The 126,637-nt window shown below is 38.6% G+C and overlaps 2 protein-coding genes and 1 pseudogene across 2 annotated transcripts; 1 reads left to right on the top strand and 2 right to left on the bottom strand.

Annotated features, from left to right (window-relative positions):
* Window positions 1-6,004: 6,004 nt before the first annotated feature.
* Window positions 6,005-9,388, bottom strand: igfbp1a (insulin-like growth factor binding protein 1a). The gene is made up of 4 exons (XM_047373804.1): window positions 8,810-9,388; window positions 8,534-8,685; window positions 8,142-8,270; window positions 6,005-7,129 (listed from the first exon to the last, which is right to left on the bottom strand). The coding sequence occupies exons 1-4, from the start codon at window positions 9,186-9,188 to the stop codon at window positions 7,019-7,021; spliced, it is 771 nt and encodes a 256-aa protein (XP_047229760.1). The 5' UTR covers window positions 9,189-9,388; the 3' UTR covers window positions 6,005-7,018.
* A 7,335-nt stretch (window positions 9,389-16,723) lies between these two features.
* LOC124873903 lies at window positions 16,724-20,963 on the top strand (annotated as a pseudogene).
* Window positions 20,964-53,426: 32,463 nt separating this feature from the next.
* LOC124874521 (adenylate cyclase type 1-like) lies at window positions 53,427-120,314 on the bottom strand. Its single transcript, XM_047375913.1, has 20 exons — window positions 119,121-120,314; window positions 114,223-114,372; window positions 108,744-108,862; window positions 103,170-103,281; window positions 93,838-93,965; window positions 90,418-90,576; window positions 88,242-88,383; window positions 87,453-87,608; window positions 81,252-81,446; window positions 77,742-77,839; window positions 77,558-77,642; window positions 75,940-76,029; window positions 74,451-74,725; window positions 74,133-74,259; window positions 69,678-69,794; window positions 64,866-65,012; window positions 64,359-64,457; window positions 62,205-62,319; window positions 59,827-59,951; window positions 53,427-55,873 (listed from the first exon to the last, which is right to left on the bottom strand). The coding sequence occupies exons 1-20, from the start codon at window positions 119,733-119,735 to the stop codon at window positions 55,541-55,543; spliced, it is 3,387 nt and encodes a 1,128-aa protein (XP_047231869.1). The 5' UTR covers window positions 119,736-120,314; the 3' UTR covers window positions 53,427-55,540.
* Window positions 120,315-126,637: the final 6,323 nt, after the last annotated feature.

The following is a 126,637-nucleotide window of genomic DNA, read 5'->3' as shown; positions in this document are numbered from 1 at the left end:
ACAATGAATGAATATGTGAGAAAACCTTGTGCCCACTGATAAGTTGATGGATCTGTGATGCTGTGGGCCTTGAGAACTATTCAGAGTATATTATTAAATATCTAGTTGACTCTGCCAGAAAACAGAAAATGGGTTGTTATTGGGTCAAAAAATAAATGACTAAATCAATGCAGAATTGGTTAACCAGACACAACATCACCTTCTTCTAGGGTTATCTCAGTCTCTAAACCTAAATTCTCCTTCAAAATCCTTTGGCTGGGTTTAAATCACAAATGCCCAACTTAACTCCAACTTTCAAAAGGTAAGCTGTGAAAAAGTATTTAGCCTCTTAACAGATTTCTATTTCTGCTTTTTTGTCACACTTCAATGTTTCAGATTGCCAAACAAATTTTAATATCAGACAAAGATAATCTGAGTTAATACAAAATTCTGTTGTCAAATAAATTTAATTTGTTTTTTATTAAGCAAAAGAAGCTATCTAAACGATTCTGGCCTTATGTGTAATTGCTTCCTTAACCTGGTTGTGCCACCTTTGGCACCAACACCTGCCCTCAAGCCTTCTTTAGATCAATGAGCAAGTAGTGTTTTTTGTTTTTTCTTCCTGGTGTGTTTCAGATCATTTCCCTGCAGCATAACCCAAGTACCCTTGTGCATAAGGTCACAAAATGCTTTTCCTTCTCATCAGGATTCTCCTATAGGATCTTCTGGTAGAGAGCAAAATTCATGGATCCATAAATGATGGTGATTTCTTTTGGTTCTTTCAATTTTTCAGATCTGGGCATTATATGTTCCATTTTGAAATTATTTTATGTTCTTTTTGTTGTACTATTTAGATGATTTCTTGATTCTACAGGTCTGGGTTGTGGCTAGTAAAATTGAACTCAGTTTTTCTAAAAAAAAAAAAATAGGTTAATTACAGCTAACTTGTAATTTAACCAGGGAGGACAACTACCTTTTACAAAGGGCCAAGTTGGTTTGGACAGGTTTTTTTCCTAATCGAAATCCTACTTGAAAACTGCAGTTTGTATTTACTCAGGTTATCTTTGTCTGATATTGACATTTTTTTTTTTGATGATTTAAAACCTGTAAGTTTAATAAAATGGAAAACAAAAGAAGAAATCTTTAAGTTGTTGACCATCTAACGTGGAGAGTTACTGTCAAAACTCCGACCTACGACAGTATTTATTATAAAGAACCATAAACATCCATGTTCAAAAACAAGTTTATAAATTAATATTTGCATAAAATGCCATTTAAGTTATTTAAGTTCAAAGATGTTTTAAGAAAATACAAAATCACCTTTGTCTAACTGGCTGACAAACTAAAAATAAAGCTTGGTCTACTGCAGGTGAGCTACTGTTTGCTCGTGAGATTTATTGGAACAACATTTCAGAAAAATGTGAACTATTCTTTTAATTTCTGCAGGAAATCAGGGGAGAAATTTGCTTCTGGGATGCAATCAGGTTTCCTTCAGTGGTGGAACGTGTCAATAAAGATGAAGCAAGGGTTCAATTTGTAAAGAACAAAAATAAATCTGGTGGTGCCAGGCAGGCTGGCAGTGGGCACGAGAGGTTAACACAAATTCCTGTGCCCAACCAACGCAAACAGAGTGGGTCAAAAGGCAGCGCTGAGCCTGCTAAAGTTAGACAAGCACCTCCACTTTAGATATCTGTGATAACAAAACACACTACATACAGAAAAATGTAATATGGGAAAGCATTGAGGCACAAATGTTAGCACGTTTGTTATTATTTCAATATTTATAGGGTCTTGCAAAGGTATTCATTCCACCTGAACTCTTTCACATTTTGTAAGGTTACAGCCACAAACCTCAGTGTATTTTATTCATTTGTTTTTTTTTTTTGTTTTTTTGTAATAGACCAGTGCTGCATAATGGTGAAGTGGAAGGATAATGACAAATAGCTTACAAACCTTTTACAAAAAATCATCTGAAAAGTGTGGAGTGCATTTGTATTTATTGTCCCTGAGCTTTTGTAGAACCACTTTACACAGAAATTATAGGTACAGGTCTTCGGGGGTACATCTCTACTAGCTTCTCTACCACATCTGGAGACTGGCATTTTTGCTCCTTCAACTTTGTGAAAACCACAACTCAATCAGGTGAAAAGGGATCTGTAAACATCAATTTCATGTTCAGTTTCTCAATTTGATTTAGATCTGATCTCTAAACACATAAACAAGCTTTGATCTTAACCATTCTATTATAGCGCTTGCTGTATGTTGAGGGTCATTGTCCTGCAGGAAGGTGAACCTCTGCCCCTTTTTTGTCTTCTTCAATCTCTAAAAGGGTTTTCTCTCATTATTGACCTGTTTGCAGTTCCATCAAACTTCCTGAAAACTCTCACCAGCTTCTCTGTCTTCTTAAAGAAAAGCATCCCCACAATTCTTAATTGTTTTCTGATAGATAATTTGATACTTTGTGGATTTTACCTGTAAAGGGTCCTTTATAAATAAACATACTTATTTACTTCCTAGCATGTAAGCCAAAAAGTAAAATTTTGATTCTTTCAGAGCAGAGCTCATTCTTCCACATTGCTGTGTCCTCTATATAGCTTGAGGTAAACTTCAAACATGTCTTCTTATGGCTTTCTTTATGTCACTGTTTCATAATGGCCAGATTTGTGGAATGCAGAACTAATTGTTAAAATGTTAACAGATTCTCCCACCTGATCTCTGCAGCTCTTCCAGAGGTACGTGTTATGGAACTCGTGGCTGCTCTTTTTTGGTAATCCTGTCCTTGCCAAACCCGCAATATATGTGGACGGCAATATCTTGGTGGGTTCACGGTTTTGTCATCCTCTTTCCATTTTTTGGATGATGGATTGAAAAGGGCTCTGTGACATATTCAAAGCTTGAGATACTGGTTTATAACTTCAGTTGCTCAGCAGTCCATGGTCTCTGTTGTCGTATTTTACGCTCCATGATGTCACACGTTTTCAATGGGTGACAGGTCTATACTGCAGGCAGGCCAGTCTAGTATCCGCGCTCTTTTACTACAAAGGCATGCTGTTATAACACGTGCAGAATGTGGCTCGGCATCATTTGCTGAAATAAGCAGGGACGTCCCTGCAAAAAATGTGGCTTGGATGACGGCATATGTTGCTCCAAAACCTGTATGTACTCTCCAGCATTAATGGTGCCTCAGATGTGCAAGTTACATCTGTGAAGCACTAACATGGATACTGGCTATTGAACACTGCGCTGATAACAGTCTGGATTGTCCTTTTCCCCTTTGGCCCAAAGGACACGACATCCATGATTTCCAGAAACAATTTGAAATGTTGACTTGTCGGACCACAGCACACTTTTCCACTTTGCGTCAGATAAGCTTAGGCCCAGAGAAGAGCTTGGGCCCTGGGAAATTGGCGGCTTCGGTTGTTGGCGGCTTCTTTTGTTGATATATGGCTTTTGCTTTACATGTTAGTTTTAACTTACACTTGTAGATGTAGCAACAAACTGTGTTAATTGACAATGGTTTTCCCAAAGTGTTCCTTGCCCATGATAATATCTCTTACAGAATGATGTTGGTTTTTAATGCAGTGCCTCATGATGGATTGAAGGTCACATGCAGTCAATGTTGCTTTTCAACCTTAATTATTACATGCAGAGATTTCTCCAGATTCTTTTGATGATATTATGGACTGTAAATGATGAAATCCCCAAATTCATTACAATTGTATGTTGAAAAATAAATGTGAAAGAACACATATGAAATTATGTAGCAAACGTTGTTAGGCCTTTTTTTAGAATCCTTAAAGTAACCGCCGATGCTGAGATGACTGAAGTATTAAACTTTGGCCGTCTCTCAATGAACCTCTGATAGGTTCTTTCAAGACTCTTCGGGAAACCATTTCAGGTGACCACCTCATGAAGCTCATGGAGAGAATGCCAAGAGAGCAAAGCAGCAATTAAAGCAAGGGTGGCTATTTTGAAGAATCTAAAATACAATTTTTTTTAGAGTTGTCTCACTTTTTGTTTATTACATAATTCTATGTGTGTTCATTCATAGTTTTGTTGCCTTTGCTGAGAATCTATAATGTAAATAGTCATGAAAAAAGAGACCTATTAAGTGAGAAAGTGTTTCTAAAACTTTTGACCAGTAGTGTATATATGTATACATATATACACACAAAGAATTGTATTATCTCTATATATATTCTATATATATACAGGTCCTTCTCAAAATATTAGCATATTGTGATAAAGTTCATTATTTTCCATAATGTCATGATGAAAATTTAACATTCATATATTTTAGATTCATTGCACACTAACTGAAATATTTCAGGTCTTTTATTGTCTTAATACGGATGATTTTGGCATACAGCTCATGAAAACCCAAAATTCCTATCTCACAAAATTAGCATATCATTAAAAGGGTCTCTAAACGAGCTATGAACCTAATCATCGGAATCAACGAGTTAACTCTAAACACCTGCAAAAGATTCCTGAGGCCTTTAAAACTCCCAGCCTGGTTCATCACTCAAAACCCCAATCATGGGTAAGACTGCCGACCTGACTGCTGTCCAGAAGGCCACTATTGACACCCTCAAGCAAGAGGGTAAGACACAGAAAGACATTTCTGAACAAATAGGCTGTTCCCAGAGTGCTGTATCAAGGCACCTCAGTGGGAAGTCTGTGGGAAGGAAAAAGTGTGGGAGAAAACGCTGCACAACAAGAAGAGGTGACCGGACCCTGAGGAAGATTGTGGAGAAGGGCCGATTCCAGACCTTAGGGGACCTGCGGAAGCAGTGGACTGAGTCTGGAGTAGAAACATCCAGAGCCACCGTGCACAGGCGTGTGCAGAAAATGGGCTACAGGTGCTGCATTCCCCAGGTCAAGCTACTTTTGAACCAGAAACAGCGGCAGAAGCGCCTGACCTGGGCTACAGAGAAGCAGCACTGGACTGTTGCTCAGTGGTCCAAAGTACTTTTTTCGGATGAAAGCAAATTCCGCATGTCATTCGGAAATCAAGGTGCCAGATTCTGTAGGAAGACTGGAGAGAAGGAAATGCCAAAATGCCAGAAGTCCAGTGTCAAGTACCCACAGTCAGTGATGGTCTGGGGTGACGTGTCAGCTGCTGGTGTTGGTCCACTGTGTTTTATCAAGGGCAGGGTCAATGCAGCTAGCTATCAGGAGATTTTGGAGCACTTCATGCTTCCATCTGCTGAAAAGCTTTATGGAGATGAAGATTTCATTTTTCAGCATGACCCGGCACCTGCTCACAGTGCCAAAACCACTGGTAAATGGTTTACTGACCATGGTATCACTGTGCTCAATTGGCCTGCCAACTCTCCTGACCTGAACCCCATAGAGAATCTGTGGGATATTGTGAAGAGAACGTTGAGAGACTCAAGACCCAACACTCTGGATGAGCTAAAGGCTGCTATCGAAGCATCCTGGGCCTCCATAAGACCTCAGCAGTGCCACAGGCTGATTGCCTCCATGCCACGCCGCATTGAAGCAGTCATTTCTGCCAAAGGATTCCCGACCAAGTATTGAGTGCATAACTGTACATGATTATTTGAAGGTTGACGTATTTTGTATTAAAAACACTTTTCTTTTATTGGTCGGATGAAATATGCTAATTTTGTGAGATAGGAATTTTGGGTTTTCATGAGCTGTATGCCAAAATCATCCGTATTAAGACAATAAAAGACCTGAAATATTTCAGTTAGTGTGCAATGAATCTAAAATATATGAATGTTAAATTTTCATCATTACATTATGGAAAATAATGAACTTTATCACAATATGCTAATATTTTGAGAAGGACCTGTATATATAGAGAGAGAGAGAATACAACTCTTTGAGGTCTGATCAAAAATACAATATTTTATTTTTGGTGTACTCCTACTTGAGTACAATCTTTGGCTGCTCTAACCACCTTTGTCTACTTCCTAAAATACCACTAAAATATTTGTGTGTATGTAAGATGTGTTTGTAGCATGACAAATTGTGAAAATAAAGACATGAGTGCGGCTGAGATTAATGTTTTTATTAAATATATCACCTTTTTTTTTTACATTACATCTCAGTAACAAAAGTGTACATACAGAGTTAGTAACTTTGGAATAGATCCACATACAATACAATTCTCTCTCCGACAGCAGCATGTATACAGAGCCGAGTCAAGCGGCTCACTCTTTGTGGCCTTGTGGTCAAAGAGGACAGAAATATGACAAAAATGACAGCAGACATGTAAATATTGGAGGTAGGTTAATGTAGAGATACCCGTCTGAGAGGCGGCACAGGAGAATTGCCACCCATCACACTATCTGCAGCCCCATGGAACCATGGGAAATGATTTCTGAGAGTATAGAGGATTCCCAACTGAGAGATTTTGCATTGACTTACTGAAACTGATGTATCATACCAGGAAAAAACAAAAAAATTATAATAGAAAAGACATAAAAATGGCAGTAAGGTGAAAAAGAATAAGAAGATCATTTTGAAAAACTTCTAAACAAGATTTGGTCGCTCAGTGCTTTTATTCTTGCTTGTTTTTTCTGAAACCAAACCTCCAGACAGCTCCTTAAGGGTAGAGCGAGCTCAACTCAGCTGTGGAGCTATGGGGCCAAGATCCATATACACACTTTATACACGCATAAAAATAATAATAATATAATAACAATAAGGCAAAAGATATAAATACTCATGAATAATTACAAATAAAAAATAAAAAAAACAATGAAATAAATAAGGCTATAGACCAGAATGTAAATACATCAACATTAAAATCTCCTTTACAGAAAAACAAAAATAGATTTTCTTTGTGTCTTTGGGATGGGAGTTTGTAGAGAAAGGGAGGTTGGGGTTCAGGGTGGTTGGAACCTATAGTCCCATAATGACAGTGTACCTGAATTAAACACCACCATGGACAAGGTCAATAAATAAACAGCTACCCAAAAAAAGGAAAAAATAGTGGCTTGCTTCTTTGTTTTTTTTCTTCTTCTTTTTCTCTCTTTCTGTGTGAGATCAGCCTCAAGCTATCTCTTTAAGGACACTCGGCGTCTGCAGGCAGGTCGCTGGAACCTAAAAGCTTCTTGCCGTTCCAGGTGTTCACACACCAACATCGACCCCTCTGTCCGTCCAGAGAGGATTCGCACTGTGGTGGGAAAAGAAAGAGAAAGTGCTTTTATTCCCACTGCTTTCATTTTTACAGAACAGGTGAGGCATGTATCAGCTTTAAAATGAAACTTAGTGCAAAGCAAACCTCAGCTTCAGTACACAGTTTCTGGTTAGGCATGGACTGGTAATCAAGGTATACCACGGTTAAAAAAAAACACAAAAATGCTCCTTCATACCATTAATACGATTAATGGTAATTAATTTAAGGAGATACCAGTGAAAGTACCAGTGGCAGGAGTTTTCTCTGGTTGTAAAGAGTAGTGTCGTATTCCCCCTCCCTGACCTTTTGATGTACACTGCTAGTCAGCTGGGTGAAAAAGGCTACTATAGTTTCCCCTTGCTTACAACGGAGGTAATTTTAGCTGAACAATTTCTAGTCAGTAAAAACATGGAAAGTCATGGTGTGGAAACCGAAGGTGTGCCGCCCAGCATTCTTATTAATGTATTACTGATTTAAAAAACAGTTGGCAAGCTATGAATGGGATGTCTGTAAAGCAACTAACTGCAGGCGCTACCTGAGCAGATAGCCCGACTAATTAACCACCTAGTTTCAGCAAGCTAGTTGGAATGGTCTGCAGGTTACATAATGGCCCCATGTTATTTGGCTATATAGGCTTGCTGCAGAACAACTCTGAGTGAAAAAAGGGTGAGTTATATGGGTCCAAGATGTGCTGCACAACTTAAGCAGATTTTATTAGGCCTCATTGGAGACCCAGGTAAGACCTAGTTGTATTTAGTCAACCCAAGTGGATCCCATACAAAAAGCCCATCCAGCTTGAGGCAAATCTATTTAGAGCCCACATACACTTGTTTGCTAAGAAACCAAAAAGCTCATGTTTCAAATGTGTGTATTAATTTTTCCTTTGTAAATACCAAGTGTTATTCTGCTATGTTATTGCACTTTGAGAATCTTATCCTGACCCATATCTATTCCTGTTACACTGAAAGGACTCATGACTATATTCTCATCATCCTCAAAAAACACCAACCTGTTTGGGTTTGTAAAGGCCATGCTTGTCACAGTTGGGTAGGTAGAATCTAGTGAATTTATCTCCTAGTTTCTCTTGAGATTTGGCAATCTTGTCCAAAGCAGTCAGCAGCTCCAGGTGACAAGGACCCTGAATAAAGGAAACATTTGCGAACAGGTTAGATAAAATGACCATGTCCATCATCATTATCACTGTTTTATTAAGAGCAAGAACGGGCGTTGTGATGTCAAACTGCAAATAAAACCTGTAGTAACATGCTCATTCTTGCCTCCCTCTCATTTCAAACAGCGCACCACCTCCCCCTGGTGGCCACCGGTCCTCGCCCAAACCTCCAAAAAACTTTCATCCTCACAAAACCCCACATTTTCACACTAACACAATTTCAGTCTCACCTGCTCCACCAGTTTCTTGCGAATGGCGATGAGTTTGGCTTTCATGCTTTCCTGAGCCTCGGCCACAGTCCGCGGGTCAAAGGGGAGACCGGGGAGGTAGCTGGAACCGATGATGGCTGAGTTGTCCATCTCCGCGTCTGGCTCTCCATGATCTGGCGGAGGAAACAAATGAATGAATGAGAGGAGAGTCTGACCGGCTGACTTTAAATCACATATGTGAGGATCTCCTCTAGTTCCAGCAGTGCAGCTGTGGTACTGTGGAGGTGGGAGGCCTACCTTGGGTCTGGGGCTCCGGGGTGGGCGCCGGCGCAGCGCTCTCTGTGCAGACAGCCTGTCCGCGTGTGAGGGAATGCAACGGCCGGGGGTCGCCGGGTCTCGGTGTACATCTGAGTCCGGAGCCGCACGGCGCCGTGTAGATCCCGCACAGCTCCCCCGCCTTCAAGGCGCAGGCGAGGCAGCATCCGCAGCCCGGCTCCCGCCGCACCTCGGCACAGCCGGGCGCCACCACCGGACACTGGCTCAGCCGCTCCGGGGTACACGGGGCGCATCGGATGGGTTCTGACCCCACCACCGGCGACCCTAGCGTCAACGTGACGAGCAACAAACATACAGCTACTGCCACCGCGGCGAGTCTCAATCCACGCATAGCCAACATGATCTGAGTATTAAATGTGGAATATTAAATGCAGAGCAGTTTAGAGAGAATTTGCAAATGGAAAGACGTCGGACCGGATTCCCACGGTTGCTGCTCTGTGCCTTTCGTTTGAATTTGGGAAGATGTCTAACTGTGCGTTGCGCGCAGCCGTATTTATAGCCAGTCGCTCTGTGAGTGTTTGACGCATCGGCGTTATGAATGATTTCTGAAAAGAAGGTGTAATGATACGATGAGCTCTGATTGGCCCGTCCGTGTCCGGTCATGCTGCTTATTTGAATACAACAGTCACGTTAATATTTATTTTGGAACAGGCGGTGCTTGGCACGTATCTCTGACGACACCAGTGTTTGATGTTACAATCAAGGACCCCCACCCCCTTCCTCCCTACTCCCCTTTCTCACGCGGGTGCTACCCCAAACCACCACATTATAGAAACATATAGGCATCAACCACAGTTTCAACTTGTTTCCTTAACTTGAATGGAAATGTGTTGGCATTCTGTAGCTGAGCTGGTGGTTCCTTTAGTGTCTGATTTCTGCTCTGACACAACCGAGCCTCCATTTACGACAATATCTATTCATGCGTGTGTTTTTCCATTAATTGTCCTCAAAATAACACCTTACACAACTTTGGGAAAAACTAATAGCCTAATGAGCGCAAATTACGCACGCCCACGCTGTGCGCAAAGAACGTGGGCGCGCTGAGAACGAACTGACCGCTCCTGACATGAGCATCCAGAGCATTGCAGCGGGATAATCAAGTCAAGTTTCAGAAATAGCAGCGCGGTGGAGTTTTCGGTATGCGCGCACAGATGCCTGGCTTTGGGCTCATTCCAGGAGATGTCCCGCTGTAATTATTCTTTTCCTGGGGACACTAATAGGCCGGAGCTCTGAATCGGGACTGTCTGACTTGACCACAGACACGTTTCTCGCATCGCCTTCCTCTGGGGATTGGGGGTGGGGGGTTGGCGTGAAGATCCCACGCTGGACAAACCTGCACGTCTTCACGGCTTGCTGCAAAGACGGCTTATGTTCTGTCACTCCTGCCCAGAATGTGACAACGTTTTCCTCCGTTTCCAAGCTCCCCTTCACAGCATGCATGCTTCCACTGCTTAACGCTCGTACCCTGGCCTGGTCACACATTTCAATTAATTGCCCTCTCCATGTGTCACTTTCTGATGCAACGAACTGCACGGTGTCGTTCTCTGCATGCAACGGGGAAATGGGATTGCATCATCTGACTACTTGTGTTAACCGTCACTGTCACCGATGCCCAGATTTCTACCACTAAATAATGCTTTAATATGATCTGGTGCGGCTGAGAATATTTTCTATTCCTTACCCATGACACCTCTTTGCATTCAGTCTGGATACATACATGGAATACAGGTTCACAACCAAAATTCAGTCTGAAGCTAATTTTATTTAATTTAATTATATCTTCTTATTAAGAGGACATGCGACAAAACTGTGCTGTATTGTAAACTAAATATTGATTCAGCTCAATCTCCTAGGTAATTATAACGGTATTTAATAGGTTTTTCTTTAGTATTATGAAGATTCTAGTGTGATATATTTTAATATATTTTTAGTATAATATATATATATATATATATATATATATATATATATATATATACATTTGCATAATGACCAGATTCAATTCTCTCAAATAAACTAGATTTTGTAGGTCTAATTTTCCATTTTAATCCGGGTAATCCAATCATTTTAGAAGGAAGCCCACAGAAATTAATGATTATACTCAACAAAATAATTATAACTCATGAATCCAATTGGATTACATTACAAATTTGTAATGTAGCTTTTACAATTATATATTTAACCTTTTAGGGAAGCAAGGATGTTTGTAAAATTAGGGAAAAGCTCTTTAATGAACCTTTCTGATGTAGAAAAACAAAACTCTGTGTTTTAAAAAATGGCTTATTCAATTACATTTAGACAGTGTCTCCACAAAGACAAAAATGCTCATACAACTTGGCTACATACAGATGCAACAGTTTTGCATTTTTTGAACATCAAGTAAAGTTTCAAACCCCTCATAATTTAATAATTTCTACTTTGTAAGCAGTCAAATTTCTATATAATCTTTGGTACTATTACAATAGTTTTCCAGGAGTTTTTCTTTGGACATTAGCAATGGTTTTTACAGATGTTTATCAGAACCATGACAGCATTTGGTGAAGTGTGTGCTTACGAAATAAAGAAAATGGACAAATGGAGGACAAATAAAGAAAATGAGGGATGAAAACCTGTCTTTCAGAAACATGGTGCTAAGACTTGAGACATAGCCAGTGAGAAGCAACTTCCTTCAGCTGATCATCTACTTTATGACAAATTTTCATCCAATATATGTTAGGGAAAAAATGTTGTTTTCTGTCAGTCATAGTGTCTTATCTTTAGTATTTCCAACAGATTTAAATGAAGATATAGTAACAAAGTGTGTGTTTGTGACAGATGAGAGGCATCAAAGAGCACAAAAATGTATAAAATTGCTTAATTGTTTTTTTATGTCTTTTAAGTTTCAACAAAACACTGGTTAATCTCTTGAGTTTAGGAGTTTTCTATGCCTGATTCATAGGTGGTTTTAGTTGTTAGCACTGCTGACTGCAGAAAGGTTCTGGGTTTGAATCCTTGTATGGAGGTTGCATGTTGAAGGGCACTCTAAACTGCCCTTGGTTTCGAGTGTGCATGCATGGTTGGGTTTCGTGTATGTCTCTGTGGTGCCCCGTGATGGACTTGTGGCCTGTCCAAGATGTACCCCTACTTACTAACTATGACCCGCTACCTCCCACCAGCAACAGATCATAGGTCTCATAAGTTAAGAAAACATGGATCTAGTTCAATGACTAGACCTAAAATTAGGGTGAAGTCCAAAAAAACAACAAAAAACAAAATCCCATATGATAACTCTTTCAACACTGTGGTTCATAGTCTAAATGTTTTCCTAAATAACAATTTATTGTATACAAAAGGTAAACCTTGTATATATCCACACAAGTTCATAAAAGAAAAACTTCAGTAAGTCTAGGAAAGCATTTGATCAAGGCCGCTGTAAAAAACTACAAGAAATGATGGCTTGAATGGAAAATATGAATTTATAAATGCAGACCACGCACAAGAAGCAAAGGTGAGATGGAAAAAAGGGGAACGATGATGATCTCTGACAGAAGTTCAAAACAATTTTCTATAGAACACTGTAGAACAAGCCTGAACCCCCTTCAGTATGGCTGAAAAAAAACATGAATATTTGGAGGTGAAAGGGGAGGAGGGTGCGTGGATCCAACATGTAGAAGCTGTGAAACAAGAAACTCTTAAAGTGAGGCGTGAAGGTGAAGTGGGAGTGGTTCAGGTGTGATCTTTTTTCCAAAATGTTATTTTGTAATACTCCGAAATGAGTGATGACTCAAGACCTTTTCACTGTATTGGACTGTAAATGAGGCATGTATTGCATTAGATAAAAAACAACTGTAATTTATTTTAATTTACAACACTTGTGTCATTTATTTTATTTTCACCCCATAAAGATGGCTAAAGTCAGCAGGAGCTCCACATCTGTAATATTACCTTAGGAGAGATCAGAGCCAAAAATGTGGGCCCTTTTGAAATGTCCTGAAATCATTAACAACAGTTAAATATAACCTTCAAATTTAAACAATGTCAAGAACACTGTCATATTTTCTAAAAAAAATCAAGAAGCTCATTAAATGTATTGTACCTGCTGTTACACTTGGACAACCTGTAAGACAAATTGTATAAGCTGCACATAAACACACATCACATGTTAAAATGGAGAATGTTTTTTTTTTTTTGAGCCAGAGCAGATCAAAAGGTGCATTTATTTTAAAGATTGGTTTAGGTCAAAATTTTACGAGTATGTGCAAAAAGAAGATGCAAAAGATGAGATATACAGTTTATTTAAAATAGTTTTAAGCCATGCACCGATGCAATGAACTTCCATAGACTTCTTATAATCATTTTATTCATGTAAATTCAGTCTAACCTTAAAAAATAGCTGAGCTATCAGTTTTGGTAAAGATTACTATTCTTATTTGGGAGTTTTTGACAAACGGGAACAGACTGTGTAGTTTTAAAGTGGCTGTAAAAAAGGAATTTAGAATTACAAATTTTAATTATCAAATAAAAACATGCAAAACTGGTATACACAAATACACAACCGGTCAACAATTTTTAACACACTTTCTCATTTAATGATTTTCTTTATATTTCTGACTATTAATATTGTACATAGATTCTTACTGAAGTCATTACACCGTTTGTTGTAATGACTGAAATATTAACCTTTAGCCATCTCTCAATGAACATCTGGGAAGTTCTTTCAAGACTCTTTGGAAAACCATTTTAGATGACCACCTCATGAAGCTCATGGAGAGAATGCAAAGGGTGCAAAGCGGTAATCCACGGATGGTGCGTACTTTGGGCTTCTTGTTCTGAAAAGCTGGTTAGCAGTAATGTTATTTGCAGACTGGGTTTTATTAGAGGCTCTTTATTAAAGTGTAGGCTTCAATAAAAAAACGTTTAACCCTTCTAATCAGGAACACATTACAGGAATGTGTCCTCATGCTATATCTGTCAGAGAAAATATGCATGCCACAACCACATGTGAATGTTTTTAATACTCAACTGCAGATAAGTTTAACTGATCCAGTTGAGGACATACAACTTTGATTGAAATTAAGATTGTATCAAATCATACATTTATAGCAAGCAGTCTTTCACAACTAAATTATGTCGTTACTTCTAGAAAATTTGTCTTAATGAAAAATAATTTCTTTTGTTTTTTAAAATGCAACATCTTGCTTATTTTCTATTTTGCTCCTATTGCAACACTCACCTGCATTTAGGTAAAATCTCAGGCAATCTGGATCCATTTCACTCTGGCAGCAGTTTAAATGAAATACAAAATAAACTGGGTGGAAACTACATCTACATTGTTTCATTTAAACATGGGCAAACTCTTTTTGTTTGCTTGGCAACATAATTTTAGAAGCAAATCTTCTTTTGTATGCCCTTTGAGATTAAAAAAACAGCACATTTTGATTTGCACAACTTTAGTATGCAGTATTTCCTTGTTGTTTATACATGAAAATGTAAATATTAATTCAGGTAAAGTATTTCTGCAACGATCGCAATGTAAAGGTGATGCTGCTCTTCTTAGCTTTTTGCAGATTTAGATTTTTAAAATGCATAAGACAACCATTTTTGGAAAGATATTACTCATAAGAACACAAAAAAAAAATCTATATCATATGAAATAAACATTTTGTTTTTGAACCACAGAGTTACCCAACTGGATGTGAAAGATCATGTTATTTTTTGTTTGTTTTTTTGTTTTTTTACCTTGTTTTAATAAATCTGGTTATCCTGTTAAAGTCTGAAATCTGCAATCTTCCAGCTCCTCCAACCTAAATCCCTTAAAAATATCTTTTAAAGTCATCTGCAGCCACATAAAGTCAGCTTTGCGGTATGGCAGTGCCTGGTATGGCTGGAAAAACACAGCATGGGATTGTGTTTAATTAGCTGGTTGATGCAAAGAGGGAGAGACATGCAGTATTAAAACATGTGAAGTATTCTTATGGAAGAGCCACATGTCAGAACCAAGAGGCGGAGCAATCAAACAAAGCCGAGTCATCCGAGGTCATGGACAGACCCACTTTTTCAAAAACATGTCCACACAGCTGGCTCCATCTCTACAAGCTGCTGCTGGGTTTGTGTTTGGGAAAAGCGTTGAAGAAGACGGGCGCTTGCTTTCACCTCTTTCAGGTGTCACATGATGAGGAGATCAAACAGTGCTTGGTATTGAACGTCCCAGGAGTGGAATGTTTGTCTTTGACGTGAGCCACAGGGAAAAACAGTGGTGTTGTTCCAGAGGCCGCTCACACACACAAGCAAATACGAATGGAGGTCTCCAGGATCCACGTGTAGTGATTCAAAGCATCCCCTCGTTTTTAGGGTGTGATGAGCCGGTAGCCACGACAGGTGATCAGAGGAAAACAGGGTTGTTTTGAACATACTCACAGAACCGAATCTACACCGTTTCAATCCATGTTTATTGTGTGAACAGCACTATAACTCTGTTCTGCAGGCAGTTTTCTTTTTTTAAATCTTTATCGGATGGTTGAAAATGATCCTGCAGCTACAGGCTCTGTTTTCATGTTTGTTGTCGATGTATGTAACAGGTCTCTCTTGTATTGAAATTGTTGCCTGATTTTAACTGTCACCTCTGAACATGACAGTTGCCCCTGTTACCTTATAAACATATGCTAGTTTTTGTTGTCCGATGAGCTAACCCCTCCCTCCTACTTCCCTATGTCTAAGGGGATTTCTCAATCCAGCTCTCCATCCAACGGGTCCGGACTTCCCTAAACCTGACAGGTTTTACTAAGCAGGTTTACTGAACGTTCTGTTTAAGCTGGTGTCGGGAAATGACTCGCCTAGCCTCTTACAGCCTTCATACAAATGTCTCATCCTTCTTCAACTGGAGGTCTGGACGACTGAGTAGCCTCTCGCAGTGATCCACACTTTCAACAGTCACTGTTGTCAACGGCTGCTCATTCCCTAATTTTACAACTGGCTCTTGGTATATGGGCTAGGTTGATTTTAGTGGCTCGGCACGAGCCCCAAGGGCGCTGTTTTAACAAACTTGGCTAAGGCAACCTATAAAAACCTCCTAAAATATCTTAAAACCAGGCAACAAGACTTTTTACCACCAAAGAAAAACCAAAAATACGGTGACTCAAATAATTGACTGTCCACGATTTAACTAGAATTTTATATGCTTTCTTTAATTAGTAATGCTTATGCAGGGGTCAGTAACAGCTTAAATTCAACAACACAAATAATTTCAATAATAGAAATGAATCAACCAACTCAACCTTTCTTTCCCTGATGCTGAAACTAGTGAGTTTGGAGAGGCTTTGAAGATGGAGGCTCATCCATGCATCTGATGGAGACGTTTCTTCTGGTAACAACAAGTGGTTTCTTGAAGGGAATACGACTTAATCTTCAGTTTTCTTCCTTTAACCCTCCTGTTGTCCTCGGGTCAAAATGACCCGCCACTGTGTTAAAACCCCCCAAAAAATCCACTAAATGCTATTTTTTTTAACTTGAAATTTTATGACTTTTCCTAGATTGGCCCCAACAACAGAAAAAGTGAAATGTTGCTTTTATTCACATTTCCATATAAGCTGTACAAAAAAAGGTACAAAGGTGGTCTTCGGGTCAAAATGACCCGTGAGACAAATAGAGTTGAAATTAAGGTCACAGAGTTATTTACAAACCACAGAATGTTACAATGTTTCAGATGTGTCTCAGATCAATCAGTAGCAGAAGTAAACAAGGCAAATCAGGTGGTGTTCTCGCAGGCTTCAGAAGACCACCTGTTTATTTCCAGAGGTTATAAAGGTGCTGCAGATAACAGGACCCCGAATTCTGTCTGTGCTGAAGCCATGAGTGTGCGTTATACTGCTGAAGATGCTGTAGAGCTGATTTTCTCAGATGTCCAGCAAGAAAACTCTGATTCAGAAGAGGAAGTGGAGGATGTATCCAAAGAAGAAGATGGGGAGGAATACAACCCAGAGCATGATGAATCATCTTCAGAAAAAGAAGAAAACCCTGAAGCTGAAAGAGACTTTGCTTTCACAAAATGGCAAAATAACATGGTCCTCAGCAGCATATGACCAACATGGCAGGCATGCAGAACAAAACATCATAAAAGATGACCCCAGGACCCACAAGGTATGCCCATGATGTTGTCTCTACCTGTTTATCACACCAGCAATAGAAAAAATAATCCTGGGGATGACAAATCTGGAGAGTTTTGGCAAATATGGAGACAGCTGGAAAAAGATGGATGAGATTGACCTACAGGCCTACTTAGGGCTGCTAATCTTAGCAGGTGTATACAGTTCCCGAGGTGAGGCTGCAGCTAGTCTATGGGATGCTGAGAGTGGAAGGCCAATTTTCCGAGCCACAATGCCACTCAAAGTCTTTCACACCTACTCAAGACTGCTACAATTTGATGACCGTGACTCAAGACAAGCAAGACGTGTGACAGACAAACTTGCAGCCATAAGAGAGGTATGGGACAAGTGGGTGGCTGCCCTACCTCTATAATCCAGGGCCGGATGTAACAGTGGATGAACAACTGGTTCCATTTAGAGGTAATCTGTTTTCATATTTGTAATAAAAGTGATTTTGTCAGGATCTGTGCCTTGTCTGTTTGTTTGGTGCTTTTACTGTGCTTAGCCCCTAGATGGCGTGGAACCTGGAGGAGAGGTGACAGGTGTTCTCTATTCCCTTGATTACCTGCTGAGGAGTACAGGTCCTTCTCAAAATATTAGCATATTGTGATAAAGTTAATTATTTTCCATAATGTCATGATGAAAATTTAACATTCATATATTTTAGATTCATTGCACAGTAACTGAAATATTTCAGGTCTTTTATTGTCTTAATACGGATGATTTTGGCATACAGCTCATGAAAACCCAAAATTCCTATCTCACAAAATTAGCATATTATTAAAAGGGTCTCTAAACGAGCTATGAACCTAATCATCTGAATCAACGAGTTAACTCTAAACACCTGCAAAAGATTCCTGAGGCCTTTAAAACTCCCAGCCTGGTTCATCACTCAAAACCCCAATCATGGATAAGACTGCCGACCTGACTGCTGTCCAGAAGGCCACTATTGACACCCTCAAGCAAGAGGGTAAGACACAGAAAGAAATTTCTGAACGAATAGGCTGTTCCCAGAGTGCTGTATCAAGGCACCTCAGTGGGAAGTCTGTGGGAAGGAAAAAGTGTGGCAGAAAACGCTGCACAACGAGAAGAGGTGACCGGACCCTGAGGAAGATTGTGGAGAAGGGCCGATTCCAGACCTTGGGGGACCTGCGGCAGCAGTGGACTGAGTCTGGAGTAGAAACATCCAGAGCCACCGTGCACAGGCGTGTGCAGGAAATGGGCTACAGGTGCCGCATTCCCCAGGTCAAGCCACTTTTGAACCAGAAACAGCGGCAGAAGCGCCTGACCTGGGCTACAGAGAAGCAGCACTGGACTGTTGCTCAGTGGTCCAAAGTACTTTTTTCGGATGAAAGCAAATTCTGCATGTCATTCGGAAATCAAGGTGCCAGAGTCTGGAGGAAGACTGGGGAGAAGGAAATGCCAAAATGCCAGAAGTCCAGTGTCAAGTACACACAGTCAGTGATGGTCTGGGGTGCCGTGTCAGCTGCTGGTGTTGGTCCACTGTGTTTTATCAAGGGCAGGGTCAATGCAGCTAGCTATCAGGAGATTTTGGAGCACTTCATGCTTCCATCTGCTGAAAAGCTTTATGGAGATGAAGATTTCATTTTTCAGCACGACCTGGCACCTGCTCACAGTGCCAAAACCACTGGTAAATGGTTTACTGACCATGGTATCACTGTGCTCAATTGGCCTGCCAACTCTCCTGACCTGAACCCCATAGAAAATCTGTGGGATATTGTGAAGAGAACGTTGAGAGACTCAAGACCCAACACTCTGGATGAGCTAAAGGCCGCTATCGAAGCATCCTGGGCCTCCATAAGACCTCAGCAGTGCCACAGGCTGATTGCCTCCATGCCATGCCGCATTGAAGCAGTCATTTCTGCCAAAGGATTCCCGACCAAGTATTGAGTGCATAACTGTACATGATTATTTGAAGGTTGACGTTTTTTGTATTAAAAACACTTTTCTTTTATTGGTCGGATGAAATATGCTAATTTTGTGAGATAGGAATTTTGGGTTTTCATGAGCTGTATGCCAAAATCATCCGTATTAAGACAATAAAAGACCTGAAATATTTCAGTTAGTGTGCAATGAATCTAAAATATATGAATGTTAAATTTTCATCATTACATTATGGAAAATAATGAACTTTATCACAATATGCTAATATTTTGAGAAGGACCTGTATATAAGGAGGAGGCTGCCAGCAACTCACTGCCAGAGGGTTGCCCTTAGTGGTACAGCTGAAGCCACATTTCCTTTGTCTTGTTCTTGCCTTGAGCTTTGGTAATCTGAATCTGTTATCTTGCAGGATTACCTGAACCTGACTTTGCCTTCTGCATGGAACTCCGTCTGGATTACCCACTTCTGGAAAGAAGCGATCCAGCTCCATGAACTAAGACTCAAGCCTCTTGTTACTTCGTTGGATCTCACCAGTTGGCAGCCTCCTGATTTCGTCGCTCCTTGGATCTCCGTTCATGAACCCTGTCCACCCTCCTACTTCCACTGCACCTACTTCTGAAACTCCTGGACCAACTAATCATCCTGGCACACCATTATCCACCATCACCTGTCTCACGGGTAAACGACCTCTTGGTCTCTCCGCTCCCCCCTCTGGCGGATCGCTCCATCAATCCAGGAAGGCAGAATTATTATTTATTTGTTTTGACTCAGAATTATCCCTGCTTACCATCCTGTTTATTTTTACAGTTGGTATCCCAGTTCCAGTTCCCTGCTCACTTCACTGCTCTGTAAATAAACACTTTACCGTAAAACTCTGTCTCCTGGATTGCTTTCTGCATGTGGGTCAAAAACGTTAAAAAACAATATGACAGATTTTCACTATTGATTTATTTGACTGTTTTCTGTGACACTGATACTAATCACTGATGCTAATGTCTTTTGTCCAAAGGTCGTTGTCCTTTCTGGCAGTATATGCCCAGCAAGCCAGCAAAATATGGGATCAAGTCATGGGTGGCTTGCGATGCCAAATCAAGCTGTGCTTGGAAAATGCAAGTCTATACTGGGAAGCCAACCAGTGGATGCCCAGAGAAGAACCAGGGGATGCGAGTTGTGCTTGATGTGACAGAGGGACTGAGGGGTCACAATGTGACATGTGACAATTTCTTCACCTCTTATGAACTCAGACAGCAGCTCCTGAAGAGGAAGATCACCATGGTTGGTACAGTTCGAAAGAATAAGCCTGAACTCCCACCTGCACTGCTTGCGTCAAAGGAGAGAGAGGTCTTCTCCTCAAAGTTTGCCTTCACGCCCAACACCACTCTAGTTTCCTACCTACCAAAGAAAAACAAGAATGTAGTTCTTCTGAGCACACTGCACACAGACGGGGACATTAGTGATTGTGAGGACAGGAAGCCAATCATCATCCTAGACTACAACCGCAACAAAGGAGGTGTGGACAACCTGGATAAGGTGATTGGAACATATAGCTGCAGAAGAATGACTACTCGCTGGCCCCTGGTCATCTTCCACAACACCATTGATGTTTCCTCCTACAATGCCTTTGTGATTTGGAGAGAGATTAACCCAATCTGGATGTCTCATAAGCAGAACAAGAGGAGGTTGTTCCTGGAGCAGCTAGGAAAGGCACTTGTAACTCCACTCATTGAAAGAAGGAAGCATGTCCCCCGCACAGAACCCTCAGCAGCAGTTGTGAAAGCTATTCAGAGTGCAGGAGCTCCTGATCAACCTGAGGATCCATCTACCACAGCCACTTCCCCAGCTCGGGCAAGTAAGAGGAATAGATGTCAGTTCCGCCCTCAAAAGAAGGACTGTAAAACACATACTGTGTGCTGCAGGTGTAGGAAATATATCTGCAAGGGCTATGCACTTGTATACTACCCTACATGTGCTAATTAGTTGAATGGGTTATGTTATTTTTCATTTTTTGTATTGTACATTGTCTTAAATTGTTCACTGGAGAAAAAAAATTAAACTGAGTCATTGGGATGAATAAAAATGTATTCACAACTCCTTTTTGCACATTTTTTTTTCTTTTCTTAAGCTATAGAAATTCAAGTGAAGAGGGAAAACTCAAGTATTCACACATTTTGAGCTCAATGACAATATGCACGATGAAATTTGGTGTTTAAATTTTAATTAAGCTGCTTATATTGGGGGTTTAGTGAAGACGGGTCATTTTGATCCGGAGGACACAGGGTGTATACAGGAAATGAGGACAACAAGAGGGTTAAGTGGCAGGCACTGACACTCCAGACTTTGATGGTTAAACAGGATCTTTGTTGCTATTTGTCTCCGAAGACAGTAGTTTCCAGAGGGTGAAGAGTTGAAGGAAACCCGGAGACATAAATGAGGTTGATTCAGGACTTCCAGAAGCCTGAAACTTAGAGCAATCAGCTGTTCACCGATCAAATTCACTTCTGTTGTCTGGATAAAAAGGCTTCAGATGAAATCAGATTCTTAATCTTGAGGCAGAGTCCTTTCCGGGCACACGGGTTGATCCTCTTTTTAATGCAGTCGATCAGTGGGGCTGTGTCTCTGTTCCTTTTCCATATAAGCTTATTTTCTCCGTCCGATCTTGTTCGCTGGTCTTCTGCGAGGAAACAACCCCGTTCCCTCCTTCCGCATTGCTTTTATGGTGCTTGATGCTTTCACCAGTCAGCCCCTTATTAGGCTTCTCAGTTATTGCGCAACCTATTCAGCTCAGCTTCTTGGTTATTGCTCAATACTTTAGTCATGGTCATTGTGACCTACTGATGCTGTTTCTCGGCCTTGGAGATGCCGATAGTAGCCACGCTGCTAGTTGTAGTCGCATCCTCCCTTCCTCCCGTTTAGACTTCAAAAGGTTCGCTGTCAGCATGCGGCTGGCTCTCGTCACTCCTAGTCATCCTACAGTTCTTTCCTTAATCTGCTCAGTTTTAAACTTTACACAGTATTACACTTTCCATTCTTCAGCTTTCAGCATTTACTTTAAAACACAGTTGCAAAACCATCACTTCATTCTTTTTATTCATGCTTCACAAATGATTAACGTTATATGTCTTTCATATATAGCTGATTGAGAATGTCAAACCTTAATGTTTTTTACTCTAATTCTCTGTTCTTACCCACATTTCAATCATACATCTTTTAACTTGTTAATCAAAGGTTACTAATTTCATTTAATACATGTGGAAGAATGTAAAATCATCATACATAATTTCTTAGGTTTACCTTGTTTATAATTTTGCAAAAGATAAGACAGATAATATGTGGCAGATAATATGTGGCTCCACACAGGCCTCTCCAGTCTCTCAGTTCTAGAATATGAGAACATGCTTGTTTCACTCTCTACTGCTTCAACTGTGTGTTTACTTTAAATATTGCATGGATTACACATAAGGGTATTTATTGTAATTTTTATGGAGTTAACTGTGAGCAGTTACTAAATGTTGCATGGATTACATGGAAAGATCTCACCTTATTTTGACAAAGTTATAGTGAAATTTTCAAGGTTTTGTTACAACAGTGCTTTGGCAAAATATATACCTTCAACTCTTTTCCCAATTTGTCCTGTACAACCACAAACCTCATTGTAGTTTACTGGGTTTCTTTTGTTAGACCAACACAAAATAGCACATTAGCGTGAAATGGATGAATAATATTATACATGATTTTCAACATGTTTTACAGATAAAGATTTATAAAAACACATTTCATTGCAATTACAGTAAAGCCTTGGTATAATTCTCTACAAGCTTTACACATCTAGAGACATAAAATCTTGTCTATTCTTCTATTAAACATAGCTCGAGTTCAGTCAGATTGGAAAGATTTAGGTCTGGACTTTGACTGGGCCATTCTACTCTGACCAGCTTCTCTGTGCCTGCTGGAGAAAAGCATCGCCATAGCATGATTCTGCAAGCACCGTATTTCACAATTGATTTGTTCAAGCTGATGTGCAGATATAGTTCTCTGCCAAACAGAGTGTTTTGCATGTAAGTCAAAAAGTTCCACTTTGTCCTCTGACCAAATTACTGTCTTCCACACATTTACAATGTCCTCTACTTGGCTTTTGGAAAATTGAACTTATCATGGTTTTCTTTCAACAGTGGAATTTTTCTTGCCACTCTTCCAGAAAGGTCAGAATAGAGATCATGCCTAGTAATTGACCTTCTAAATAGATTCTCCAATCTGAACTGTGGATCTGTACATTTTCAGAAACATCCATGGTCCTCTTCACTGCTTCTCTGGTGAATGCTCTCCATGTCCAGCCTGTCAGTGTAGATAGGTTTGCAGGTGTGGCATACTCTTTCCTTTTTCAGATAATTGTTTGAACAGTGCTCTGTGACATATTGTTTGTTTAATCAAACTCTGCTTTAAAAATCTCTTCAACTTTATCTCTGCCCAGTCGGCTGTGTTCGCAGTCTTCATAGTGCTGTTCACTTGCTAATGTTCCTCAACAAACCTCAGTTCTTCACAGAGCAGCTGTCAGAATACGAATGCACAACACTTTTCAGATTTTTATTTGCATAAACATAATAAATCAAGTTGTTTCCCTCCACCTTAATCTGAACTCTATTTTGTAGTTATGTCACTTAAAATCCCAACTACACAGAGGTTTGTGTCTGTAAGAAAAAAAAAGTTAAGGGGTATGACTGAACAGTATTATTTACACTATACATATGAAGAGATCCAAAATTAAGATAGAGTGTTTTTCAGTTCCTTAAACCATAAGAAATTAAATTAATTAATGTATGTCCTTTTAACACTGACTTAATATTTTTCGTTTTCCATTGTTTTCCTATTCTTTTTCTCTTCTCTTCCCTTCTCCTTTAAAACGAGAAAAGCCTCCTCTGAACAGGTTTTAGCATGACTTCTATAACGATTAAAAACAATGGATCTAGTTTATGCCAATGTGCTTGTACTGTCCAGATTAAAAAAATACAAATATATCCAATAATAATTGCTGAGGAGTTAGACTCTTGCACAGGCCCCAATAATGGACACCATGGTTAGCTGACACCAAGGTTAGCTGAGGTTAGCAGGATAATGGTTGAGTGGGTTTGCTGGTGAATGTCTTTTTGTCCTTTTGTCAGGATGGAGGAATGGAGTGGCGAACCTTGGATGGTGGACAACTAGGTGAGTGAGCAAGTCGAAATCCTAGTAGGTGGTTCCAGGAGGATGGCCAGAAGAGCAGTGAGAGGATTCACGGAGAGAGTCCTGAGGATGCATACCACTGGATCCAGGAACAGCACATCAACAAGGGAATGGGACGTTTTGTGGAGATTAGACACTGAAGGTGAGTGTCAGAAGCTCAAGGTGCCTAAAGACGAAGAAGTGGAGCCTGATTATCACTCATGAGCAGAACAATCTGGCATCTGCCTACTGGAACCCACTCCTCTTTAAGCCTCTTCTGACTGGCCTTGATGTGCTCCAGCTGGAAGACACACCTGCTGGTCACAGCCAGTAATGAGAGGAGGTATGAGAGACACACACACATCAATCTGCATGCAGATCTGTGGATATGACATATATCCAATAAAAAACAAATGTAATTCTGTCAGTCAGTCAGTCATTTTCTACCGCTTATTCCATAGTGGGTCGCAGGGGAGCTGATGCCTATCTCCAGCAGCCTATGGGCGAGAGGTGGGGTACACCCTGGACAGGTCGCCAGTCCATCGCAGGGCAACACACAAACAACCATGCACTCATTCATACACCTAAGGGCAATTTAGAGTGACCAATTAACCTAACAGGCATGTCTTTGGACTGTGGGAGGAAGCCGGAGTACCCGGTGAGAACCCACGCATGCACAGGGAGAACATGCAAACTCCATGCAGAAAAACCCCCGTCCGGGAATCGAACCCAGGACCTTCTTGCTGCAAGGCAACAGTGCTAAATTCTATTTAAATAAAAATAAAAGAAATCAAGTGTTCTTGTCATGTTCCACAGGTGTTTTATCTGCACCACCAGGTAGATTGTATTCTCCATGAAGTTTCCACACCAACTCTGTCACTCTCTTCCTCTCTAGTCTCTTCATTTCAGTAGGTTTTTTTGCTATATTCTGGCTATTTCTCTCCAGAAAGGTTCCACTCATCTTTAGTGATGTAGTCAATTAATTCATTGTCATAGTTTTCTTTAACTTATGCTGGCAAAATGATGAATCACCTTTGCAAAACCTGCTTTGTTGCCTGTTTTTGCACAGAAAACAGTAAATAGAAACAACAACAATGGATAAGTTGTGTATTTATTATAGAGCGGTTTGAACTAGGTGAGAAGCTCCCACTATAAGGTTATTAGTATTTATACTCCTCTGACTAAAAGTGGAAAAGACCTAAAATTACTCTTATTTGGCACTAATATCGTCCCTAATGCTCTTACCGGTGTGCGAATTTAAACAGCATAGCTTTGCTCTAATGTTTGGTGATGTTGTGTCAGTCCTTATTTCATGTTACACAGACAAAATCCAATGTTTATATTTTCATTAAAAAAATCTGAAAAGTGTTGCAGATTTGTTTTCTGTTAACTGTCATAACCATAAATAAAATCCAATGCTATTAATTGTCTTCAGACTTCTCATTTGTAAAAAGAGGACTCGTGTGTGTGTATTTTAAGAAAGTTGTGGAAAGTTCTGCAAAGATCTGCAGCTCAAGTGGGAGAATTTGTTGAAAGAACAAGTAGTTGATATTTTTAAATCTGGTTTATATGTAAGAGTGGCAGACCAGTCCAGAGTCCAGAGAAGTTAAATGTCCTGTCCATGTAGAGGACATTTGGAAGAAGATGAAACCAACTTTAAACTGCAAAATGCCATGTGAGGTGAAATGTGTAGTTGTATAATGCTATAGGGGGATATTCTGATTTGTGTTAAGTTTTCTTGTTTTCACAATGCATGAGTGGGTTTCCTTCAAATATTATGGTTTTCATGCACCATTAAAAATGCTGAATGTAAAAAAATAATAATGGTCAGATTTAAATTGCCTGGCTTCAGTTGTTATCCAGGATGGAGCATTCCTTACAGCCATTGACTGCTGTGAAAGCCCCCAGTAACCCTGACAAGGATTACATAACTTAGAATTGTGTGTTATTTTTTATTTTAAATGTTCAAAATTTTTTTAATTTATTATGAAGTTTGTTATTGATTGTTTTCAGCAAGTTATTTGTGGTGTTTTGCACCACTCCACAATTGTAGGCAATGGTTCCACATGGCCTCGTCTTTAAGTCAGGTGAGCTGTACAGAGCACAGGTGGATTTGTTTTGGATGACATATATTATTTGGATCTCACAGCCCAGTGAACAACCCATCAGTGTGACTGGTTGGTTTGTTCCCACTCTCTCTCTCCTTTTTTCTCTGTCTCATTCTCTCTGTCTCTCTCTCAGTACAAATCTGCTTTTTGGGACTAGACCACTCTGTTCTGGGACACGTCTTTGGCGGGGCATGTTTGAGCGCCGTCCTCTCCCAGGGCTGAGAATCAGCAGTCAGGAATGTGATCTGACTGGGTTCAATGACGCTAATCCCCCAGCAAAGTTGTTCTTTTTCTTCTTCTTCTTCTTCTCCTCCTCACAAGATTTCCCTAATCGGATAATTCCTGTCTTATTAAACAAGCAGGGTAGATCATGGGCTGTGCTCTGGGAGAAAAACACTGGAGCAGAACTGAGGTCATTAATGACGAAGGAGACTCGCACTGCACTCACAGCTTTACAATTCTGAATGGAGGGATAGGTTTATTCCTTTGGACCCAAAAATCTTGGCGCGTAGCATGATGGTGCACGTGTGAGTGTTTCAGTGTGTCTCCAAACAAGTGTATATGTTTGCAAGTTTGTGATTGTACATTTGTTTGTGGGAAACCCAGGAAATCCAGTCTCCCATGCGCCAGCATCCATTGTGTTTAGTTTCCTGCTCTTTCTGTCCTTCTGAGTGACTGTGTGTGTTTAGCTGCAGAGCTTTCCTCTCTCGCCACGGCTCTAATGAGACAGAGGAGGAAGTCCAAGCAAGAGGATTGCACTTGGCAAAGTTAACTGGAAACAGTCTCATGAATGGGTCAAAGAATCTGTGTTGGTAGGATTATTATGTTCTAGTAGAAAAAAGTGGAGCATTTATCCAAACTAATACTGCAGACACGCTTCTCCCTCCCCATCTTTCTCCATCCGTCTGCAGATTTTTTCTTCATTCACAACAGAACAATCTGTCCAGAACATGCACATCAAAGAATCCAGCACAGTAAATAAAGACTGGATGATCATATGTAGTGAGGGAGAGCCGTGGAATAAACCCAGACACCACCCTTTGTGTTGTTGACTGGATTGACTCTCTGTGGCTCCACTTCGCTTCACTTTCAACTTTATTGTTTTCCGGGAGGAGCGGATAAATATGTACAGCGCACTGTAAAGGGTTTCACAAAGTGACATTAAAAATAAGTCTTAAACACAACCCTGTGCAAACATCTTGACTAGTTAAAACATTTTACTCTATTTTTACATGCTTCTACATTGTATTGAGCATAATCAGCTTTCACTGAATTTCCTAAAACTGTGCAAAGCTTACAAATAAAGTATCCTATTTGTAATATCTGCAAAGCTAGAAACAAATTTATCAGTCAGTCAACTGCAGCTGCTGTTTGGGGAAATCCCTTGTGGATCCCTTTAGGGCATTTGTACATATTCCTGAGTAAGCGAGTCAGAGTCACAAAAAAATAAAACTAAATTTGCTTCTTACATCAGATGTGTAAAACTCTAAGTCATCCATCACGTCTATAATTTCCATTTCAGCAGCCAGATTTTCAGGCTCTTTTAAAGTTTTTTTTTAGGCTTTAATTGTTTTGTCCCATTTTTAAACCATCACTTTGATGTCTGATATACTGCATAAACTCACTCATCAGGACAATAGAGACACATATGCCAGAATCCCACACACTGACTTTAACCTGATACCATCCCTTCCAAGAGAGTAACAGAGACACTTCTCCTGCTTGCCCTGAACACTATCACTCTGGATTTTGAATTTCTTGACTGAAAGATCACTTTCAGTCCAAACTGTAAAAAAAAAACATCTTCAACTGAATCACTTAAAGCACAATAGGCCACCAAGGCTGTGCGTCTAGTCTATTATTGTTAAAATTTTTAACACACAACTGTGCATCCAAACCTCAATGATTTCCTTTCTAAAACCCTTGAGAAGCTTGTTTATGTTTAATTAATGGCTTTTCTGGAGGAGCAGATTATTTTCCATTCTGGTTTCAAAGCCTCACACAGCACTGAATCACCTCTTTTAAAGGTTTTTAATGATATATTTCTAGCTATGGACTCCGGTGATTATGCTGTTGTTCTTTTAAATTTAACAGCTGCATGTGATACTTATTACAAAATTTAAATTTCTCATTTGCACCTGTGGGCACTGGACTGGTTCAGATCTTACTTGGCAGATTGAACTTTCTGTATTAGCCTTGGGGACCACAAATCTTACTCTGCTCCTCTTTTGTGGATCCCATAGAGCTCAATTTTAGCCCCCATTATTGTCTTTCTTTATTTGCTCCCACTTGGCTCCAAACTAAAAAAACATTTTGTCTTTTCACTGTCACGCAGATGGCATTCAGATCCATGTCCCACTAAAAAAGTAATATGTATGTATAATATGTATTCTGTGCTACATTGCTGAAACAATGTTCTGATTATATATAGGCCTGAATGGCTTTCAACACTCAAAGTTTTTTTTAAAACCCAAATATTTTTTAAAAATCAACAAAAGATGGGAGCAAAAGTGGCAACAAATAGATGCCAAAAATGAGGAAATATCTCCTGTCCATTGAGTACCTGCCTCTATACCTATTCAGTGTTGGAGATGGGATCAGAACTCTCATTGTAGCATTTTCTTTTGTAAGATTAAGGCTTTTTGCAAATTTTTTAGAGTTGGTTGATAGTGAAGAATTGCAATAGTCAACCTTTGAATTAAAGATTTATGGACTAGTTTTCCGTAATCACTCAAAAATAGGATATTTCTAATTTTGGCAATAATGCAAAGTGGAAGGAAAAATGCCTTGCTTCATTATGGGGTTTAAAGGATGTTTCCTTGTCAAAGATGAGATCAAGGTTTTTCAAATTATTAATGGAGGCCAAAGTCAGTAACTGAGTAAGCAGTTGTTTTTTTTTTTTTAACTGCTCTTGTCCAAAGATAGCAACTTCTGTCTGAACATTAAAGAAAACAGAAATTGCCTGTAATGTCTACATGTAGAAATCAGTTGTGGGGAATTTCCAGTATTTTGTTTGTGAGACTAAAACCTAAAAGCCTGTGTAAAGGCGAAGGTCATTAGTATGTCAACAGGAGAAAAGATAAAGTGCCGGGTATCTAAATACTTTCTTATGTTCTTATCTATCTATTAAGCCTGTTTTTGCTTTGAAATGTGGACCTTTCAGGATAAAAATTTGTGATTTGACTTGTGAGAGAGAATAAATTCTGACCCTAAAGTAAAGAAAGGCCAAAATTAAATGCGCCTTGTACATGCAACAACGACCTCAATGATGTGCATAATGTGCCGTTCCTCAAAAACACAACTTACAGTGCCAAACACATAAATGTTAGCTCTTTTAGAACCACATCCTTTCATTTCATATTGTACAGTCCTTTAAGGGTTTTTTTGTGCAGGTCAGCACTTATGTATCTGAAGGTAAAAATGTTGTTCCCCAGCTCTGTTTTTCCAAAGGATTTGTCAGCCTTCCAGAGGTCCTTGTGATCCACTGTTTCTCCACTGGTTTTGTTATGACATTTTCTGCATGTTTAAAGGTGTTTCCTACCAGCGCGTCATATTTCATCAGAGTGATCAGAAAAAACCAAACATGCAGAAGTGGTACAAGTTTAGGTTCGAGAGGGTCACTGTAGCTCTTACACAACATGGAGTTCACTGACCCGCTGTGTATCTGTGCAGTCCGTCGTGTGGAAAACATAACATTCGCATATGAGAACAACACGTTTGCAATGGGGAAATCCTTGACGAAAAACAGTCAGGAGGGAGGATGTTGTTTTCCTCTCTTTTTATCACAAATGAGCAGATTGGCTTTGTGTTGAGGGAGAAAAAGTTGTGAAACCAAGCCTTCTTAAAATATTTTTTTTCAAATTTGCATGCTGAAAACATCTCCTATCTCAGGCTTTACTCCTGAATTTGTTTAAAGACAGTGTTCTCTGACCTGCCTGAAAAACAGGTTTGAACTTCTGTACTTTCAATCATTTACCTGTACTGCATATCTTTTCTGGGATTGAACTTTTTTATTGTGAGTCATAATGTGGTAAAATTCAATTCATTGTTACAGCTGAGGAAACACTAGGTACAAAAATGTATTAAAATAAGTCCTCCTTTTAAGGGCTTGCTCAAGCTTAACTAATGCTTAGAATGTCAACGTTTTCTTTTTCTGACAAACGTATGATTAATTTGATAAAGATTTTCAAATTTATTAAACTTTTTTAATCACAAGGTCGTTTCAGTAAATAAATAAGTAGATTAATGTTACAGTAAGGGGAAAGGTTTTGAGACTGACAGAAATCCTGTTATTCACAATCTTTATTGACACTGTTTAATAGTGACAGTTTGCATTGATTCTAAGTTTCCACGATAAGTGATTAGATGGAATGCAAGCATCTCCAAAATTAGTAAAACTTTATAAAAATTGACTTATTCACAAAATAACAGCTATCTTTAGGGAAACATGAGCTTGGTATCCAAAGAGCATCACAAGCAGATCTATTGCTGCTTTTAGGATAGATATAATTTGATAAAAAGATATTTTTGTCAAAAAATGTCTTCAAATTGTCATAATCCCCATGCACTTTTTACCGCGGTGAAGTTAGTTTGAAGTTGGATATTGGATGTTTAAGCTCCGCGGAGTTAGCGGCATCTAGCTCACGGTTGATCCAATTCAGGCACTCAGATTTCGGCTAGCTGCTCTGTGTTGCTCCCTCTTCTGACGCGCGGTGGTTCACTTAGGGACCGTGGATAAGTTTCCGAACCAAACAATCGTGGAAAATAAAAATAAATAAATTCCTTGTCTTGTGATCAGTTGAAACAAAAACAATGGTAAATCATGCTACTAGATTTTTCAAAGAGGCACCCTCATTTTTATTCCATTTTAAGTCTTTTTACATTTTTTAGGAATTTATTTAGTCCAAAATTAGCATTTTTCTTCAATAGCTTACAGGTCATGTGACCAATTCACACAAAATCTATCTGAAATTGTTCTGCTACACTGGATAGATGAGGCACACCCTTTTGTATTCCATTTTATGCATTTATATTTTTTAGAAATTTTTTGGGTCAACAATTAGTATTTTTCTTCAATAGCTTCCAGATCATGTGACCTACTGACACAAAATCTGTCTGAAATTGTTCTGCTACACTGAACAGAGGAGGCACACCCTTTTTTATTCCATTTCAAGTATTTTCATATTTTCTTGGATTTGTTTAGTCCAAAATTAGCATTTTTCTTCAATAGCTTCCAGATCATGTGACCAATTCACACAAAATCTATCTGAAATTGTTCTGCTACACTGGATAGATGAGGCACACTCTTTTTTATTCCATTTTATGCATTTTATATTTTTTAGAAATTGTTTGGGTCAAAAATTTGTATTTTTCTTCAATAGCTTCCAGATCATGTGACCTACTGACACAAAATCTGTCTGAAATTGTTCTGCTACACTGAACAGAGGAGGCACACCCTTTTTTATTCCATTTCAAGTATTTTCATATTTTCTTGGATTTTGTTAGTTCAAAATTAGCATTTTTCTTCAATAGCCTCCAGGTCATCTGACCTACTGACACAAAATATGTCAAAAATAGTTCTACTAGACTGGATAGATGAGGCACACCCTTTTTTTATCTAATGCATTTTCTATTTTTTATAAATTTCTTTTATCACAAATCATGATTTTTTTCAATAGCTTTTAGGTCACATGACCCAATAAAACAAAACTAATGTAAAATCATTCTACTAGACAGAATAGATGAGACACTTCTTTTTATAGAATTTTTGTAATCACAATTGATCATTTTGATTAAACAGGATTATAATACATAATGTGATCAGTTGCAAGGTAATTCTGAAAGCTTACAAGCTACAGTCAAATATAAAACATTCATTTTAGTAGATCTCACCTGCTTTTTTGAAACTATCCAGCTTTACTTTATAAGTCTTCAATGCATGAACCAGTTTCTTGGTATATCTTATTGTGAGTTAACCTTACCTTGGAAAAAGAGGGGCACAGACGTCCCTTCGCGAAGGGTTGAACCGTTCGTCCATCATTCAGAGCTATGCTCCATTTGTCCACATCAGCAGTTGACAGGAGAAGTACAGGTCCTTCTCAAAATATTAGCATATTGTGATAAAGTTCATTATTTTCCATAATGTCATGAGGAAAATTTAACATTCATATATTTTAGATTCATTGCACACTAACTGAAATATTTCAGGTCTTTTATTGTCTAATACAGATGATTTTGGCACACAGCTCATGAAAACCCACAATTCCTATCTCACAAAATTAGCATATTTCATCCGACCAATAAAAGAAAAGTGCTTTTAATACAAAAAACGTCAACCTTCAAATAATCATGTACAGTTATGCACTCAATACTTGATCGGGAATCCTTTTGCAGAAATGACTGCTTCAATGCGGCGTGGCATGGAGGCAATCAGCCTTTGGCACTGCTGAGGTCTTATGGAGGCCCAGGATGCTTCGATAGCGGCCTTTAGCTCATCCAGAGTGTTGGGTCTTGAGTCTCTCAACGTTCTCTTCACAATATCCCACAGATTATCTATGGGGTTCAGGTCAGGAGAGTTGGCAGGCCAATTGAGCACAGTGATACCATGGTCAGTAAACCATTTACCATTGGTTTTGGCATTGTGAGCAGGTGCCAGGTCGTGCTGAAAAATGAAATCTTCATCTCCATAAAGCTTTTCAGCAGATGGAAGCATGAAGTGCTCCAAAATCTCCTGATAGCTAGCTGCATTGACCGTGCCCTTGATAAAACACAGTGGACCAACACCAGCAGCAGGCCATCACTGACTGTGGGTACTTGACACTGGACTTCTGGCATTTTGGCATTTCCTTCTCCCCAGTCTTCCTCCAGACTCTGGCACCTTGATTTCCGAATGTCATGCTTTCATCCGAAAAAAGTACTTTGGACCACTGAGCAACAGTCCAGTGCTGCTTCTCTGTAGCCCAGGTCAGGCTCTTCTTCCGCTGTTTCTGGTTCAAAAGTGGCTCGACCTGGGGAATGCGGCACCTGTAACCCATTTCCTGCACACGCCTGTGCACGGTGGCTCTGGATGTTTCTACTCCAGACTCAGTCCACTGCTTCCGCAGGTCCCCCAAGGTCTGGAATCGGCCCTTCTCCACAATCTTCCTCAGGGTCCGGTCACCTCTTCACGTTGTGCAGCGTTGTCTGCCACACTTTTTCCTTCCCACAGACTTCCCACTGAGGTGCCTTGATACAGCACTCTGGGAACAGCCTATTCGTACAGAAATTTCTTTCTGTGTCTTACCCTCTTGCTTGAGGGTGTCAATAGTGGCCTTCTGGACAGCAGTCAGGTTGGCAGTCTTACCCATGATTGGGGTTTTGAGTGATGAACCAGGCTGGGAGTTTTAAAGGCCTCAGGAATCTTTTGCAGGTGTTTAGAGTTAACTCGTTGATTCAGATGATTAGGTTCATAGCTCGTTTAGAGACCCTTTTAATGATATGCTAATTTTGTGAGATAGGAATTTTGGGTTTTCATGAGCTCTATGCCAAAATCATCTGTATTAAGACAATAAAAGACCTGAAATATTTCAGTTAGTGTGCAATGAATCTAAAATATATGAATGTTAAATTTTCATCATGACATTATGGAAAATAATGAACTTTATCACAATATGCTAATATTTTGAGAAGGACCTGTATGTGTGTGATTGTATTTTTTAAGTTTATGTTTCACTTATTTGTCAACATTTACTTCATCATTTTAAAACTGATATCAACAAATGTTCAGATTTGCTGGCAAAACAGTTTTAGCCACTTTAAATATTTATAAATTATTATGTTGCTTATGCAGAATATTGCAAGGCTGTTTAATGTGTCTGCCCATGCATCTGGAGAGGTGGACGCCAGTTACCTCCTAAATCCCTCCACAGCTGGTGTGATTCTGTTTGGTGACAGAACAGAGCTTCCTCCTCACAGTTAACCAAAGGAAATATATATGTTTGTTTATTGTGATATTGTACCAATGTAAGAAGTAGAACTGTCACACATCAGCACTGAGTTAAACATGACTGGAAATCAACAAATCTGCCATATAAATCAGTAATCCATTAGTGAAGAGTTTTAATAATACCTCTCTTTTAGAAGGTGTACTTGTCAATAAAATAAATGACACACAGTGCATCCGCAAAGTATTCACAGCGCTGCACTTTTTCCACATTTAGTTATGTTACAGCCTTATTCTAAATGGTATCAATTTAATCTCTTTCATCAAAATTCTACAGACAACACCCCGTTATGACAATCTGAAAGAAGTTTGTTTGAGATTGTTGCAAATTTATTAAAAATAGAAAAGAAGTCACATTTCCGTAAGTATTCACGGCCTTTGTTTAATACTTTATGATCCACCTTTGGCAGCAGTTAAAGTCTCAAGCCTTTTGAACATGACACCAAAAGCTTAGCACTCCAGTTTGGCCTATTCTTCTTTGCAGAACATCTCAAGCTCCATCAGGTTGGATGAGAGAGGTGTGTGCACAGCTATTTTCAGATCTCTCCGGATGTTCCATAAGATTCAAGTCTGGACTCTGGCTGGGCCACTCCAGCACATTTACAGGGTGGTTCTGAGATCTTGGCTGTGGGCTTCGGGTCGTTGTCCTGCTGAAAAATGAACCGTCGCTCCAGTCTGAGGTCAAAAATGCTCTGGAGAAGGTTTTCATCCAGGATGTCTCTGTACATTGCTGCATTCATCTTTCCTTCTATCCTGACTAGTCTGCCAGTTTCTGCTTTGAAAAACATCCCCATAGAATAATGCTGCCACCACCATGCTTTGCTGTAGGGATGGTATTGGCCTGTGATAAGCGGTGCCTGGTCTCTTCCAAACATGACGAATCTTTGTGTAATCAGACCAGAGAATTCTGTTTCTCATGGTCTGAGAGTCCTTCAGGTGCCTTTTGGCAAACTCCAGACAGGCTGCCATGTGCCTTTTATTAAGGAGTAGCTTTTACCTGGCTACTCTACCATACAGGTCTGATTGGTGGGTTGCTGCAGAGATGGTTGTCCTTCAGGAAGGTTTTCCTCTCTCCACAGAGGAATGCTGGATCTTTGATCTTGGTTCTTGGTCACCACCCTGACTAATAGCTCAGTTTAGATAACCGTCCAGTTCTAGGAAGAGTCCTGGTGGTTTCAAACTTCTCCCATTTACTAATGATGGAGGCTGCTAATTGTGGTGACACATCTTTAAAGTGTGGAAACCTCTTAGTGGTTTGAAAACATATTTTAAGAATATTTCACCACACTTTTTAGTCTAGTTGTCATTCTTAAAACACTGGTAGAAGTATTCATTCAAGTGATGCTGTACAACCACATATTTCAATATATTTTCTCTTTATCAAGCAACACAACTTGCACTGAAAAAAATTATTCATACTTATTACATGTTTATCTGCTTTAATGCTGTGAAACCACAAATTACAATGCATTTTAGTGGAGTTTTATGTGATGACCAAAACAAAGTACAACGATAAAAACACTTTGTTTGCTGCTGTTAAACTAAGCAAAACCTGAAAAGTGTGGCCTGCATATGTGTTTAGCTCCCACCAGTCAACACTAATAGAACCACTGGGTTGTTTACAGCTGCAAATGTTTTGTCAATATGTTTCTTTCAGTTTGAGAATGTAATAATGGCTCAAACAAATCTTATGGATTGTCCACAAAAAGACTTGTCTTTTCTAAAACACGAATATGGTTTGATATATACCCTGGATCACCAATGACCTGAAGGACCTGCTTAATGAGGAAAAAGGTGCCTTCAGAGAGGAAGACAGGGAATTATTGAGGAGTATACTGAAGCAACTTAAAATCAGGATAAGACACAGCAAAGAAGTGTACAAGAAGAACAATATCAGAGATATGTGGTCAGGGATGAAAACGATCACAGGCTTCAAGCAGAACTAAGATCGGACAGATGGATGTCTGGACAAAACCAATGAATTAAACACATTCTTCAGTAAGTTCAGTTCAGAAACAAGCTCAGCATCCTCCTCTCCTGCTCACAGCCAAACAGACATTCCACTTTCCTTTGACCCACAGCGTTTCTGTCACACCTCAAATGTTTTATCTTCTACCTTAGCCATGGACCCTTCTGTTTCTACATGTTTGCCTTCAACCAAATCAGAAGATGCTGATGCTCCCTTAGCCTCCCCCTTCCACCTGTGTGTCTCAAGAAGTCAGGTAAAAAAACAACTGGAAAGACTGAACCAGAATAAGGCTGCAGGTCCAGGTTGTGTCAGCCCTAGAGTCCAGAAGGCCTGTGCAGAGCAGCTCTGTGGGATTCTGCAGCACCTCTTCAACCTTAGCCTGGACCAGAAGCTTCCAGTGTTGTGGAAGACGTCCTGTCTTATTCCGATACCAAAGAAAACTCACCTATAAGTCCTCAATGACTATAGACCTGTTTCCCTGACATCCCATATCATGACGGTCCCAGAGAGACTCCTGTTGGCCCACCTGAGTAAGCAAACAGTATACCATCAGGACCCCCTGCAGTTTGCTTATCGCTGTGGAGTTGGAGTTGAAGATCCCATCATACACCTGCTTCAACAAACCCACTGTCATCTGGACAAAGCCAGCAGCACTGTGAGGATCATGTTCTTTGATTTCTCCAGTGCATTTAGTACAATCCAACCTGATTTGCTTTGTCAGAAACTCCAGAAGACTCAGGTGGAGGCCTCAACAATCTCCTGGATCAAAGACTACCTGACAAACAGACCACAGTTTGTGAGACTGAAGGGTTATGGGTCTAACCAGGTAGTCAGCAGCACAGGAGCACCACAGGGGACTGTACTCTCACCATTCCTTTTCACTCTGTACACCTCAGACTTCCAGTACAAGACACACTCCTGTTATCTGCAGAAATACAATGCAGTTGTGGGGTGGATCAGAGATGGACAAGACGCTGAGTACAGGGAGCTGGTGGATCAATTTTTGGTATGGTGTGGAATGAAATCACCTCATCTTGAACGTGAATAAAACAAAGGAGATTATTGTAGATTTTAAGAGAAACAGGAATAAGTCAGACAACATTTCCATCATGGGAGAAGAAGTGGAGGTGGTGGAGGAGCATAAATACCTCGGTGTTCACCTGGACAACAGACCGGAGTGGAGATGCAACTGTGAAGCTGTCTACAAGAAGGGACAGAGCAGACTGTACTTGTTGAGGAGGCCTAGGACCTTCAGTGTTTGCAGCAAGATGCTGCAGATCTTCTTTAACTCTGTTGTGGAGAGTGTGATCTCTTCTCCGTCATCTGCTGGGGTAGCAGCATCACAGCCGGGGACTTAAAGAAGCTCAACAAGCTGATGAAGAAAGCTGACTCTTCTCTGGAACCTCTGAAGATCATTGTGCAAAGAAGGATTCTTCATAAATGAAGAACATTAAGGAGAACCCTGAGCATCCTCTTCATGAGACTGTCCTACAACAACAGAGTGTCTTCAGTCAGAGGCTTCTTCAGATCTGCTGTAAGACGGAGCGCTACAGGAGATCCTTCCTGCCCACAGCCATCAGCATCTACGATAATAACAGATTCAGTGTGATGACTGATAGATGGCTCCATGTCCAATGCCTCAACACAAACAGCACAGAAAATGACAATGCAAAGAAAGGATGGAAATGTCCATCATGCAAGTAAGGTGCAAAGTGTGAAGTTTGTCCAATAATGTTAGAAATAAAACTGTAGATCTGTTAGATTGCTTTAAGACTGTGTCTCATGTGTCATGTTTAGTAGAATGATTTAACATTAGTTTTGTGAAAGGCATGTTACCTCAAAGCTATTGACAAAAAATGGAAAATTAAATCAGATAAAAAGAAATGTCTCATTTATTCAGTCTAATATAATTATTTAACAGTAGTTCTCTACCACTGGGTCACATGACCTAAAAACTATTGGAAAAACAAACATGATTTGTGATGAAAGAAATGTATAAAAAATAGAAAATGCTGGTGTGGCGCTGATGGTGTAGGGGTTAAGCGTGCGACCATAAACAGAGGCTACAGTTCTCAAAGCAGCCGTCCTTGGTTCGAATCCCGGACCCAGCGACATTTGCTGAATGCCTCCCCCTCTTTTGTGTCTGCCTACTGTCAAAAAATAAAAAATAATAAATGACCACTAGTGCTGAAAACAAAAATAGAAAATGCTTAAAATGGAATAAAAACGAGTGTGCCTCATCTATCCAGTGTAGCAGAACAATTGCAGATTTTGTGTCAGTGGGTCAGATGACCTGGAAGCTATTGAAGAAAAATGCTAATTTTGAACTAAAAATAATCTTAAAAATATATATAAATGCTTGAAATGCATTTATATGAAATGCACTTGAAATATGGAAATGGTGGTGGACTTTCGGAGAACACCACCCCCATACACCCCCCTTACCATCCTCAACAACACTGTATCGGCTGTGGACCACTTCAGGTTCTTAGGAACCACCATCTCTGAGGACCTGAGATGGTCTTCACACATAGACACTGTTCGAAAGAAGGCCCAGCAGAGACTGTACTTCCTGAGGCAACTCAAGAACTTCAACCTTCCACAGGAGCTGCTGGTCATCTTCTACACCGCCATCATTCAATCTGTCCTGTCTTCATCCATCTCAGTGTGGTTTGGCTCATCCACAAAACCGGACAGGTGCAGACTGCAACGAATAATCAGGACTGCAGAGAGAATAATCAGGGCTGACCTTCCCTCCATCCAGGACTTATACAGGTCTAGGGTCAGGAAAAGAGATGCTAAAATCTCTGCAGACCCCACACACCCTGCACATAAACTGTTCAGAGCTTTACCTTCAGGCCGCCGCTACAGAGCACTGTTCACTAAAACCAGCTGCCACAGAGACAGTTTCTTCCCCCAGGCTGTTTCTCTGTTGAACATTCAATAGAGTACAAAACTACAGCATACAGATGTTGCAAATGCACCTTTTTATTATATATGTGTATATTGTATATTGTACATTGTAAATATGTATATTTTGTAATGCAAAAACAAAACCAAAGAGCAAAGTGTACCGGAGTCAAATTCCTTGTTTGTATGAACGAACTTGGCAATAAAGCTGATTCTGATTCTGATTCTGAAATGGAATAAAAAAAGTCTGTGCCTCATATATCCAGACTAGTAGAACAAATTCAGATAGATTATGTGTGAATTGGTCACATGACCTGGAAGCTATTGAAGAAAATTGCTAATTGTGAACAAAAAATAATCTTAAAAAATGTGAAAAGACTTAAAATTGAATAAAAAGGGTTTGCCTCATCTATCTATACTAGTAGAAGAATTTCATATAGATTCTGTGTCAGTAGGTCACATGACCTGGAAGCTCTTGAAGAAAAACAGTGACTTTTAATGTAAGAAATCATTAAAAAAAATAGGAAATCCATCTAAATGAGAAAATATGGGTGTGCCTCCTTCTCCCAGTCTAGTAGGATGATTTTGTGTGAATTGGTCACATAATCTCAAAGCTACTGAAGAAAAATGGCGAATTATAATCTTAAAAATTCATAAAAAATAGAAAATGCACTTAAATTCAAAATAAATTAGTGTGCCACATCTTTCTCGTCTAATATGATGATTTGACATGAATTTTGTGTCACTGGGTTACAAGACATGAAAGTTATTAATTTTTGTTTCTCCCAAGTGTTTGGTTGGGACATTTATCGACGGTCCCTAAACGAACCACCGTGTGTAGGAGGAGCGAGAGAGCAGAGAGCAGTTGCCCAGAATCAGCCTGCTTTTGCCGGCCGAAACAGGAGGCTGACGCCGCTGAATCCGCGGAGCTTGAATATCCAATATCCAACTTCAAACTAACTTCACCGCGGTCCCGAGACTATGAGTTCCATTCTAAATGGCCCCCAGTCCGTCATCCAACAGCCTCTACTGACTTTTGTAATGATTTATTTTGTTTGTTAACAAAGTTGAGTCCACCAGGTCGGTGATATCACCGTGATATGACCTGTCAGTTTTGATTTCCAGCTCAGCTGTCTTAAATCAGTTTGAGGCTGTTTCATTTACATTTCTTAATGTGGTTAGTCAAATGAAACCTCCAGGTTCTCCTGTTGATGCTATCCCTACAGCTCTTTTTAAAGACATGTTTCCCTCAACTGGAGCGTCCGTTCATGCTATTATAAATAGCGTCATTGCTTCCAGTGTGGCCCCCGATATTTTTAAACATGTAATTCTGCTCAAATTTTAGACCAATCTAAAAACTTGCATTTATTTCGAAAATTTTGGAGAAAATAGCTTTTACCCAATTGAATGCTTTTGTGTGCAGTAATTGCATTGGGGAGATATTCCAGTCTGGTTTTAAACATTTACCTTAAATGGACACAGCACAGGTAAGGTTGGTTAATGACATCCTTATTGCAACTATGATTCTTGAGCTTTTAGATCTTATGGCAGCATTTGGAACAGCATTTACTGTGGACCACACTAGCCTTATCTCTCTTTGGAGCACTGGGTTAGTATTAAAGATGCAGTGCTAGATTGGCTTCATTCCTGTTTGAGTGATAAAAGGTTCAGCGTTAGTACTGAAAATCTTCTGTCTGCCTCTGCTCATCTTTCTTGCGGAGTTCCTCAGGGCTCAGTTATTGGTTCTCTTCTGTTTTCTTTTTACCTGCTCCCCACTGGTTCCAAATTTAGAAAACATGGCCACTTCTTTTCATTGCTACACAGACGACTGCTAGATATACTTACCTCTAACACCTGAAAACCCATGTTCCATCGAAGCCCTGTTAGATTGCCCAGAAGACGTCAAAGCTTGGATGGCATTAACTTTTTTCGGTTCAATGAAGGCAAACAGGGATTATTTCATTCAGACCTAACAGTACCTTAAGCAACCCATCTATTAAACTTGGTTTACTCAAGTCGGACGTCAGACAATATGTAACAAATTAGGGTATAATTATGGACTGAGATTTTAAGTTTGATAAACAAATCAGATCTGTTTTGCAAAACGATTTCTTCAGTTCGGGCAAGTAGCCAAACTTAAGCCAGTTTTGTCAAGACATGGAGAAAATGACACATGTCTTTATCTCAACTCGTCTCAACTACTGTGAAGTAGAGGCTGACATTTTTTCGGGAGTCCCACGGGACGGGAGACAGCATCAGTAAAGATCACGTGATTGGGACGGTACAGGATAAAAAATGAACGGGAGCAGACGGGAGCGGGAGCTAAGCAATAGGAGGGAAAATAAACTAGGATCAATTGTTTTTGGAAATGTAAAACTGAGACTTTGTTATAAACATAAAAAAAAAAAACTTTGATCGACGCCGCCATTGTGTAGTTTTTTTCCAGGAAGCTTATACTATCATGCGAGTCAAACGAACTACACGACCCACAAGCCAACAGTGCTTCTGATCGATGTTTTCCACCGGCGTTCAGAATGGAGGGAGCAAACGCAGGTGGAGAACTGGGCGTGGTAAAATTGGATTTGTAACGTAAAGTCAGAAATAAGGACTTATCTATTAAACTCATAGAGGTGACAGGAAAGTCGCAAATATTACCGAACTTCAGGAGAGTTGAATGTAGCGGTGTTAACACGCAGTCTGCTGCTTGTAAAATGTATTTAGTCTTAATCAAGTTCACCAGTGATTAAGGGACACTTGTTAGGCAGATTCTGGATTAAATCAGCCCTGCATCTCTTCATTCATCAAACCAAAAGTACCAAATTGTGTCAAGTCTCATCTGACCAACAAAATTGCTGCATGTGCACTAAAGATTTAAGAGGTATATACGGAAGCCCGTGAGGGGACATAGGGAAATTTATTTATTTTGCGTCCCCACGCAATACTTTTGCGTGCGGCATTTTGGAACAACAGCACAGATGACAAACTGCTCATAAAACAAACAGCACTGATATGTCATTGATATGGTTTATTTGTCATATGCTGGTTAACATGCAGTAAACAATGCAATTAAATGTTTAGGATAAGAAGAACCGTTCAAATCACGATAAGAACAAAAACACTAATGCCGTACAAAAAAAAGTACACATCATGCAGCAGTAATAAGCAAACAAAGTGTCACAGATGTGGTTTCATGCGGTATTATTGTTCAGTAGTTTCTTTGACAGCTTGTGGATAAAAACTCTTTTAGTCTGATTGAAGATAATTTTATTTAAGGCCGATTTCAAAATAAAACTCAATAAATCTCAAAACGGGTGTAGTGTTTGTTTAATTTTTGCAGTTATCTGGTTTGGAAACTATCCCACAAAGTATTGCGAAATAACGCAAAGACTATTGCGTGGGGACACAAAAGAGAAAAAAATCCCCCCATGTCCCCTCGCGGACCTCGTTGAAAGGCTTCATCAAGGGAAGATATTAAATAAATATGTTGTGAAATAGAAAAAAATTGAATGTACCATTAAATGTACAATTTATTTAATACATCATTAAATATTAAGTGTACCACTAATTACGTCATGTCGTCTTTAAAATTATACTTAATTATTCAGTGGCACATTTAATTGCATAATAGTCTATTTCATGATATAATGGTACATTTATTGTTTCTAATGATGTATTAAATAAATAAATGGTACCTTTAATTTAATGGCACATTTAATGTTACATTTATTTCATGTTACATTTACTTCACTTATGGGACATTCACAACATTTATTTATTTAATGATGATTTTATTGTATTAAATTTGTCCAGTTTGACCCTCCATTCTTGATGCCTGTATAGGAGGTCATGTCAGAATTTGAATCAGGTGTGCTCGAACAGACACACATCTAAAACTTGCAGGGAAGGGGTCCCTGAGGACCAGGGCTGTGAACCATTGAGGTACAGTTTCTAAATTATGAAGGTAATGCCTTTTTGTCCTTTTGTTCACCAAGTACAGTTCTCTTACTAGGTGCATTTTTCTTTAATTTCAGCAACTTGAAACATAAAATTAATGTCATTGTTCAAAGTAAACGATCACTTAATAAATAAGTAAAATACAACTATGTACATTTTGTTTATTCAACTAAGATAGGCAGGGTCTGTTTCCTTGTTTGATATTTTATTATTTCTTCATTATTATTCTTTTTACTTTAACTGGCCTTTACTACAGCTAAAAACAGGGACCTAACTGGTCCTTCAAAGAAAGAAATTGCCAAAAGACTAAATGAAGAAAACAAAAATGGGAGTGGCACAGGAGTGGGAGTCGTTCTGAATGGGAGCGGGACGGGAGTGGGAGTCAATTTACCAGGAGTGGGACGGGACAGGATTTTTTTCGTTATGCTGGCCTGGGATTGGGATGGGACAAGACATTCTTCTGTGGGAGCGGGATGGGACTGGAGAGAAAATCCACTCCCGTGTCACCCTCTACTGTGAAGCACTTTATGCTGGTATCACTCAAGCATATCTATCACGTCTCCTGCTGGTTCAAAATGTTGCTACTCGTCTATTTACTGGCCTCTCTTCATTGGCTCCCTCTGCATCATAGAATTCATTTTAAAATTTTATTGTTAGCTTATAATTGCTTGAATGATCTTGCTCCTCTGTACGTCTCATATCTACTCCAGCCCTATTGTCCTTTGCAGGCGTTGGATCAGCCAACCAGCAGCTTATAGTTGTCCCAAAAATGGGGCGGAGATTTTGAGGATATCAAGCCTTTTCTGTAATGGCTCCCAAACTTTGGAACACACTGGCTTTAAACGTCAGACAAGAATCTTTGCTTCCTATTTTTAAGTCACACATCTTTTCTTTTTGGCATTTGGCCAGTTGTATTGTATTTTATGTGCTTTAAATCTATTGTTTATAAGTCTATTGGATGTTTTGTTTTTATTTATTTATCTTAGTATGTATAACACTGGCAAAGTTGCTGTTTTTAAACGTGCTTTATAAATAAATTTAATTTAGATTTAGGATTGGAAGAAAATACACTTCAAAAAGGGATTTGACTCTTGTGAAGAAAGCTTCAGGGTAACCATCAACAACCAGTAATAAATCTAAACAGGATTTAAGTAAGGGATCAGGTTACCACCAGTGCATGGCTTGCTAACAAATGGCAGCAGGCATATGTGACTGTTTCTGCACAGTGACACAGGAACATTTGGATGTTGGTCATGGTGTCAAGAAGGATAATAAAGGAGCCACTTCTGTCCAAGAAAAACAACAGTGACCGATTAAAAGTCACACTGTGTTATGAACAGCTGGAAAAAGGACTGTCCTGGGAGCAAAAGGTGAACATCCCTGTGTAATGTTGATGGTAAGGCATCTTGTGAGGCTGCCCGTTGTCATTTTATTAAGGGAGTTACATGCTGGCACTACACTCAAAACCAGTGGACATGTTTGACTTAAAAAGGAAGTTGAATCAAAACTGATTGCAAAAGAAAAATCTGTGTAATTTAGGTGTGATAGTTTTTCTTTTTGGATTTATATGTAAATATAATTTTCTAAAAATATTTTTTATAATTATTATTTTTTTTTAGGAGCGCAATGTAAAATGGTTGCATCAACATAACCATTTCTCCCCAATGTAATTAAATTGGTTTATCTTATTTTAATTGACTTACTTAATTGTCAAATAAACCTGGCTTAATAATTTCAGCGTTGTTGCCTCAATGTTGAATGGAACACATCAAGGAAGAAAATGTGCCCAGCTGTTTCTGGTTTTCTGCTGTAGATAGAAGGACACCCATAGTAGTTCAGGAAAATAATTATAATGAGACATGTACTGATCAAATCTCTGGTTTTTATATAACACAAAAATGTAACATCAGTATTCAACATATTCTTTTAACCTTCTTGCCAAGCACGGGCATTAACTACTCATACAAGGAGCGAAGGCGACATTACAGAATACAATTCAGAATTCAAAAATACTTTCTTAATCCCAAAGGAAATTTAAATGTTGTTGAAGCTCATTATGTAGGTTTCTTCAAAGAGCCATTGTAGATGCTGATGGCTGTGGGGAGGAAGGATCTCCAGTAGCGCTCTGTCTTACAGCAGATCTGAAGAAGCTTCTGACTGAAGACACTCTGTTGTTGTAGGACAGTCTCATGAAGAGGATGCTCAGGGTTCTCCATAATGTTCTTTATTTTATGAAGAACCCTTCTTTGAACAATGATCTCCAAAGGTTCTAGAGGAGTCCCTAGAACAGAGCCAGCCTTTTTTAATAGCTTGTTGAGAGCTTTTAAGTCCCTGGCTCTGATGCTGCTTCCCCAGCAGATGATGGCAAAGGAGATCACACTCTAGTCTCCTCAACAGACTTATAGAAGATATGCAACATCTTGCTGCTAACACCGAAGGTTCAAAGCTTCCTCAAGAAGTGCAGTCTGCTCTTTCCCTTCTTATAGATGGTTTCACAGTTGCATCTCCACTTCAGTCTATTGTCTAGGTGAAAACCAAGGTATTTATACTCCTCCACCACCTCCACGTCTTCTCCCATGATGGAAATAGCATTTGACCTATTCCTGTTTCTCTTAAAATCTACAATCATCTCCTTTGTTTTATTCACGTTCAAGGTGAGATGACTGTTTCTACACCATGCCACAAATTGATCCACCAGCTCCCTGTACTCAGCTTCTTGTCCATCTCTGATCCACCCTACGACTGCAGAATTATCCGAGTATTTCTGCAGATGACAGGAATCTGTCTTATACTTGAAGTCTGAGGTGCACAGAGTGAAACGTAATGGTGAGAGTACAGTCCCCTGTGGTGCTCCTGTGGTCCTGACTACCTGGTTAGACACACAACCCTTCAGTCTCACAAACTGTGGTCTATTTGTCAGGTAGTCTTTGATCCAGGAAATTGTTGAGGCCTCCACTTGAGTCTTCTGGAGTTTCTGACAAAGCGAATCAGGTTGAATTGTGTTAAATGCACTGGAGAAATCAAAGAACTTGATCCTCACAGTGCTCCTGGCTTTGTCCAGATGAAAGTGGGTTGGTTGAAGAAGGTGCATGATAACATATTCAATTACAACTCCACAAGATGTTTATTCTTTGCTTACTCAGATGGGCCAACAGGAGTCTCTCTAGGACCTTCATGATGTGAGATGTCAGGGCAACAGGTCTATAGTCATTGAGGACTGACGGGTAGGTTTTCTTTGGTACTGGAACAAGACAGGAAGTCTTCGAAAACACTGGAACCTTCTTCTGGGTCAGGCAAATATTGAAGAGGTGCTGCAGAATCCCACAGAGCTGCTCTGCACAGCCCTTCAGGACTCTAGGGTTGACATTATCTGGACTTGCAGCCTTATTCCGGTTAAGTCTTTCCAGTTGTCTCTTCACCTGACTTTTTGAGACACACTGGTGGAAGAGGGAGGGTAAAGGGAGCATCAGTTGAAGGCAAATATTCAAGCATTCAAGCAGAAGGGTCCATGGCTGAGGTGGAAGATAAAACATGTGAGGTGTCACAGGAAAGCTGTGAGTCAAAGGAGGTTGGGATGTCTGTTTGGCTGTGAGCAGGAGAGGATAATGCTGTGCTTGTTTCTGAACTAAACCTATTGAAGAATGTGTGGCTCTGTTCAGACATCCATAGGTGCGATCGTCCTTCTGCTTGAAGCCTATGATCTTGTACACCTCCTTGCTGTGTCTTATCTTGACTTTAAGTTGCTTCTGTATACTCCTCAGTAATTCCCTGTCTCTCTCTCTGAAGGCTCTTTTTATCGTGTTAAGCCGGACCTTCAGGTCACTGATGATCCAGGGTTTGTTATTGGGGAAGCATCTCACCATTGTGGTGGGGATAATGTTATCCCCACAGAAATTTATATAGTCAGTCACACTCATTGGCATTGATGTCGTCCCAGTGTGTACCCTCAGTCTGTAGCTAAAAGGGGAATGTAAACTGTTGCCAAAATAACAGTGGTGAACTCTCTGGGTAAATAATAGGGATTAATCCTTACTGCTAACAGTTCAATATATGGGCTGCAGAGACAACACTTCACAGTAAATGTCCTGGATTATACCATCTGTTGTTCACAAGCACTGCCAGTCCACCTCCTTTGCATTTACCGCGCCTCTTTAAATCTCTGTCTGCTCTTATGGTCAGAAAGCCTGGCACAGAGATGTTGGAGTCAGGGATATGATCCTACACCCATGTCTCAATGAAACACATAATACTGCATTACTGATATGCTGGCTGGGTCCTTTTAAGGGCTTGGAGTTCATCCAACTTGTTTCCCAACGATCTCACATTGCCATCATAATTGATGGAAGAGATGGGTTGAACTTTTTCCTTCTCTCTTCTCTTTGCTCATGCTCTGCATCATCGGCACCCCCTTTTCAATTCATCAGGGATTTGGGGTTGTAGTTGAAGTATCATTTGAGCTTTTGAGATGTCAATCAGCTGTTCCCAGTTGTTAAGAAACCACCATGGTGACGCATCATAGCAAATGTTCAAAAGTAAAAAAAGTATCAGCAAAAATCCTTGCAGCTGCACATCCGATACCAGAGAGGATAATCATCCAAAAAATACATTTTATCTACCACAAGAGGAATTTGAGTTCTTAAAAAGAATTAATCAGAATGACAAGTAACAGAGCCTCCCCAACCTGCTGCCACCTTGAGCGGCGCAATTACGGAGACCGTGGGAGAGAGAACAGCCTATGGACACAACTAATGTTTTAATACAAAAACAAATTGACAACAGAGTTCAATTTTAAACTGTGTTGAAATGTATTTTTGACATTAGCGTGGTAAGAATGGTTAGTATAACCCAAACAGCTATCTTTGTGGGTTCTGCAAGGGTCATTTATTTGATTTAACTGTGTTGGGGCAGGGACACATCCAAAACAAGCAGAAAATCAGATCTTGAGATCTTTAGCTCTCACCCCTGATGAAGATCCTCAACTTAACTCCAACATTTATAAAAGAAATGGGAACCAACATTTTTAAATGCAGTATTTTTGATTCATCCAGGGCAGTATAAAAGGCATAAGAGGCTACAAAACGACAGTCTTTTTACTGCTCAGTAACATAGGCTGAGTTTTTTTTATTTTGCCCGTAAGTGAAATTTCTGCACATTCCTTTGTGAGACATATTCATAAGAATAAATGTAAATTACACTGAAATATAAACATTCATATATTAATTATTTACCTGATGTAGATTATGAGAAAACATAAGTAAAAGTTGTGTTACTGTTGCCAAATTTTTTTGTTCTGTCAATAAACAAACCCCCTCCCACACATATATACTGTGTGTGTGTGTGTGTGTGTGTGTGTGTGTGTGGGTGTGTGTGTGTGTGTGTGTGTGTGTGTGTGTGTGTGTGTGTGTGTGTGTGTGTGTGTGTGTGAGAAGAGGTGTGTATATGGTTTTAAATATGATCTTAGAGAAACTGAAATCAACTCAGAATTTGCAGGTCTACAAAAATCCAAAATTGGTATCAGCGTATTAATGTACAATCAGTGTATTTTCAAGCATGTTTACCAAATATTTTGCTGCAGTAAAGAGGACTTTCTGTAAAAAAAATTATAGTTTATTACACAATGGTACAATTTTAAAGATTTTTTAAGGTAGCACCATCAAAGGACAAGGTCACGTCTATGTTGCCAATAGGAAAAATGTATTTGTGTGTATGTGCTGCAGACCCAATGCGAGTATTTGACGCTGAGGAACTTCTTTGACGTAAATCACTTGAAAAACTACTCAAACTGATCTGAACAAACATAAATACAAGAAAATGGAACATTTACATTTCACGACACGCTTTCTGGCAGAGGGGTTGTGTTTGTCCTCCCACGCTGTAGATTCCAACAGAGTTTACAGTAAGGGATGTCATGACACTCAGGGTCATTGAGCAAGCTTTGTGAGAAGGGGTCATTAACTCTGCACAGCGTCCTGGCTGCGATCTCCTCTCTGCAGCATGTGACTCAGGAGGCTGTTCCGCTGCACAACAGCTGCAAACGAGGCCCAAAAAGGCCCATTTCCTCCTCTTATCTCAGAGTGTGTGAATGTTTACGCTGGCACTTCTGAGCCAGTCATGCTTGATCGTATCTGAGAGTCCAGCAGGTGGTAAACACACACACGCACACACACACTTAGACACAAACACATTTTTTTCAGATGTCAACAAATGGAGTTTTGACATCCTCTGTGGTGATTGCACACAATCACCATGAATCACAAAGTTAAAAGACGTAATAGGAGGAGGAAGGGTTCACTGGTTTATCATTTACCAGCTGGAAAGCACAACCTTGATGTTTACATGCTGGGGCACAAACTTGTTTTGTTGCCATGACGACTGTCACTCAGGATGCTGAGCATGCCACACCAGAGGCTAAGTACACACACGCATTTTTTACACCACTGATGAATGTTTGGAGGTCGGTTCTTCCTGCAGCAGGACTTGAAACATCCTTTCGCTCTCAGAAACGGACGTGAGGATGAGACCCCACTGTTGTTTAGTTGGTTTTTTTTAATCCTCCAACACGGAAAACAAGGCATAAGAACGAGGAGAAACAGAAACACACTAAACATGATCGGTTGAGGTCATGGACTCTTTCAAAGGAAAGGAATGTGAAGAAACCTGCCTCAGGACAGTTTTTACAATAATTACTCTACATTTCAACCTTCCAAATACGTCAGAGTTAGTTCCAAAACGTAAAAACATAACATAAGCCTAAAGATAAAAACTCAGTGTCTCCAGAGTGAAATTAGAAAAGCAGCTACAAACTATTCATTATATTATGTTTCTGCAGTTTGCAGAACAATTTTGTTGCAGCAATAACTTAAAGTACTTGTTTTCTGAATGACTTTAGAAGTCTCACATTGCTGTGGAGAGATATTTGATCTCCATTTCTTCTAATAATTAAGGGTTGCAAACATTTTTTTTCTGCTGAGCTCTCTTAAGGTCCCAATACAGCATTTTAATCCAGCTGAGCTGGACTTTGACTGGACCATTAAAACACCATTATTCTTTTCAATTTGAGCCAGCATTCACCTGGTGAACAGAGCATACTAAAGTCATGGTGGAAAAGCCAAAGTCATTACCTTCCCACCACACTTGGCATGCAATGTTCTATATCATTAAATTCAAATAATCACACTGAAGTTTGGGGCTGTAAAATGAAAAACAATGTCATGTGAAGGAAAAATGGTACATTGTTTTCAACATGTTTGCCAAATATAAATTTGAAAACTGTTGAACATCTACAGGTCCTTCTCAAAATATTAGCATATTGTGATAAAGTTCATTATTTTCCATAATGTCATGATGAAAATTTAACATTCATGTATTTTAGATTCATTGCACACTAACTGAAATATTTCAGGTCGTTTATTGTCTTAATACAGATGATTGTGGCATACAGCTCATGAAAACCCAAAATTCCTATCTCACAAAATTAGCATATTTCATCCGACTAATAAAAGAAAAGTGTTTTTAATACAAAAAACGTCAACCTTCAAATAATCATGTACAGTTATGCACTCAATACTTGGTCGGGAATCCTTTTGCAGAAATAACTGCTTCAATGCAGCGTGGCATGGAGGCAATCAGCCTGTGGCACTGCTGAGGTCTTATGGAGGCCCAGGATGCTTCGATAGCGGCCTTTAGCTCATCCAGAGTGTTGGGTCTTGAGTCTCTCAACGTTCTCTTCACAATATCCCACAGATTCTCTATGGGGTTCAGGTCAGGAGAGTTGGCAGGCCAATTGAGCACAGTGATACCATGGTCAGTAAACCATTTACCAGTGGTTTTGGCACTGTGAGCAGGTGCCAGGTTGTGCTGAAAAATGAAATCTTCATCTCCATAAAGCTTTTCAGCAGATGGAAGAATGAAGTGCTCCGAAATCTCCTGATAGCTAGCTGCATTGACCCTGCCCTTGATAAAACACAGTGGACCAACACCAGCAGTTGACACGGCACCCCAGACCATCACTGACTGTGGGTACTTGACACTGGACTTCTGGCATTTTGGCATTTCCTTCTCCCCAGTCTTCCTCCAGACTCTGGCACCTTGATTTCCGAATGACATGCAGAATTTGCTTTCATCCGAAAAAAGTACTTTGGACCACTGAGCAACAGTCCAGTGCTGCTTCTCTGTAGCCCAGGTCAGGCGCTTCTGCCGTTGTTTCTGGTTCAAAAGTGGCTTGACCTGGGGAATGCGGCACCTGTAACCCATTTCCTGCACACGCCTGTGCACGGTGGCTCTGGATGTTTCTACTCCAGACTCAGTCCACTGCTTCCGCAGGTCCCCCAAGGTCTGGAATCGGCCCTTCTCCACAATTTTCCTCAGGGTCCGGTCACCTCTTCTCGTTGTGCAGCGTTTTCTGCCACAACTTTTCCTTCCCACAAACTTCCCACTGAGGTGCCTTGATACAGCACTCTGGGAACAGCCTATTCGTTCAGAAATTTCTTTCTGTGTCTTACCTTCTTGCTTGAGGGTGTCAATAGTGGCCTTCTGGACAGCAGTCAGGTCGGCAGTCTTACCCATGATTGGGGTTTTGAGTGATGAACCAGGCTGGGAGTTTTAAAGGCCTCAGGAATCTTTTGCAGGTGTTTAGAGTTAACTCGTTGATTCAGATGATTACATTCATAGCTCGTTTAGAGACCCTTTTAATGATATGCTAATTTTGTGAGATAGGAATTTTGGGTTTTCATGAGCTGTATGCCAAAATCATCCGTATTAAGACAATAAAAGACCTGAAATATTTCAGTTAGTGTGCAATGAATCTAAAATATATGAATGTTAAATTTTCATCATGACATTATGGAAAATAATGAACTTTACCACAATATGCTAATATTTTGAGAAGGACCTGTATATGGCAGCCTCACTTCTGTCGGTCTGCCCCAGGGCAGCTGTAGCTCCAATGTAGTCTACCACTGTTAGTGTGTGAATGTGTGGATGACTATACATTAACACTAAGTTCAGAAAAAGGGTGGCTTGTCCTCTTCAGGTTGGAGGGGAGTTCCTGCCTCAAGTGGAGGAGTTTAAGTATCTCGGGATCTTGTTCACGAGTGAGGGAAGAATGGAGCGGGAGATCGACAGACGGATCGGTGCGGCTGCCGCAGTAATGGGGGCACTATGCCGGTCTGTTGTGGTGAAGAGAGAGCTGAGCCGAAAAGCGAAGCTCTCGATTTACCAGTCGGTCTACGTTCCTACCCTCACCTATGGCCATGAACTTTGGGTCATGACCGAAAGAACGAGATCCCGGATACAAGCGGCTTAAATGAGCTTCCTCCGTAGGGTGGCCGGGCACTCCCTTAGAGATAGGGTGAGGAGCTCGGCCATCCGGGAGGGGCTCGGAGTAGAGCCGCTGCTCCTCCACATTGAGAGGAGCCAGTTGAGGTGGCTTGGACATCTATACTGGATGCCTCCTGGACGCCTTCCTCGGGAGGTGTTCCAGGCACGTCCCACCGGGAGGAGGCCCAGGGGATGGCCCAGGACACGCTGGAGGGACTATATCTCTCGGCTGGCCTGGGAACGCCTTGGGCTCCCCCCGGAGGAGCTGGAAGAGGTGTCTGGGGAGAGGGACGTCTGGGCGTCTCTGTTGAGTCTGCTTCCCCCACGACCCGGTCCCGGATAAAGCGGAAGATGACGAGTAGGAGTACGAGTACTAAGTTCAGACCATTTACCAACATGACCTGTGGCAAACTGCAAACAGGGTTTTTAATGGCTTCCTTCAAAAATGGCTTTCCACTTGCCATTTCAACACTTTGCCAGGTTTATTTAATGCACACCTAATAGTAGTGTGTTTTCTCCAGCTCTTTCAGTTATTGTGGGTGTCTTTCATTAGTTCTCTCCTATTTCAGCGTAGGTTTTTAGATGATGGATTGAACAGTGCTCTGTAAGATCTTCAAAGCTTGAGATGTTTTCTAACCTAACTCTGCTTTAAAATTCTCCAGAACGTTCTCCCTGACCTGTCTGCTATGTTTCCTGGTCTTCTTGATGCTGTTTGTTCACTAATGTTCTCTAACAAACCTCTGAGTACTTCACAGAACAGCTCTGTTTAAACTGAGATTAAATTAAACATGGGTGGACTCTACTTATTAACAATATGACGTCATTAGGAGGGTAATGCATCTCACACCTGAAAGTTTTATTCATATAACATTTTGAAAATCACATTTGTCTTTCTTTTCAGCAAATTGTTAAAAAGTTCAAGGGTTGTGAATACTTTTGCAAGAAAATCCATTCACTCATGTTATGCAGAGATCATAATTGTATAATCTTCTTGAACAAGATCAGGCAGGCAATGATCTAAGGGTTGTTGATCTTACATCAGCTACTGTTTTTCTGACATTACGTAATGCTGAATATTGTTTGATGGCCTCTCTGTTGAAACTTTGTGGGTAAAAACGAGCACAGGTGCGTTGTTACTGCAGGAGACACAACCCTGCTGGCTTTATTTTTATGATCTTTGTAATACGTCAATAATCTCGCAGTGCAAACACTTAGTATAAAATATCATCTTTAACAAAATGTACATTCACATAAAACATCTCCATAAATACATCTTCAACAAAAGAAACCTGACAAATATCAAATAATTCATAATATATCTCAGATATAGACAATATTAGCAGGTAATACCTACATATAACTAAAACCCGTATCATATAGTATGAAAATATCCAATTTACAGGAAAAATACTATGCACAAGTAATTTCCGATGACTTTCCATCAACTCTTTTAAAGCAACTTTATAAAAATCCTCATTTCAAAGCTCAAAGAAAGCATCTGAGATCCTAGATATTTAATCTATGTTAAACATAAGTACAACACTTCTGTCATTTAAACGCTCCAAAATCTAAACTTGCCTTTGTATTTAGTTAAAAAAACGGTTCAGGACCAGTTCAAATAGTAAAAATACAGGCATTTAACACAAAAAGATCCCACGAGAATTGTAGCCACACACATCAAGTTGTGGTACAGCTCGTCACGAAAAGTTTGATATGTTTATGAAAATAGGTTGGCACGTTTGAAAAAAACAGCTACCTGTTTCAATACAGCAGGAGCAGGGAGGAGGCTTAGAAGGAGGAGAAGGCTCCCCCAAACCGACCTGCTTCAGCTTGATGTCTATCTATCCTGAAATACGTCCTCATTAAGATTCACACACCAAGCTCATAAAGAAGACATGTTGATAAAGCACCTTACATTCAAGAGGAACCGCTACCATTAGCGCATGCATGAGGATGACATTAAAAAAGAGCCTCCTCGTTTCTGCTGCTTGGACTGCATCCGTGTTTCATCAAAGCATGCATGTACGAGCCGCAGGCTTGCAGGCATTGCATGCTAAAACTGATTAGAGGAGAGTTAATGACTGTGGTTCGCCATATTGCGAGTGCTATGCTATAAAATAAATCATCTGGGTTTGCATGATGAAGCCAGAACCAGAGGTTTGGGTGTCTCCTCATGAACACACACATTTTCTTTTCTTTACTGAAACAGCTTTAAGTTTAATAAAAATAGAAGAATAGAACATTTCAACAGGAGCATTTATATTGTCATAAACAGAAAAATGTGTTTTATTTATTTTATAAACAGAATTCAGAGAGAAAGAGGGAATTACACCAAATTGAAACGAAAGTTCTCCAAATCATGCTTTAACTCCACAGAGATGAAGACCGGTGTGGCTAGCTATGCACACTCTATTAGCTACAAACACTATCAGGTCAACTTAGAACCCAGCAGGCTACAGCATGCAAAGAGTGAACGCGCTGAGATAAGAGACAAACTGCTTTATTGCTACACTTTGACGAGGAAGAGTTTGAAAGTCAAGCATCACAGGGAAACAGACGGCAAGCGTGACTGAAATGCAGTGGTGGCATCATGCACTGAAGAATTTAATAACAAAAAGTAACGCTCTGTGTGCCATTAGAGGATTTCGGTAAGGTGAACTGCATCCCCGACCCGTAAGTGCCTTAAGGCAATGCCTTTTTTTTTTTTCAAGATTATCCCATTACCTTCCTGTACTGATCAAACATTTGGCTTTAAAAATACTCTCAAACAGCAATAACCCTGGTAACAATTTATATTTTTTCCAAAACAATTCAATAAGGAACTAAAAGGCAACAAAAAAGAGCCATAAACTTGTGAGGAGTGGCTGCTAAGGCAACAGCACTGATGTGGTATATACACTCTAATATAATGCTCAGTTTAAAGGAATTTCTAGGTGTTAGTTGTTGTGAGATGCTTGCATGCTACACAGTTAGTTGTTGAAAAGGGTTTGGGCAGATCCCGGAGACATCCTTGGCCTTGTGTTGATGACAAAGCAACGTGGCTAAAGCATCCCATATGCTGGTTGAGACAACCTTCTCGAACATCGAGGGAGAGTCCGATCGAGGCATCGGACCTTCCCATAGAAAAAACAGACTTAAGTCCAGGCCTCCAGCTGGAGAATCCGCATCGCCGCCTTCCTGTGCTCCAGAAACACTATGACAAAGAGTGGACAGCTCTTTGAAAAGCATGCGTCACACCATTGCTGCTGAAGCAGATGGCAGGTACCTGGTGGTGCTGGTGGAGGTGGTTGGTTTGGGAACACCTGGGCTAGGGGTCCTGATGTTCGAGTAGCTGGTCACTGTGGACGCGGGGCTTATCCTGGTGCAAACATTGCCATGGTTGAAGGCGCTCGATCGGCACTCGCTATTGATGTGCTGTCGCTGCTGGCTCTGAAATGGCCTGTTCCCTTTCTTGCGGCCTTCCAGGAAGTATGTAAGCATCTGACCCTTGCCCTTCACACTGACCTGACCACGACACACAAAGTTGTAATAGTCGGTAATGAGGCGGTAGACGTCCTCTGTTACCTGGACGATGAAAACAGAGGTATAATGTTAGGTGGAACCTAAATTTTAGACTTTAAAGCATCAATCTGCGTTGCCTACTAAATATACAGCAATCAGACATAGCATGATTACCACTGGCCTATTAGGGTGTTGGCCCAATTGTGCCACCAAAACAGCCCTGACCCATGGAACCATAGACAAGACTGAAGATGTGGTGTTGTCTTTCACTTTTTTTTTTTTCTTGTGTGGCAGAGAAGCACTCAGAATTGTTGTTGAGTGCCAAGAAGAAGCAGATTTAAGTAGAGCATTACTGCTTTTTTAATAATACTCTGCATGATATATATATACAAAAACCGTTATTAGAAATTGCTTTGGTATTACTTCAAATGTAATGAACACAGGTGCTTCTACACCTGCAGAAAGAAAGAAAGAAAGATCTGTGCATCTGTAAACACCTGAATCCAAACACCTGTGGGTGTAGGTTTAAGCGGTCATGTGTACATTAAGGTGATTCTATAAATTTTCCATTTCAAAGCTCCATACTTTTGTAGATGTTTCCATGATTCTTTATTGGATTATGGACATACAAGAACAATATACTCAACTTAAAACCAGTTTTTTGTTTGTTTTGATTTGTTTTGAAGTGTCTGGAATCCAATTTTGCAGTGTGGTAAAGAGTATGTCCATCTTTTAAATAATAAAATAATAAATAAAGTTTTGAAGTTAAAACCTTTTTTATACTTGGTTTTCATGTTTTTATAATTATCTGTAATATGATTTTAGATTTTCAATGTTTAGTCAACGTAAAACACCCACAAAAAAATGATAGTAAATACACTAAATGATAAATGTTCAAAGAAGTGGCTGTAAATATAAATTTCACCTCTTCTCCAGAAACACACAGTTACGATCATTATACATTCATTTTAATCTTTTGTTCTTTCAACAAGAATCTCACTCTGTGCCTCTTTCATGTAGGAGCTGCTGCTTCTGTGTCTTGCTAGCAACCTACTTATGTGCAGGGCTTATGGTTGCCCTTGGGGTGATGGTTTATGTCTGGCTCCTTGGGAATGCTGCAGCCTTCTGGAGCCGGCTCTACCTGGCCTTTGCTGCTCCTTGGTGCTGTGGATTTTAGCCCTTCTACTGTTCTCGCCATACTAACAAATGTAAACCTACACTCAGATACGCCCACTTAACACAAACACACTTATTTCTACACATAAATTATTCTGTTATAATTTTCTTAATTTTCATGTCAAAGTGCTTTTATTTCGTCTATGAGTTCCTTCTGCTGGAGCCGCAATGCTGAAAGGTCTATGGTTAGGAAATCTAGCAACCTCTTAATATCATTCATCTTCTGTTGGCTGTGGTTGTTTTGGTACCATAAGGCAACAACGTCCAGAAGGAGAGTTTTCCATGGAAATCCCACCAGAAGGTTGGATCTCCAAATTTTCACAAATCTTCATGAATTTTTGTGATATTCTTTAGTAATTACCGCTAGGGTTACATTCGCTTTCAACGTGTAGGAAGTGACCCGGAACCATTCTGATAAAATCAAATCAAATTCTTTGCTTTTTCAGACTTTTCCAGAATGCATAGGAATACTAATCAAATTAAAAAAAAACATTCAAAGTCCAAATAACAGTGAGAATTATAATAAGACCATCAGAAAATTATTGATAAAACAAGCAATTTAAAAGAATGCAAGAAAATCTGGCTGCTTAAAAGCAAAATATAGGTTTTGTATCAAGAACTGTACAAATATTTTATTATAACAGAGAAAATAATATAGACCAAACAGTTACCATGTAAACCAATCAGCAAAACATTACAACAAACACAGGTGCTCTACAAGTTAATAACAACTACCTTATACTTTAGTTATTTAAGCAATTCTCAAAGCATGACTACTGTTCCTTTTAAAAAATGCTTAAGATTAAGTGAAAACAACACAGGATGCATGTGGAAATTAGCAGCAAAACAAAGGCTCCTTTTAGAAATCCACTTGTTTTTATAAATCTGATGACGTGTGTGTAACTACGAAGAGGGAACCAGGGTGCTTTGCCTAAACAATCCCAACAACAGTTTAGTCAGCAACAACAAACTATGTTTACATCTGCTTTGACATTAAAGGCTTAGTAGAGGCTGCTTTTAGATTGACTTCCTACTTGTTTCTCAGACAAGTCTGACAGGTCATATAAATAAAAGAAAAGTTGCAGCTTCTTGTTTACGCAGATGAAAGGAAATCCTTCAGTGAAAACAAACAATCTCTACAATACATGTAATAACCTTAAACACAGAGAACACGACTTTTTACTCCTGTCTAAGACTGATATTATGTAACAGCAGTGCACCAAACATGATGACAGATTCTTGCTGTAACTCAAGAGAAAAAGTTGTTTCCCTTCAATGCTTCAAATCCACTTTTCACCCCCAACTTAATAATTTTACATATGAAGGACGTTTTCCTGTCTTTTACATTTTTTTTTTGTTTATGTGAATGAAATGTATCAGTAGGCATTGAGACACAATGTAGTAACACTAAAATACAGAGAAATATAATTTTTGGTTGGTTCATGCTGGCTTTGGATCTATCTGAGCTGTTTGCACACTGTAACTTAAATATGTTGGGCAGATTTTTTTTGAAGTGGTCATAATTTGTCATCTCAGAATCATCTCACTTTGGAGGAACAAATCAGGTTTTCACCACAGAGGCCAGTGAACAGCTAATTAAAATTAGGCCACTTCTATTGATTTTTACTGAAGCTGCACAATATATTGAATTGCAGTCGTCATCACAATATCAGTGACTATGCAAAGGATTGCTTGCATGCAATATTAAGTTGGTTACCATGTGTCAAGTATTATGCACTCGTGTGCTGCATATCGATAATATATTTGCCCAGTTGTAACTGCCCTCAATGGACAAACCTGATGGATATTATTAGGGACTAAAGCTAAAGTTTAATGAGAGACATGGGAACATTGTGTAATGGTAAAGAAAAAAATGTCAGCTAAATGAGGGTTAACAAAATCATTGTTGAAATTTTCGGCAATATTATTGTAATTACCTATGTTCCTGATATCGTGCAGTCCTAACATCTAACATTTAAAACTAGCTCCAATTAGAAATATTTCCTGGTGATTTTAACAAATGCAGTGTTATCAACTTTTACACTCAAAACATATTCTGGTGCAGCTTTTACCTCTGCTGAGGTTGAAAATCTTGATAATTTATTATTTTCTTTCAACTGGAAAGGTCCCTGGCAGTATTCCTCCTGGAACTGGTCTCGGAGTGTCTTAGTGGGTTTTTCACGTGGACTTTGGAACCAAACTTTACATAAATATTATTGCTAGAAAAGCTGGCTGTTGCCAAAGCTTGTTGAAACTTTAAAGATTAAACGTCACAGTGAATAACAAATCGCAACTGAAAAACAAGTTGATCAGGCTGAGCCAGTATATACATTCCTATTAAATAAATTAGAATATGCATTCTGATGACACTCGTTTGTCAGATTAAAAGTACCTTTTAAAAATATACAACTATTAAGCAGGCATTAAACATACTTTTCATTAAGCCCACATTTCTGTATAAAACATGTTATTTTAGAAGTAAAAGATTATTTTAATTCAGTCTGAGGCCATCATGAAGGACTTATATTGGTCATAGTGTGAACTGTCTACATATTTGTGTAAAATTTTTCATACCCTTGGTCTCCCTACATGGCCGTAGGACTGAGTGTGTGCATTTTTTGTTGTGCTTCTTGTATAATTCACAAAATAACCTTTTTATTCTAGTAAAAAAAATCATATTTTTTCCATAATTACTTTCAAAATTAGTTGAAATGTACCAAACTTTGATGCTAAACTTTTTCAGGAAACCATCAAGTTAGGGCAATTCAGGGTAATTTGCTACATCCCAAGTGTAGCTTTCTGTGGCTAAAGTACTGCAGGCATAGTTTGAAGTCCCGTACCTGTATTTTTCCTTGTACTCCCGTACTGTCCATTCGGCTGGCTACGTTTACTGTGTTTCCCCAGATATCATACTGAGGCCTCCGGGCTCCAATAACTCCTGCCACCACTGGGCCAACGTTGATTCCTGGTGCAAACACAGTTCACAATGTTCCCATAATCATGCCCATAAATGTAAAACTTATAATTATCTCAGGTTTTATACAGATTTGATTACAATAAACATTTCATCATTTTTACCCTGGTACATTATTGCTGCAAACCATATGACTTATTTCCTGTGTATAATCCTTAAAAACTGGTTGATATTGGATCTAGCATTAAGGAAATGCCCTCCAAGAAAATAATCAGTGTGAATGGATTTTTAAAAAAAAGCAAAGATGATAAAGGTTTTAAAAAGTTTACTTATTTTTGTTAATGTTTTTTTTTGTTATCTAATATAAAATCCTACATTTGTCTTTCTTTTAGGAATTGGTAACAGAAAATTAAGAAAAGTTACAGCAGGTTGCTAAACTGCATTTACTTTAAGCCTCGCACCAATGCTAATAAACGTACCCAGTTCTTTATAGCTCAGGGCTAACATGAAAAAAAAAAACAACCACAGACACTTTCATTTCTAACAATATTTTACCAAACATGCAGACAATCAAAGAACAAGGAAGACATAGAGAGCAATTTATAAACTATCTACAGAAAAGCTAGCTGAGCAGGAGACTTCTCTAATGATGAGACAGCACCAACCTGAATCCACCATTTGTGCAATGATGACGGAAGATAAATTAAAATTTATATTTCTTTTCCCAACTTTAAAAATCAAAATCAATATTAAAGCTGTTTGTAAGACATCAAATATTAAGCAATGGCAGTAAATCTAGCCGAACCGTTATTAATGGGCTGAGCTCAAAATCAGGCTCAGGTTGTAAAGGTGAGGAAAGACAGACTGAAATAATTTTACAGACTGAAGAAAAATAAAGACAGCTCACAGATCTCTATAGGAAAAAATAATTGTGTGTGATCAATTACAAATTGTCGTAAAAAGGTGGAAACCTCTCAAAGAGGAGAATGTTATGAAATGAAAGGATTGCTAAATATTTGGTTAACTTTGCTATAAAGAGAGAAAAAAAACCTTCTCATTCATTCAGTTACTGAACTTTGTGTCTGCAAAATATACCAGTTTGATGTTTATTAAAGAAAAAGGTTCCCCTAAAAGCAGAAAAATCTGTTGAAGACAGCTTGGCAGAAATGCTTAAACAAGCATTTTCACCTGAGCAGTAATGATTTTTCCACATTGCTCTGCATATTTAAATCTGAGATAACTGTCAAGAAATACTGGATCAAGTTTTAAATGATCAAATCCGACAAAAAAAGAATTATAGGGTCCAAAGTTTCCCTTTAGACTTATATTAACCATAATTTATCACCTTTAACACAAGAATAGAATTGAAGGAAAATTGCAATTTTACAAGGTTTTAACAGCTAGGGCGACAGTAATAGTGGTACCAGTGATTTACCAAAAACGTGGGAGATTTTATCCTGCATTCAATAGATGTCATAATAAAGTCAGGCTTTTTAAATCTTTCGGAGTGAGATTCTCTACTACAACAATGTTAGTTTTATTTGAAGGTTTTTATACTTCTTTACCATGGGTGCCAATGATTGTGGAGGGAGCTGTAAATGAATGTCTAGAGCCAGACAATTTTAAAATAGAATGAGCTGTGCAAAATATTTACTCAAGAAACTACCTCCTTTTTAAAAAAAAAAAGTAATTTTCTTTCATGGAAAACAAGCATATATAATTTTGATGAATTTGGAATAATTTAGGACAAAAGCATAAAGATACATTTAGCTTGTCTGAAAACTGCCCAATCTGACATTTAGTTGTGCCTCGCAAAAGTCTTCCTCCCCAACAGACCATGGTAAAATGCATATTGAGTTCCACTTTATATACAGTTTTAGATGGTAAATAAAAAAGTATTTTACCAGTTAAAACACTGTGGTATGTTAACATATCTTTTCAAATGTAGGATACAGTCACACTTGGTTCATGTTAATGACAGAAAAATACGGTTTGGTTTAACATTTTCTGGAAATCCAGTGAAATCCTAAACATTCTGCAAAGCTGGCAGCCAAATCAAGAAAATATAACTGCCCAACTCTGCAGACAGGATAGCTCTATGTACACCAGCGTATACTGGGATTAAACAAACCTCTCCACAGGATAAGGAACACAATGGACCCAAGAACTTCAGTTGACGGGCTTCCTGGAAGTGATGCTCTCTCTGTGATGTATTTTCCTGGTAGATTTACTGGAATGGGCCTCCCCAAAGGTTAAAAGGTCATTAATGTTTGGACCACTCAGAGAGTTTGTCTCTTTACTCACCTACTCTCAAGACAAAGTCATTGTAGGACTGGTAGTTGATGGCATCCAGAACGTCAAACATCTCAATGGCAAAGTCTGACACTGTGCATAAGTGTGAGGTAATGGACTTTTTCGTCTGAAAGAACACACATGAGAAAGGCAAATTAGTGCCAAACACTTACCATGCTTATTATAAATACTGTATCTAAGTCATAAAAATTAATTCACTGATATTTTGCTTGGCAGCAGTTGGAGTTTTGTATGATCTTTTAAAGTAGTTTTGATTAGTTGTTCTCCTGGTTTTCTGACAGCTATTCAAAGTTTTTGTTTGGCCTTTTTCACAAACGCCCCTGAGTCAACTCTTTGTAATTTATCATGACAGCATATTCTGCACAGCTTTTTTCAGAAATGGGGACAGTGGAAAAGAAAAGAGCAAAAGAAGAAGTGTCAGACCTAAAATAAGACAATATTCAGCAGATAAGAACAAACGAAAGTCATGCCTTTAAGAAGTAGGAAAAAAAGATCCAACAGACCTGAAAAACGGACATGAGAGAAGCACAATCTTTCAGTTGGTCATACACAGTATCTGAGATGTTGTGTCCAAGTTTAGTTTGGATTTTATAAAGCTGTGACATGCTAATACTAATTTTAGCCAATTGTGATTTCTGCTGATCAGTTATGGATAACAACAAAATTAATCTACTTTGTAGATTAATTGAAAAATCCATTGCCTTAAATATTATATGCTATCATAAAGAAAAACAGAACCGTCTCTCTCTGCATCTCTAAAAAATTCACAAGAGTAAAACCCCACGGGGTTATGACACTGGTGTATCCCTCCTAAAGCAAACAAACAGAAAATGTGAGTTGCAGCATATTTTTCTGAATCCTTTAAAATGACATATAAAATATACCAGGACACTGGAGGGACTATGTCTCTCGGCTGGCCTGGGAATGCCTCGGGCTTCCCCCAGAGGAGCTGGAGGAGCTGCCTGGGGAGAGGAAAGTCTATGCATCTCTGCTTAGACTGCTCCCCCGACGACCAGATTCGGATAAGCAGAAGACAACGAATGACGACCTTTAAAAAACTTCATATCTTGGCAGTTTTCTTGCATATTTAAAAATATTAATCTTATATTTTTGTTTTCTGAGAAATCATTTTTTCTGAAAAATCAATTAACAGTTGTGCCCAACTTTAAGTTTCACACCATGTATGTGAAAGAGAGCAGTCTCTGTTACACAGCTCTGCAGCTAAATAGGATTTCACATAAAAAAAGATTGCACACTTGACTCTGTCACATTAAACATTCAGAATAGGTACTAAGTAGGAACAAGTTGGTTTAGACAATGGGTGGATGGGTGAAAGCTACAGAAAAGACTGTTTATTATCTGTATGTCTGACAGTTTAAGTGTCAAAAAACCATTGTGGCACACAGTACTGTGCAATCTCTTGTTGGGAACATGTTGCCACAGTGTTTCAGTGCATAAAATAAAGAGAAACACGTTTCAATTTTGTATTGGTAATTGTACAATGAAACAACTGGTACATTTTACAGGTTTTCTATAATGTAACTTGAATGTGTTGCAGATCCGAGGTCATACCTCCAAGGAAAATAAAATGCAGCATTAAAAAGTGCTTAAAGATCTAGTTTAAAGTCATTTCCATGCAAAGCTTTCTAGTATATGTCAGCATATTCCTGGTTCACCCCAAGATAGTGGACGTAAACTGTGCAAAAAAACACAGTTTAAAAAGTACAAAGAAAAACAGTAGACTGAAGAACTATTGGTCAAAATATATCAAATGTGAGATGATTATAGAGTTTTGATTTTTCTGTAAGGGCTAAGAAAAAGAAGGTATATCAACCTGATTTTCTGTACCTCTGACTGAATTACTCACGTGAAAATGCAGAAATACTACACCACCAGCTTCCCCCCTCCCACTGTTAAGTTTCCTTTAATCTCTGTTGGCACTAGAGAAAGTACTCCTTTGTTTGTCATATTTAGTTTAAGAAAAGGTCATGAATGTAGAATGTGCTGACGCCACAGAGGTCAGTAATCCCTCCAATTTTGTGTTATAAATAAAGGCTACATACCTGAAATGTATTGTATCGAACTTAGAAGTTGTGCAAATACTTACAAAGCTCAAATGGATCTAACTACAAATACCATAAGTACCTTGGAAGCAGTTGTAGGAACCAGCCCCACAGCAGCCATATATGTGCTGCCAATGGTCTTGATTTTCTCAATGTCCCTGTAGCACTCTTTATCCATGAGCTGCAAAAAAGTATTTAAGATGGTAAGAAAATGGTACTTATATAAGATCTTTTTTTTTTAATTTAGCAAATTTTTGTGTTGCAGCTAGAAGTTTAAAACATGTTTGTGTAAACGAGTGCTTTATGTTGCTGATTACAAATTCAAAGAGGCCAAGCGTCATCTGCAAGTAATTTGTTACATTGAAGAACTTTCCCAACCATAACCAAAGCTTGGTATATTACATCAGTAAACATGGTATTTCTATAAACCTCACTCCAGGCCACAATCTAAATTTTAAAAGATGACGCTCTGTATGTCACCCTGCACCCAGAAGGAGTTCGCAGACCTGAGTTCGGCAGTGCGGAAAAAAACATCTAAAAACAGATGATTTATAGACAGATGGTTGAATGGAACGAATCGTTTACCCACCTCGTCGAAGTCCGCAATGATCTCATTGAGCAGCCTCAGACACTCGACTCCCATGTTGTTCCCATCCAGTTCAATGTAGAAGTCATTGAAGTTGGCGATGGAGGCAAACAGAACACCAACTTGTGCGTAGGACTGATAGTAAAGATCCTGCAGGGATGACAGATAAATTCCAAATTTTGTCTTTGACAAATAAATCTGTATGGTATGTTGTTCTGTTATGTTTTATCCTCAGTTGCTCGTATTTCTGACTCCTCTTTCACTTCAACTTCTATAATGTTAATCAGCTCACCAGTTGCCAGTCACTATTTAACCCTTACATTACATTGCACTCTTGGCTTTCAGTTTCACTGCTTACTGTTGCTTATCAAGGACATATTGTCTGGGTATGTAAATTTGCCTTTTATGCCCCTCTTTTCTTATTTTAATTATTTATAAGCTAATTAAATAATGGTATATTTGTCATCTTTATAATCATTCTTAAATCAATATATGTCCTTTAAACCACAATCTACATTTTGCCTGGATCTCTTAGGTATTGTTGAAAGACTATAATTTAAAGGAAATGAAAGGGGAGGCAGAGAGTGTGAGCAAGTCAGAGTGTTGGAACAAAGTACTTATTTTACTGTGGCATGGTGTATAATTAGGAGTGGTTTAGGCAAAGTCTTTCTCCTAAAATGTTATGTCACAATTTCAAAGAACAAGACAGAGATGGAAATCAATATCTTATGAAAACAATGAGCATATTAGTTTGGCAGAGACCAGTCTAAGCTGGTCTAAACAGAAACAGAAGTTTTGGGATGTTTCAAGACAGAGGAATCATATTATCTGCTGCAACACTGTACAAAGCAAGTATAATGACACTGCAGGAGTAACTTTGTATTCAGAAAACACAATGAACACACTCCATAGGGGTCCATGTGCCCATAATGTAGCAGCACCTGAAAGAATTTTCAGAAATTGTGTGCAGTACTGTTTTACCTTACCTGTATGTTCGTAGAGAACATACAGGTAGAAGTAGAGAACAAAACAGTGGTGCCTAACAGTATCCAGTCATTTCTATTCAATTTACATTGGTTTATTTATAAATTTCTGAATAGCAAACCTTGAGTGTTTTTTTTCTTTACTAATTCTTTGTGCAAAGTTATCTGTTTTTCAGTTGATGGTGTAAAGGCAAAATTCACCAACTTCCATCAAATTATAGGCGTTATCAAGAAAGGTATAAAGTTGCACTATTCCTTCAGCATCAACCGGTTATTCTGCAAACGTATTTGTGACAGGCTTTAAAATGTTTGACAAACACTCCCCTAACTGAGAATTAAAGAAAACGTACATGCCGTGCTTTTGGCTATAATCATATGTGTGGTGATCAGTCACGGTAAGAAGATGCAGAATGTTTCCAAAATCTTTCTCCAAGCTTCTGGAATCAAGCCTGGATGTATTGCATGGTGCATGTTTTGTCATCTGTATAAACACTCTTTTGGCTGCTAAAACAAAGGATACGGAATTATGTAAAAATGGAACAAAATCCCAATTTGGAGAGGTGAAACACAAGTAGTTAAGTAGAACTCTCATCGGGGTCGCCAATGCCAACGTGTCTACAGGCAGAAACAGAAGCTTCACATGCAACCATTCTGTTAGAGGACTGAAACTTTAAATCTCACAGTGTCTCTGAATGCAGTCTACTATGGCTGAACTTTAGCCCAGAGGAAACAGAGGAAGTCTTTCTGAACGTTGCATCTCTGTGGGGGTCAGCGGTGTGCTGGAAACAAACTTCCTGGCCGATCCGCACTTTCTGATGCATTGCCCCGCTGATTGTTGGAGGATCAACTACTGGTTTGTTTCTTTTTTGTTTTTAAATTCCAATACCCAGCAATGTAATTGTGCTGTTCAAAAAGCTGATAAATATCAGCTGCTAAAATATCCCAGGTGTATTTTTTGTGCTATTTAGAATATACTCTGCATGCATGATATGGACACGTTGCTTTTTCACTGTAATTGTGCAGATTGTAAAAGTTAATTAATAAAAAATGAAATGCTTTTCTTGAGTCATTTCAGCTCTCTTATACACGTAACATTTCAGGCCATAGGTTGCATCTGACTAGGTAATATAGATGAAGTTTGCACGAACTCCTTATTTCTGTGAAATCCTTGCAGTGCCCATTAGCTCTTTTCAGAATCAGAATACAGTGAATATTCTGCTTTACTGCTCCACGTTTTCCTGCTGTCACTCTGATTTATTGTAATTGTTGAAGGCCTGAGATGATTGTTTCTTACAATGCCTTAGAGATTTTTATTACTGTATTTGCTGCTTTCATGGTTTTAACTGTTTTAATTTAAACAGCCAATATAAATTCAACTCAAGCTCTGTTACTTAAAGTGATGAGGAGATAATTAGGAAATTACTGACACCTGTCCACCTTTTAAGCTGCTGCGAAGAGCTGCATACTAAGTACCTGCATGTAATTTCTCATTAATATAGACATAAATTAACCATAAAAGAGTTTTGGCTTTAAGGTGATATTCATTATAAGATTTTGTTATCAGCATATTTTGGTAAATACCTAAAACAACAGTTCTTTTTTCAAAAATAAGTGTTTCAGGTGAAGTTTTTATATCAGAGAAAATGGGTAAATGCAAAATGCACAAAATAAAAAAAAAATTACATTGTTAATGAAATTAAAAAGGCTACCCAGACCCACCTGGCCCTATGAGAAAAGTCATTACTGGTTTGCGATAGCTGTTGCAAGTATTTTACAATGCTGTTGGCCCACTCTTCTCCGATTTGTTTTAATTGAAACACATTGGAGATTTTTCACACTTGAATGTGTTTAAAGTTATGTCACAGCTTTTTAATCATATATATATAAATCCAGACTTTGATTAGGCCATCTCAAAGCTTTACGTTTTTTTTTTTTATCATTCAGAGGTGGAGATGTGCTACTGACAACCCAATTTAGCTGCAATACCCCAGAAGGCTTGAGCTTAAGGTCAACAACTGATGGTCAGACCTACTCCTGCTAGTGAGCAGAATTTGTGTTTTTTTTTATGAAATGCTGTTGTAGTTTTACACTTGGTGTAACACTTGATGTAACAGGATTTATTATGAACTTAACTGAGGCAAATGAGGGCTGTAGTGCTTTAGATGTTGTTCTGGGTTGTTTTTTTACCTCCTAGATGACTCTGTGATGTGGTCTTGGAGTAACTTTGGTATTCATTTCAGAGAATGTTTACCACTATTAAATCCAATGTCTCTCACTCTGGTTCGACAGTCCCAAAGCCTTAGAAATGGCTTTGTAACCCTTTCCGGACTATGAGGTGTGAATAACTTTGTTTCCCATCTATTCTTTGATTTTCTCTAAATCATTGCATGATGTCTTACTTTTGAGATCTTTTAGTCTACTTCATGTTATCTGGGGTTCTATTTACGTGATTTCTTAATTCTACAGAACTGGCAGGAACCGTGCCTGGATGTCACTAGCTAAATAAACCCAAAAGAAGGTGGTTAATTACAATTAATTCATGGTTTAACAAGGAGGCAATTATCTTTTTATAAAGGGCCAGATTGGTTTGAACAATTTTTACTCCTTAAATGAAATCATTATTTGAAAAATGCGGTTTTATTCACACAGGTTATCTTTGTTTGATAACATTTGTTTGCAGATCAAAAACATCTAAGAGCTCCATAAGGGGTCAAATACTTTGTCACCACACTATACATAAATCTCTGCACCTTGAGCAGGTTTCATGAAAAATCCCAGGACGTTCCTTTTTTTAACGTTATTTTTAAGAAAGAGAAGAGCAGATATCAATGTAGGGTATGTTTATCAATCTGAGTTTGCGGACACACAGGACCTTCTGCTTACACTTCCACCTTAATGCCACAGCGGACCATGGTTTTGGAAGTAGTGCTATTGTCTTATAATGGTTTTGAAAATTGTGTTTATTTTTTTGGTGAGAAAACATATCAGAAAGCACATTAAAGCATTAGAATATATTGAGGGTTTTTGTTGTTTGAGTTGGCTATGCTTAGAGAACAACATATGATAACATTAGCAAGAATTATCAGTTATAGCGAATTTTTTAGAATGAATATTTTTATAACTTTTATAAATTTTACAACTAAATTGGTGGTGGTCCTTACAATGAGAATACCATAAACCACTGGATGGTTGAGGCCGAATTTTGACAGAAACATAAAAAATAAAAAAATAATCCCATTCCAAAACCAGGCAGGATAGAACAGATTTTATTGAATGTTAACATTATATTTCAGAACAGCAGCTGAGGGACAAAGTATATTTCTGTCCTGGTGCGCAAACTTTATCAGGGCCGGTAACAGGATTAAACATGGCTGTGTACGTCATATAAGGGCAACATAAATGGAATGGAACACGATTATTGACTATTTCCACCCATTTATTGTAGAGAAAAGGCCACAGAGCAGCTGCTGAACCACAGTTTACAGCTTTGGAGCATTTTAACTACTCTCACATTTCAAGTCAATTGAGTTTTGGGAGCTAAATCCAAAGAGCTATGAGCAAATTAGAAATAAGTGTTGCTTTTAATTTCATCTTAAAGCTTCAGGTGTGAAATTGAGTGTTTTCCAGGTATCTCTTTTTTATTGCACTTTTATGTGTAGGGGAAAAAAACTCAGGTATTCAGAATGCGTAGGTAAGGCTTACCTTGATCTCCATAAATTTGATGTTTCTGCATTAACTTAAAGTTTGTAACTTCTATTCAACAGGCCAGCACCTGTGGTATGGTCTATTTTTGTTTCTAAAGCCCTTTACTATAACGCTGTACATGCCTCACCATGTTCCGAGGGTTTGACATGAGGAAGTGCTGAGCCACGTGAGCCGGCAGCAGATTGAACAGAATCCTCTTGTTGTCCAGCTTCACCTTATCCATGTCGTCCCTCTCCTCCTCTGCCTGGAAACACAGCAAACAGAGGAGACGGAAAGTGTCCTTTATAGCTGAACTCATCCTAACAATTAAAGCCTGGGATGCTCAAAATAAAAATGCAATGGCAAGTCCTTATCACTAGAGGGAGATAATGATTTGCAAATGAGACAGAGATTCAGCTTTTAAACAGCAACAGCAAACACAAAAAACTAGTTTTTAAAAGAGTAATTATAAAAGAAAATAATAAAATAATAAAGAATAATTCGTGAGAACATCTTGAAGTTGACAAAGGTATTTTGCTTTTATGAATGTGTTTTGTTTAAGCCAAGAATCAAAAAAGTAAAAACCAATTGATGCAATTTCAGTCTAACTCAAATTACTTTTGTTTAATAAATCTATAACCAAACTGTTTGAAAACATTTACTTTAAACCGAACATGAACAAAACGTATGAATTTAATATCTATTTATAATTAAGACTTATTTAAAATTAAAAATGCATTTTTCCATACTTCTGCAACTACTGCATTTACAGGACCATTTGTTAAAGGTACAACAGTAAAATATCTTTTGTAGGATCTAGATCCTATTGATTTACATCTTTAGTCACTCCTGGCAGGGTTAGTGGTGAATGGTCATTACCCAGTGCCCCACCTGCTTTCAGCTACGTTAGCTGAGTAAAATCACAATGTGATATAATATCAGAATATACAAAATGTATCTAAATCTAATGTAAAAGCATTGCATTTGTAAAAACAAATTCAAATATGCATGCTCAAATTGTTGATGTATTGATCTTTATGACAAGAGTTTAATGCTTGATGGGTCTACCTTCTCTTTGTCCCACAATAACATTATTTTTTATTGAAGAACTGCATGGTTAGCTTATGGCTGAGTTATCCTATCCATGTGAAGAAAGAGCGAGCACCAAGAAGAAGCACAAGCTGTTAATTTGTCATACTCAGATCCTATAAGCTCAAAGATGGACAAGGTGAATCTTGCTCGAGAATTGGTCCAAAACCAAAGAGATCCATTAAAGTAGAAGTAAAATAAATTCTGGAATTGGCACTGGGTGATTTACTAAGAAGGAGTGACTAACTGTTTAGATTATTGGAGAAAAAGCCAGTTTTTTGTTGTAGTTTTTTTTTTTTTGGGGGGGGGGGGGGTGTTGCATGCAGGTGTTTTGTTGCACCTGCCTGCAACATAACAGGCAGGTGGAGCATAATGGGACAGTCTCAGCTTAATCATGTTCAAGTCAGCTGATTCTAGAGCTGGACAGTATTAATGACAAAGTAACTAACAGTAACTAACAGAGAACACAACCACCATGTTGTGTTCATCTTTAAGCTGTGTTGAGTGAAATGATACTTTTATTGGTGTGACTTGGTTGTTGAGTACTGCTTGTTAGTTGTCAAAGCTAAACAGTGGTGTGAAGGGGCAGTTTACTGAATTTATTTAGTTACTCAGAAACTATGAGCACAGTGTCAATTACCTGAAAGTTTAGCGTTATTAATCTAGGTTGGTGTCACCAGGAGTGGTCCAATTTGGGTGACTATTGGCCATCATTTGGAAATGTTTCTTTACCAGTAAGTGCAATTTTAGCAATAAGTGCTTTTCAACATGGGAACCTGAACTCTGGACTGTTTTTTTTCTCATAGAGCTTTAATCATTAGAAAATCAACAAAGATGTCTGTGGATGCTCAGTTTTAATGTGCATTTAATTGGCCATAGCCTCTATTCAAAAGAACTAAGGTGGTTTTGTTTGATGTGGATTTGAAGCAACATTGTCCTCCTAACACTTTCTCTGTCCTATTCAACTTCTTACTCTGATAAACACACGCACACATTGTTCCAGATTTGATTTGTTTTATACAAATTATGAGTCAATAAAAATAGAAAGACACCACTATTAGAATGGATGTCAAAATCACAAAAATGTTTTTATTTTTAAGATGACAAGGTTTTTAATGTCTCAAGGTTTTCAAAAACTTGACTTTGGGATGGTTAAAACAGTAGTGTCAAAATAGTGGCCTGTGGGCCCTATGTGAGCCATTAGGAATGATTTTGTGCTGCCTCTGACCACAAATTTGGGCGGCTAGTACAAAAAGCTGATGCAGATGCTCTTTTTTGTTAGTAACCACATGTTTAACTTTTAATTTGATTTTATAGTAAATAGGACAACAAACAGCCAGCCTCTTTTGTTGGAACGCAGACTTGGGCACACCCGTTCATTAAACTTTCATATCTGCAGCAAGTGTTTTCAAGAACAAGAGTGAGCATATCCAATTGTGGTTGAGAATAAACTAAAACTTTTTTCTAGACCAAGAAAATGTTAAGCCATCAGATTAATCTAGGACATAGGCCAGGTCATCTGGCGCGGCACCCCATCACTCTCCTTCTTGGTCAAATAGCCCTTACACAGCTTGGAGGTGTGTTTAGGGTCATTGTCTTGTTGAAAAATAAATGATGGTCCAACTAAACGCAAACCGGATGGAATAGCATGCCGCTGCAAGATGCTGTGGTAGCCATGCTGGTTCAGTATGCCTTCAATTTTGAATAAATCCCCAACAGTGTCACCAGCAAAGCAACCCCACACCATCACACCTCCTCCTTCATGCTTCACGGTGGGAACCAGGCATGTAGAGTCCATCCGTTCACCTCTTCTGCGCCGCACAATGACACGGTGGTTGGAACGAAAGATCTCAAACTTGGACTCATCAGACCAAAGCACAGATTTTCACTGATCTAATGTCCATTCCTTGTGTTCTTTAGCCCAAACAAGTCTCTTCTGCTTGTTGCCTGTCCTCAGCAGTGGTTTCCTAGCAGCTATTTTACCATGAAGGCCTGATTCACACAGTCTCCTCTTAACAGTTGTTCTAGAGATGTGTCTGCTGCTAGAACTGTGTGGCATTGACCTGTTCTCTAATCTGAGCTGCTGTTAACCTGCGATTTCTGAGGCTGGTGACTCGGATGAACTTATCGTCCGCAGCAGAGGTGACTCTTATTCTTCCTTTCCTGGGGCGGTCCTCATGTGAGCCAGTTTCTTTGTAGCGCTTGATGGTTTTTGCGACTGCACTTGGGGACACTTTCAAAGTTTTCACAATTGTTCGGACTGACTGACCTTCATTTCTTAAAGTAATGATGGCCACTCGTTTTTCTTTACTTAGCTGCTTTTTTTCTTACCATAATACAAATTTTAACAGTCTATTCAGTAGGACTATCAGCTGTGTACCGTATCCACCTTCTGCACAACACAACTGATGGTCCCAACCCCATTTATAAGGCTTGAAATCCCACTTATTAAACCTGACAGGGCACACCTGTGAAGTGAAAACCATTTCAGGTGACTACCTCTTGAAGCTCATCAACAGAATGCCAAGAGTGTGCGGAGCAGTAATCAAAGCAAAAGATGGTTACTTTGAAGAATCTAGAATATAAGACATATTTTTAGTTGTTTCACACGTTTTTGTTCAGTATATAATTCCACATGTGTTAATTCATAGTTTTGATGCCTTCAGTGTGAAGCTACAATATTCATAGTCATGAAAATAAAGACAACTTTGAATGAGAAGGTGTTTCCAAACTTTTGGTCTGTACTGTATGTATATATATGATTACAGTAATTAATATATTTCCACTTTCAACTTTCAAAGGTTTGATTGATTGATTGATTGATTGATTGATTGAAAAAATCTTTATTGATCAAAGGGGAAATTTATTTGTCCCAGCATAAAGCACAACAGTAAAAACAGACTATTTCAGCCATGAAAAGTATTTAAAGACATACACACATCACTCAATAAAATAAATTCTGGAGGTTAAATGTAGGTCAAATGTCTTACAGCTCTTTAACACATTGGGGCTGCAGTAATCTTTGGCTGTGGCTACTCCTTAGGCTTTCTACAGTTCTGTAAAGGGGTGAGAAACATAATGGCTGTGATCTTCTCCAAAATGCTCTCTCACCACCTCCACCAATGAAGCCAGCCTGGACCCACAACAGACCCAGCCTTTTTTTGTGAGTTTTTTTTTATTCTTTTTGAGTCCTTCACCTTCATTTCAGCATTCCACAGTGAAGAAGATGGCACTAGCCACTGATGATTGATAAAACATTTGGAGCATCTTACTACAGATACTGAAGGACCTGAGCTTGCAGAGAAAACACAGTCTATTCATGTCCTTTTAGTAAAGTACTTCAGTGTTTGTGGTCCACTGCAGCTTACAGTTGAGGGTAACACCAAGATATTGTAAGATATAACTTACTCCACATCCGCCTCTGCAGCAAAAATTGACCACCGTTTTCTTTGGTCTTATTTGTATTTAGTTCATGAGAAGGGATAAGTTTCTATATGCCTGGATGCACTCTCACCTGAGTTGCCCAAAGATAGTCGAGCCGCAGCTTCAGATCCAGCTGCCTGGAATGAAGAGCTAGAGCTCCAGAAAACAGCAGGACAGCCAACACGGGATCGTAGCCTCGAGTGTGCAGAAAGCCGCCACTGGATCACGATGTAAACACACAGAAACAAAAACTATACATTTTTAGTGCTATGAGCCTCCTTAATATAATAAAAATATGACTAATTTAAAAAATAGTTTTTAAATGCTGCTGAGGATGAGGTATTCAGGTCCTTACTAATGTGAAAGTTCAGACTTATTTGTGGGTCAACTATCGCATGAAAGGTCTCACCCTACAGCCTGACGGTAGCCACTGCTTTCCATGACCGCGGTGTAGGTAACAGAGAGGAGGAGGAGCAGCAGAATCTTAGGGAGCGATGAAACGCGGAGGTAAGGGACCACAGTGAGAGTCCCTGCCACGCAGGACAGCAGGGCGTACGCCATGCTGGGAGCGGTCCTGTCCACTGCAGTGCCGTTGGCAGGTTCAACCCCAAGGCCGTCCGCAGGGATGTCCTCCACAAAACGGCTAGAGTTTCTTTCAACTTTACCCCACGGTACACAACCCGCCTGAAAGAAAACACAGGTGGTCGTGCAACAGCAACCTCTTATCAGAATTCATGGGGTATAAATACAGATTAGTTTCCTTTATAATAAATCATTACCTCATGATCATGTAGGAATGGCATGAATCAGACCAAAATGGACTGCAAAAAAACAGCTTTCTTCATAGGTGTTTTTGGCTCTTTAAGGTTTTTGTTGAAAACATCAGTGAGGGCTAAAATTAGAAACTGAATGCATAATTCTGAATCTTTCCCCCCACAGATTAAACAGATCTATAATCCTCTCCACAAACTAATGGAAGAAGGCTAAATCCTTCATTCTTGCTCTTCACTTTTACTATAAAATGTCAATTCAATTAGAGAAAACAATATTAAATAAAACAGAAAACAATAAATCAAGCAAGGTTACTTTTTTAACTTCTTATAAACCGAGGTGAGCTTTTAGCAGCTTTTTAAACATATAAACAGTAAATGAAGCAGAAAAACAGGAAGCCTACTCTACAGCAACACTTTAAAAGAAGTGTGCATTCCCCTGCATTCTGAACTGAGAAGCCACTCAAGCTCACAAGAGACACATGGAACAATTTTTGTGTTGATTTGTTAATTTCTTTCCTGCTCAAAGGAATAATGTCGACCCACTTTCTATTCTCTGGTAGTCTACTACATATTTATTTCAAATGTGATAGTATTTCAAAGGGGTTCAAAATGCCATGATCTCTGACAAGGTTCCCAGGGCTTTTGACATAAAAACCAGGCCCATACCTTCACAGATCCTCCTCATCTTTTGTTTTAGGCCAGACCCATCTGGAGTGTTTTATGAATAAATCGACAAGATAGAATCTCTGCAATTCCATTTTATTTGACTGGTATGTTCTCTTGTCTTTTCTATTTTGAAGAGTGGATCGGAGCGTTTTTGTCATAGTTATACCCAAAAGAAACAGGAAGTCAGGAATTACTAATCAGACACTCATGAGCTTAAAAACATTCAATAAAAAATGACTAAAACACTTGGACTACATTTATTTTACAGGAATAGTTTGGGTTGCTGATAAGTGTGGCACTGGTGATTTGAAAATGTAATGATTCATCAAATTTCCTCCAATTACATTTGGGATTTTTCAGAAACATTCAGTGTGAGATTACACTACTGCAACAAAAGATGAAGAAAAGATGGGTGACAATAATTTCAAATATCTACTGGTGTCCAGCACAAAGACTTACCACACAGGCCTGAGTAACTGAGTAGGTGAGCAGAACCAGAAATATGCAGAGAACTGTTCGAATCTGGATAGTCAGACATCCTGGTTGGCACTATAACCAAAGAACAAACTGACGGATTAAGTTGGTAATTAAAAACAGTCAGCAAATTAAGTACCTGCTAATATACTTTAGTGATATTGTGGACACACTATTTTCACTGAAAGGAAGAAAAAACATTTGGAGGAGTATCTCATGATATACATGTCTTATTTAAGGATTTCATGACAGCTCAGTGTAGCTTCCTATTGATAAAGAGAATAGGAATGTGATGTCAAAAAAGAAAAATAATAACAAGGCTAAGTCTTCTGCAGTTTTGTTTAAACAGAAAAACATTGTGATTAAACTAAAACTCTTTCACAGCTGGCTCAACACTGACTATAAGTTTTTATACAAGAAACATAAAAAGACTGAAACATGAGGTTACCTCAAAATGATGAAAAACCCACAACATTAGCATTACACAAACATAAGAATAATAATAATAACATCCAGACTGACTAAGAGAATCTATATGATACTTAAAACCACAGACAGGCTTAAAACATTGTCAGTAAATTCACAACAACCACCAAAGGTCTCAACTCAGCCATAAAGAAACATAATAATTCAAAATCAAAGTTCAGCTAAAAGTTATCCAAATTAGGAGCAATACAAAGAAAAATGTTTCACTAAAAAAGTCAAACATCAACAGCAAAAAAAAAATTAAAAAATCTAAAATAAATCCCTTAGTAAAAGTAATAATAACAGTCCTTCTCACCTATACATAATCGGCCAAAATCAATAACGAAGAAAATAAACGTGTTACATAAATTCCAATCTAAACATGTTAAATACAATATCATAAAACAGGTAAAATAATCAGATGAAATAAATAAAAACCTAAACAAACAAAAAAATGAAAACATGAAAAAAAATAATTTAAAAACTGTCAAAAATCAACAGATGACATAAAATATTTTATAGTATGATGTCATATATAGAAACTGTCAAACTTTAATACATTAAACAAAATAATAAATAACATGGCAAGAACAGTCAAAAACAATGGCTATTATAAATAGGAATGAAGAGAACAAATTAAAGTTGTAGGTTTTTTTTGGTTATTCTATGAAATGTTAGAAAAAGTGGACAACAGAGATTTAAAAGTGAAAAAAAGGGGGCTCAATTGGTATCTGATTGAAACAAGGACAAAAATCAAAGTCTCAATAACAAGTTGCAACTTATACTAACAATTTTTGCAAAACCTTAAAAATGACATAACGGTAGATGCAAAACCAAAAAAAATATCAAACACCACAACATAAATCCCCCACACAAAGAACAAACACAATCACAAAAAGACATAAAAGGGTCCAAAAGTTATTTAAACAACAAAAATGGGACACAAAGACATGGAGTGACAGAAAAAAGGACCTAAATCAATTATGCGTATTTTTGTAATAATGAGAAATGACTGCACAGCTTTCAGTTTGGGCACTGGTGGCAGAAGGCTTTCTCTGATTCATAAAGTGTCACAAAGTGTTAACAAAAATGACTCCTTGAGGAGAAGAGGCTCTTCAGACAAGACAGGAGGTCCTACCTGAACTCTAGTGAGATGCAGGTACATCACACAGGCCACGTGGAAACACACACACAGCACCAGCAGCAGCAACACCAGCATTCCCCTGAGAAAAAAAAACACCAACAATGAAAAACACATCCGGAAGTTTTTCCATGAATGACAAAAGAAGATGTGTGAGTGAGTGTGTTAGGGATGTTCGTACTGTGGGATCATTAGTAGATAGATAAGGCCAAACAGGGCACCCAGGATCAGAGAGAGAACCACTGCGCTGATGAAATGGTCATCATACACCTGGTGATACTAAAGGAAAACATAGAGCACTGAATGAAGTTTTTAGCTTCCATCCATCTGCTGGTGCCTGCATCTGTCCATCTCTTCTGCAAGCATATCAAGGTTGCTCATGGATTTATCGTTTGTATAGCAGATTTTTGAATCTGTTGGCCATAGATATAATACAGGAGGTAGCATTGAAAAAGTAACAAAATAACAAGTATGGAAATTAAACCAGTGGCATTTCACATTTCATGACAGCCGAATGTATAACAATAAAAGCTTGATCAAGTGTCTGTACATAAGTGGGGTTTTGCAAAGTAGAAAGTAGTCAATATAAGGGACACAATGGTATGACAATCTGTAGAATGATGTTATTTTGTAAATTCATACTGGTGATCAATATTATCAGATTTTAGCCGAAACTTGTTAAAAAAAACAAACATAAAAACCGGTTAGTACAAACTAAAGTTACCTCAGTAGAACTGTAATGTCTAGCAACAGATTTTTCCTTTACATGTTTAAATGGTGTTTTTGACAGTGGTAGCTGTAGCATTTGTTTTATATTTTATTCAACAATAGTCAAAAATCAACAGAGGAAATTAATACAACTATAGACTCTTATCCCATAATAACGCTGACAAATCAACAGTGAAATTGAAAATGAATAAACAGATAGAAAAAATAAAAGCTTTGGAAAACATATTTTTTCAAAAGACAGTGGCAGTAATTCCCATGTCATAGATATTAGAGACATCTGTCCAGAGGTCTTTACTATTAGAAAACAAAATGGTGCAACTCCAACTGTTGCTGCAAAATAAATGAACGAACATGCCTGCCTACTTTCTGTCTGCAGTGCATGGTTGCTATGCACTCAGAACCTTTAACAAGTGGTGAATAACAAAGTTTACACTTTTGCCTACTTTTATTTATTAGACGACACATATTTAATGGGCTAATTAGAGTACTGCAGTGTGCTGGTTGGTGTGTGGCATTCCCAATCCCAGAGAAGATGCAGTTTGATACAGTAATTGTGCCTTCTAAGTCAGAGTTACAGGTAGACTGGAAAAAAAAAAAAAAAAGACAAACTTTGTATCTTGGAGCTATGCAGTTGTTCTCCCTTTTTTTCATTAAACTGCTGAATTTCCTCAAAAAGTTTTAATCATCTGATAAACAATTTAAATCAGCTTTGTTGTAGGATTTCTCAGAGAAGTTCACTGCTCCCTCTGGAAAAAATCTTTTATTGAACGTGGGGGAGGAGAGGAGAGCTTGGCAAATGCATTTACTCTAAAAGATCTTCAAAAAATATTCATATCCCTAAAATACTCACCCATTTTTTTCATATTACAACCAAAAATGACAATGTATTTTGTTTTATGTGATAGAACACCAAGCAGTGCAAGATGTACAACTGTGGAAGAAAATGATACATGGTTTTAAATCTTTACAAACACAAAATGTTAAAAGCTTTGCATGCAGTGATATTCATCACCCTTTTCTCTTAATGCCTCAAAACAAAATCATGTGCAACCAATTTCCTTCAGTCATCAGCAAATTAATAAACAAAGACCACATGTGTGGGATTTAATCTCAGTATAAATCCTGCTGTTCTGTGAAGGCCTCAGAGAATCAGCCAGGAGGCCAATGGTGAGTCTGGAGGAGCAGCGGAGATCCAACACTCAGGTGGGAGATTGTATTCACAGAACAGTCATTGCTGTGCACTAAACAAATATCACCTTTTTGGAATAGTGGCAAGAAAAAAAGTCATACGTCCATATATCATCTTACCACAAGAATGTAGGGAGCACAGCAAACGTGGAAGTTTTGGGTCAGATAAAAACTAACTTAGAGCTTTTTGACTACACGTAAAACAGTGTGGATGGTAGAAAACTAACAGTACACAACACTGTAAAACATGGTGGTGGTATCATCATGCTGTAGGGAAGACTTTCTTCAGCAGCGACAGGGAAGCTGATCAGAGCTAAAGATAGATAGAGCTACAAAATAGAGTATTCCTGGAAGAAAACCAGCAAGAGCCTGCGAGAGACTTAGTAATAGTGCAGAGGTTGAGCTCTCAGCACAACAAATGCCTTAAACATACATCTACAACTACATTGGAATGGTTTATATCAAGGCATGTGTTAATTGGCTCAGTTAAAATCGAGCCTAAATCCCCAAGAGAATCTGTGTCTTACTTTAACATTTATGTTCACAGATGCTCTCCATCCAGTCTGAGTGAGCTTGACCTACTTTACAAAGGAGATTGGGGAGAAATTTCAGCTTCACGTAGAAAAGTACATGAGGAAAAGAGAGACATAACCCAAATGACTTGCAGCTGTAATTACAGCAACAGGTGGTTCTACAAAGTACTGACTGAGGGAGAGGAATACAGATGCACGTCTTACTATTCAGATTATATTAAAAAAAGTCATTTACCTGACACTTTAAAAATCTGCTGTGCTTTGTGCTGGTCTATCACACGAAATCCTAATAAATACAACAATAGCTGCAACACAGCAAAATGTGAAGACAATGTTCATAGTGTATGAATACCTTTGCAAGGCACAGTATATCACACACAACTCATGATACAAATAAATCGCACCTATACAAGTTTAAAGTGGGCCTTTATTTTGGCATAAGTGACTGCTAGCTCAATTTATTGTGAAGGGACTCTTAACATATTGACTCCTCATAAGTACACCACACTTCTCCAGTAAAAAAAAAACTCAAAGCACATATTAACTTCTATTAACACAGGTTTGTAAGGGAGGCAATCTGATGTAGATTATACCTAAAGCTTAAACAAGGAAACTTAAAGAAATAAGCATGTATATGTTTTCTAAAGATATAGGATATTAGAGGTTTCTAAATGTTTGGCTATAAAACTACTTTAATTAGTTCCAGCAGTGATAAAGTCCTGAACTCTGCAAAAGAAAATGTGTGGGTATGAACAAACTCATTACACTAATTTCTGTCTCTGTGTTTTCCCTGCTTAATTTATTTCTTGAAGGATACCTTTTTTTTAAGTTCTGTTTTAATGTTGATGTACCTGAACATTTTAATTTCTCTTGTTACCAGTTTCACAAACAGACAAAACCAGCCTGCGTCTCCTTTATAACACTACCCACACACATATGAGAAGGATATCACGTGTGCTGCTCAGATGTTCCCAAATCATTATCTGCAACCCCTCCTGAGAGGGTGGGTGGATTCTTCATACAAAAACACACACACACACGCAGACCACAGACGTGGGAGAAACAGAATTATAAACTGTGTAAAACGTGTTGTATGGGAAAGAGACAGAGGGAGGCAGATCACGCAGTCACGAAACAGTTTTCCCCGTGTGTAATGAAGGAAAGTTCATATTTGACGTATGAGTGTGCTCTGCTGTAAATGTAAAGCAAATGTTTCCCTGCAGATGTGTGCATGGCCTCACCCTGCGCTCCCTGTCTCTGCTCGTGTAAATCAGGGTGAAGTGGTTCAGATCCGATGTCCCGGACTCGGTCTGCCGCGCTTCAATGAGCCGACCAATGTAGCGATTGACACGTGTGGCCGGGGAGTGCTGCACGGTGGTGGCTGAGAAGGATGTCCGACTCTTCAGCTTCTCTGATGTGTTCCTCAGGGCTCGCCGCTGTCAGACAGGAAAAGACAGCACCATCAGTCTGTGCATGGACAGGCTTCACCTCAGAAGGCAGAAGATACAGGTTTAGAGTTTGTCAGAAAGGGACTTGAGGGTTTGCATATAACAAAAGTTTTTTTTTAAAGGTAGGGATTTTTTAACATGGCCAACCAAATTACTCCAGAACCATCTTTAGCAGCAAAGAATTGTCGTGAAGCGACATCTTTGGTTTTGTTGTGGTCTTGTGTTTTCTATTAGTTTGGAATTTCTCTAAGTTATTTTAGTAGTTTATTTTCTATTATTTGTTATGATTTTCTTATGACTATTATTATATTTGTTGTATTCTAGTTCTCTTGTCTTTCTTGTAGTTTCTAGTTTAGTTTCCCTTTTAGTATATCTGTGTTTATTTATGTTTAAATAGTTGTTCACCTGCTGTCTTTGTTTACCAGTTTATTTTCTCTGTTCCTTCTCGTCCTGGTTCCCTTTTTGTGGTTTAGGTTTTGTTTATTTTTGGTCAGAGTTTCTTTATGGGTTCTTTGTTAATTATTAGGTTTTGATATTTCTTCTATTCCCTCTAGTTTCTCTGTTTACTATAGTTAATGATTATTTTAGGTTCTTATGTCTCTTTTGGTTTATTATCTTCGTCCATAGTTTTGCTTAGTTTCCTTGAGCTTTGTTATTTATAGTTTTTGTTTTTGTAGGTTCTTTGGTTATGTTCTTATCTAGTTTCCCTCATGTTTTGTTTCTAGCCTTGTCACCTTAGCAACTATTCACATTCCCTCAGTTCTCTACTACCAGGTCCACACCTATTTTCCATTCTCCTCTGATTACCTGCCTCTGTTTCTCATTGGTTCATACCTCACTCCCCTCTGTATATAAGCTCTCTGGTTTTTATTGTTCTTCGCTGGTTCCTACCGTTCGAATCTCCGTTCAAATCCCCGTTCACTACCCTCGACTATGTTCTTCATATTACTATGTTCCTACAGAGTCAAGTCATGTAAGTCTTTGGAGATCTTGTACATGCAGTGCTTTGGTTTCGTTTTGGATTATTCTTTGAATAAAGAAGAAGACTCCTTTAAACATGCAGCTGCCTAGCTCTAGTCTGCACGTTGGTCACTCTAAACCACAGAATGTGACAAGAATAAGGTAAATTAAGGTAAATGAATCCATCAGTCAAACTGTTTAATGCCACATTTGCTTCAAAATAGCTAAAATGAAGTAATTTAAGTAAAGTAAGTAAACATTAAAAAAAATAATAATCTGTCTATAACTCATATTCTGTTTGGTTAAGAAAGCTTTATTATTTGACACATTCTGCCTTATTGTAGTTATTCTACAAATAATGCATTGCCTCTTTCTGTTCTAATGTTTTACATAAAGAATAGAATAGAATAGAATAGAATAGAATAGAATAGAATAGAATAGAATAGATCTTTACTGTCCACCAGAGTGGACAATTGCTCAACAACTTACATGACTAATGAACAATATTTAAAAGTACCAAGTACATAAAGAAAAAGCAAAAAAAACTGGTCAAGAATCAAGACAGATTGGCATAAAGTATATGAATAAAGTCAAGTTGTATAGCTGGTAATTTTCTTAATGTGAGCTGATTACTTCGGTGAAATAAGAATGCCAATACTATTTAGGATAAAATACTTTCTGAACAAACCTTTAGCCAGAGGGGCTCTGTAGCGTCTCCTGGACTCAAGGAGCTCAAATTGACAGGAGAGGAGGAGAGCAGTCATGTACTGTTATCTGAGTTTTCTTCCTCATCGCTGTCAATGTAAAACTAGGTCCAAGTTTTAAGGAGGAGTTCCCCACTATTTTTCTTGCCATTGACATGATTCTCTTCAGTTTGTTCTTGTGCTTACAATTTTAGTAACCGACCCAGGCAGCAAGGTGAAATCACACTTCAGTGTGTAGCAGACACAAGCTTAATAATCTCAAACAGCTCAACCTTCTGAGGAGATTAAGTTGATCATTTCTTAAAAGAATAATTTGTGTTTTCAGTGAATCTCAACTGGCAACTGAGAAAATTTCCAAGATATTTAAAGGTCTGCCCATTTTCAAAAGTTGAGTGATGGTACTGTCCCTAAAGTCAGGAACAGCTTTTTACAAAAAAAATAAAAAAAACTGTTTATTTTGTTTGGATAACACTATTTCTACCTTGCCATTCCCCCACAAGTCCTTCAGGACTCTCGCTTTGTAGAGGACCAGTTTTTTGAAACAGGGTAACTATCTCACCTGCATTTAATCCATTTGGTTGTACTCTTTCTGAGAATAAATTTCTTTCTGAATAAGGAAGAAAAGAGACGTAAAAGGCCATTACACTGAGAGCAGTCTGTGCTTAAAATGTGCACACCTTACAAGGTTCCATTCTCTTTGAGGGCAAGAAGACAATGTCTAATCCAAACCATCAACCCCATCTTATTCTGCTATTGACTCTTGTTTGGTGTTGTGTGAAAAAACATATTTGCAATATAACAATTTATTAATTTACCAAATAGGGGCCTCAGTAGAGAGTTGGGGAACTGTACACAAACACAAGAGCCTGGGACTTTCTCCTCATGCTGGTCACCAACTTTGTCAGAAACTGCTGTGAGATAACTTCCTATTCTTTAAAGAGCATTTATCGCAGATCAGCCAGGGTGGTTGTGTTGGGCACTGCGGCATTAAAGGGTTACCCTATCTGACCCAACATGTGTTGCAGGCAGGCAGTCCCTTCCACTCAACAATTCTGGAGGTGGTCCGATCTGTAGATTGTCCAAGATTGTCATCTTGGAGGATAGCGTTCATCGTGATGTCGCTCTGCATTGAGATGGCTTCTGATGATTCGAATGATGGATTTTTTTCCAGTTAGGGATATTCCACCCCACACCATCATACAGCCTCAATCAAAGCTGTCTGGTATTGGCAGAGAGCATTTGGCAAATGTTTCATGAACTGTGGCCACAAACTCAACTCTGCTGCTTAACCCACAAATGGATTTCCCTTACAAATGTTACAAATGTGTCAAAAGATTGTCCAACTTTTTTGGCAAACTATATTTGAAGTCAATCCGTCTACAGTGAGGAAGATTTACTCGTGGATATCCAATAAATGGTGAGAAAAATTATAAAAGTCTTCAGGCCTCAGTTCGCATGTTAAATGTCAAAGTTCATGACAGGACAAATAGAAAAACAGAGAATAAGTACGGTTTGAAAGAGAAAACCTTTTCTCTCTACAGAGAAAATGACAGCACAACTTCATTTTACAAAGTTGCATCTGAATGAACCAAAGGATTTCAGGAATAATGTCCTCGGGGCACATGAGACCACAATAGAGATGATTCACTATAATGCATAGCACCATGTTTGCAGGTAATCAAACACACCTATTACCAACTGCCAAGCACAGTGGTTGAGGTCTGATCATATGGACTTTTGGACTTTGCACGAACAGGACCAAGATAGTCAACCATGAACACCTCTGTATAAAAAAGCATTTTATAGTCAAATGTGTGGGTATTTGACCAACATCTAAAGTCTAGTCAAAAGTGGTTCATGCAAACTCGATAAATTGCTGGTCATTTTGTCGAACGGATCTATGAAGAATTTTCAGCTGTTTTGACTGACTTTCCGCATGCAAGGAAACTACCTGATCACAAACACTGCTTTACTAGTGATATGTCCTTTTAACTCAGAAACGCTTGACTCCTCATTATAACTACACAACTACTATATTTCTAAACATCATCCCATAGTTCTTGGTTTTCATGAAAAAGATGATTCTTTTTGGTTCTTAAAGCAACCTTGAAAGGAAAAATATAAAAAGGTTAAATAATAAAACTGTTAAATAATTAAACTGTGCTTTTGAGTCTACATATAAAAAAAATAATAGAACAAAACAATACACAGGATAAGAAACTTGCAATTGACCAAAATGTTTTAAGGTGCAAACAATTAAGGAAAGGCATGATGAAGATGTGACTCTGCTGCTGAAAGTAGAGTCCCAATATGTCGTGCATGTTTTGAATGTTTTCCCTTCTTGAACACAATAGATTTGAAAGAGTAGGTCATCAGCTGCCCCCTGCAAAACCCCACCAATTTAATTATCTAATTCAGGTGTGTTGAAGCACAACACATCTAAAACATGCAGTAATTTTAAATTTAACAAAATACTGCATATTTTAGCCCTTTTTCCAGGTTTTTTCATTTGAAAGCAAAACAACTCAATTTGACTTTAAAGCCCTCTGGAAAAAAGCCAAAATAAATACACATGTTTAACCCATCACAAATAAAGTGATACTTTGTTTTAGCTCATTATGTTCCGGTGTTATAATTCTATACTAAATTCCTGTGTCACAATGCCTGGATTTTGTCTGATTGGAAAATCATGTAACAATGTGTGTAATGCTATTAGAGGAGATGATACCAGGCTGTGGGTGATTACCAGCAGCTATAATGCAACATCATCAGAATCAGGAGGTACTAATAATCTGGCCGAGCTCACGCAGCTAGACAGATTATAGCTAGTGGGCTATTTCTGATGACCAGACGTTGTGATGCAACGACAGAGGAACAAGCCATGTGACTGAATTACTACTGTGTTAGAGTCCAGTTTTTTTAAATCAAACTTAATTCTTAATTCTTCAAGCTTAATGAAAACACAACATTTAATGAGATGCACATGCCATAAAGGTCCATTTTTGTTGCATGGGTCTGCAGATAATTTTCCCAAAAATCTTGGGCACCTTTTTAAAATACCAACCTCTAAGAAACATAGTTTTCATAAAGCTCATATTTCTGTATTGAGAATGTTTTTTTATACAGTTGTGATGTAATTTTCTAACCTAAAATTGTGTGCTTTCTTTAACTGTAAGTGAAAAATTATCATAATTAATAGAAATAAAGGCTTTAAAACATTAACCTGTGAGGGTTAAATCTGCATAATACATTTTACTTAGTGGAATAAGCTACAGAAATAATTTCTGTTTATTCAAAACATTGTTCACATCATGGCTGAGTACCTGCTGCCTTTTTCTGGGCTGAAGATGTGTGTTCTTGTTCTTCACAACGCTGTCATGGATGCAGTTTTTTTCTCTTATTGTTGATTCATGAACACTGAGGCAAATGAGGTTGGGAGTGCTTAAGTTATTAGTTCTTTTGTGACATCCTGGACGAGTCATTGATGCGCTATTGGTGTGATCTTGGTAGGCTGTCCACTCCTGTAAGGGTTTCCCCACCATGTTTTCTTCATTAGTGCAATATGACTCTCATTAGAGACTCACAGTAAGAGTCTCAAAACAGCAGCTGTAGCCAGATACAAGTATGTTTGTAAAACCATGTTTTTGAGGTGAAAATAATGAATTAAATTTTTTCCAGTCGCTGGGTAGACTGCTCACTATCTGGAGTATACGTTTGCTATGAATCCAAAGCAAAGAACATCAGCTTGATTTTATTAAAAAGAAATAGGTAGATCACATTTAATTTAACAAGAGGTGAGGATGTACCTGATATCAAAAGTTGTTAGATGATTGCAAACAATTAAATATGACAAAAAAGCAACACCAGAAAATCTTTAAAGGGAAAAATACACTCAGATCTACACTGTACTGTAGATTAGTTTGATTTTTTTTAAATATAAAGAACTGGTAAATGAAAAGTCTGAAATTTATTTCTTTGTATTTTAGTCATTCCAATTTAAAAGTGTCATTGTCAATATAATTTAGTAATACAAAAAATGTAAAGAAATCATATAATAATAAATTATATGGGTCTTTTAGAAGACCTTTTGTGTGTTCAGCGAAAGCGTTTTGATAACACCATTAATATCTTCCCAAATTACATCTACAGTAATGAGAAAAAGGCATCTACCTGTTGTATTGCAGCACTGCATTACATACAGGCATATTGCTAAAACATCTATAAATATACATTTCAAGATCACAATGTTTGATCCTGTGTGCAGATTAAAGCGTCAATAACCATTTTGCAAGGCTAAGCATACCTAAGTATATCTAAGCATTTCACAGACCTTGTCATCGTCCTCGCAGGTCATGACGTTAGAGAAGGGGATCTCAGCCTTAAACATTTTCCTACAGTGCATCAGCTGGACCAGCAGGTAGCACACCGTCTTAAACTTCATCCTCTTGGCTGGTTTGATGTCTGACAGGATGATACCAGGAAAAATCTGAAAGTTGAGATAATACGTGGTGTTAGCAACAACAGTAAACTGGAGCAGAATTGTCCTGTTTTTACTACAAAGATGTCAGGTACTAATAAGGGCCTTTTTTTATTCAAACAAACGATTCACCTGAAATCTCAACAAAATGAAGATTGGATATACTTATGCAGAGTTGGGCCTATTTAAAAAAAGCTGTGTTTGGTCTTGTTTTTATGGCTCAGAAGACTCAGGGAACCAATTTTAAAATCACAAACAACAATATAAAATTGCTGTATTCAATAAAAACAGAAGCAAACTGAGGCTATAAGACCTCAACTTATTGAGCTTTCACTTGTCTGTGCATGTTTGTGGATACTTCAGAGGATTTCATGCTTTAGTGTGTGTCATAATGATGCTATGACACACATACGCACTCACACACACACCCATTGATGGTGCACATGTGCAGTGTGTGTGAGATAGTTTTACTACCCATGTGAGATAGTTTTACTACCCATGTGTACGCCAGCTTAGCACATGCTCTGTCTCTCCCTCTGCATCAGAGGATTATTTATTACAATATGACACTGACAGCTGTGGCACTTCTGAAATCGTTTCGTGGTGGAAGAAACACAGCACGAAAGACGCGATGTGCCGTACTTTACGTCGGTGCGAAGGTACGATGAAGAACGTCTCGATGTGGTGCTTGTGCAGGAAGGCGTGCCTTTCATGGCCAAACCCTGGTTCCACCTCATAGTCTCCATTCAAACACTCCAGGGTGGTCCTTGTGATGTGCACCTTACTGAGAGCATGAGAGTCGCAGAAGATGAAAGCAGTTAGTGTTAAAAGTAAGTTGCTGAGGTTATAAATCATTATCTTCTTCATTATTTTTATCGGGCTAATAGCCCCTTGGTTTGTTCAAAACTCTTCAGAGTAAGAAAATTTACATCCTAATGACTCATTTAATCTTATGTGGAGAGGTAAAATCTTATTACTTTACATGAAGCAGGAGCAAACTGGGCCAAATAGATTACCTCATTTTACTGTTTTAAATGCAAATCTGCCTGTTACTGTGCATGGGTTTTAGAAAATGGAAATCTAATACCAGTGCTTGGCCCTGTTTCTGGCTGTTGATGCTGGCTTTTTAAGAAAAATCCAGCAAATTGGGAAATTGTCCGAACAGTATGCATACGGTGACTTTAGAAAGAATTTCACTATTTATTCATTTATTTTGGCATGTACATGAGTGGATTTCATATGGCAGGAATGATCTCTTTGATTCATTTCCAAAGATCCAGAGGTAACCCCTCTCACACCTTAAACCAGTCTGTCACGTCTTTTGAATTCAATAGATTCTCTAAGGGGTTCAGGGTCAGGCGAGTTTGCTGGCCAATCAAGCACAGTAACACCATAGTCACTGAACCAGCTTTTGAACCTATCACTTTGGCAGTATGGGCAGATGGCAAGTCTTCTGGGAAAATTTAATTTTGCATCAAGTCAACAAAAATCAAAGCTAGAATGGAATAGTTTAAATGAAATAATATTCATGTTAGAATGACCAAGAGAAAGTCCAGACAGAAATCTAATTGAGAATCTGTGGAAGACTTTATGATCAGATATTCTACATCTAATCTGACTGAACAAAATTTTCTTTGGAAGGAATGGGTAAAATATTTTAGATTTCTAATTTCTAGATGTGCAAAGCAACACAGCTCTTATACAACCCAAATAAAAATCTTTAAAACTTGTCTTTGTAACGTGTCCTAATTTGAAATTGTTCAAGAGATATGAATAATTTGCAAGTCACTATATGCTTTCTCTACATCCACAGACACTGTGCAACATCTTATGACTGTCTCCATCAACACTTTCGAAGCAAACCTCACATGTTGTGGAGCTCTTTCTCAGCAGCTGCTGCCCACTGAGGAACACTTCTCCTCCCATGCTTTCTTCAATAATTCCTTCCCATATTCTCATTGTACGGCTCATCAACTTTACCCTCTCTATTATTACAGCTCTGCACACTTCTGTCTTCATTGATTTGCTACACTGTCTGAATTGAACATATTTCTCTGCTGCTTTTTTTCAAACAACTCCATATTCCAAAAGCTACAACTTATTGAATAGATGTCACTCACCCTTGTTAGTTATGCTGTTTCTCATAATGTTTAAATCAGTTTACCTCAGAGTTTTTGAGAAGATGCTGATTCGTTTACCAGCATGTGTTAACTATGTGTTGCATCAGCCTTTTAAAAAAAAATAACATCCTCTGCACGTTTGGAAGCTGAGATCAGCTGCTGCATAAATGAGCAGTTTATTCACAAGCCAAACCAGTGTCATGCTGCCAGACTCTTTTTAGAGAAAAAGTGGGTTCTCCTTCTGCCCTTATTGATAAGTCATACTTGTTCAGTTTTCTTTTTAGTTGCCCTGCCATGAACTTTTGAAGAGCAAACTTAAGCCAGTAGAATCTGTGATAAGGCTGTGGATTATTTTTCATTTATGTGAGCTTTGCTTTTTTTAGAGCTGGCTGCACTGATGATGATCGTTTAATCAAGTGTGTTTGATTAGCATCACCTGGCTGCTGTTTTCCCTTTCAGATGGAGTTGCAGCAGCAAGGGTGTAGTTAGTTATTCACATACAACCTTTTGTTTTCATAATTAGGAACTCCAGCTGGATAATCTTTTTCATTGCTGACTTATCACTTAGTCCTCTATATATGGAATGCAACGTAACATGTGATTGACCAATTAAACATTTTGAACACAGCTTTTTCTTTTCTTTTCTCTGTTAGCTGTGTTTTGGTTCAGTCTGACAGGTTCTGACAGTCCCTACTGACCCAGGTAGCCCACCAGCCTCCATCACATTTGCCAGTGTAACATCGTTTGACCACACATCGTACTGCCACTTCCTCAGCCCCAACACGCCACACAGAACTCGTCCTGTATGCAGTCCAACTCGCATGTTCAGATCCACCTCGGTTGCTTCCACCACTGACCTATAGGTAGATGAAACATATTGTACATTATGCATTACAATTTTTTTTATTTCTTCTTATGCGGGTTATGAGATTAAAGTCAAACATCTTGAAACATTTCAGTCATCTCAGTTTTGCATCAGAGGTATATGCACACACACACTACCGCTGTGGAAACACTTTTTCACTTAATGGGTCTCTTTATTTTCATGACTATTTAAATTGTAGATTCTCATGGAAGGCAACAAAGCTATGAATAAACACACATGGAATTATGTAGTAAACAAAAAGTATGAAATACTATAATAGCCACCCTTTGCTTTGATGACTGCTTTGCTCTCTTGGCATTCTCTCCATGAGCTTCATGAAGTGGTCACCTGAAATCGTTTTCTGAAGAGTCTTGAAAGAATTTCCCAGAGGTTCGTTGGGGGGGGCTTAAGGTTATAATTTTTGTCATCACTACTTTAAGGAATCTAAACTATAAAACATATTTAAATTTCTTTTACCATTTTGCTTGCTACATAATTTCATGTGTTCATTCACAGTTTTGATGCCTGCAGTGAGAAGCCATGTACAATGTAAATGATCATAAACATAATGAAATCCATTAAATGAGAAAGGTGTTCTAAAACATCAGAATCAGAATCAGAAAAGCTTTATTGCCAAGTACGTTTTTGGACATACAAGGAATTTGTTTTGGCGTAGTCGGTGCAATACAATACAAATTAAACAGTATAAACATATCTACAATATAATATAAATATATGTGCACAGTTTGACCATTAGTGTATATATCACTTTTAAAATGATGAACTGCCTAAATGTCTCAACATTGCAAGTCTTTTACCATATAGCACCTACCAACTAAATCACCAGTAAACCTTACAAGGCTCTTCATCGACAGCTGGAGATCTGTCACTTTTACGTGACGTGGAACCGAAAGATAAATTGGAAAGCAGCATAGGCTTGACAACTGGTGGCATTGAGTGTGTTTATACAGAAGGAATTTGATAGAAAAAGTGCCGTCCATGTTAAAGGAGGGATGGCTCACGTACACATGCATGCACACATGCACGTGCATGCACACTGTAATAGATGGGTATGCACAGCAGAAACCTGCCCTATGAGATAAAGCATTGCTGCAGCAGCATTCATCCACTCAGCAGGGAACAAAGATGTCAGGTGAGTGTGCATATGAGAAAACGAGGCAAAGGTGCCATTCATTTGTGTCAACATGGTTGAGAGAGAAGGTGGACTGGTGTCTATTTCATTTGTTTTATTTCTTTGAGGTGTTCTTTATGGCATTTCTGTAGTTTCAGTCTTTTTTTAAACAATCACAAAGACTAAATCCAGAAATCTTTAAGATAATTTACCACATAAAGTCACACACTCCCTTGTCATTCGCTGGGCTTGCGTTGTCAGTCAGCTGCGTATGATGGTTGAGGAAAAAGAAATCCCTGGATTGCTAAGTTAAATAGCAAATCTTTATGCTACATGAAAACCCCACATTTGTCACTTTAACGCTTTAATCCTAAGAACACAGTTTTGCAGTGTGCATTAGTTATGTGATTAGCAGGAATAAAGCAAAGAGCAGAAGGTACAACAGTTATGAGAAAAGAACTAGGATTTTACATATTTTGCATGTATTCATGTTTTTGACAAATTCTTCCAGTTAGAATAATATTTTGAGGGTATTTTTGTAAACTTGAAGTCACATTTAAATAATAATAACACCAAATTGTTAATAGAATAAAACCATAAACTTAGCAGGGAGTGTTCCTTGTTTTACAAGTTTTGTAATTTAACAGCTCATTGTTTTTATTTTTATGAAACTAAACAGGCTAACAGCAAATCTAACTCAAGCTTTTTAATTATTTCTTTCTGTCCCAGAGTGACATTTTTGGACTCTGTTTGTGGCTTTGTGTTTGTTTACCTTTTTGTATCATGTTTTCTTGTCTCCCTCTTCTGCCTCCTAGTGTTTACTTCTTAAGTTCTTTTAAGGTTGTTTTCTTATTACTTTGTATGGTTTATTATTATTATTATTATTATTATTATTATAGTTATTGGTCTTCCCTGGATTCTCTAGTTTTATTTCTCTTTAGTGTCTTTGTGTTTAATTGTGTTATTATTTGTTCCTTTGCACTCTTCTTGTTTACTAGTTTATTTTTTTGTTTCCTTTCCAGTTAATACAGTCAGTGTGGTTAGGTTTGTTTACTTTTGTATTCAGATTTTCTTTATGGGTTCTTTGTTTGTTCTTAGGTTGTTATTGTTGTTCCTATGTTCCCTCTAGTTTCTCTGTTTACTTTAGTCATGATTATTGTAGTTTTCTTATTCCCCATTTGATTATTTATCTTTGTCTATAGGTTTGCTTGGTCTGTGTTTCTGTTTATTGTTTATTAACCTTTGTATTTGTTTCACCTGTTCCTTCTGCTTCCCTGCCTCCTTGTTGTACCTGTTCCCTGTTCCGTTGATTATCTGCCTTTTTTATCTCACAGTATATAAGTTGGTTTTCTGTCTTTTTTCGTTGCTAGTTCCTTGTGTTTGTCATACCCCGTTCTCAACCCACGTATTTGTGCTGAGTTTTTCCATGTACTTGCAGAACCTATCTTGTAAGTTTTTTGGATTTGGACTTTTGATTGTCTCTGCAGTGCCTTGTTTGGTTTCTTTGAAAACCTCTGGAAATAAAGCTGAAAACCTTTTACAACATGTTGCTGCCCAGCTCTTGTCTGCACTTTGGTTCGCCCGCAAACCACATTATGACACTTTCATGTTATTTTAAATTTTCTTTTTATTCTATGTACAGCTGCTGACAAAAGTAGATCCTTACTCTGATCCAGTAAATAGATTGCTTTACCACTGGAACCAGTACGAGTCCATTTCTTGCTAAAACTAGCTAATTGCAAACTTCATGTTTTTCTAAAACAATAAGGGTTTACACATATGCTCATACTAAAACCATAGCTTCGACATATTTCAGTTTCAGATGCTAGCCAAACACTTGTACAAATTAGCTCCTCTCTGAGATTATGTACAATAAAATCTTGTCTTGTTTTTTCCAGAAATCTCAGTGAATTTAGTTGGATTTCTCAGAAAATTTCTCATATGAGAAATTGAACTTAATTTAAACCATATATCTTTTAGAAATAAAATTCAAAGTCAAAAGTACAACATATGGTTTTACTTTTGTTGAATTCATAATTTTCCCTAAAATTATGCCCTCTGCGCCGCCATGCAGGCCTGTGGGGGATGTGTTTGTTTTCACTGTAGGTGTGCATTACTTACGCAATCGTATCAATCATATCCAATCCCATCTCCACACAGCAGTGAGCATGGTCTGCCTTGGGTTGCGTTAGTCCCGACACACAATAGTAACAGTCCCCTAAAATTTTTATGCGTCTGCAGTGATTCTCCTGCAAACACATAAAGAAAAGTACAGGTGAATATTTTAAACAGGTATTTAATCCACCTGTTTGGAAAGAACAATTTAGTCAAATTTGTAAGTATCTATTAGTTCATTCTTTAAGTTTAAGTGGTTTTATAATCATTGAATAGCTTATTCTTTAAAATTAAAATGCTGTCAGTGAGCAAATCTGGGATTGAATTCACAAACTCTGAATTGCATACATCACCTCTTTATACAGCAAGTTACCAAGTTATACAGATCGTACGGCACAACTGCACTAAAAGTCCATGAATAACTGTGAGTGTCAGTTGTGGTTACATATGATTAAATTACTGTTAAGATACAATTTAATCTCTGTTTGTCAAAACGTCCCAGAGACATATTCCCAGCACAGCCTCATTACTGCGTCACTAAAGCCATCTGTTTAGTATGGTTATTGACACTTCTGCTGAAATAATGATTGGTGCTGAACTTAAATTTTCTTTCAAAAATATTAATTAATCTCATATTATTCTGAGGAGGCATCTTGTCATCAAAGCCCATATGGCTTACTGTTTCCATGAAACGTAAATTAAATTAGATGCTGTTTCTTCAAACAATCATATGATTATATCTGCATGTTTATTATTACATTTGTGTGAACAAACTTAATGTTTTAACTAAACGACATTGTAACTGAAATATGACAATTAAATACAAGTTGAAAATAGCTGACACTCAAATCACAAATCAGCTGTGTTTAAGCTGCAGTTCAGGCTTTCTGGTGTTTCTGAATAATTTATAGAACTTGGTTTGTAAATCATCCAAAAGATTTTTGGACTTCTAACAGATTTTTATATGTTTGAATGGGATTCATAAGGGAGACTATAGGGACTTAATTGCTTGGTCTTAATAAGTTCTAAACCTGGATGAAAACATTGGTTAAATCAGCAGCACAGAAAGCCTGCACTATGGACCGGTGTATTTCCATCTAAGAATAGCAGTGAAATTTATTCTGATTCAGTGTTGATATCCGGTGCTCATTGGTAGCTCGGTACATTGTTTTCATTTGGTTGACGATTTTTAAGTTCAATTAAATTCCAGTTTATTAAAGGAGTAACATTACACTCAGGTCACAGGATGAGTCAATAGATTATAGTTCTTGTTTCACGACAAGTAGATGAGATTTTTCAATCTTTTTTGTTCCTTTTCTTTAATCAATAAATGAACACTTATAGCACATGAAACAAACTGATATCAACAAAAAATTCAAAATGATCAGATCATTTTAATATAAGAAGTAAATTATGTTGGATGTATTACAACTGGGGCTAAAAGAAGAGAGAAAATAAACTGTTTCATACAGCTGCTTTTCTCATTGTAGCAGAAATGTACTCGTACTCGTCATGTTCCGCTTTATCCGGGACCGGGTCGCAGGGGCAGCAGACTCAGCAGAGACACCCAGATGTCCCACTCCCCAGACACCTCCTCCAGCTCCTGCGGGTGGAGTCCAAGGCGTTCCCAGGCCAGCCGAGAGACATAGTCCCTCGAGCGTGTCCTGGGCCGTCCCCTGGGCCTCCTCCCGGTGGGACGTGCCTGGAACACCTCCCAAGGAAAGCATCCAGGTGGCATCCGGTATAGATGCCCGGGCTACCTCAAAAGGCTCCTCTCGATTTGGAGGAGCAGCAGCTCTACTCTGAGTTCCTCCCGGATGGCCGAGCTCCTCACCCTATCTCTAAGGGAGAGCCCGGCCACACCACAAAGGAAGCTCATTTCAGTCGCTTGTATCCAGGATCTCGTTCTTTCGGTCATGACCCAAAGTTCATGACCATAGGTGAGGGTAGGAACGTAGACCGACCGGTAAATCGAGAGCTTTGCTTTTCGGCTCAGCTCTCTCTTCACCACAACGGACCGGCACAGCGTCCCCATTACTGCAGCAGCCACACTGATCTGTCTGTCGATCTTTCGCTCCATTCTTTCCTCACTTGTGAACAAGACCCCGAGATACTTAAACTCCTCCACTTGAGGCAGGAACTCCCCTCCAACCTGCCTGAAGAGGACAAGCCACCCTTTTCCAGTCGAGTAACATGGCCTTGGACTTGGAGGAGCTGATCTTCATCCCAGCCACTTCACACTCGGCTGCAAACCACCCCAGCACATGCTGTAAGTCTTGGCTAGAGGGGGCCAGCAGGACCACGTCATCTACAAAAAGAAGAGACACTGGTCCCCAAACCAGACCCACTCCAGCCCTTGGCTCCACCTAGAAATCCTGTCCATAAAAGTTTTGAACAGGACCGGTGACAAAGGGCAGCCCTGCCGGAATCCAACATGCACCGGGAACAGGCCCAACTTAGTGACAGCAATGCGGACCAAACTCCTGCTCCGCTTGTACAGAGACTGGATGGCCCCTAATAAAGGGCCCCCTATTCCATACTCCTGGAGCACCCTCCACAGGGCACCACAAGGGACACAGTCGAATGCTTCCTCCAGGTCCACAAAAAACATGTGGACCAGTTGGGCAAACTCCCATGAACCCTCAAGTACCCTGTAGAGGGTATAGAGCTGGTCCAAAGTTCCACGGCCAGGACGAAAACCACACTGCTCCTCCTGAAACCGAGGTTCGACTATCGGCCGGACTCTCCTCTCCAATACCCTGGCGTAGGCCTTACCAGGGAGGCTGAGGAGTGTGATCCCCCTGTAGTTGGAACACACCCTCTGGTCACCCTTCTTATGAAGGGGGACCTCCACCCCAGTCTCCCAGTCCAGAGGCACTGTCCCCGACCGCCACGCAATGTTGAAGGGGGGTGTCAACCATGACAGCCCCACAACATCCAGAGACTTGAGGTACTCAGGGCGGATTGGAGCAGAAATGTTAACAACACAATTATCAAGGATGGGTTTCTAGATTTTTTTTAAAGGCATTGCTTTTGGACTTTTATAAGTCCTATTAATAAAATTAAGAATCTCAAATATTTTATTTTCAAATTTTGAGTAAAAGTTTGAAGAATCACAAATTGCATTTTAAGGGATCTGTAATTCTAGCAAAATAAATTAGTCACTTTAAGTACTCTAGTTGTCAAGCAGGACTCAAAGATGGTGTTGATGCTACAAAAAGCAGAGAAATAGGACGTATTTTTGTTTTAACAAAGTTTAAAAAGTTTTCCCAGATCCCAAATAGTGTGATAATAAATCTCTGTTCACTATTTAAGTGTCTAGTTTAGATTGATTACTTGAAGTGTTTCAGATTTTTGCACTACAGAAGATCAACCAAATTCCAGATTCCTGGTTTGAAACATATTTGAGATTTTAATCTGTGAACCGCAATCTGCAAATCAGGGATGGTAATTTCACCATCACTAGCTAGTAACAGTAAATGATAATATTTTCTTTCTTTTCTTCATTTCTGTCTGCTTTTTTCCCACTTGACAAATGGGTGCCATAAAAACATTTTACAAGTAGTGGTTACTTTGATGCTAATTTAGCCAAACAAAGCTACACTAACTGCAACTAAATATTTGAGAGGTCCCCAACCTTTCAGTTTCTGACTCACAAAACATTATAAGTGATTCTGATTATCAGTTGAGTATTCCAGCATTACCACAAAATCAATTAAACAAAAGCATGATCACAACACAAACTGCATCAGCAGCCAATATATAGCTTTTTTCATACTGTTTTTAAAAAAAATATCATCTAACGTTTGCAGCCTGCATTGCTGCACCATTTTAAATTCTAAAGAGTATCGCAATACCCCACATTTGTCAATTTGCTACCACAGGTCGGGTTCCATTCCCAGTTTTGGTAGCCAATACTCTAAAAGAGAACTATCAGGAAAAGTTTGTATAAAAAAATCCTGTTTCATCCCAACTAATTCCTAAAAATTTGATTCACATCAATACTTGATGTTTCAAAATTGTTTCACTTGGAAACTGACAAAGTTCAGTTGAATTTAATGAAAACTTCTTAAGGAAACTTTAAACAAATTGTGACTGTTTCTTCATTGGTCAGATAAATCTTCAACATTAATTCTAGCCACCTGACACATGACTTACACAGTCTGCGAGCTGCAGCTGCGTCCCTGATCATGTACATCAGAAATGTTGCTTGTGAAACCATTTGTGCGTTTGTTGTTGGGACCAACTCTAATTGCTACGACATGCTCTTGAAGTAGAATCCCGCCCACACGTTCCCCAGACAGATCCTTCTATTTGTCACAGTGCACATTGTGCAGAGCTGTTGAAGTCGGAACACACGCAAAAAAAAAATCTCACACCTTAGCAGCACATTACCAGTCAAGAAAACACAAACACCTGCATCCTTACATGTGAACACCCTGTACTACACTGTACTTCAATTTGGTTTCATGCACAGTGTTTCCTTTTGGTAACTGTTTCACTCAGTTATCAGACATAATGATGGCAAACCCGCAAAGCTTCCCCTGCAGGCAGCATATGAGTGACAAACACATACGTGCATACAAACACCCACATGCAAAGATATAGGGAGGATTCATGACAACTACAGGGTGAGAGGCAGAGATGAGAAGAGAGAAGATGGGGTCTTCTGGTTTTCTGCTCATGGGAGCAGAAAGATACTGGCGTGGGAGGATATGAGAATTCAGAACGTGGATGATTATCCCTGCCCAAGGAACAGAAATCTGTGTTTGTGTGTGCATATTTATGCATCTTTGTGAGAAGAAATGAGAGAAAAATTGTCAACTGACAGAAAAATATGTCTCAGGAGAACAGCATCATTGTTTGCTTTCAGGGTAAAATCTGAGAGTTTAAACCAGCTGATGTAGAGGCTGGGCTGATGTACGCCTGTCCTCACCTGTCACCTGGTTGACGGTTTTGTTTAGGTTTGTATCAGTGATGGTTAAGTTTAGTTTAAGCCCTAGGGGAATAAATGTGTTGTGTAACATACAACACTCAGGCTCAGCAGTTGTAACAGAGCTGGTTTCAAAGCAAATGTCTCTCTGGTTAACGTGACAGAGTATACATCTCAATTAGAATGCAGCTGCTGCACACATGGTTGCAATGTATCCTCATCACAAGACGTCCATAAAATGAGTTTGCAAAGCATTAGAGCAGTGATAGTGAATCACATATCACCTTATATCTTGCTCTTTTTGGCCCCTCAGTCAATTTTCCTACATTAATCCGTGACTGATTGCAGCAAAAGAGAATTAACTCAATGGGGATTATCCTACTGATCATGTGACTTTGTGCATGTGCATGCGTATTATAAAACAAGAGTAAACTGTCCGATGAGATGTTCTGGTGTTGTGGCAGAAGAGGTCACCCATGTGGCACAATGAGGGGTGTGGGGAAAGTGAGGGAAAAAGAAAACAAGCAATGTATTTATAGATTTAATAAAGAGGAACCAGAGTTACAATGAAATAAAAATTAAATGATAGAAATGAAATTGGTAGAAAGCCCTAGGGTTGGAAAGTAGGGTAGCTTAAGGCTTTGTTTTAGTTAACATATATTTCTCAGTATAAAGCTGTGATTTAATTCTCGAGCATAGGTAATTTCTCAAGCCAGTTCTGCCATCATTATAAACAGAGGTGGCTTTTTATTTATTTTTAATGCCACTTCTGGTGCACGACTTTTAGCCCGTTTAATAAGTAGTAGCAGAAGAAAAGTCCTCCTGTTCAACACGTTGCTAACTTTACTGCTCATGACAAGATGAGCATGGAGCACCCATAGAAAGAAGCCGATGTTGAATTTCATACCCGTAGAGTTTGTTTTTCTTTTTTTCTTGTGTAACCTTCTGCATCAGCCATATGCCTTGTAAACTATTTTTTTCCTGTGTTTAGTTTGTGCTATTTCCTTCCAGAGACTCTCCAATGGTCTGACTGTGAAAATTATGTTCGGGTTTAAAGCAGTAACATGTCATTGATCAGGCTATATAGATTTGACTAAGGTTGAGGTGGTAAAATACATTTTAGCATAGCTGTGCACTATAACGAAGCAAGCAGGTTGTAGCTACAACATACCAGACGACCTGTTTACATCTATGAATTACACTCACTGCGATTACACTCTTAAAAAGAAGGGTCTGCTTTTACAGAAATAATCCTGCTGCACAGGAGGAATGACAGTAGATGAAGAGTGATCACAGGGGGTACGTTCTTGTTACAAATTCTTGTAACAGATTAAACAAATCTGACCACAACATTTTTAATAAGGGTATTTAAAGCAACACCATTGTAATTTTGGGATACCTCTGCATACCTTATTACTGTATTAATGTCCAACCCTTTTCCAGTTGGAAGTCTAAAATCCACTGGGATTTGCTAATTGTTGGGCTAAGTCAGGGGTCGGCAACCCGCAGCTCTCCAGCCTTCTTTTTGTGGGTTAGGGTTCCTTTTCCCTAACTGCCAAAAAAGCTGGCTTACCTATGTGCTTCATATGTGGTGAGAAATTAGCAAACAATAAAAAAATTGAACGTTAAAGGACATTTTCAAAACACGCACTCGGCATTAGTACCCAATAGTACGGCAAAAGTACCCAACTGAAGATGAGCGAAAGAGAGCTATTTCCGAACTACTTTGGAAAGAGCAAACATACTTTCAAGAATTGAATCAACTCTCCAAACACAACTACAGCTGCTAGTTTCCATGAGATCGTAAGGAGGCGGAAACCGTTCACAGATGGAAGATACATGAAGGTGATAATAAACATGAGGATATTAATTGTCATAATAAAGTATCTCAAAACCTTTTTCTACTAATTGCTGTTTGCATGTGAATTTAAGCTGTTATATTGATATGTAATGTAAGTGCTTTAAATTCGAAACTCTATTGCATCTATGTTTGAGACTCTTATTTTGAAGGAAGAATTGAAGTGTTTCTTAAGTTGCCTCCACCTTGTTAAAATTGTTTATCTAGTACCATTTTAAGTACTTGGTAAAAAAAAAACTGGCAATGACAGCCAACATACAAACAATCTGTAAGAACTGTAAAAATACTGTGACTGGCTAACCAGTAGTCAGTATCGACGCTAAAGTTAGCATCTTCTTTGGAGCTTCCTATCTGCACTAAACTACTACTGATACTACTACATTAAACTGCTACTAAACTAAATTACTTCCTTTTATAACAACAAAAGCAAACCAACACCTTTCGTATCATTTCAAAAAGGAATAGTGTCAAGACTTGCTTTAGGATAGTAGTAACCTGTAATAGAGTGGCAACCTGTCTGGAGAGTAATGCGCTTCCTGCCGTATTACAGCAAGGATAGATTCCAGCCTGTGGCTACAACCAAGACAAAGCCTCTTTAGAAAATATGTGGATGGATGCTACCAGTTGAGAAGGTGTTGTGAAGTTTTCATATACTTAAGTCGATTAATGTCCTCTGAGTTGACCGAAACAGGAATGTGTGTGCTTGTGTGTGGCTCTATAGTGGTCTGCCGGCAGATAACCTATCTCTGACCTAATCTTCTTTCCTTGAGAACAACGCTACATAGGCTTACTAGTGCACAGTGCGTGCCACCGTGCACATTAACAGTGGTCTCAGTTGTGCCTTATCACACACATACACGTTCACAGACTCACACTTAAACAATCCGCCTCCTCAGCCCTCATCTCTGTTTAAAAATCAGCCTACTCTTCTCCACTTTTTGACCTTCTTCTTCCTCCTCCTTAGTGTCAGTCAAGCCTCTCCAGCCTTACTTTCACAAATTGGATCGATACATATAGGACTTGGTATAATAACTGAATTCCAGGACTCAATAATACATTCAGTTTCTTGGAGATGAACAGCTCAATGAAACACAAACTCACTAGCTGCTTCTATGTCTGTGGGCATGTCATATCACCCATCTCAAATACATTGGTTCTTAGCTCAGATATCCCAGTTGATTTTATGATGTTCAAGCCAAACTATTCATGAAGCAGAAGACCACATTTTTCTTCCAAACACTCTGTACCTGGAACAGCACTGTAATATCAAAAGGTGGAGAGTACACACACCTAACAGTTCAGTGAATTACTTCACATGAAAGCATCATCTGCAAGAGCAAGACGGGACTTAATATAAAACTGTAGCTGTATGTGTCAAGTCAGGTATGTCTTTGGAAACAAATAATAAAATTATGAACTCTTCAGATGACATTTAAACTCTAACAGCATTCCAGTTAATTACCAGTCTGGGTTTGGATCTAATCATAGCGCAGGATCTGCACTACTAAAGGTTTTAAATTATCTCAGATACAATACAGACTAGAACAAACCTGTTATAATTAGACCTTAGTGCTTCTTTTGATACTGTTGACCACGCTACTCTACTAAACAAACTCAGACACACTGGACGTCCTGGAATTGTCAGCTCACATCTTAGCAATAGACAATTATTTGTAAATATCTGAAATTGTTCAAGTGAATGTTATGTTCTAAACCTGGGTGTTCCACAAGGCTCAATTTTAGGTTCCAGTGTTTTTTTTGTTTTTTTTAATATGCCGCTGTAAAATGGTGTCATCAAAGGACATGGCATTAATTTTCCATAGCTACACTGATGTCATACAGCTATATTATTATATATTGTATATTGTTGTGTCTTTTGATGAAATAATAAATAATAATTACTGCAGTTTAAGTTATTTATAATCTTGGCAAGTACTATGTTTTTGAGAATATTGCTTTTTCACAGTTTTCAATAAACCACCACTACTATGATTGAATGATTTAGCTTTCTTTTTCAATTCTTTATTATCTTGTCAGTATTATTATTTGTTGTACCTCTGTTTTTCCTTAGTTTGAGCATTTTAATGTGTGTGTCTCAAGTGGTTTTGCATCTGTCCTTCTGTTTTTAACCTCTGTAAAGTATTTTTGTGATACACTTGGCTGTATGAAAAGTTTGCAAAAGTAGTTGAAAACAGTTGTTGTTGTTTTTTGCACCTAAGTTACAAATACTAACAGATGCTGGTCTATCAAAATCTCATTTTAAAACACTATGTTTGAGGTTGTAACATGGCAAAATTGCAAAAATTCAAAAAGTATGAAAACTTAAATTTACTTCATATCACATCACTCTTAATGCCTTATGACCTACTTATGTAGTATCGGATTTTGACTTAATGTCTGTGAATGCCTAGTATCAGGTAGGCGAAAACTTGGTCAGGACACTTATACAGTAATTCCATCTGTTCCATCTCTTGCGTCAATTTCTTGATGTTATCATTGTTATTTGAAGTCAAACAGTTTGTGTGTAGAATAATTAAGAACACTTACCGTTGCCAGTTCATCAAACTTCCCAAAGAGTTCATTGAGCAGCTTGACCAGTTCCTGAGCAGTGCACTGAGAAGCCAAGCTGGTGAATCCCACAATGTCTGCAAACAGGATGCTGAAGGGAAAAACAAGAAGCCATTTTAATCTGCTGATTGTTTCTCTCCTGTTGTTTCAACCTAATTAATGTACCTGCTATTTTATTACAAAAAAATGACCAAACAGATGCAGTTAGTGGACTGTGTTATGGTGCTGTGTTTTCCCCTCCTTGGAGCTAAACACAGAGATCACTCTGAAGGAAGAGTAATTGGCTAACAGTGATCAGCAATGAAGTAAACAGCAAGTACTATAATGCAATCCCTGAAGTGAAGGTGTCTCTTATAGTCCAGCCAGTAAAACAATTATGGAGCTGAAGTGCCTGCTGCTGGCAAAGTAGTGCATGAGGAAGGTGTTGAAAACCACTTAGCCTCTCATTCATTTGCTCAGAGGCAGCCCAGATGGCAGCAAAACAAGGTGTTATGGATCTTATTGACTCAGCGGAAACTCACTGCTCTCAGCGGAGCATGCAACAGAGCTTGAGAAGGATTTAGCTTAATCATGATAATTGACTCTCAAGTTTTGAGACACATCATAAAGAGTAAACACAGAAAAGTACTTAACATCATTCCTGTAAAGTTGTCATGCTGGCTCAGCTCTGTGCCAGGTTCATTTCATATTTCCTTTGTGTTCTTTGTTCATAAGTGGAACAGATTTTTTAGGTTGTGAAGTGAAATTCAAAACCCTGGTACCTTTTCTAACACTGGTTTTAATAGCATAAATGCAGATAACCACATTTCAACGAATGTTTTCCCCCAAAAAAGGCTACTGTGTATATTTTTATGAAGTAACTTATTAGAAACAGTAAGCATTTTTTAATATTAGTCTTGTGCTTTACACAAAATAATTTCAAACAAGTTCTGGTTATGTTGTGCATGTGGCAATGTACTGTATTCTCCACATATCTGGACTACACAGTAGTGTTTAAGACAGAAGCTCTTTCTTCAAAAGAAAACATGATCTGGCAAAAATCTCCCCAGACCTTGTTGAAGAGTGCATTATCGCCTGATTAAACCAAACTGGATTTTTTGCAATACAATTGTAAAAGGGATCTTTGTCACAAAAACAAAAGAACACCATTTCCACAGTAACAAAGTGGAGGCAGCATCATGCTGTGAGATCACTTTTCTTCAGATGGAACTGGAGTTTGCGTCAAAATAAGTGAATTTAGGCACCGTTCCCAGTATCAGTTGACTTAACCCCAAATGTCACTGCTACCTGCTAAAAATATACAAATGAGAAAGGGTTTCTTTTTGTTGGGACCCACGGCCATGGATTGCAACATTAAAATCCGGTACAAACCTTTCTGGAACTTTCAAAATAAAGTGCATTTAACCTACTTCCGGCACAGCCAAGCAAACTGTAACAGCGGGCTTCCCATGATGCCACTGCCCGTATAAAACCCCCACTTCTACCACAAGTCGCTCTCTTCCATGACGGTGACGACCGTGACAAGGAAGGCACAGCGCGCTAATGTTTCTTTGCTGGCAAACAGACATAACTCTTAAACTAGATCCGAGAGTGTCATATTAGAGTTGCCAACCGTCCCTTGAAAAACGGAATCGTCCCGTATTTAGAATAAAAAGTACGCGTCCCGTATTTAGCTGAAACGGGACGCACGTAGTCCCGTATTATTAGGTGGATCAAAAATCTTCACTAAAATGTCAATAGAATTAATAAATGATGGGGTGCTTTATATTTAACATTACAGTAAATTCATTACCAGCCATATAATGCTCTGTGACCAATGAGCTGACAGAATATTTCGGCTCATCTCATTGGCCAGCAGGTACCGTTGCTAAGGATAGATACAGGTGTTACGTCGATTCGCGTTTTCCCATCAGATACGGTTTCCCCAGCGTCTCCTCGCACTCCCTTAGAGATAGGGTGAGGAGCTCGGCCATCTGGGAGGGGCTCGGAGTGGAGCCGCTGCTCCTCCACATCGAGAAGAGCCAGTTGAGGTGGCTCGGACATCTATACCGGATGCCTCCTGGACGCCTTCCTCGGGAAGTGTTCCAGCCACATCCCACTGGGAGGAGGCCCAGGGGACGGCCCAGGACACGCTGGAGGGACTATGTCTATAGGCTGACCTGGGAACACCTTGGGCTCCCCCCAGAGGAGCTGGAGGAGGTGTCTGAGGAGAGGGACGTCTGGGCATCTCTGCTGAGTCTTCTGCCCCCGCGACCCAGTCCCGGATAAGCGGAAGACGACGAGTACGAGTACGAGTAGTTTTAATTTATTTGATTTGATTGTATTTTTACTTCCATACAGACAATAAACAATCATTCAGGTTAATTTTAACAAGTTATGTGAGTGTCATGATAATGACAGTCCCAGTGTGATCCAAAGATCAGAACCTTTCAGCTATCCTATGACCTGAGCCAGAACTGCCTGCCTCAGACCAGCTTCTTAATTTTTGTCTTCCTGCTGAAATCCAGCCATTTTGTTGAGTGGTGGAACAACTGAATTTGGGCCAAAGTAAGGTGCACTTTTTTCCTAATGTAGCTGTTGTCTGATGCTGGAAGTATGAATAATTATAATTCAGGAGTTTATAAACAACCTCTTTCCTAATTTCTGAATGAGCCTTAGGTCAGGAAAATCTATCCTTTACACTTCTAAGAACTGACAGACTATTGATCATTTAAATAAGTTTTAACTTGTACTGAATATTAATTCCCTCAATTTTACCTTTTAGTTAGCAGATTGTAGCTCAAGTACCATTGTGTGTCTTTGCTTGTTATTATTTATATTAATTTATTTGTGTGTTTAATTTTGCTTAGTTTATTAGTATATCGGATTCAATTCAGTTTTATTTATATGGCGCCAATTCACAACACATGTCTCAAGGCACTTCACAACAGTCAGGTACATACATTCCTATTAATCCTAACCATTGAACAGTGCAGTCAGAGTTAGTTATTTATTCAAATTGGATAAAAAGTTTTTCTGTCTAAGGAAACCCAGCAGATTGCATCCAGTCAGTGACTTGCAGCATTCACTCCTCCTGGATGAGCATGTAGAGATAGTGGACAGTCACTGGCATTGACTTTGCAGCAATCCCTCATACTGAGCATGCATGTAGCGACAGTGGAGAGGAAAAACTCCCTTGTAACAGGAAGAAACCTCCAGCAGAACCAGGCTCAGTGTGAGCAGCCATCTGCCATGACCGACTGGGGGTTTGAGAGAACAGAGCAGAGACACAAAGAGAACAAAGAAGCACTGATCCAGGAGTACTTTCTATGGGAAGGAAAAGTAAATGTTAATGGATGTAGCTCCTTTAGTCGTTTCACCTAGAAAGAAAGAACAGATAAACTCTGAGCCAGTTTTCAAGGTTAGAGTCTGAAAGAGAGCACATAGAGTTAGTCACAGTTAAGCTCAGTCAATTGCCATGTCTAGGAGAGAGAAACGGTCAAACACTAAAAGACAGGTCCATGTGGATCATCGGTAGAGGGTGAGCATTAAGTTGTTGCCATTTCCCGGTCTGAAAGGAGGACAACAGGACAACAGATAGTTTCTGTAATGACATTCTACTGTTTGGGTTCATGGGTAGAGGTTAGATCAGCTCTCTAGGTCATCATTTCAAAGTGTACATATTGCTTGAAAGGACACATTCCTCAAAATTAAGCTTTAAGCTATCCATTGTTGAAGCCCCATTATTGTTATAGTTGCTTGGGGGAAGGTCTTTCAACTACCTTGTCCAAACACATCAAAGTAATAGTAAAACACGACTTCAGATCCATCCAGACAAATGATGCCAAACTGCTTTGATTCTTCCTCAGAAATTTAAGGTTGCAGCATCTTCATGTGGAGGACCCTTTGTTCTCTCCTGCTTCATGTCTATGTCACCAAGCTCTTTTTACTGCTCAGTGCAGTTGCTCTGATGTATGCAAACCTGGGATCAGGACAGACACTCAGCTGAAGAGCTTTGTTACGTGATTTTTTTTATTGAACGGTTCTGAGCTACAGGTCATGCTGATGCACGGTGGGTGAGGCAAGAACAGAGGGGTTGGTCCTACTGAATACATGTGTGAAAAAAGTTCTCAGGGCCACATCAAATAGAGGTTGGTCATGGGTGCAACCCCCTGCACATCTACATAAAGCATAGTTTTTCTTCCATTTTTAAAACAAAGTCATATTCCAATGCATTGGCTTCCAGCAGAACTAAAGGTAAGCAGGAGCTTGCTTACTGGAAGAAATAACGGGAAATGTGGCCGAGCGCCAGTGTGGTGGCGAGGCTGCTTGCTCAACAATACTCCCATCCTGTGATCGCAGAGGATATGTACACTCAGAGCTAAAATGATATAGACAGAGTGGAGGACTCCCTTTTGACAGAAGTGCTGTTATTATGCTACCTAACACTCGATTCCTACACATAGCAGCACTAATACACCTCTTCTCTCTCTTTACTGCCTCACTGGAATGTGATCAGCTCATATTTGGGTCAGGTTCTCACACCCTACATAAACTGTGAAGAAGAGGAGGCACTGAAAAAAGCTGATTAAAATCACTGGGACAGACCAAGGTTTTGTTGTCCACCTCTGTTAATGTTCCTTTCTAATTTTTTCTGATTGATATACACAGACAGTAAAAACAGAGTCAGCAGCTGTGCTCAGATTTAGTGTTTTGAACATTTCCCTGTCATAAACCTTCAGTTAAAAATTTATTTAAAAATCCCATCAATCCATCCATTCATCAACGTAGTCTCTTTTTGCAGGTTTCATATTTAAAGCCTGAAATATGTAACACTAATTGTATTAGCTTTTGGATTTATTCTTTTCATTTTTTAATTATTCCACTTTTGTGTCATTTAATTAGTATAAAGAACAGATTAACTGAATCATTAAAAGCCCAGAATTTATATGACTTTCATGTCCAGCATGACTGGATGTCCAATTCTGACTGACTCAAACTGCACATGCTAATACTCCAACATGATGAAGTTTAAGCATATTTCAGAAAACCACCATAGCTTAATTACAGACAATAAATCTGGAATAACCAAATTGTTTTTACTTTGGGGAAAAACAGAAACTTATTTCTCTGTAACTCATGTTATTTAGTAATTGAACGCTTACAGTCTATTATTCTCTAATATTTTGCCCTGGTCCTGAATTGAGCAACCTTAGGGGAAACATCTGGTTATATCACAGCTAAACCCTTACCAGTTAGTCTCTGTTTCTGCCTGCTGGTGGTTGCTTAGCTCAGTGCATTGATTCTTTTTTTCCACTGAGCTAAGCATACTAAATCTGCCCATAAAATGATGTTTGGGTGCTATGAAAGTGAAGCAAAAACTTACTAAAAGATGAAGAACTGTCAGAAACTTCAGCTTCAGGACGTGTGACTATTTTTCTTAATAATGGCAGCTTAAATAAGTCTATGTACATGATAATTCTCATTTTCCTACTGGTTTATAAACAGCAGTGTCACACCTGTAATAAAAAAACTCCCTGTGCTACCTCCTAAGTTGTCATGTCACCCCCATACCTGACGTTGTCGTGGCGCTGGATGTAGATCTTGTGGAAGATCCTCTCAGGTGGCTTCAGGAAGTCCTCCTTCATCTCCATGGCAACGTTTCTGGGGAGCAGGCTCATTAGTAGACGTTCCTGAGGAGGGGGAGGGGGGGGGGGGATAGGGGGGGGGGTAGGCAGAAAGGAGGTAATGGTGGGCCAATTAACTTCAATAAAGAAGTTCGCAGTGAATTCACTTTAAAATATTGACGATTTTTTGATTAAGAAACTTTTAATGAGAAAATGATAACTTAGCTGAGATAGTCAATTTTTCAAAAAAGAGCTATGAAGCAGGAAATTATAGGCAGCGATTGGTTAAACAGAATACATGCACACTATGAATCATAGCAGGCCATGCTGAATAACTGTCAAGATCCAGGGCTTTATTTCCATTCACAAAACTGCGAACAAAAAAAAGATACTGCAAAGTATCAAACTGACTGGAGATAAAACCAGTTTAGTTTATTATAGGCATTTTTTTAACATCTAAAAGGTAAAACATTGGCCACTTGTATAAAATATTAAGTCCCCTGTTTTATTAATCTCTTCCACTTTTATTGCCTTACAGTTTTATAAATGCGCATTAATATTTAAAAATTCTCTGATCTGTTCCTGCTTTATTTCACTGAGACTGTGTGTGACAAGAAGGTTATTAATTAACCATAATGTCTTACAGTATGTGTTTGGAATTTCACAATAATGATTTTTTGCCAATGGGTTTGTTCGTATGAACAAATAAAATCATTCAGAAACCTAAATCAGCCATGAGTCTCAGTAAGCTGAGCCCTAACCCCTAAACTTAAACATCCATCCATCCATCCATCCACACCACCAGTCAGACGTTTACATGTAGTCATCATAGGTATGAATGTCATACTATTGATGGGCATCTATTAGTGGTGCTATCAAACTATACATTTTTCAGAATGAACTCATTCAACATAAACCATCTTCAATATCAATGGATATTTGACTACTCTTGTTGGCAGAATTGGCAGTTAATTAATATTGGTTGGCTTCATGAAACATCCCAAGCTTTTAAATTTGGTCCACAAACTGCAAATAGAGTTCAGATCATAGCTTTGGAAACAATATTATAGAAACTTAATGTCAGCCTGCTTTAGCAATTTTAAAACTATTTTTGAGCTGTTTTTGTCCCAGATGAACTATTTGAACCAATCTGTTACCTTCAGATCACAGAAAACTGGGATGTTCAACAACAGCCCATGAACCATAAGGGTGTTAGGCTTCACATAAACTGAAGGGCACAGAAACAGCAGGGTCACTGTTAGCTGTGAAACCAGTTTACTCCACTGGTTGAGAGAATGCCGACTAAGAAAAAGCTCCTGCTACAGAATATCTTCAAGCTGGACTGAAATCTCCATCTGCCCAAATGAACAAATCAAATTTTTGGTGGGAAATCATGTGATGGTCCTAGGAGACAAGAGGCAAGGAGAGGCTTTCAAACCCATCAACACTGTGTCAATTGTCACGCATGGGGGTGGCAACGTCATGTTGTGGGGCTGTTTATCTGCTAGTGCTACTGGTGCAAAGCACAAAATGGCATGGACTCTGAAGAAGGATTAGTACCTCCAAATTGTTCAACTCCACCTGAAATTAACAGTGAGATGGTTGAAACTATGACACAGATTGGTATCCCAACTGGACAATGAACCTAAGCCAACATCCAAACTGATTTGTTAGTTCATGTATGCATTTAAACTTTTTCATACATATTTAAGACCATATGGATTGGACAAAATCTATATTAAATCAAAACATGTTTACCCAATTCTTTTTTTCTAAAAATCATTGTAGTTATTTATAGTGTCAACTTTACATCCTGTGAAAACAATGGTTTAAATAAATAATTAAAAGCCCAAAATGAATATGGCATCCATGTTAATGATGAGTGTACGTAAACTTCTGCCAAGCACTGGCTATCTTTGTAGCACTCCTGTTTATTGTAACAAATTTGCAACAACTTTGATATTGAAATAAATAAACACACTATAGACCATCTAGAGTGTCTAGATTAACATTTTCAGCAGGCCTTTTGTGATGGTCACTGACTTTTTGGGAGCAAAAATTAAAACATGAAGAGAGGAATGAAGCATAATGGCAAAAATGCAACTTGAAAAACAACAGAGCGATGTATGAAATGACTAAGGATTGGCAGAAGTGGAATATATGATTTGTACTATTCTGCATGGTGGCTTAGTGAAATGAATGTAAATAATGTCTGCATGAATAACTTTTTAAAATGTCAGCCAAAAGTCCTGAGGCTAGTCCAATGAGCTGTGGTCATGTTTGTTTTCATGCAGAACCTAAATCAGTCATGCTAATTGGTTTGCAGTCAGTCAATGATAAAACTAGATTAGTCTCCCATCACCCCACCCCAACTCTTTTTTTCCGATTCTGTTTTTAGATCAGTCTGAACTGAGACCTAAAGCAGCAGTGCAAACAAATCCAGAGGCCTAGATTATTCACAGGAGAATGTTATAAAAACTTTACTTTGAATAATTTTCCCACAAACCATTACTGCTTTGTAATTACCTCTTAGCCACAAAGGGATACAATACCCTTTTCTTCATTTGAACAGACTTATTGGTTAAAATGAATCCATTTGACCATGTTGACCTGTTTCTTTTTTTGGCTCCACTCTATCATAATTATAAACACACAGTGCCTGGAAGTATTCATACCCTTTCAACTCTTACACATTTTGTCATTCTCCAACAACAGACCTCTAATAATTGTATTGTTATTTTATGTAATAAACCAACACAAGTAGTGCCTAACTGTGAGATAAAAAGAAAATGAGACACAGTAATCAAATAAATACTAGATGGTATTTAATAAATAAAATTAAAAAATTGCACATCAGTTTGTTTTCAGTGCCCTTTACACATGTACTTGTAAATTAAATCTGGTACAAACAAGTTTCTTCAGAAGACATAGTAGATAGGGTCCATCCAAAGGTTATAAGACCACATCCCACATCTCTCAATCCACCAACTTAAACAAGCTTATAAAAACACTGGTTCTGTTTTGGAGACTGCCCTAGAGCATTTATGGAGCTCAATGTGGAGAGAAGAAAATTAAATGAAAATCATTATGGACCCCCTCGAGCATCCTCTTCACAACACAATAACTAAGCAACAGAGAATCTTCGGTTTGTGGCCTCCTCATTCGTCATCTTGGTTGTCATCTTGGTTTTGTCTTTTATAATTTTTTGGCACTTTACTTAGTATTTTGCGAATCTTAGTTATTTATTTTATTCTACTCTTCATTAAGATTATTATGTTAGTATTTTTGCTTTTTGCTTGCATAAGATCTATAATCTCACCTGGTTTAGGTGGCTTAATCACCAACCCTGCAGTTAAATGCCATCCAGTTTAATTTCTGCCTTGTCAGATCCTTCCATTGTCTGCAGCCCTACTCTGTTTACACCTGTGCTCCTGTTTGTGTTACTTGTTTTATTTCCTGTTAGATGCTCTCTAGATCCACTCGAGCTGGATTCTCATTTTGCTTATCTTCCTCTGCCTCACTGAATTTTTGCCTGAACCCCTTCAACAAGATGAAAAATTACTCTTAGGGATTACTAAAATAGTATTGAATGAAATTAAATTAAAGGAAATTTAAATTTAAATGTAAATTGAAATGACCTAAAGAGGACAAAACCTTTTGGCCTATATGCAAAACTCAATGTGTGATGAGAAATCAATACAAAACGCATCATCCCCACAAGGAAACGTAGTGGGGGTACCATCATGCTATAAGGACAGGGAGGCTGGTCAAAGTTATTGGCAGAGACCAACCCTAAAAGACTTGAAGCAGTTAACGGTGGCTCTAAAATTATTAAATTATTAAAACGGAGGACCTGAATATATATATACAAGGAAAATAAGTATTTGAACGCCCTGCAACTTTGCAAGTTCTCCCACTTAGATATCATGGAGGGGTCTGAAGTTTTCATCTTAGGTGCATGTCCACTGTAAGAGACATAAGCTACTTTCAAAATTCAAATTCTTATTTGAAGCAGTAAGACACAAATAAATTATTAAAAAATCATACATTGTGATTTATGTATTTTTTTTTACCTAAGATGAAAATTTCAGACCCCTCCATGATTTCTAAGTGGGAGAACTTGCAAAATTGCAGGGCGTTCAAATACTTGTTTTCCTCACTGTATATAAATATATATGTGTGTGTGGCATGCATAGTATATATGCCACACTTTTCATATTTATATTTGTAAAAATATCTTAATGATAATGTATCATTTTCCTCCCACATCACAAGTATGCACTAAATTTTGAAAGTGACAAAAGGTTCAAGGGGTGTGAAAACTTTTGCAAGAGGCTGGATAAATGAGTTGATGTCAGATGTCACCTTAGTTGCTTCACAGAAATTTCTGCAAACGTCTTGATTCGTAATAAGTGAATTAAAGCCAACAGAGAAGTTCAGGCAGTTCAACACCAGTCTGAATTTACGTATAAATCTAATTTATAGTTGTCTTAATGAATTTCTCCTAAAGTCAGAGACAAACAGAAAAAGGAACAAATTAAGAGTTTCCATTCCAGATCCATCAGTCTCAGAAACTGAATCTTTTACTCAGGTTATCCCATTTCAATTAGACTGACTCTGTTGGAAAGGCAATAAAAGGTAACATCTTCTCCCTTTCCTGATTTAATGAATGAAAAGGAAGATTTAGATTTCTTTCTATCTTGGAAAATTGAGCAGGATGGCCGGTTTACCACACTGGCGTACTGAATATAGCCCTTGCTTGTTCGGAAATCAATGCGACCTGTGGATCCTGCTCAAACACACACCCAGAGCGATAAACATAGGCCTGTTTCATGCCGCTTGATGAGCAATCATCAGCTCAGGCCTGTGCTCATTGACACCACAGCATAAGTTTGCTGGTAGACTCTGATCAGAGGTTCTATATGCGTTTCTCTAATAAGCCATGAACTTTACTGGAGTAAAGAGGCCATGGAAGCAAACTGCTTGTATAATTGCCTGTCAGAAGGGAGCCTGTTACTGCTGGAGGAAACACAGCATATCTTTTCCTAATCTACAAAGAACAGGTGCAAAGTCTGCGAGCGTTGTGTCAAACGAAGGGAGGATGTGTGTTGTGTGTATTAAATACATTGAATAATTAATTAATTTTCTCTTTAATGATTGCAGGATAAGACGGATGCAGCTTGGAATAAAAAATGTCTGCGGGTTAAAGTTGCCTGATTGTTGCTTAGTGAAATCCCTTCACGTAGGTTTGCATGCAGCGGGTGGAACATGTGGCACTGCAGCATGTGCCTCAGTAATTGTTCTTTCCTTAAATAGCTGCTGTCATAGTTACTGATGGCCTGTGGGCAGGTTGTTGAAATATGCTGGCACCTGAACGTTTTTAAAAACTTCTGAAGGAGCTGTGAAGTTTGAAGTTCACTACTCACCTGCTTCTCATTTTCGTCCTCCAGCCGTAAACGTTCCTCGACACAGTTACGAGCATGCAGGAAGACCTTCCTCTGAGTGCGCTCGGTAAGAATCCTCACAAAGACCCCCGACAGGTTGACGCTGGTGAAGAGCACCGCGTTGGCCACGAGCTGCACACAAACAAGAGCAGACATGCATATCGAAGCTGCAAACATCTGCATATGTGAGCTTCTGCATGCACTCTCCAGTCCTCAGTAGAACCATATAGGGGGTCTGAGAGCAGGGTTAATGCATTAAAGACCAAAAGCTGTACAGACGAAAGGCAGAAAAGCAAAATGGATTACTAATCAACACCTTATGTATTACTCTGTGTTCCATTCTGATCAAATTAGATTTGCGAGGCTAAATAAACTTACTAACGCAAAGCAAAGTTCAGGATCATACAGATGCATCTAAATAAATCAGAACAACATGCGAAAGTACATTTTTAGTAAATCATTTTAAAACGTATAACTACTAACGGTGACATATTTGATGATTATGGCATTATAGCTAATGAAAACCAAAAATTGATTTTCTTACATAATTTGTGTATTGTGTAAGACCAACAGAAGAAGGTTTTTTTTTATATATAAACGAAAAGGTTTATTATGACCTCCACAATCATGGGAAAGACCGTTGATTTGACAGTTATCCAGCAAACAGTTGATGATACTCGCTAAATGGGGGGTAACCCTAATGAAGCTGGCTGTTCATTGAGGGCGGTTTTCAAGCACCTTACTGAAACATTGAGGAAAAAGAGTATCACAAGCATAAATATAACTGCATCCTTGGTAACACTGTCAGTCATACAGACACATATCAACCATACAAGTTACAACTGTTGCCTTCCTTGTGTTCAGCCAATTCTGAACAGAGACCACGTCAGAATGGTGTTATTTGGGTGAAGCAGAGAAAGACTTGACTGTTGCTCATTGGTCAAAAGGCTTCTTTTCAGATGAAAATAAATGTTGCCTTTCACTTCTAAATAAAGGTCCCAGAATCCAGAGGAAAAAAGGAGAGGCACAGAATTTGAGTTGTTGCAGAGTGAGGTTTCCACATTCTGATGGTTAAGGTAGCCATGCTATCTGCTGGCATTGATCCACTCTGTTTTATCAAGTCCAGAGCTAGCACAGTCATCAACCAGGAAACGTCAGAGCAGGTCATACGTCCTTATGCTGACAAACTTTGAGGGGATACCTGTTTAACTGACCATGGTATCACTTTGCTTGACTGATTAGCCTAAACTGCCAGAGAATCGAAAAAGAAATAAACAATACATTTTTTGAGATTACACAGTTTTATTTGTAAATCATGAAATTTCAGTTTTCATTAGCTGCAAGTTATTGTCATCAAAGTTAACATAAATAACTGCCTGTGGTATGTCACTCTGTATGCAATTCAGTTATAAAACATACCAATTTAACTCTTTGAATTGAAATACTGAAAACAATTACGTTTTCAATGAAATTCGAATTCATTGATATGTACCTGTGATAACAAAAATAACACACACATTTATTTATTTCATTGTACACTTATCTATTTAATGGGACATGATATATTTATGCAATTTAGTCCCTTTTGGCCCTCCATCCACCTCAGGGCTCATATCATGATGATTGTAAAAATCATCTGGATTTTGACCTATTCTAATGTGTAAAAGCAAAAAATGTGCTGTGGTTCTTTGTTAGAGGTGGTAGTTTTTAATCCAACTGAAAATTAAAGAATTACAAGATTAGCCTAAAGCATTTCGCCCTACTGATGGGAGTCCTTAGTTTCATGCATTTAATTAATAGGACTAAATGTCTGATGTTTCAGTATTTGAGATGCTGATCATTGATCAAAGTCAATATAGGGAAACTTGGCCAGTTCAGACCTCTGGAAATTGATTAGCAAGCTTTTATAAAAAATAATAAATGTGGTCAAATGGAGTGCAAAAGAAGCAGTCCTGACGTAGATGGACCCTATCTGAAAGTCATGTCTTTAATAAATAGAACAAAAATCCAACAAAGACCTAACACACAAGCTGCGAAATGCATCATTCTTCTATTGATGATAGGCAACATCTCAAGTTTAATAGATCTTCTGTTTGTTAAAATTGTGATATTTTCAGGAATTTTTATTGATTTGGGTGACGATTTGTAACACAGAGCCTAAAATCCTTTTAATTTGGATTCCTTGCTAACATGTCTGTTACTGACACAATACTGGCTCGTCTCTTGAGTTTAGGACCTTTTCATGCATTAAAGTCCCACAGATCAGTGTTAAGTGGTTTGAGTCTTCCACAAAACAGAAAATGAGTGAAAAAGCAGTCAAATACTCTGAAAGAGGTTTATTAGCGTTGGAAAATTGTTGAACAAGACCACTTTAAAATGGTTATAAGAAAGTTTGGCTGCTTGGAAAATAAATATACAAAACTTAAGGATGTCCTTAAACTTTTGCACAGGACTGTCATTATCCATTATCACATCCTGTATCGCGAGGTGAAAGCTTAAAAAATTAGGCTTTCAACCCAAGGATGAAAACGTACATTTGTGGTTTACCACAGATGTATACGTGCCGGGAACAACCTGTACTATAATGAACACAGATGCATAGAAGGAAAAAATCTGTTCTTTCCCTTTACTATTTTACATCAGGAGTCTAGTTTTTCTTATCAGCCTAGACTCGTGTTTTAATTATCTGCTGGGTTTCTTAACAATTACAAATAAGATTATGCAACCCAAAATAATAGAGGTTAATTGGACATAATTAGTTAGCCTATTTGATGTTAGCAAGATGTTTCAAGTAAAATGTTTAAATCTCTATTGCAACCAACATTTGATTTAATATATTTCTCTTTACATTTTCCTGAGAGCTATTTGTTGTTTGGAAAAACTCAGTAAATAATGATTTCATACATAAATATTTAAGAATGTTTTTTTTTAAAAAGTGTTTTTTAATGCTATAGGATGGTAAAGACATTGTTAGGTTGGTTAAAAGCACATTAATTTAAAATGATTATTTTTGAGCCTTTAAAACTAAACAACCAGAAATGTTTGAGCTTCTCTATTAAAATACAAACTTCTTTAGTCCAGAGTTCAGGGTCTGTTTGGTACCTACTTTATATTGTCCATTGATTGCAGCAAACTGGTGCATAAACAATTTCAAATGTCATTGAATAGTTCGTTTATTTCTGATAATTAATTACAAAGGTGAAACCCATATTATACTGCATATATTCAGTACAACAAGAGTAATACATTTCAGATGTTTGTTTCTGTTATTTGATGATCATGGCTAATAAAAACCAGAAACTGATTTCCAGAAAATGTGATGTTACAAGACTAATATATTCTTAATACAGAAATTATAGCCATCTTGTGGCCTATGCCATTATATGGGAGGGGTACTGACTTTACAAACAGAAAAGTTTGAAAAGTTGAGAGGAAGGAAAAAGTGTAGTAAAACAAGGTGGACAAGAGACAGCTATAACTGCAGCTTTGATGAGACTGTGTACCATAGCCAATTCAAAGGTTTTAGGGAGAATAACAAGGCTTGGACAGTGGTTCAGTCAGTGCTTCAAGAACAACCACAAACAGATATATCCAGAACCCTGGCTACGACTGTCACATTTCTTGTGTTCAACCTCTCCTGAATCAGAGTAAACATCAATCTACCTGAGCTAAGGAGAAAGACGACTGGGCTGTTCGGTGATACAGTCCTCTCCTGAGATTACAGTAATTTTTCCATTTCATTTGTAAATCAAGGTCACAGAGTCTGGAAGAAGAGTGGGGAGGTACAGAATCCAAGGTTTTTGAGGTCCAGCGTAGAGTTTCCACTGTCAGTGGCGATATGGGGAGCCATGTCATAAAGTCCAAAGACAGCCTAGCGGTTTACCAGGAAAATCTGAGCACCTTGTGCTTCCCTTTGGTAATTAGCTTTATGAAGATGCTGATTTCTTTTTCCTGTAGAACCAATTCACAGACGGACAAAAGTACTAATATCTGTTTTAATGACCATGTGCCTGATTGATTCGCAGACTCACTTATAACCAAAACCCCATAGAAAACAGTGAGATATCATAGAGATGAAGATAATAGGCCTCAGACACAACAATCCAGAGGGGCTGGAAACACTGACAAAGCAAACTGGGCAGCCAGAGGCTTGTAACATCCATGTCGCACCGCATTGATGCAAAACTTCATTCAAAATAAGCCCTGACGAAGTATTGCATGTGCAGTACGCAATACTTCGTCAGGGTTCATTTTGCATGATTTCTACAGTACAGTACAAATCTTTTCATCTGTCTAACTTTCTGCTAAACTGAATATTGGGTTTTCAATATTTGTAAGCATAACCATCAAGATTGACAGCAACAAACGCTTGATACACATCACTCTGTGTGTAATAAATCTACATAGTGTAATGCAAGTGTCACTTTCTTGATTAAAATACTAAAATAAGTTTTCAGTGATGTTCTTATCATGGGGATGCAGTAGCTGTATCATCTAAATGTCTTACTAAAGCAAATGGTCTTACAGGACTACATTAATGAGTATCTACGTGTTTTGGATCTCAGAAATCTCAGCAAAAACTCAACAGCTGTGTCTGAATCCTGATTCAGCACCGATAGCGGAACAGCTCCACGTCTGCTTCAGCTGCACAGCGCTTTATTAACCTTTGCTTCTCAGGGGAAAGTTAGATGCGTAAACATGCTGTCTCTTAACTATCAGAGGAAGGCAAAGCAAATGCCTTCCACAGCTGAAAGGCACTTGGAGTGAAGTTTGACAGTGAAACATAGACTTAGAAACTCTATGTTATCCTGCGTACAATACCTTGACATTTTCCCAAATAGTGGGATGTGGGTGGATTTTGGTGCAGGTGCAGCACTCACCGGTCTCCACAGTTTTTGCTTCCTCCCCGTCACGGACGTGGCTATTACAATGAAGTGGGATGCAGCCAGCATCACCCCGAACAGCATGGCGAGCAGCGTCCGCACCGGCAGCAGCACGTAAGCCACCAGGGTGACCAGCATGAGCTGCCACACACCTTGCTCCGGGGCTGCGGCGCTCGCCGTTTCCGGCGTACCGAGCGCCAGCGGGAACGGGCAGCAGAGCAGCGCGAAGGTGAAGCTGAAGAGCAGCGCCAGCTTGGCGATCTGCTGCAGCTGCGTCACCTGCAGGTATTTGACGTTGGTGACGATGAAGAGGGACAGGAACACCACGCAGTGCACCGGGTAGGAGCACTTGGACAAGGTGAGCCGCGGGCTAGACAACAGCTCCACCAGAGACAGCGACGACGCGGCCACGATGAGCACCGCCAAAGCCTTGAGGGTGGCGGTCTGCTCCAGCTTTAGGTTGTAGCTCTGGAAAAGAGCCTCCAGCTCCTGGTTGTTGAACTCGTCCTCGCAGGTGATGGCTCCCAGCGGCGCGCAGGGCGGGCAGCGACCCTTCCTCCGCCGCGTCTTAACTCTGTCGAACGGCATCTCCTCCATGGTCCTGCCATTCATGAAGCTGAGGGGGTAGGGAGGAGGAGGAGGGTTGGCACACGACCCCTCAACTTTTCGGCTGCTTTCCTCCTCTGGAGAATAACGCTGGCACCCTCTCCCGGGTCATGGATGATGGATGTCGGGCTCGGAGTCAGAGGAGGAGAGGGTGGCGATGGCGCACCGTGCGCGCACTATCCACAGGTTGATGGTTGTTGGTGTGCAGCCCGACCAGTATGCTGCGCGCTCTTTCCCTCTCTCTCTCTTTCTCTTGGTGCACGCAGACCACCTGCCTTGCCTCAGATGGGGGTCACCTGCGGTAGAAGTTGACTTAAATCAGGCTTCATTACCAAAATATTTCTCCAAAAGGCACAAAAATCACTTAAAAAGCAAAATTTTCTTGTCCTCGCCTCTTCTTGAGCATTACATTACCGAGCCTCTCTTGTTGCTGTTTGATTTGCTTCAGTGTCGGGTCAGTGATTGGATGAAGACAGCAGCAGCACTGGTGGTTTCCCTTCTCAGTGTCTGCAGTCATAGCTGATGTAGTCCCGACTAAAAATAGACCAGCTACACCGGTGGATGGTCCAATATAGCAACAATTAGGTCTTTCCCGCATCTCTAGCACCCCCTCCCCCCAACACACTCAAACATTTTACTGCAGAGTCAAACCCTCCGAGCACGTAAAGAATTAACGGGAAATAAACCCAGCGGAGGTCGTGCTCAGGGGGAGGTTTGAATGGAAAAAAAAGCGAACGTATGAAAGATGACGTGCATCCTAAATTGTGCTGCACCGTTGATATGGTGGAGGGCATGTTTTGCATATTTGAAATTATGCAAGCCTGCTCTTTCTATTTCACTGTAGTGTGCTCTGTTTATATGTAATGTAAGTTAAATTTGAGTTTTCCCTCTTCAGAAATACGAGGAAATTATGGATAGATAGATAGATAGATAGATAGATAGATAGATAGATAGATAGATAGATAGATAGATAGATAGATAGATAGATAGATAGATAGATAGATAGATAGATAGATAGATAGATAGATAGATAGATAGATAGATAGATAGATAGATAGATAGATAGATAGATAGATAGATAGATAGATAGATAGATAGATAGATAGATAGATAGATAGATAGATAGATAGATAGATAGAAAAAGACAACAAAGATGACCTGTTTAGCTCCATCCACCATTCCATCAACTTCCGCCAGGTTCAATGTCTTTCACAGCATGATGTTGCCACCACAATGTTTCACAGCTGATGGGTTTGTTAGGGATGATGTAAGATGTTACATTTCTTCCACACATTTGATTCACTACTTTATGTTGGTCTTATCTGATACAATTCCAATTAAATACACTGCAGGTTGTGGTTTGAACATGGCAAAATGTAAAAAACATGAAGGGGTATGAAGGTTTTTTCCCAAGGCACTTTATTTAACGTGCTTTCTGTTGCAATGACACATTCAGGTTGAATCTTAAGAGTATTCGTGATACAATCTGTGCAAATAGTGCTGAAGCTCTATAATTTTGGTGGATTTCAGAACATTATTTGTTTCAATGTCTGCAAATGCATGCCTTTAGTTTCAAACAGGATTAATATATTTTCATACATAAGGGAGGAAAGTTCATTTTGTGCATTCATCCTACAACATTTTTAATATTCGCATCACAGAACAATGGAGTAGGTTTTGTTAACATAGCCATTCCATAACACTTTATCCAAAAACACTTGAAAAACAATGGCAACACTGACCAAAGTGCTGGTAAAAAAAAACAAAAAACAATTGTAAAAGACAAACACAGGTCAAAGAACAAGCAGGTTACAACCAATGTTTCGGAAGTTAAGGGCCAATGAGTAAAAGTGTGTTTTTTTAACAAAATTTATGAAAAGTAAATTAAGGTGCTGGCATAATATTACACAGTTTTTAAGATGGAGCAGCAAAAACTTTCATTTCATTGCATCTTTGGAACAAATGAACACATTTGAGTTTGTAGACCAAAGGAATTTAAATCTGAGTTCAGAAACAACATGGTCTGGGGAAGGAAGTCGAAATTTGAGAAATAAGTTTGTATTTCCTTGTACCAGTTAAATCTGAGCTGCATTTTGCACCTGTTGTGAATGATAAAAGCCTGATTTAATTACAAAAGCAATACCTTTTAAACAAGAAATACACAAAGTTACTAAAACGTGAATTACTATCTTCAGGTTTTAGACACCACAGGCTTTATTTTTTGACAATTGGAAAAGTTGTATTTTACCACTGCGTTTTCTCAACTGACGAGTTTAAGGGTATGATCCATTTTCTCACCTAAATGTGTGATAATGGTTTTCTCATTCATGTCTGAATAAATCAATGAGTTGCCTCATCATTGCTTCAAGTCAGTCACTGCAAAGTACTCTGGGACTGTTGTAATGTAACATCTCTTCATGCACACGCTTAATTACTACATGCACAGTATCCAATATGTTTCCCCTAACCTTTAATCATTATGAAGCAGACTTAAAAATCAACAGATCATAGACAATTTGGCATTTGACTGAATGGTACTATATACATTTAGTCACACTACTACCCATTTTAAACACATTTGAAATATAAAAAAATGTCTAAATAAAAAAATACATGTTCACATTTTATCAAAAACATACATTATTTCAGATAAATGTTCATCTGATTGCTGAAAAACAAGTTTTTTTAAGAATTGAAAAGCACTTAATTAATGCAGAAACTCAAATTAAACTGTGAGCAAAATAAATTAAAAAAAATCAAATAATTGAGATGTTCTGTTGTTGAGATGGAAATGAGGTTACAGAATGTGTTTCAGACCTCCAGTGATCATCACGAATGATTAACCAATGAAGTCACATGCAATAAATAAACCAAAGTGCTGAACATTTTTGATTGTATATTTAGATTCCAAGGTATGGAGTTGCTCTGTGATGCTTTTTGCTTTAATTTTATATGCATGTCTGGAAAAGCTACCTGGTGAAGCCAGGACACTTTTGGCAACAGAATCTGGATTTTGAATCTGGATTATATATATATATATATATATATATATATATATATATATATATATATATATATATATATATATATATATATATATATATATACAGGGGTTGGACAATGAAACTGAAACACCTGGTTTTAGACCACAATAATTTATTAGAATGGTGTAGGGCCTCCTTTTGTGGCCAATACAGCGTCAATTAGTCTTGGGAATGACATATACAAGTCCTGCACAGTGGTCAGAGGGATTTTAAGCCATTCTTCTTGCAGGATAGTGGCCAGGTCACTACGTGATACTGGTGGAGGAAAAAGTTTCCTGACTCGCTCCTCCAAAACACCCCAAAGTGGCTCAATAATATTTAGATCTGGTGGCTGTGCAGGCCATGGGAGATGTTCAACTTCACTTTCATGTTCATCAAACCAATCTTTCACCAGTCTTGCTGTGTGTATTGGTGCATTGTCATCCTGATACACGGCAACGCCAAAATATGGCCAGAGATTCTTTTTATAAGCCGCTACTGCATTGGTGTGAGATTATCAGGGTTCTACAATGCCGCTTTGGGTTGTTTTCAGATCACTGTTTCCCTGCATCCCCTTCAAAGCACCTTACCTGTGAAGGTGACTAAAATTTGTTTTAGATTGGCTCAATTTCTGTCTCTACAAAAGTGACAGATATTTTTTGGAGCACCCCTCCCTTCAAAATGCCTGACAATCCCCACATTGCCATGGCAACAGAGGCAGTAAGCTGTGGCTGATGCGCTGCTGAGGTGTTTCCCAATCTGACAGCCCAGCTCTTAGTCTCTGCTGGTGCCTGTCTCTCTCCTCTCTCCCTCTCTCATGTCTGTCTCAATTCCCTTCAGGTGTATTTCTATTTTTTTTTTTTTTTTTTTTTAAGAGATGATGAGTGTTTGTTTCTGTCTTTGGTGCCGCAGTGACATGGGCGCCCTGCCCGGCCATGTCGCCTCATTGTGCTCACTGACATTTTCTCCAAATTGAGGCTCTGATATGAAGGAAGGCAAAGTGAAGATGACACTTCGGAGGTGACCAGGCCACACAAACTTTCACACCTTCACTGGCAGGCAGCAGGAGGGGAGTGGAGAAGCAAATCCATAAGTTCATGCAATAAGCTTTGAGCTTGTCTTGCCCACTCACTCGTAGTCCACAATAAATGATTTTATGTTGGGGTTTTTTTTTTTTTTCTCGACAATACACAGTACATTAAAAACTCATAAAGTGACAGACATTGTCCACTACACCAGCCTACCAAGCATGCTAACATTAGGAAAATTAACTAAAACATTATTTAAAACCATCGTTCTCTATTCACTAATAAACATGCCAAAGATGTAACTCATAGATTGAACTCATAAATCATACAGCACAAAAAGCAAGTTCCATTATATATCATGCTGACACCAGATTATGATGCCAAGAATATGCATTGCCAGGACCTTTGAACTTGACCATTCTTTCAACAGGGTGAGGTTCCATGTGGATGCCTGTACCTGGTAAAGTTAAGCATTTCTTTGAGCTTCCGCCACATGCTCTGAGTGAGGGATTGCTGCAAAGATAAATTGTTTCTTTAAAGTCATAAAAAACATTCTACCAACTGCCATAAGAAACTAAATGTAACTGTATTTTTGTTATAACTAGGCAATATTTATATAATACAAGTATATGTATTTGAATTAGAATCTGTCAATAATGATTTGACTGTATATTTCTGTGTATATTTTTGTATAAATTGGTTTGTCCTGTCAAGTACCCCGCTTGTGTGTTTTTTTTATTTTGTACTTTAATCCAAAATTGGTAAAACCAAACAAAATAACTGAAAACTTCAAACACTGCTGATAAAACTTTAAAAATGTGTTGACAGAAACCAGCTGTCTCTAGTCAGTTACCTAGTGAGTGCACCTGTGATTAATCAGCGGAGTTTTCACAGTCAGGTGATTTCCTGGTCGTGGACCCTGTAACGTGCAGTTTGTGTGCAATGTGAGCCAGTTGGCAGCGAGATAAATGATAACTGGTCTTCAGTGCATTCATGAACAGAAGCTCTGTTGCTAAGGATGCTACTGCTACTACTGAAGCTGCACTGTTGTTTGCATTCATGAATAAACCAGCTTCCTGCCATTCATGCAAACACAATTAGCTCCATGCTTCACCTGTGAGAAACTGAAACAGAAGCTACCTCTCATATGCATGAATGCTAATACAGTCGCTGAAAAACCTCATTAACTCTATTATGCTTCTAATTGTTCTGAAACACTAAACACATTTATTCTCTGTATATATGGAGAAAAATACACTTTAGATAAAATCAAAATATAAAGAGTTTTTTTTATAATCGAATATAATTAAAATATGTCTTGCAGAATTTTATTTTATCTCTTTAAAGGATCACTTCTGGAGGCAAATTGTATTTTTAGTCTGTAGCGAATGAAGGGAAATGAAAAGAAACATGGAAAGAAAATGCATTCAGCAGAGTTAAAGTACCGGTAGGTCTTTTGTGTGTTTGGGTGGGGGTGGGGGTGGGGGGGTGGGGGTTATTGAGAGATATCTTAATTCTGTATGTTGGCGCCTTAGCTAGAGATGTCGGAGGAAAGCTGCGAACATTTCCAATGCTCCTATCATTTAAATACACACACATCTACTTGTGTGCACGTAAACACATTCATGCACACTTGAACACTTTCAGAAGCCTTTCATATGGCACCAGTTGAGTTTTTGAAAGTAAAAAAAAAAACTTGTTGGCTTGTCTGGAGGCTATGTTTTTATTTTTTATTTTGGAATCTTCCTCTGAGTGCTTATGAGAGAAGTTCTACATGATGAAAATCTGAATGTCATCCTGGATTGATATAATTACAAGTGATTTAACTTTTTTTTATAATATCTATTTACCAAGGCACACAAAAAACAGAAAACTGTTCCTGTCCAAGCAAAATTAAATGAAAGTGTTTTAACTCTAGTGACACTGTCAAGTCACAATGACCAAAAATACCAAACTACAAGGTAGAGAATGACAATATTATCTCCCAGTGGAGCAACTGTCGTAGATTTAATGACTTTCTATTATCCTGTTGCTTTAGGAGTCTGCAAAGTCACTGTGGACTGCAAAGAAGGATTAGGTTTTTCTCTCAAGGGGCAGGTAAATGGATTTTGCTTTCACTCCTCTTCACAGTGAAGTCTGTGAAAAGCACAAATGTCTCAATCACATCACACGGCACATGTATAATGACTTTATATACCACCACACTCGAGCTGAAGACAACCTCCCGGATGAGACTATCCTGATAGAAGATAAAGTTTACAAAAACATGTAGATGCTGAAGTACAACAGATTACAAGTGTTCTTGGGGTGTATATTAATGCAAATATATCAACAAATATGATGTTTAGTCTGACCATTTACTAAAAGACTGTCTTGAGAGTGGGAAGTTGTGTTTTTTTAGACCTGTCATTTTGAATGGACACTTCTGAAGAAATGTATTTATCCCCTAAAAGATTGCATCTAGTTCTGCTGCTTTGTCATATTTAAATGTCTCAGATCATCAAACAAAGTTCATTTATTTACCATCAAACAAAATAACATATACATTTTACACATTTTAATAACATACAAAGATATCAAGTATAAATTCAAAATACAATTTTTAAATTACATTTACCATAAATGTTTCACAAAGTTAATGGTTTGTTTTATTAAACCATTACTTTAATGATAAAACTATCCAAAACAACGTATGCCTTATGCCTGAACCATATACTACTTCTAACATATACTGTATATATGTATAATTAATATTATAATTAATATTATATGTCATAAAGTTTAACCAAATCAGTTTTGTTTTGATGGCAGGGGCGTGAGCTTTTAGTTATTGCTTTTGTGATAAAAAAAAGTTGAA

Source organism: Girardinichthys multiradiatus, chromosome 9 (assembly GCF_021462225.1).
Source record: "Girardinichthys multiradiatus isolate DD_20200921_A chromosome 9, DD_fGirMul_XY1, whole genome shotgun sequence".
NCBI lineage: Eukaryota > Metazoa > Chordata > Actinopteri > Cyprinodontiformes > Goodeidae > Girardinichthys > Girardinichthys multiradiatus.
This window is presented reverse-complemented; position numbering and strand designations above follow the sequence as displayed.

Bases quoted from the DNA above. Each gene is read 5' to 3' on its own strand.
- igfbp1a (XM_047373804.1), bottom strand. From the start codon at position 9,188: ATGTTGGCTATGCGTGGATTGAGACTCGCCGCGGTGGCAGTAGCTGTA. The intron at 8,271-8,533 runs GTGAGACTGAAA...TCCTTTATTCAG, and splicing joins GCAAGAAACTGGTGGAGCAG to GGTCCTTGTCACCTGGAGCT. The intron at 7,130-8,141 runs GTTGGTGTTTTT...TTCCCACCACAG, and splicing joins GCCTTTACAAACCCAAACAG to TGCGAATCCTCTCTGGACGG.
- LOC124874521 (XM_047375913.1), bottom strand. From the start codon at position 119,735: ATGAATGGCAGGACCATGGAGGAGATGCCGTTCGACAGAGTTAAGACG. The intron at 81,447-87,452 runs GTCTGTGAAATG...CCTGTCTGACAG, and splicing joins CCTGCGAGGACGATGACAAG to CGGCGAGCCCTGAGGAACAC. The intron at 74,726-75,939 runs GTAAGTCTTTGT...GTTTTCTTTCAG, and splicing joins CAGTTACTCAGGCCTGTGTG to GCGGGTTGTGTACCGTGGGG.